Source organism: Chrysoperla carnea, chromosome 1, assembly GCF_905475395.1.
Source record: "Chrysoperla carnea chromosome 1, inChrCarn1.1, whole genome shotgun sequence".
NCBI classification, from domain to species: domain Eukaryota; kingdom Metazoa; phylum Arthropoda; class Insecta; order Neuroptera; family Chrysopidae; genus Chrysoperla; species Chrysoperla carnea.
In genome coordinates, this window is record NC_058337.1 from 11,288,814 (window position 1) to 11,432,992 (window position 144,179).

At 29.8% G+C, this 144,179-nt stretch overlaps 11 protein-coding genes across 14 annotated transcripts in view; 3 read left to right on the plus strand and 8 right to left on the minus strand.

Moving 5' to 3' along the window:
- Positions 1-17,436: 17,436 nt before the first annotated feature.
- On the minus strand, positions 17,437-27,906 carry LOC123305437 (venom acid phosphatase Acph-1-like). Its single transcript, XM_044887151.1, has 7 exons — positions 27,687-27,906; positions 22,890-22,994; positions 21,361-21,600; positions 20,475-20,660; positions 19,373-19,496; positions 19,091-19,308; positions 17,437-17,793 (listed from the first exon to the last, which is right to left on the minus strand). The coding sequence occupies exons 1-7, from the start codon at positions 27,813-27,815 to the stop codon at positions 17,620-17,622; spliced, it is 1,176 nt and encodes a 391-aa protein (XP_044743086.1). The 5' UTR covers positions 27,816-27,906; the 3' UTR covers positions 17,437-17,619.
- Positions 27,907-31,007: 3,101 nt separating this feature from the next.
- Positions 31,008-40,887, minus strand: LOC123305392 (venom acid phosphatase Acph-1-like). The gene is made up of 7 exons (XM_044887094.1): positions 40,748-40,887; positions 36,619-36,726; positions 36,319-36,558; positions 35,285-35,470; positions 35,102-35,225; positions 33,992-34,209; positions 31,008-31,200 (listed from the first exon to the last, which is right to left on the minus strand). The coding sequence occupies exons 1-7, from the start codon at positions 40,850-40,852 to the stop codon at positions 31,027-31,029; spliced, it is 1,155 nt and encodes a 384-aa protein (XP_044743029.1). The 5' UTR covers positions 40,853-40,887; the 3' UTR covers positions 31,008-31,026.
- An 11,002-nt stretch (positions 40,888-51,889) lies between these two features.
- On the minus strand, positions 51,890-62,070 carry LOC123299340 (venom acid phosphatase Acph-1-like). The gene is made up of 6 exons (XM_044881719.1): positions 61,696-62,070; positions 57,926-58,030; positions 56,077-56,316; positions 54,902-55,087; positions 53,274-53,615; positions 51,890-52,386 (listed from the first exon to the last, which is right to left on the minus strand). The coding sequence occupies exons 1-6, from the start codon at positions 61,807-61,809 to the stop codon at positions 52,213-52,215; spliced, it is 1,161 nt and encodes a 386-aa protein (XP_044737654.1). The 5' UTR covers positions 61,810-62,070; the 3' UTR covers positions 51,890-52,212.
- An 18,660-nt stretch (positions 62,071-80,730) lies between these two features.
- On the minus strand, positions 80,731-82,855 carry LOC123305612 (venom acid phosphatase Acph-1-like). The gene is made up of 4 exons (XM_044887381.1): positions 82,832-82,855; positions 82,643-82,766; positions 81,570-81,787; positions 80,731-81,185 (listed from the first exon to the last, which is right to left on the minus strand). The coding sequence occupies exons 2-4, from the start codon at positions 82,758-82,760 to the stop codon at positions 81,018-81,020; spliced, it is 504 nt and encodes a 167-aa protein (XP_044743316.1). The 5' UTR covers positions 82,761-82,766; positions 82,832-82,855; the 3' UTR covers positions 80,731-81,017.
- A 30-nt stretch (positions 82,856-82,885) lies between these two features.
- On the minus strand, positions 82,886-88,447 carry LOC123305611 (venom acid phosphatase Acph-1-like; the record flags this gene model as incomplete). The annotated part of the gene is made up of 4 exons (XM_044887380.1): positions 88,302-88,447; positions 85,127-85,240; positions 83,510-83,749; positions 82,886-83,017 (listed from the first exon to the last, which is right to left on the minus strand). Coding segments are annotated over exons 1-4 (603 nt in total), but the record flags the coding sequence as incomplete, so codon positions are not given.
- A 9,803-nt stretch (positions 88,448-98,250) lies between these two features.
- Positions 98,251-101,700, minus strand: LOC123299060 (gastrula zinc finger protein XlCGF26.1-like). The gene has a single exon (XM_044881212.1). It carries the CDS (start codon positions 101,698-101,700, stop codon positions 99,907-99,909), a length of 1,794 nt encoding a protein of 597 aa, XP_044737147.1. The 3' UTR covers positions 98,251-99,906.
- Positions 101,701-103,443: 1,743 nt separating this feature from the next.
- Positions 103,444-106,267, minus strand: LOC123305578. 2 transcript variants are annotated; one of them, XM_044887348.1, is made up of 4 exons: positions 106,176-106,267; positions 105,413-105,572; positions 104,288-104,652; positions 103,444-104,096 (listed from the first exon to the last, which is right to left on the minus strand). In XM_044887348.1, the coding sequence occupies exons 1-4, from the start codon at positions 106,251-106,253 to the stop codon at positions 103,512-103,514; spliced, it is 1,188 nt and encodes a 395-aa protein (XP_044743283.1). In that variant the 5' UTR covers positions 106,254-106,267; the 3' UTR covers positions 103,444-103,511. The 2 variants fall into 2 exon arrangements, with proteins under 2 accessions (XP_044743283.1, XP_044743284.1); XM_044887349.1 differs by lacking the exon at positions 106,176-106,267 and adding an exon at positions 105,691-105,736.
- A 266-nt stretch (positions 106,268-106,533) lies between these two features.
- Positions 106,534-109,400, plus strand: LOC123305566. Of its 2 annotated transcripts, none has more exons than XM_044887320.1 (4): positions 106,534-106,646; positions 107,250-107,409; positions 108,170-108,534; positions 108,726-109,400. In XM_044887320.1, the coding sequence occupies exons 1-4, from the start codon at positions 106,569-106,571 to the stop codon at positions 109,308-109,310; spliced, it is 1,188 nt and encodes a 395-aa protein (XP_044743255.1). In that variant the 5' UTR covers positions 106,534-106,568; the 3' UTR covers positions 109,311-109,400. The 2 variants fall into 2 exon arrangements, with proteins under 2 accessions (XP_044743255.1, XP_044743256.1); XM_044887321.1 differs by lacking the exon at positions 106,534-106,646 and adding an exon at positions 107,086-107,131.
- Positions 109,401-111,859: 2,459 nt separating this feature from the next.
- Positions 111,860-124,357, minus strand: LOC123296851 (venom acid phosphatase Acph-1-like). Its single transcript, XM_044878531.1, has 7 exons — positions 124,207-124,357; positions 118,519-118,623; positions 117,731-117,970; positions 116,371-116,559; positions 115,259-115,382; positions 112,569-112,771; positions 111,860-111,998 (listed from the first exon to the last, which is right to left on the minus strand). Exons 1-7 carry the CDS (start codon positions 124,270-124,272, stop codon positions 111,885-111,887), a joined length of 1,041 nt encoding a protein of 346 aa, XP_044734466.1. The 5' UTR covers positions 124,273-124,357; the 3' UTR covers positions 111,860-111,884.
- A 224-nt stretch (positions 124,358-124,581) lies between these two features.
- LOC123296861 (dnaJ homolog subfamily C member 9) lies at positions 124,582-126,716 on the plus strand. Its single transcript, XM_044878542.1, has 3 exons — positions 124,582-124,739; positions 124,819-125,373; positions 126,378-126,716. The coding sequence occupies exons 1-3, from the start codon at positions 124,646-124,648 to the stop codon at positions 126,587-126,589; spliced, it is 861 nt and encodes a 286-aa protein (XP_044734477.1). The 5' UTR covers positions 124,582-124,645; the 3' UTR covers positions 126,590-126,716.
- Positions 126,717-129,885: 3,169 nt separating this feature from the next.
- The window catches only part of LOC123305263 (heterogeneous nuclear ribonucleoprotein F-like), a 21,016-nt gene continuing 6,722 nt past the window's right edge, over positions 129,886-144,179 (plus strand). For both annotated transcript variants that reach the window (XM_044886928.1, XM_044886929.1), the window contains exons 1-5: positions 129,886-130,062; positions 130,497-130,605; positions 131,557-131,715; positions 138,495-138,632; positions 143,752-143,890. In XM_044886928.1, the coding sequence (XP_044742863.1) occupies positions 129,901-130,062; positions 130,497-130,605; positions 131,557-131,715; positions 138,495-138,632; positions 143,752-143,890 (707 nt within the window). In that variant the 5' untranslated portion in view covers positions 129,886-129,900. The remainder of the gene's footprint in view (positions 130,063-130,496; positions 130,606-131,556; positions 131,716-138,494; positions 138,633-143,751; positions 143,891-144,179) is intronic.

Genomic DNA, 144,179 nt, shown 5'->3' on the forward strand with positions numbered 1-144,179 from the left:
ATTGCACCTTGGGTATCTAATTGATCTATAACGAACCTGGGTGATCTAGTACTTTGATTCAGAGTCAAGTTACCTTTATTATTAATTTGATGTTTACTAACGCAGGTGACTGGGGGTTATTTAATGATATACACAACCAAAGTATTAATTAAAGGAAAATTTTGTTAACACAAATTTTTACCATAATTTCAAACAGTTGTAGCTCGTTTGAAAACTTGTACTTTCTAGCTTTGGTACTATTGTTCGAAATTTTGTATCATCGCTTGCCACTTTTCACAGATGTTTAAAAGAGTGAAAAATGTTAACCATAAATTTGATATGACGTTTAGAAGCGTACCAAAACTTATTTTATGATAAATTCGAAAACTTATTTATGTTTTTGTAGTTTAAAAATTTCCGTACGAGCTTTTTGGACCAAGATATTCGTTTTCCAAGCAAAATTAGCACTGGGTTTAAAATCCTGTTTCTATTAAGCCCTGGCATATTGTTTTGTAAAAGCTTTTATCACTATCCCACTTTTCGATCAATCTTATTGTGCTCATTAGAAAACTGCTATCTTCTAGTTTTTGAATCTATTTCTCTAGCTATTGCGACTGTTGGTAAATGGTAAAATTTTTTGACAACAAAATATTCGTTTAATACTTTGGTTGTGTATAATCTTAAAAGCATACTAACCTACAACCATTAAAATGACAAAAAGGAATGAAATATTTGAATAACTAAAATAAACATAAATATAAGAGCATCCGGTAGTAAACAAATGAATGTTGCCGCATTTTCTGCAAAATAAAGTTATAGTACGAAATAAAGTTATTGAATTGGAAACAATATCATATTGTCCCGCAAAAATAATTGGATCTAAAAAATATAAATATCACCCCATGGGCATAGCTTATAATTTCCAGTTTATTTATCAGATCTCAAATTTTCTTATCATACCTTCCTTCATATTGTATGCGCAGGGCTGAAACGATGAAAAAATTTATTTAATAATTTGAATTTTGAAAGCGTGCACGAGTGTATAAGTATTTCTACAAGAAATTGGAATCAATCAAAAACTTGTTTATTTCTCTATAATATGCCGACAAAGAAAAATAGACTTATAACACTAAACGGTAAACAACTTTCGCAAATAATGACCTTATAGCAATAAACACGGACTCATTTGAAAGCTTAAACCTTTATATTTTTCAAACAACAGCTAAAAAATGCATATCATATCTTACTGCTTTGTGACGAAGGTTCAAATTATGGAAAAATTTTTTTTAATTTTTCATAGACTTTGAACGGGTCTATGAGATCCTAAAAGTTTTTTTTATAAGTAATTAAATAAAATTACTCGAAAGGTTGTTCGTTTTTCTTCAAAACTCGCTACTATTATAGCTCGTTCGAGCTTTCTTGGCTGATCTAAATAATCAATTTATCAACAAAAAAAGCATTTCCAAAAAACCGATGTGAAAGTTTTGTACTAATTATATAAAAATTAAATTCTAGGATTTTTATTATATGCCTAGGGTTTATTCGAATGAAGAAATGCTAATTAGAATAAAATCTTTATTTGCACTTGTAATGCCCGGGGGAAAGGTATATTTATGTATACTTAGACAAAAGACAAAGACTTCATTTATCTCTTGTGGGAGTATAGGTCACCCAGAAGAGCTCTCCACCCGTCTCTATCTCCAGCAATAACCTTCACCTCGCCCGAAGTATTTTTCACTTCCTTCCCTGCCCTGGTTCTCGGGGTTTTCCTTTTCTTCAGGCTTTCTCAAAGTACACCTTAACAACCTGCATTTCTTCTCACGAATCTGCAGTTTAATTTGTCGCTGACTTGTTTCTCTCCACAAATTTTCTTTTGTAATAGTATCTGGCCAGTGAATGTTCATAATACGGCGGGACACCTATTGATAAAAACTTGGAGCTGAGACGTAATGGAATTTGTTCGATTAAGTTACTATTAAAGATGCGGGACTTTGTCTTCTTTGAGATATTGTGACTTCTCCAGATGAGGTAAAACTGTACAAACGCAACATTGGTTTTCTTAATAGGAGCTTACGCATCTTCTTCGGCTCCACCTCTTGTTGATATAATGCTTCCCAAGTATGTGAAAGAATCCACTTCATCTATTTCTTCACCTCCAAAGTTTAAAAGTTGTCTGTTTAATTTATTCTCATTATTTAAGTTGTTAATTTTCAGACCTGCCGCCTGCCATATCTTTTATAAAATTGAATTTAAACTGCATATTTGTTTACCTTTGGGAGAGTGGACGTATGACATCTGCATAGACTAGGTCTTCGAGACGATCATTTATTCCCCACTGACTGAATTCCTCTTTTCCTGCCGCCTATTGTTTTAGGCACTAACAGGAAGAGGGTTGGGGACAAAATACATCCCTGACGAACACCTGACGTACCAGAGATGGTCTGCAACAGTAGCCCTTAATGAGGTACTTGTCATTGACAGCCGTCATCGAGATTTCTCATAATATTGATAAATTTTAACCATAATCCTCAAGAATATTTAACAAGACTCTGTGAATCACTGAGTCAAATGCTTTCCCAACAGCTTGAAATTCCATATTTTGTTCCAAAATTATCCTAGGTGTGTTTATCAGGGTCCTAGATGTGTTTATACACAGCTGTGCTCTAAAACTCAACTGGCAACTTGATCCGGTTCTTTTCTTATACTGGATACAAAAATTTTTAAGCAAAGTTTAATCTATTCGTTTATGAGATGTCATTTAAAACCAAACGAAAATTTAGTCGTATCCCTCTTACTTTCGCCACAATTTTGAGAAGTGTTCATTTTGCTTCACGTTTCAGTAAATCGAGACAAAGTCTTGACGTAATTTGTTTACATTTCGATATTTTTATCTCAATCAACTTTTAGATATTTTTCATCGACTGAACTAAATTATTTGGAAATTTTTTTAATATGCATATTAAATTAAATGTTTTCAAATTAATCATTTAAAAAAATGTTACATATTTTTCGAAAATAATAATATTAATAATTTCTAAGTAATAAAATTTTTGTTCGGTTAAATTTTCATACAGAAATAGGGTACATACAATTTTGAATGGACGATAAAATTTAATTTTTTATTGGGAAGATTTGGGAATAGTTTTAAGATATTAAGTAAATACTTTTATAATATTTACTCTTTCAGACCCAAAATATTAACTTTACTACCAATGTTTTATAGAATTCCGAAAACAGTTTTTGAATTTTTCGTCACAGAATTGTTAGTTTTGTATTAAAGCAGGTATTTGATGCATATAATCCCTATTTCTAGAAACAAAAGCATTATGTTAGTGTTGCCTTTAAACTAGTACAACTTCAGCCCCTAAGAATAAATTATAGTCCTTAGAATGAATATATCTAATAGCAAAATAAAACATTAAAATTTTTTTCTCCCCAAAAATATAAAATACAGATAATATAAGCTGAAGTCCTTATAAGGTAACAGGGTTGTACAAAATTTAATAATTGTATATTGTACAAAGTAAGCCAAATAGTGGAAAATCATAATTTATTAAATTAGTTAATAAGAATTAAATATAAATGACTAATTAATCTAAACTAAAAATCTTGCCATTAGTATTTAGAGAATATCTTATTTTTTTTTAAAACGAACAAAAATTTTATTATTAAATTATCTTATTTTTAATTATTAAAGGGCTTTGATTTTTAAATAATTTATTTATATTGCATGATCAAATTGAGTTTTTTCGAATTATTTTTAGACCAACCCTGATATAAAGGTCTGATTCAATCCAATTTAACCCGATTCAAAATTTTAATCGAAATTAAAATGACATGAATCGGAAATTTTTTCCAATCGAATCCTATTCATTCCTACTCACTAATCAGAAATTTCCAATTGGTTCCAATTCATGAATAGAATCGAATTGAAAATCTCAAATTGGGTTCTATTGGATTGAATCGGAATTCAATCGAAATGAATTGGAAATTTGAATCGGACTATTTTATCAGGGAAGAAAAAACTCGCAATTTATTTCTTAGTTTTTTACGGTTTTAAGGTTTTATTGTTATTATCAAAGCTCTAAAAAGCTCAACAAATAATTAAAACACATATCCCAGTTTGCAATTAAAGATTTTATTTTTTTATATTTGTTGAATTATTTAAGGCTTAAAATTATTTTTCATTTAATAAATTCCTGAAAAAAATATAAAATAAATATTTATTACCAAAAACAATATAATTAAAATAGACTCCAAAAGCCTTACAAGGTAAGAAAAACGAGCGAATAAGAAAAATAAGCAAGAATATATTTTAGGACAAATAAATTTAAAAAGATTATAAAAAGATAATTATTAAAAACATTCAAAATGCACAATTCTATTTAATACTAAATTTATAATAATTACGAATTATATAACCAATTTATATTGAACAAAATGAAAGGAAAACAATTTAAATAATTTAAATAAATAAATTAAATAAAATGGCAAAGCCATGTGTGCACTTTATGAAAGATTTTAATAACTAAACAAAAATAATTGTTTATACAATTTTTTTATATGTTTAAATATAAACAAAAACAATAATGAACAAATAATAATTCATTAATTGTAGGCCAACCAATATTGATGTTGAATTAAATATTACTGAATTATGAAAGAAAATTATCCCGAAATGTCTTACATAAAGTACTTGCATATGTACATGCATCGAATAATAGATGAAGAAACGAAGCACTAAAAATGATCAAAGTTCGAAAAATTTGAGCAGTAAATCGGATTTGAATGCGGTTTTCGGCATTCAATTCGTTAGAGTGACCTAATTTGATTTATAAGAAATTAAAAATATGCTACAAGCATACTTAATATGCATTTTAAATTGACAGAAATATTAAATTCTCAGTCTGTTATTAGTGATGAAAATGATTCCAAACTTGTTTCATGGAGGTTTTTGGGGTCGCTGAACACGAATATCGACAGAATTGGCTTCAAAGTACCTAGTTCCCAGGGACAAAGGTTCCCCGTCGTCTCCTGGGGCTTCAGGAAATTAGTATATAATCGGTCCAAACTCGTTATTTGAGGGTTTTCGGGGTCGCTGAACACGAATATCGCGACAGAATTCAATTTATTCATTCTTTTTTAACAATACAATATTATACAGAACATGTCATTAAAGAGGATAGGGAAAAAAGAAATGAAGGGGAAGGTTTGCAGCTATGGCTGACTTTGTCAGGAATTGGTCTCAGAGGTACCTGGTGCCCAGGGTGAACGATATCTCCGCCGCCTCCTGGAGTTTTCCAGAAGTTCGTCATATAATCAGTTCCAACTCGTTACTCAGGAGTTTTTGGGGTCGCTGAATACAAGTATTGCGACAGACAGCTGTATATTTTGTTATTTTAGTGATTTCTTAGTTCGAATCCAGCAGCAGTCACAAATTTTTTTTAAATTTATTATCATATGTAACTCTATTGGATTTTTTTATTTATCTATTTAATTTTTGTTATCTGGAACGTTTCTTTATATTTTGATAACTTCGTATTGTTTTAATTACGAGTTAGTTGAGTTGATACCGTTCACCATGTGTTCAGCGAAACTAAAAACTCACGAGTAACGAGTCTGAAATCGTTTTCATCGCTATTAACAGAATTGTGAATTTAATATTTACGGTCAAATGCATATTAATTATACTAATTGCATATTTTTAATATAGTGATAATGTTTTGCATCCAAAAATTCGATAATGGTTTTTCATTGAAACATTAAATTTTAAAGTTCTCCAAAAATACCACTTTAAATCTTTTTGGGCTCAGCTGAATTTGTTTCCAGTTAATTTATAACGTCTATTATTTGCGAAGCCGGTAGGAAATGATAAAAAATAATGGTTTTTTTTTCAGTATTTTCATTATTTTCCCTTCTTCAACCGACCCAGTAGTGCGCCAGCTGAAATTAATTTCTAATAAAAGAATTTGTTTTCATACGAAAAGGCCTGGCCTTTGGATAGTAAAATGAAGTTAAATATTCAGCTTAAAATTTCGAATGTTACGTATTCATGGTATATCGTCTTCTCCGATGGAATTAAACTCATATTGGTATAAAGGCCCATAATAGAAAAAGGCACCCATCTAACTTCTCAAAATTATAAAGTGGAAATGATTGAAAAACATGTAAAAAACATTTTACCTGTTTGAAACTTAAATAATAAATTTGTCAGACTTAATTTTGAAGGCGCTGAAAATGAACCTCTGTCATAGTCAAAAACATTTTTTCGCTGAAAGACCAATTTTTATACCATGTATATATGAAATATACATAGTATATTAAGTTTAGTCTCAAGTTTGTAACGCTTAAAAATATTGATCTTACGAACAAAATTTTGGTATAGGTTATAGAAAATCACCTAATTAGTTCATTTTCGGTTGTCTGTTCGTCTGTCCGTCTATCTGTCAACACGATAAATCCAAAACGATAAAGGATATCAAGCTGAAATTTACAAGCTAAAAAAGGTGAGGTCGAGTTCGTAAATGGAAAACATGGATCAATTGAGTATTGGTCCATAGGACCCATCTTGTAAACCGTTAGCGATAGAACAAAAGTAAAAATAAAAAATGTAAAAAATGTTCCTTATAAAAAAATAAACAACTTTTGTTTGAAACATTTTTTTGTAAATATCACTGTTTACCCACGAGGGTGCAAATTAGTATCAAATTTTATAGTATGTATTATATGGGAATATCAGTTATGAATGGGTGGCCATCTAAGAGTGGATATTTTTCTTTACTTACGTGACGTCAAAAAAACAAAAGGATGCGCAATCAACACTATCTATACATGTTATTTCAACAATTAACTCAGTCAATTGTTTGTTTTCACTTGTTATGCATAAAATAGATGTCAAACATTCGTTCAGAAAAAAATGTATGGTGATGTCTTGACATGTGCGTTCTTTGAAAAAAAGAAGCTTTTACAAGCTTCATGTCCAAACACCATCCCTTTTGGGTCATGTTCAAACACCATCATAATTTATTTCTGAACGAAGGTTTGGCATCTATTTTATGCATAAAAACTGGTCTGTCAGCGAAAAAATGTTTTTAACTATGACAGACTTCATCTAGTTCTAACAGATAGAAGGTATCTTAAATTTTTTTTTTTAAATTCAAGGAAATGTTATGAAGTGCATTTATCGTAAAAAAGTATATATTAAAAGGTCCTTATATTATTAAAAGTTAATTAACAAAAATTGTAAACTAGACAAATTTTTTCAAAATTCATTATTTACAACAAATTGTGTAAATTTCATATTTTTAAATTGTTTTAAGTCATTTTCACTTTATAATTTTGAGTTGTTAGATGGGTGCCTTTTTCTGTTATGGGCTCTTATACCATACCTCAAATTAAAAGGGAAAAGTAGAGCTTGTTAAGGAGAATAATGTAAGAGAAGTGACAAACTATTTTTCTTTTTCCAAATTGCCTTGAAAGCCGTTCCGAATATTAACTAGCTTAATAACATCACGATAATTTGTTTTAACAAATTAATGTAAAAGCATTGTAAACTCAAATCAATAATTTTTTTATAAACAATACTTAAATAATTACCAATAAAAATTTATTTCTATTTATCACAAGATAGCTGTGAGCACTATATCGCAGCTATGTGTTTTGTTATTTTAGTGATTACTTAGTTCGAATGCAGCAACATAATTTTTTTTAAATTTATTATCATACTAGCTGTGAACTACCCGCTTTGCTGGGCAACATCCCCACTTGCACCCCTCCCTCCACATTTCCTTGCGTGGGATAAGTTTTGTAATGTACACGTCATGCTCTTTTATTTGATACCCCACTTAGGTATATTTGTAAATATTCGATAATTCCTTCCCACTTTCTCGCTACACCTTTCTACCCTCCGAAGGTTAAAAGTAGATAAAAACAATAGATCTTTGAAGCTGGTTGTATATCGTGTCAATATTAGAGCTTAATCGATGCACAACTTTTTTAGTTTTTGAAGCATATCCCTTTCAACCCCTATTTCAACCCCTTACTCTACTATAATATGGATGTATTATACATAAAAACCTTCCTCTTGAATCACTCTATCTATTAAAAAAAAACCGCATCAAAATCCGTTGCGTAGTTTCAAAGATTTAAGCATACAAACGACATAGGGACATAGGGACAGAGAAAGCTTCTTTGTTTTATACTATGTATTGATGATGATATTGATGTAATTGGATTTTTGAGCTATTTCATTTTTGTTGCCTTGAACATTTATTTTTTTATTTTTCTGTATTGTTGTAGTTACGAGTTTGTGGACTATTGAAGAGTTGATTTGAGTTCTGAAGTTAAAATTTTACATTCATATATTTAACTTGAACTGTAATAGTGTCCCATTTTTTAACGCAAGGGCTTAAAACTTCATAACCCAACCAACTCCTCTATAGTCAACAAACTGAAGATATCAAAATTATAATTACAACAATACAGAGTTAACAAAAAATAAAATAAGAAATGTTCAAAACAACAAAATTGAAATAGCTAAGAAACTTCAATGGTGCTAGATATGATAATAATTTTTTTTTAACTTCCCGCTAAGAAAATAGGGAAGTTATTGTTTTCACCCCGTTTTACCAAAATCGAGTTTTCATCAGATCTCGACGTTTTAAGGTGTCAGGAAGCTTCCCTGACTACTTCCGCGAGGGTGTCTGTATGGCAGTATGTATGTATGAGTGTGTGTGTGTGTGTGTGTGTGTGTGGATGTAGGTAAATCTCTCATAACTCTTGAACGGCTTGTCCGATTTGATCGCGGTTGGTGTCATTCGAAAGGGCTTGATCAAACTTAGATTTGGAGGCCTATTTGGACCGATTCGATAGATTTCGAGAAATCTCAAAAAACCTGCAAAAAAAAATTTTTTTTTAAGTGGTTTTTTTTGAATAACTTTTAAACGGCTGTATCGATCAATTCCAAAAACTAATCAGTTTCAACATCAAAAAACCACGTCGATCACCACCAGTCCGGTCAAAATCGGTTGATTCGTTCGTGAGTTATCGTTGACGAAAGAAAACCCAAAAAAGCGTTTTTTCGGAATAACCTCAAAATTTTTTGTTCTATCAATTGAAACTTAAAGATTCTTCATGAAGCTTCAAAAACTGCGTCGAATGTTACCAACCGCGTGAAAATCGGTTTATTCATTCTAAAGTTATCGCGACTTGAAAATTAAAAAAATATTACGAAGATCACATCTAATTACAATAAAATGCGAGTGGATATAACATCAGAATAGATAAAATTTTTTACACGTTATGAGTCAATACTTAGCGGGAAGTTACAGGGATGACCTGCAGGGTCAACCGTTTTCCAAATTTTTTAATTATGTATCTGTTGCTGAATTCGAAATAAGTAATCACTAAAATAACAAAATACAAAGACACGATTTAGGGCTCACATCTATCTTGTGCTCACAGAAATGATCATAATTTAAGATATAAATACAAATGTCAAATACTGTGTGTGCGATGCACGCGTATATATTCATCAAGTACTCGGGCTAGAAGTAAGTAAGACAATAAAATCTACCTAATTTGACAGCTATGATCACTACTTTAAACCACTGCCTGCACGGGATAAGTTAATTTCATATGTTATAAATTTGGTTCATTGTTAGGCCTAATAATGGTTGCATTTAGCCGAACTGTGCGCTCTCAGTCGATCTGAGCACTCAGTTCTGCAAGTTCACCAATTTTTTCTTTATACAAGACAAGCAATTTGTTTATTAAGTAATTTAATTGATTTTACAATTTTTTTTGAGTGTACTACAACAGACCTAGTGTGTGTGAAAAGTATAACAAAACTATATTATGTTATTGTACACTCATGGTAGTTTTGACGAATATGTTTACAAATTTGATACTATGGTTTGCTTTTAAATAAATTGTAAACTGCAATTGGTCCGCTTAAAATAATGTTTTTGCATGGACTTATTCAAAGGCAAAAAGCAAACTAAAAAAAAAGGTATATTTCGGCATCTAGTTTAAAACCCAACTAGCGCGCCGTCTCAGAATTGCTGGGGTTGCGATAATTAATGCTTCAAATGCGATTTTTGTCCAATATCTCGGAAACCATTAACCTTATGAAAAAATGGTTTAAAACAAAAATTGTCGGAAATGTACTTTCCTAAGAAAAATGTCGAATCAAAAATTGTGATATCTTCAGCAAAAATCGGGAAAAACGGTCAAATATATGTATTTATATGCTTATTAACAATATCTTGAAACTAATTGATTTTATAACAAATTTTTTCAAACTAAAGTTGTCTAAAGTTGGACTGCACCGGCCATCAAAATAGTAACATACATAATAAGAGTAATTACGATAAGCTAATTCATACTGATGATGGCAACTTGGTAGTCGAAATACGTATTTATAAAATACAAAAAACTGATCTAGGAAATTGGGGCAGAAATCGTAATTTATTTCGAAATACCCTAGAGTTTTTATTTATTATCTTCGATAATATCTGTATTTTTGTAGTTATCTAAATCTTGAAAGGTCTTGAATTTGTATATACCTACAGTTTTTGTGTTAAGATTAAAACAAATTTTTTTAATAAATAAACTTGATGATATTTAAAATTATTATCAGAACATATGGGAAATAGTGCTTCACGACATTCGATGATGTAGATAACTAGATGAAGGTGTCTTAATTTTACAAGGGCCAAAGATCGGGTAGTAATCCCTATAGACGACGTCGATACCAGGGCGTACAAACCTGCAAGTGCGCTTTGGTTCTTTTTTATCATCATATTCGCAATCAGCGAGTAACCACAAAAACCCGCGAGTAACAACAACTTTCAGGACTCTTTTCACATAATTCAAGGCTCAAGTTTGGATAATTAACAAAAAATATATATATAATTAATTTTTTTTAAAACGGCTAAAGATATCGAAATTGTTCATTCAACATTTTATAAAAAAAATTTTCAACATCTTTTGTTTAAAATTTTTTTTTTTTTTTTTTTTTTGGTTTTAAGATACTATTAATTGGCATATATATATTTGGCCGTTTCCGATTTTCGGAAAAACGGCTGATGATATTACAATTTTTGATTCTACATTTTCTTAGGAAAAAAAAATTCCTACAACTTTTGGTTGAAACTTTTTTCATAAATTTGGTGGTTTCTGAGATATTTTCCCAAAATCGTTTTATTATGTATATATAGCGTTAATTGTCGCAACCCCAGCACTTCTGGGACTGTGCGTTAGTATGGTCTTATATTAGATGCTGAAACCTTCCTTTTTTTTTAAGTTTGTTTTTTCCTTTTTCCAACTAAAAGAACCCCTTGATAACTGATAATAAAAAATATTTTTCGATATTTTGTCAGTTACGAACTTGAGTTGACTTTTAAATGGAATAAAAACCAAAACTAAATATAATACTAAAACTAAAGCAAACTATAAATTCATATAGGTATTCAAATTCCATTGAATGTTATAATTTTTCAAAATATATTAACATAATTAAACTGCCCTATCGAAATTAAATATAGGATTATTATAAATAAATAAATATTATAAGAAAAAAATAATAATTTTATATGATGTATTTAGTAAATAAGTAATAATAATAATAATAATAAAATCGGTTTTTAGATATCTATAACAAAAAATAACCAACGATTTTTAGGAAAAAAAGCTTTTTGAAAATAAATGTATATAAAGAAATATACAGATTGGTTAAAAAATATTAGGAAGCCATCTATCATATATTTTTTGAACGATACAAAACTTGGAAACGATATTGGATTAGCAGCCCCAATATCAACATCCGTATATTTCATAAAATTGTAATAAAATACCCAATTTTTTTTTTAAAGTCTGCATATAAAAATTTTAAAGCAAGTTTGTAAATACGATTAATTTTTTTTAGTAATTTGTAAAAAAAAAAATTGCAGCTTCAATTTAAAATATTAACGTATAATCAAATTTCACAAAGAAAAACCTTTTTTAAAACGATAAAATTAATATATTTTAACTTGAGGCTGTTCATAATAATTATATTGTCTAAATATTTACAAACGCAGTTAGTACTATTTAAATTTAAAAAAATAAAAATTAAATAAAAAAAAAATTATTAAATGTAACTAATTAGTCAATATTTAAATTATTGGCACTAAAAAAAATTATTAATAAAAAATACTTTTTTATTAAAAATAAAAATTAAAAAAATACTCGCCTAACGGATACTAAATATCTTTCTAACAGATGTACTTTATATTTTTAATACTTTTTTTTAAAGAAATTTATATTATTTATAGATACATGGGATAGTTAGGAAAACTGGATATTCATTTTGGGAAATAGAAGAAAAATATATTTTATTTATCAAGAAAATAAATAGTTATTCCAAGTTGATGCAATAGTGAGCCCCCCAATTAGTGAACAGGTCCAGTTTTACTAATTACAACCCATAATAATATTAAATTTTTAGTTATTAATGCTTTTAACTTTGTTTTTTTTGTTGTATGTAATTACTTCACTGTAAAAGCATTAAAGGCCAAGAGATTAAGAAATTTTTATTCTACAGACATTCTGAATTTTCAACTTTCAACTGAAGATCTTTGAACGATTTTCATTTATACAGTTCATGCCGGAAGAGTGTTATTTCAATATAACCACTGGCAATTTTAAAATTTTTTAAAAATTATAGTCTTATTGGGGTTTATGGACTGCCAAGAATTTAGATACGTCAAAACAGGTCCGTACACAAGCGAGGGGTTTTGAGGGGGTCAACCCCCCACCATTGAGAATCTGTTTACATAAATTTTGAATTAACAATTATGGTCCTGCAAATACATCCATTTATGAGACGCATTTTCAGTGACAAATCAAATATCCACGCATATTCTGAGTTTGGTACATTCTTTGATTTTGTCTTTGAGCCGAGTACTTCAAACAGAAGAGGAAACGCTGGTGAATTGTTCAGTAAAATTTTCAAATTCATGAGATATCTGCGAAGAATACGACATAGAAGTGCGGCAGCGAAGATTCGCGTCATAGCAGACTCAACTTTCTAATACACAGACTGATTCAGTTGAAGATTATAGTTCGATTTTAGAGTCATCGCAGTATTTTATTAAATTTAATCCCTTTCGAAATAAAATGAAAAAGTTTGATGAAAAATCTTGCTCAACTTTTTTAACAAGAATATTCAATTTTACACATAGTTTTCCCGGTCGACAAAGTTCACCTTTGGCAACAACGCATTGCCAGACAGGGTACCAAAAATTCTTTTGAAACACTTGATTGTAATAAAGATAGGTTTTCGAATGTCTACCAAATGCTTCGCGTTCTGGTAGTTTTGCCTTTGACAACAGCGACGGGTGATCGCTTCTGTTTTCAACCCGTGTCGTATCAAAACATACATTAGATCGACAATGTCTAAAGACAGGCTAAATGGTTTATTTTTCGCACAATATTCATCGCGATCGAGTCACACAGGGTTTTGGAAAAGTTTTTTTCCTGTACCTCGCCGAATTATCTTATTGAAAAATAGTGACTGAATATCACATTTTGATCTACTTAAATGTTCTCTTACTCGAACAAAGAATTTCTTTTTTTATTGACTTTTTTGCTAGTTGATTATCCTGTGTACGGGCCTGCCTCAAAAATAGGTCTCTTGTTTGTTAACATGCCCAGTCAAGTAAAATGATTTAACAGTAGGTTGTAACAGCAACATTCACGAAGATGAGACTAAAAAGACTAAAAACACTTACCTGCTTAGTTCCTATTATATTAAGTAAATGCAATAATAAAAAATCTAAACTATTTTCAGTCCATAATCGCCCTAAAGCATTTATCTGGAGCATAAACATTGATCTTTTAAAGGCCTAAAAATTCAAAGTATACATCCAAGTTTTTTCTAGTGGACTTCAAAGTACAAAATTCTGGTGATTTCTTCCTAAATTTCCGATTTCTGCGGGGATTTACGAGATAACTTTTCCTATGCCCGCAAAGAAGTGATATCTCTTACTGCACAGGGTAAAGACGATCATCATCACTGTATGTATAGCTTTTATTCTTTAAGCCAATCAATTGTCAAATGTACTTTTGGTAAATCTATGTCAAACGACTTTTTCCAAGAGTTTCAGATCACCACTTATTAGAGTCAGACCAGGCACCTTGAAATAATGTACTTCCGATTATTCAATATTGAAATCGTTTTTGTTCACTGGTTTTTTTAAACTTTTTGCACACGTATAATTTTTGTTCGATTTTTTATTGGATTAACTTGCCTTATCTAACTAAATAAAAGATTCACGAATATCACCTTAACTGGAAAACACGAAAAGACTCCGTAAATTTGACATTTAGATTTTGCTTTTGGTTAATTTTTATTGATATTCTCAATATTGAACAGTATTGCCTTCCTGATCAAAAGTTCAAAGGGGAACCATATAAAATCATTCGTTGCGGGATTAACAGTCCAGTTCTTAAATCAGGAATAATCAAATTTCGAATTTCTATACGAATTAATCATTTGAATAGATTATTTTACCTATAGGCAAGAAACGCCTCGAACCATTCATTCAATAGTTACCCTTAAAAGATGGAGGATAAGGTTTGCATTAGCTCAATTTTTGTATAAATCTTTATTTTGGTACTGCAAATGCTGTCTCAAAAGTCACATATGGTTACATGTGTGTGTCCTTAGATATTTTTTTTGTACGTTGAACCGTTTTTGAAATAGAGGGCGCAGAAGATAGAGCGCCAGCTTGACGTAATTTAGTACTGGATCATGGTTAATCGTGGATTCCAGTCTATTATGCGTTTAATTATTCTTTAAATACTACTTAAATAATTATTTAAAACCTTTTAATACCTTAAATTTCTGAATATTGACCCTGGAATAAGGTATGTATAGCTGTGCACTCTATATCTCTGTGACCTCTATTTCAAGTTTCAGACAAAATTTATACAGAATTTTATCTTCTACAACTTTTATAAAAAATGTCAATGCCTTTGTATGCAAAGGAAACGAAATATTTTAAAAAAAAAAAAAAACTGATTTAACGACCTTTGACCTCGAATGTCTTTAGAAACGCACACGTGAACATATACGACTTTTAAGACAACATTTGTGTTATCAAAATAAACGTTAGTACAAAAATTGAGCTTATTTCGTTAGATTCCGAGGTTAACCACTTTTTTTGACTAAGATGATCGGGTTAATTGGCTTTTGACAATTAATCATGCAAGAAATAAACTTGGATTGGTATGATTAGCATCAACAAATAGAATTTCTTAATCTCTAACGAGCTTATTCATTGACGCATTAATTTAAAGTAAAATAAAAATCGACATTAATAGTGGTATTTATTTACCAATCGCAATTTAATTCGTACTTTTATTTAAAAAATTAAATTAAAAAAAATAAGTAAATAAGAAAAAAAACTTTAAAAAGTAATTTATTAAAAGAGGACATTTGAACATTATAGTAAAAATACAATTGAAAACTTAAGCCTACTTGTTTGAATCGAAGGATTATTACTTAAACTGTGTGTCAAAAACTGTTATAACCATTACCTTAATAAAATTAAATGTTTTTGCCGAAGTAAATTTTTTTATGAAACTTACGACTTATGGCTCAATTAATTAAGCTCATTAAGTTTGTACGGACCTCATAGTGTAGAAAATTGTATTATATGTTTTTTTAATGAATTTTTCGAACTCCGCCATACCCAGGAGTTGGAGTCGATGAACTAAACTGAAACCTACCAATCAGATTTCTAACAAAAAAATGATTTAATTTAATGATTTTTATTTTTATTACTATTCTTAACAACCGTAAAATATAGTCCAGAAAACAAGGTCCAACATCGGAAAAAAAATGCTACAGAAATTTTATAAAACCTAAAACTGCCATAAACTTAGTACTACGAGATATTTGAAAAAACCTATTTTCGCCAACTTTGTCCTTGAACAATTTTTTTGTTCTTATCATTTTGCAATGAGCTTTTTATTCATTTTCCGAATAAAGATAATACCGATGGAAAAACTTATCTTGCATGTTTTAAGCAGAAAAACCTTTTCCATGTTTTCCAGCATAAACTAACTTGACGACATAAGCTAATGATCCTTCATGATTTAAGACTTATGATCATAAATTACGAATCACAAGCTAGATATATAGGTGTGCCATCATTCTGGTTTCAGAAAAATACTTCTAGGACCACTATCTTTATAGCAAATACAATAACGTTATGTAATCTCTCGTCCTTGGGATATTGTGTGCTAAATTTCAAAATATTCAAATATTTTGGGAATATTAAAAATAAAAATATCCTTTTTTCTAAAATTAGAACACCTCGTATGTAGGAAAGTACGCTTTCTTAACTATAATTACCATTTGATATCTAACATTTGATGTGAAACCCGATGTGACGCAAAGATTTATTTGCGCAATATTAATTTTTCACAAAAATATTTTAATAATGTGTAAATTTATTTATTTTTACAAGATTTATCACAAAAACATTTTAAATGCCCTCTTTTAATATTATGTAAAATTAAAAATATTTAAAAACAAAAAAAAGAAGATAAATTTTGCATATTTAATGTAAATGTGCAGAATAAAACAAATATAATCGTTAATAAGTGGCACCCTCGTATATATTTCACAAAAAAAATAAACAAAGAACAAAAATATTTTATTAATATTAATAAAAATAAATCAAACTATAAATCAAAACAGAGTTATGAGAAAACCTCAATTTGGATACAAACAAAATCCAAAGAAAAAAGGGGTACCTAATACATAACTTAAACATGGGATCATTTATTATTCATCAAATATTACATTCTTCATACAATATATAAAAATAAAAATAAAGAAAATGATATAAAAAAATTTTAATCTAAAAAATGGATATATAATAAAAATTGTAGAGAGAAATTATACTAAAAAAATATGTTTAATTATTGTTAGACGCAAAAAAAAAAAATAATGCGTAGTTAAAAATAAAATGAATAAAATAAAAAAAATCATAATAAAAAAAAAAAATGTTGTTAAAATATTGTTGCTTCATGATTTTATAAATACTCTTCTTGCTTCACGAATTATAAATAAAAAGAAAATCATTTGAATATTATTTATTTACTTCTTTTATTTAACGTCCTGATAAGTACAGAGTGGCGTTGCAGTCGCTTTCAATTTAAAAAAAAAAAATAATAATTAAAAAAATCCGACTGCGTTAAATAAAATCTGAAAAGAAAAAAACAAGTCCAGTAGTTTTCAATAGATACTTTAACAGTAGGACTCGTTTCATTCTTTTCAAATTTTATTTAACGGGCTTTTTTATTTTTTTTATTATTTATTTTATTTTAGACTTTTTAGTGTCCCAGCAGTAAAAAAAATCCTCTTGGGGTTTTTTATTTTGAAGCTTGTGGTGAAGTCCCCAAAATCCTAAGTAATGATACCCTTCCCAATCCAACAATACAACAATTACCAATTTTAATAATTATAAATATTAAAACTCAAAATAACGCAGGGATTTAAATAATTTATTCAGGTAGTTGTTATAACCACTTAACACTTTATTCTTAAAAAAAATAGTACAAAAACGAATTCGAATATTCTTTGTTTCAATATTTTGGAAATGTATGGATATCGACTTCAGATCCACATTCCAAAGTATAATTATCTGGAATAATATCTTTGGCTACTTCAAGGAATCTATTAATTTCACAAAAACTGCCTAAACATCCAGGAATTTTTATAAGTTTGGGATAATCCGATCGTTGATCGTGGTAGTAAATCTGGAAAAAATATTGATAGTTAAACAGGTCGCAAACATCCTTTAGTATAAATCCTGACCGAATGATGCTTGGTAAGTTTATTTAATTGGTGGTAAAACAGTAATTTTGTTTTATCTACACTTGTCAAAAATAGATCTTAATAAATTACAAAAAAAACTTTCTAGCCTCAAAATTGACCGAGATATGCCAATTTTGCGATCGTGCATTTTTGTTGCTCATTCAAGCACGCGCGAAATCCTCTTATTTAAATATCCTGCAGTCAACTTAATATTAAAAATTTACATATAATTTAAGTCACTCATAAAGAACAGGAGTGACGAAATTGGTTACGTCCTAGCCCGGATATCTAGAGGGCCCTGTGTAATTTTTTCGTTAATTTCTATTTTTTCAAATGAAAATACAGTCTAACCTCATATGTTAAGTGGTATAATGTGTTGCGATAGAAAAAGCTATTAAAATTATCATGTACGAGAAACTTTCGACTTATATAAAGTACACAAAAGTTATGTAAAAATTTAGTTTCAAATTAAAAAAAAAAAAAAGTATAATTTAAGAAAAACGTTATAAGATTTAACCAAATCGTTATAAGTAAAAAGATTAGCCCATCTCTTTACTGAAGGAGTTTCACCATTTATAATTAATTATTTTTATTTAGCTCAATTCTTTATTTAAGGTAGTACGAGCACCAATTGCAATTTTAGCACCAAGCAATTTTAGATTTAGGGTGACAATTATTTGTACCTTATTTTCAACTTTGATGATGTATTTTGTTAAATCTTCATGAATGGGGATGAAAACTAGGAATAAAATTTTTCGATATCTGCCTTGGTTTTCGAAATATTGAATGCTAAATAATTAAACAACATTTTCAATTTCCGATATTTGGAAAATTACTCCAGATATCGAAACATTGTATTCTTACTTTTTATCTTATATTGTCAAGTTATAACATAATTCACCATCAAAATTGAATGTATATATTTTTTTAAATTAGTGTTCCCGATACCGTGCTTATAAATCCTTAATTAGTCGGACAAAACGGTTTTTTCGTTTTCAATAATTTATTCAGCTTTAAATTTTAATTTAAATATATATTTTTTTTTAATTTTCACCGACCGTTTTTATAGAAATCTATGAAAACATATCATCTATCTACCGTTTTACCATAAAACCAATGTTAAAAATGCCCGCTTTTGAAGTCATCAGAATGGATTTAGACTTATAGACTTATAGCTGATATAAAATTGCCTTGGTGCTCGTACATCCTTAATATGCACCTAAATTATACAAAACTTACTCTCAAACCATATTCATTGCTTTGAACACGATGAATTAATTCAATAATTGTAGCAGAACTAAATAAAGGCACTTGATTATCCCAAACATCCAATGCTACTAACATGTTAACGGCATTTGTCTCATGTCCAGAATATAAATATATCTTACGACCCTGAGGTTCTAAATTACCATCAATTTTATCTTGAATATCTGTTATTATTTTACGGAGGAAATTACCTGTGAATTATCAATTCATAAATTAGTTTTTTTCTGAGCATAATTTACCTTAATTAATCCTTACCGCCATTTAAACGTTTTAATAGTGGGGTATAGCTTTCAAGTTCAATTTGTTTCGCTGCCAATGTGCTCAATGGCTCTGGATAAATATTTCTTACCCAATTTGGTAATGTAAGATTCATTTGTTCCTAAAAAAATTGAAAAATTTCTTAAATTTCATTATTTTTGTCTGTGAGCAAGCATTGATGAATTGGAATTTTTTAAAAAAACATTGCTTCCTTTTTTTGACAAAAATGGAAAGATCATGATAATTTTAAAGTTACAGGCATAAGTTACATAATGTTAATAAATAATTGTATACAGTGTATACTATTCGGCTAACATTATTACGTCACAACGATGTTTTCCGAACATTTTTTTGTCGGGCGTTTTCGTTTATCTTTTGAAAAGTTCTTTTAAAACTGTCTATAATTTTAAAATTATCATGAAAAAATAAAAACAGTTCTGTTATAAAACTTATAAAGTGTGTCGCATTTAAGATGAAGACACCCTACTACTTTCGTCATTTGTAGGAATATCGATTTGAATATTTGCACAGTCATACAGGGGGATGGGTCACATTTTTTAAGATATTTAACCGAAACCTGAACCTTTAACTTCGTCTAATACAAATTGACAAATAGGACAGATTCTTAAAATTTTGCATAGCGCCAGAGATGGTTAGAGCTATCGAAAAAAATTATTTGAAAAAGTTGCTTAGAATATTTTTTTATGCTCATTTACCGCTTTTCATGACAAAATTCGCATTTATAATTTTTTCATTATTTTGGTCTGCACTCAAAATTATTACAAGCTTATTGAAATATTTGAATACATAACACTACTAAATTATCAATTTATCCAGTTTTTACATACCATAGTCATAAAATTAAAAAACAAACTTGAAATAAATTTGAGTAAAGACTAAAAATACGATTTATTTTATAGCATTTCGGCTAGGATTACTATATAATATAAGCTATCTGAAGTTTTTGCTCTCTAGCAGCAACTTTGGTGAAGGTGAACATATTCTAGATAAAGCAATTTTGTTTGCAATTGGTCAAACTGCATCTTATTGGAAAATCTTAAACTTTCTTTAATTTTTATTGATGATTTATTCAACTTACCTCGACATATTGAGTTTGTTGCATATTAAACAAACTGTGAATGCTAGTTATACGTTTGCCTGAATTTTCATAAATATAATCCATTAAATCTTGATTTTCTGTCAAAATATCCTCACTGATTGCTTGGGAAAATTTTAAATATTCCTCACGGTAAACTGGACAATATGTGATGGGCCGATCAAACCACTAAAAGTTGATTTATGAATTAATTCATTAATTGTTTCAAATCTTAACTTTTAACCCTTCGATTGCCTGTTGGCGTGTGATAGACCTCGGAAGGTCTTCTAATTTTTTAATTTAGTCTCTGGCAATAGTGTGCGCCTGGGCAGCTAAAACTAGAAAGGGTCAGCCAAACCACCCGTATCACCGCTTAAAAAAGTTGAAAATGACTTCATTTGTAATTTGATCTGCTCTATCGATTACATAATAAAATCAGCCCCCTGCTCATAATGGAAGGGATGGTTTCAATCACACTCCCAAACCACTCCCAAAATGTACGTCGGATCATTCTGATCAAAAGCTGTTACGGCCACAAATCTTTTTAACGAGTAGTTTTCGAGTTACGGGCGATCTTTTGATCAGGACGATTCGAAGAACATTTTGGGGGCGGTTTTGAAAAAGTTTCACAAAAAACCGTTTTAATATCTAATCTTGCAGGTTTCTTTTTGCAATTGGGAGAGAGGAAAAGTGTCAAAGTATCAATTTTATTTTGTCTATTCTTCAAAGATTGTGCATTGGTGGATAAGTCCTTATGAAAAGAAGCCCTTATTATGGAAAAGTATACATATGCATTGTATATTTTAAATAGCTATAATAAAATTTCACTACTAATATTTTTTTCTCATTTTTTCACGAGGCAAACGAAGGGTTAAACCAATTAATTTACCGTATCTTCTTTTTCTGTTATATATGCTGTTGGTATTGGTTGCCACAGCAGCCGATGATCCCATTGTTGAGCTTTTACGGGTGGAAATAATCCAGCCAAAACCAATTGTGCACTCATTTTTGTACGATCATAATCAGTTGATATTGTTTGAACAATTTCTGAATTATAAAATTCACCCAAAAAATTGTTATAACGTTTACGCAGCATTTGACCTAAACGATATGCTCGAAGTTTGCCATTCTAAAAATATCGTAAATTGAAATAAATCATATTATTTCTTACTTCTTTCTCTATTTTTACAAATTTTATTAATATTATTATTATTATCTCGTTTAGTGATCAAAAAAGAAATAAAAAATGATGGCTAAAAATGTCGAGCTTACGGCACTATCGTAAAAAAAATAAATAAATAACACGCTTTTGTAACAAGCAGAACTAAAAGGTAGAGAATAATTTCTTTAAATTCAAAAAAATAATTTTATCGTAAAAAAGCGTGGGATGCTAAATTTCAATTATTGTAAATTTTTTATTAATATTGGTAAAAGTAAAGTCTTCATAAAATATTTTAAAAAGCACCCCACTTTTTTTACGAGAAAATAATTTTTTTGAATTTAAAGAATTATTCCCTACCTTTTAACTCAGCTAGTTACAAAAGCCCGTTTTTTAGTTTTTTTAGACTATTATTTATTTATCAAAAATTCATTACAAATATGATTATTCCTGAAAATCCTGCTCAAGATAATCAAATAAATTTACTAAATTATTATATTGTCACCGGTCTTCGTTATCGTTATTCAGTGTGAAATTCGGCATAGCAACACTTTTTCCAGTTATTGCTTAAGGGATTTCCAGCATGGTAATTGCAGTTTCTATGCTAAAACTATGATATAACCCGCTTTTCGACAGAATTTAACGAGAAATTATATTTAAGAACTTAATAGGGCTTACTATTAAATCCCGAAGTTTCAAAAATTTTGACCCTTTAACCAATTTACGTTAAAATTAATGTCTCGAAAACGAAAATTAATATCAAACATTATTTTTATTTATTTTATTTCAAAAACTTTCTTAAACAAATTTCTTATCGTACCTACTTTCTTCAATTCTGTCGAGATAATTTTTTAATATCATAAAAAATAGCTGGGAAGACAGTGAGTTTTACATGCTTTGAATGAGAAAATCGCGAAGATTGTAGCTGATTATCTAGGAATCTAAAGTAACAAAAATTTTGCACCTTCGAGATCTCACAGCTAATATTTTTCTGTGAAAAAAATAGGCAAAATCTCTCGACAAGTGCTCTCATGCTGGAAATACCTTAAGAACACGATATAAAATTAAATTAGCCCATTTATATAAATAATTTGAATTGTTACCATTTCCCAGAATTCAATGATAAATTCCGGCAAAACGGTGATGATAGAATAAGTTAAATATAAAAAGAATTTTCGATATTGAAGCTATTTACATAGTTGAACTGGTCACTTCGACTCGGCTATTAAGTGTATGAAACTAATTGAATTTTTACTTACGTTTGTCAGTTGTCCAAGTGATAATGGATAAAAGTCGATATTTATATTTGGATCATTTGGGTAGGATTCAGTTTCATCAATCATTCGGTCTCCATGTCGAAAAATCTATTACGAAAAAAATATATATAAAAGCTATCTTTGTAAATTATGTTCGATTACAAAATTAGTCAATTGCTAAAACGACAAAATATTTTTACTCGTATTTGAAATTTTATATTCTCTTGTATTATACAGACGCTCGGATATAATTAGGTACTTTACTAATTAATGAATCATCCAATCATCTTAGGGTTTCATCTCGGAATCTAACAAAATAATCTGAATTTTTGAACAAACTTTTACTTTGATAGTACAAATGTTGTCTCAAAAGTCACATATGGTCTTAGATATTCAAGGTCAAAGGTCTCGAAAATCAGTTTTTTTTAATATCTCGTTTCTTTTGCCTTCAATCGCATTAACATTTCTTATAAAAGTTTTAGAAGATGAAATTTTCTACAAATTTTGTCTGAAACATTTATTTGTACGTTGAACCGTTTTATATAAAATAGTGCGCTCAGCTTAACGCACTTCAGTGCTGGGTCAATATTTATAAATATCACTATCACTACATAGTATAAAACAAAGTCGCTTTCTCTGTCCCTATGTCCCTATGTCCCTTTGTATGCTTAAATCTTTGAAACTACACAACGGATTTTGATGCGGTTTTTTTTAATAGATAGAGTGATTCAAGAGGAAGGTTTATATGTATAATAACATCCATTAATGTGATGTGTAAAAATAAAATAAATAGTTAAAAATGTAAAAAGTAAATAAGTAAAAATGTAGTGTATGAATTTAGATATTCCAAAGATAGCAGGAAATCTTCATGGTATAGGGAAAGGGGGATTGTTTTACTCCAAATTTAACGCGTGCGGGCCACGGGCAGTAATGAATAAATCAAAAGTACTGGATCGATTTTAATCACATAGGCTATATATTTCATACCCGTGCGAGGCCAGAGCGGGCCGCTATGTTTTTATATACAACGTTCACAGTTTTTCTGTAGTGTATTTAGTATCAGCATTGGACCGGAGCGAAGCCGGGGCGGGTCGCTAGTAAGGTATAAAGTAATTATTTAAGTAGTATTTAATGAATAATTAAGAAAAAAAACCGCTTATTAGACTGGGATGTACGTTTGACTCTGTTTATTATATGGTTTTTTCACTTAATTTGATTTGGTTTATATTGACACTGCGTTTAGGTGCGCATAGCTGAGCGCTCCAATATCTGTGCCCTCTATTTCAAAAACGGTTCAACGTATAAAAAAAGCCTTCAGACAAACATTATCTCAACGATACGTATTTAAGTGCAGGGTCAATATTTATAAATTAAAGGTATTATTAAATAATTATTTAAATAGAATTTAATCGATAATTAAGTGAAAAAACACAGGACAGGATCTATCGTGAATCCCAGTTTATTATGCGGTATTTTCCTTAAATATTGTTCATTAAATACTACTTAAATAATTATATAATACCTTATATTTGTAAATATTGATCCAGCACTGAAGTGCATTAAACAATGTACACCATCTTCTGCGCCCTCTATTTCAAAATCGGTTCAACATACAAAAAAAAGTTCGAGACGAAATTTGTAGAAAATTTTATCTTGTTAAACTTTTATAATAAATGTTAATGCGATTGAAGGCAAAGGAAACGTGATAATCACAAAAAACTAATTTTCGAGACATTTGACCTTGAATATCTAAAGACGCGCACGTTGACCATATGTGACTTTTGAGACAACATTTGTACTTTCAAAATAAAGGTTTGTACAAAAATTCAGCTTATTCCGTTAGATTCCGAGGTTAATCACTTATTTTGACCAAGATGGTCGGGTAATGATGATTCAATCTAATTATACATAAAAGGGGGTTTCATGCATAATTTGAGGGTTGAAAGGGAACCTTTCTGTTTTTTTATATGTTGTTTGGGTTGTAAAGGCAGATCATGCCGAAAAATGAGGAAAACTTCGAAAATTTTGACTTTATTTCAGTTTTTGCCAATTTTGACCTAGAAAGATTGATTTTTCATCGAACACTGTAGCATTTATTTTCAAGAAGGTTAAATTTGCAACAATTTGAGATCAAATCGGCTTTTATAGAACCAATAGTTTCGGAGGTACAGCTTTTCAAAGTTTGTCTATTTTTTCAAATTTTTCGTATCTTGTAAACCGTGAGAGATAGAACAAAAGTTTAAATATAAAAAAATATAAAAAATTATCCAAATTGCCCTGACGCTCGTTCATTCTTAGCTAATGGAACTAATAATATCTATTGAATAAATTTAAAAAAAAATAGTAGTTAACTACGAACCTTGACCCTTTTACAACCTTAATAAAATTCAAAATATCTTAAAAAACATATTTCTTTTTAAATAATTTAGTTAGTTTTCATTAATTAAAAAAAAAAAAGAAAGTTTTTTATAATAATTAATTTAAGTTTAATTGGAGTCAGACTAATTATATAATTATAAAATTGACATGAGATAAGATATTTTTTATATAAATAATTTTGTTAAAAATTAATTTTTACAAATTTTCCATTCGACAACAAACAAATAATACTTCCGGACAACTAGCAACGGAGATACAGTAATGCACAATAACATTAACAGATAAAAAAAAATTAAACTCTTGTGCTACAAATTCATCACGAAATTTCGGATCTCTTCCATTTTTCGATGCGATGTACTTAGAATTAATAATAGGTTATAGGAATTTATAGGAATTAAATAATAGGTTAGAATTAATTAAAATAGGCAGTAAATCAGAATTATTGTAACTAAAAATTTAAACCTCTCGACTCTGACTGAGACTGATAGGCCAATAACCGGGTATTTTTTTTCTGCAATTTACTGTAGAAATTTTTTTCGTAATGGAATATGTTCAAGGGTATTATCCGAGTGTAAACCTTAATCCAATCTTGGAAAACACATTTTATAAAATATCTCGTAAACCATCTCGGGCATAGTACAACAAAAATATTAGGGATCATTTTCATAGAGAATAACATTTTCTATAACTTTTATTCAATTTTTTTTTTTTTTTTTATATAATGCATAGATTTTTATTTATACAACCCCAAACTTTTCTTAATATGATGATATAAAAAAGAAAAATTATGACAATAAATATAAATAATAAATATTTCAGTTTTTGTCGATTCTGAACTGGAAGGACTGGTTTTTCATCAAAAACTGTAATAGTTAATGGAGGGTTAAATTTGCAATCATTTGAAACCAAGCCGATTTTTATAGGACCGATAGTTTTAGAGATACAGTTTTTCAAAGTTTTTCTATTTTTTCAAGTTACACTATTTTACGCAAAATTTCATCAGAGAGATATTTAAAATAATAACAACGATTCTTAAACTAGAACAAATTTGCAATTTTCTAATATATATAATTCTGTGAGGTTTTCTTTCACTTAGGGCTCGGTTTCAATATATAAACTAATAATGGGCCGGAATAATGATAAAACTGAATACTTACAATCGGGCTAGTTTCGTTGATATTACATAAAACGTATTTTTATGTGCATAACATTAAAATATGAAAACAATGTATTTGTTTATAACAATTTTTTAAACAACAATTGTAAAAAATTTGAAAAAATTATTTTTATGTAGCTTTTAACTATAAAAAATTAAAACAATTAAAAAAATTTTTTTCATGACTTTTTTTCATTTGTTAATTTTCAAATGTTAATAACAAATTGAAAAATCAAAATTTTAAAATTTTAAAAACGGTAGTTTATTTGTAAGCCTAATAAGAATAACTTCACGGAGGGAAAAAAATTCTGGGGTTTTAATTTAATAATTATCGGAGATTTTATGTTATATGTTAACATTCTGTATAGAAAAAATTGTTAGTTAACAATTACATAACTAATGGAAAATTTGGGAAAAAAATTTTTAAACCACGGATTATTGTTTATTCATGTATCTCAAAACTACATTAATTTTTTTATTTTTTAATATTGATATTTTATATGTTTAAATAATTTTTTTTGTTAGTAGGTCTCAGAGACAGAACGCGCGCGAGAGACAGACTGGTCGTATTTTGCGCTATTTTCAAGGCTCTGTAAAAATTATAAATATTAGAGATACAATTTCGTTGTCGGAACTTTATTTTAGGAAATTTCTTCATCTTTTTGGACCTTCTTTCAGACTTTGAAAATTTTCAATATTTTTTGAGTTATTCAAAAAAAACTGAGCCCCCTATTTTATTTTTCACTTAATTGTTTATAACTTTTGCAATTTTTTTCAGCGCCATTTCGGATTTTTCAGTAAACTTTCTACATAAAATTACGAATCGAATGACACCTGTTTCGTAATTTTCGGAGAATATACAAAAAAGTTAGAAAAAATCGTACATGTGAACTGGACTATAGTCGTATCAAGAGGAATAAAAACAGAAATATTTGTTTTTTGATGTAGAATAAAATGGTAAAAATTTTGTTTATTAAAATTTTCAATAGTTTTGGAAATGTGGCCATATAAACAATTAATTTGTTTATAACAAATCCCCCCCCCACTCTGAGGGATGAGCAAGTTGAAAATTCAGATTCAGCGGGTCAAAATACGTCGAAATACACCTTCTTGTTCGGTGGGACCTATAAATGTATTCAAAACCGACTCAGCGCTGAAAATGATCAAAATAATATTTTGATTTTAACCAGCAATTTCTTATTGTTATCATTGTAGAATAAAAATAACTTGAAATTACTGAAATATACAAAAAAGAATTTACCAACCACATGAACTTGAAGCACAGTTTCACTTAAAATATCACTTTCGTCACCATAAATTAATTTGATTGAACAATATAACGTAATACCAAATAAACACAAGAGAAGCATACGTGTTACTGTCATCTTTAACATTTTTTCTTTAAATACTAATAAACAACAACATAAACAAGTTTGTTTTTAATTATCACCTACAAGTCAAATTAAATCGTAAAATCAATCTACAAACAAGAAACTGTAAAGTGTGTGTGTAATACCTTGTACGTTTATAGGCATATTAAATTAGATCATAGACAATATTATCAACTTACAAAGTAATTAATAATATAGTACAATTATTCATTTGTTGCAACAACAAACAATTTAGACCGTGGGACATCACGATTTAAAAAAAATGATGAATACTACTCCAGTAAACGATGCTTACACCTCCAAATTGTTTTCTACAGTTACGATTGACCTGGAAATTTGGAATTAAGCTTTGTTCACCCTCTAGATCAAAAGTTATATGGTGCCTAGTGGTGCTTTTGCCCAGGGGGTGATAACTACCAATTCTAAGGGGGGGGGGTATATATGTTGAAAATGGTAACGGAAATCGATAAAGCGGTGAGATCAAAGCAAAAAATGTCATTAGAATATAATTCGAAAACTCAAAACTTTCTTAATTATGGCGATTGATATTAGTATTGAACGTTAATTAACTGTAAACTTGGACGTTGGACGTTTTTTGAAAATATCATATACTTTTTAAAATACAATAAATTATCTTGAAAAGGAACAAAGTTTCGAATCATTGGCACGAAAATTAACGGAGTTAAAATGAAAAGAAAAGTTTCTCATACCCTTTTTTTAGATTTATTCAGCCAAAACTGATAAATCCTCCTCTGACGAAATATTAGGGATGGTAAATTTCTGGCGAATCTATTCAGGTTTCGAAGGGTCTATTCCGAAAATAGGGTTTCTATCATTTGTCTTCATTCAAAACCAATAATTTCGATTCAAGTATATTATTGATTAGGGACTCCTACGTACTCAACACCGTACTCAAAAAGGCTACGTAAATGAGTTCAGCCGACATAAAGTTTTATTTGAAGCCTAAGCCACTTTTTCGCTTACAGAGTATGTAAAAAGTCCAGGTCACCTTTTCGAATATAGAATTGAATAATCATAAAAGAGGTAACGACTTGAATTTCAAAAGGTTTTCATGCAGCCCTTAATTATAATATTAATTTATCAATATTAAAACATTGTGTTAAAAAGATAGCAATTTGCTAAAAGTTCAAGAACATAGTTATTCTGTAGATAGCATAGATATTCGGTAGAAGACCTTCAAAGGAATCAACAGTCTATTTTTATATGTTAGGAAATGGTGAATAGTATCACCATCTATATTTCAACAAAATACTCTGTCAAAAAGGTTGCAGGTAAGATTTCAAGTATTTTTTTTCCATGGATTGGCTCCTAGACTATTATATTTGATAACATTTAACCGGTATGTTTTTTTTTACAGAATAATAAAAATAAACAAAGGAAAAACAAATAAAAGAGATGATAATGTTGTTTGATTAGAAAATATATAATTAATTGAACTTATTATCTGTTTAAAATTATTGGATAGGTTGTAAAAATTCTGTACTGTGAAAACAACTCGCACTGATAAAACTACTGCTCAGTTAAAAACAATCACTAATATATTATATAATACATTTGTATAAGAATCCAAAATAATCAACTATTTAGTCGCATAAAGGAATACATAAAATAACCATTCTTAGGGAGTCCTTTGTAACAGCTCCGATTTTGCTGATTTTATTTTTCAATATGAGTCTTTTTGTATATATATATTATTGGATATTATTTAAAATCAGAGACATTTCAGAGGGGGGAACTAATCTGGAGGGGGGAAAGGCAATGTCTCGACTAATATATCGACACCCAGCCTAAATCGCTAATGATAGAAGCTTAAAAATTCGTGGGAATATTCATTTTATACTGTAGGTGTCATTTAAGAAAGGATTTTTCGAAATTCATCCCCTAAAGAGGTGAAATAGGGGATGAAAAATGACATGAAAATATTAACCGGTTTTAAAAATTCCTTCACCTATAAAATTCTACATAATCCGAAATGATCCGAAAAGAATTTCATAACATTCGGTCGAGCCGTTTCGAGTCGGTCTAGCTGTTTCCTAAATTTTATACTTATCAAAAACAAAAAACAAAAACAACAAAAAATGATAACAACTTCGTTGAGGTACCGATCGAAGCGTATTAACGGCAATATGATCCGAAAAGAATTTCTTTACATTCGATCATAGTTTTTATTTTTTGAAATTTTATAATCTTATATTATGCTGGGAAATTATTCGTGTTGACATCAAGGGTCGCACCAGACTCTATTCAAGGGTTGTTTTTATTTGAGTCTCAAAAAAAATTCTTAAAAATATAAACACTATATACAGGTGATCCATTTTAACAAGACATTTTTCTTACCTGTTTTAATTTTATCAGCGGTTTCTTGTTTGGAAACAATTTGATTCCTTGGAGTTATTTGTTGTAATTTTTGGGATATACAGGGTGGACCATTATAATCTATAATGGCTAATAGCTCGTTTTGTAGTTAGCCAATGAAAAATAACTTACCCAAAAGTTGCAGAGTTTGATGGGAGACATCATGTTCTGACATCAGATTGGAGATTAAGAGTCAATTTAGTTCCTAAAAGGTAAGAGATATTTTTACACTTTAAATTAGAAAGTTGACCCTCATAAAAAATTATCATTTTTTATTTAAAACATTTTTTCGAAAATCGATAGCTTTCGTAAAAATATGTCATTATTGCATTAAATCGAAAGAAAACTCGCTATCTACCGAAAAATTCTTTTACCAAAAGTTGTCAAGGACAATAGAGTACATTCGCTTGTGTCCATGACTTTGATCTGAAATTCTAGTTTCAAGGTCATTTGGACCTTGATCTACAAATTTACCTGAAGAATTATCTTGAAAATTTACCTGGTCTTAAAAGTTATTAGTACAGACGAATAACCCTTTTTGCTCTTGATAATTTTTGCCCATAAAATTTTTCTAACAGACGCGTATTTTCGATGAAATGCAATAATAATCTATTTTTCCGAAAGCAAACAGCTTTCGAATAAATGTATTAAATAAAAAAAGGCAGTTTTTTATTAGAACCAACTTTCTAATTTAAAGTGTTATTCTATGTCTCGCCTTTTCGGATCTACATTGACTATTATTATTAATCATCTTATATTAAAATGGTCCCAACCTGTATAGGTAAACAAAAGAAACTTATAATTAAGGAAACTTCAAAATAAATAATAAATAATTTATTTATTCCCAAGGGAACGTATGAATGTCTATTTTGGAATTACATTCCAATGTATAATTTTTAGGTACTACATCTTTAGTAACTTCAATAAATTTGTTAATTTCACAAAAACTATCACCACATCCTGGCACTGTTAATAGAATTGGTTCTTCAGCGATTTGATTATAATAAAATACCTAAAAAATTAAAATAAAATTTTAATACATATTTCAATTAAAGAGAATTGAAAAAATATACTTATATCACCAGGAATCGAACCCGAGTCTCTTGTAATCTCAGGGCCGGATTAACAAGTAGGCAGAAAAGGCAGTTGCCTGGGGTCCCCGATTTTAGGGGGCCCCCAAAAAATGAAAAAGACTTCTAAAATTTTCTTACAAACATAAAATTCTAGAGAGTGAAAGGAAATATAATCAGAACTGAAAATAAATTTTACTCAAATAAATAAAACTCAATTGGCCGCATTCAAAAGGCGACGACCGACGAACTAGACAAAGTTCCTAAAGAGGACATTTCCGACTACTTTGACAAAACTTATAGTCATTTGTATAAGATTCTAATGGAAGATCAATTAGCCGATGTATTTCCTAACACAGAAATAGCTCTTCGGATTTTTTTAACATTAATGATCACAAATTGTTCTGCCGAACGATCCTTCTCGCAATTAAAAAAAAATCAAAGCTGCTGAAAGAGCTACAACGCGACAAGAGCGATTCGAGATGTTAGGTATACTTTGCATTGAGTCAGATTAAGTTTGTATTTTTTAATCGAAAAAAGAAGGGAACGGGCGTGAAAAAAGGGCCCCCAAATTGATGATTGCCTAGGGCCCCGTTGAGGATTAATCCGGCCCTGATTCAAACCGTCTGAACTTTATAATATTCTCTCAGCTCTAAGCATAATGTACAATTTTTATACCATGTATATATTAAATATACATAGTATACTAAATTTAGTCCCAAGTTTGTAACGCTTAAAAATAATGACGCTAGGAAAAAAAATTTTGTCATAGGTGTTCATAAAATCACCTAATTAGTCCATTTCCGGTTGTCCGTCCGTCCGTCCGTCTGTGGACACGATAACTCAAAAACGAAAAAAGATATCGAGCTGAAATTTTTTCAGCGTACTCAGGACGTAAAAAGTGAGGTCAAGTTCGTAAATGTTCATCATAGGTCAATTGGGTCTTGGGTCCGTAGGACCCATCTTGTAAACCGTTGGAGATAGAACAAAAGTTTAAATGTAAAGAATGTTCCTTATCAAAAATTAAACAACTTTTGTTTGAAACATTTTTTCGTGAACATCACTGTTTACCCGTGAGGGCGCCAATTAGGCGGAAATTTTATAATATGTACTATACTTGATTATCAGTTATGTATGTGTCACATGTTTGTATGTGTAATGTGATAAAGAAATCAACACTGACTATGCATGGTATTTCAACTATTAACTCAGTCAATTGTTTGTTTTCACTTATTTCAAATCAATTTAACTTATTTATTTATTATTTTTGTTTGTGTACATCAAAGACTTTTTTATTTAAGTTCGTTGTGTTATGATCCAGTTGGTTAGACTCTTAGCATGAATCAAAGAGACTTGGGTTCGATTCCCGATGTATATGTTACATTTTTCAAATATCTTTAAGATTTACTCGAAAAGTTATTCGTTATTATAGTGTACGCTATTGCATCATAAACATTGATAATTAGTTAGAATTTTAGTTTAAATTTCGATGTAGTTGGGGGGTTTTAATCAGTTTTTTACAAATTACAAAAAAACTAGGCGTCAAGTAAAAAAAAGTTTAGTTAAAAGTTCTAGCTGAATTTCTGCACATTTTCGTTTTTTTTCGACTTTCTAGCTTCAAAGTTGACCGAGATATGTCAATTTTAAAATGTAATTTTTTGCTCATTCAATCAAATGAAAAAGTATCCATCATGTAAACCGGTGGAGATAGAATAAAAAGTTAAATGTAGAAGTTATTCCTTATACAAAAATTTACCACTTTTATTTGAATCATTATTTCGTAAACATCACTGTTTACCCGTGAGGGCGTAATTTTAAAAAAAAAAAACTTTGGTGTCCATTTTCTAAAAAACTAAAAAAAAAAAGTGTGTTGAGTTTCCAGAAAATACTTTCAAAAATTTCGAAAATTTCAAGAGGAATAACTTTTTCATTTAAACTTTGGTTCTATCTCTAAAGGTTTACAAGATGGATACTTTTTCAATTTATTGAAGGAGCAAAAAAATTCCATTTTAAAATTGGCATATCTCGGGCAACTTTAAAGCTAGAAAGGCGAAAATAAAATGAAAATGTGCACAAATACTTCAGATAGATTTTTTTTATTTGATACACAATTTTTTTGTAATTTGTAAAAAAACTGACTAAAACATCCAACTACTCCCCAAAAAAGAGGACTAGGTACGCCCCTGAGAGGTCACTTTTCTTACGAAGTATTTACACCCTAATAAAAAAATGTAAAATTTCAAAGATGCATTAATTTTTTCTTTTAGATATTTCTAGATAGTTAGTTTAGATAGTTAGTAAAATAGCCTAAATGGCCGAGCGGTCTAAGGCGCTAGCCTTTGGTCGCCTATTTAGAAGTTGCGGGTTCGAATCCAGGCAGCGTCAGTGTAAACAATTAAAATTAATAAGGGCGGTAAAATTGATCACATTGTCGTCGCTTGGATAAGAACGAAGTAACCGAATCCACCCACATCAAAGTGCAATTATAAATATGTATGTAGTTAAATAAATAAAGATTAACAAATAATGATGTGGGTGGTCTCTGTTATAGGCGTGTATGTCAGAGAAACGGAGGTTAAATCCCAGTATTATTATTTATTACTATAATATGGATTCTTAAAACCATATAAAAAATTTTACTTATGGAATATGAGTATTTTCTAAGAAAAATTTACGTCATTCTGTTATTTATATACTTTGAATATGGATGACTAGTTCGAAGCAAACCAATACCTTTATTCCATTTTCATTTGTTGCATTACGATGAACTAATTCAATAATAACTGCTGAACAAAATAATGGTATTTTTTGATCCCATACATTCAAAACACCTAATACTTTCATGACATTTGTTTCATGCGCCGAATATAAATAAATTTTTCGTCCTTTTGGTTTTAAGGTCCCATCAAGTTTTTCTCCAATATTTTTTAACATCTTTCGTAAACAGTTACCTAAAAGTAATTATGAATATAGTTACCAAGCTCCATTCTCTACCGCGAGCCCATAGCGAAGTGAAATTTTTATGAACATTCAAGATAATGGAATCAAATGCTTATTTTCTTAAATTAAGTATTAAGATCGTTGACTCGAGAAATATTTACTTGTTATAAGAACATCCACAGCTAAATAAACGCATCTACTCCAATCCAATAAGTTTTTTTTTACAATATAATAAAAAAAATTTGGAAAACGGTTGACCCTGCAGGTCATCCCTGTAACTTCCCGCTAAGTATTGACTCATAACAGTTTTTGAAGCTTCATGAAGAATCTTTAAGTTTCAATTGATAGAACAAAAATTTTGAGGTTATTCCGAAAAAACGCTTTTTTGGATTTTCTTTCGTCAACGATAACTCACGAACGAATCAACCGATTTTGACCGGACTGATGGTGATCGACGTGGTTTTTTGATGTTGAGAGCTGATTAGTTTTTGGAATTGATCGATACAGCCGTTTAAAAGTTATTCAAAAAAAACCACTTAAACAAAAACTTTTTTTGCAGTTTTTTTGAGATTTCTCGAAATCTATCGGTTCGAATCGGCCTCAAAATCTAATTTTGGTCAAGCCCTTTCGAATGGCACCAACTGCGATCAAATCGGACAAGCCGTTCAAAAGTTATGAGAGGTTTACACACACACACACTCATACATACATACAGCCATACAGACACCCTCGCGGAAGTAGTCAGGGAAGCTTCCTGACACCTTAAAACGTCGAGATCTGATGAAAACTCGATTTTGGCAAAACGGGGTGAAAACAATAACTTCCCTATTTTCTTAGCGGGAAGTTAAAAAAAGATGATTTCGGACAGACTATAGGAATATAAATAAGTAAATTATACAATACCTCCATTCAACCTTTTCAGAAGTGTAGTGTAACTTTCCATTTCTAATTCTTTGGCAGCCAATGAACTAATTGGTTCTGGGTAAACTCTTTGTACCCACTTTGGCAAAGTTAAATTCAAATGTTCCTAAAAAAATGTTGTTTATTTTTATAAAAATTTAATTACAAGTGCAATATTATAATTACCTCGACAAGAAATGTTTGTCTCAAATCAAATATCTCTCTCAATTTATTTAATTCTTTTCCAGAATTTTCTTCAATATATTTAACTAAATTTTCATTTTCTTTCAAAACTTCCGAATCGATTTCATTAATAAATTTATTACGAATTTCAATATATTTTGGACAATATGAAGTAGGATCTACAAGCCACTGAAAATTATGTAAAAAATTGATATAATTATTATAATCAATAAAACAAAGTCGCTTTCTCTGTCCCTATGTCCCTATGTCCCTTTGTATGCTTATATCTTTGAAACTACGCAACGGATTTTGATGCGATTTTTTAATAGATAGAGTGATTCAAGAGGAAGGTTTTTATGTATAATACATCCATATTATAGTAGAGTAAGGGGTTGAAATAGGGGTTGAAAGGAATATGCTTCAAAAAATAAAAAAGTTGTGCATTGATTAAGCTCAAATATTGACACGATATACAACCAGCTTCAAAGATCTATTGTTTTTATCTACTTTTAACCTTGGGAGGGTAGAAAGGTGTAGCGAGAAAGTGGGAAGGAATTATCGAATATTTACAAATATACCTAAGTGGGGTATCAAATAAAAGAGCATGACATGTACATTACAAAACTGTTATCCCACGCAAAGAAATGTGGAGGGAGGGGACAAGTGGGGATGTTCACAGCTAGTGTTATATTAACCGACAAAAAATAATGAATCAGTGGCTAAGCGGTCTAAGGCGTTAGTCTTTGACAGATTGTCTACTTAGACTTAGGTTGCGGGTTCGAATCCAGGCAGCGGAAATGTCAACGATTATAATTAATGGGGGCGGTAGAACTGATCACATTGTCGTCGCTTGGATAAGAACGAAGTAACCGACTCCACCCACATCAAAGTTGTAATTGTAAATATGGAGTAATAATAAATAGTAGTTGAAACGACATAAATAGTTCTTAAAAAACAATTATTTTTAATATCGTAATATTTTTTCCAATATGTCACTTATTCTACACTAATTATTTTTCGAAAATAAAAATATTTACATAATCTTCATGCAATCGTAAAAAATTGACTGGTATTGGTTGCCATAATAAATCCTCGTCCCATTGTTGAACTGAATTTGGTGGGAATAATCCAGCCAATACTAATTGAGCAGTCATTTTTGTGCGATCAAAATCAGTAGAAACTGTTTGCACTATTTCCGCATCATAAAATTCACCCAAAAAATCATTGTAGCGTTGTCGTAACATTTTACCCAGTTTATAAGCTCGTTGTTTGCCGCGCTGTAAAAAAAATAGAAAAGTTAAATAAAAGTTAATGTTATTTAAGTGAAGTATTTTTACATTTGTCAATTGTCCTTGAGTAACAGGATACAAATCAACGCTACGATGTGGATCATTTGGATATCCTTCTCCGGGATCCTCTATTGTGCGATCACCATGACGAAAAGTCTAAAAAATATATAAAAGATAAGTTAAAGCTTAAAGTTAATTAATGCATGGATTAATAAATAACGGTTTTAAAGACTTGGTTATAAATAAATTACATTGGGTAACGAAATGCAAAAATTGGATAATAATAAAAATTTCATCAGATTAAACTCTCTTGGTTGAGACGTTGGCTTAGTGCCTTTTCTTCTATTAAGCTTACTGAGTTTTGTCATCTTTCTTGCTTAGTAGCATCAGTTAACCGTCCATGGTTGAAAAACTGGCCTCGTGTTAACATAATAAACTAAGAGAAAATTTAAATTTTTTTATTGTTAGTATTCGCAGTTACTTTACTTGGAAAGATCGTTAAGATTGATCATATTTTTGGTGTTTATCTACAGCCTTGCAGCTTTCGTTTAAGAAGAAAACTGGATATTCCCAGTATATTGTTTCAAGTTGTATAGATGTGAGAAGTAAACAATAGCAAACAAGTGCAAATAAACAATTAACTTGAGTTAATTGTTGAAATACCATGAATAGACAGTGTTGAATCGCAATCGTTTGTTTTTTTACGTCATGTAAGTAAAAGAATATAGTCACTCTTAAATAGCCACATATACATACATGTCACACACACATAACTAATATTTCCACGTAACACATACAATATAATTTGCACTTATTTCGAGTCAACAGTGATGTTTACGAAAAAATGTTTCAAACAAAAGTTGTTTAATTTTTGATAAGGAACATTTTTTACATTTAAACTTTTGTTCTATCTCTAACGGTTTACAAGATGGGTCCTACGGACCTAAGACCCAATTGACCTATGATGCTCAATTACGAACTTGACCTCACTTTTTACGTCATTAGTGCGCTGTAAAAATTTCAGCTCGATATCTTTTTTCGTTTTTGAGTTATCGTGTCCACAGACGGACGGACGGACAACCGGAAATGGACTAATAAGGTGATTTTATGAACACCTATGACAAAATTTTTTTCCTAGCATCATTATTTTTAAGCGTTACAAACTTGGGACTAAACTTAATATACTATGTATATTTCATATATACATGGTATAAAAAATTTAATAATACTTTAATTTACGAATAATAACATTTCTGATGTGACATATAATAGTTCGTTTGGTAGTTAATCAATGAAAATATAACTTAAACAAAAGTTGCTGAGTTTGATGGGGGACATATACTGACATCCGATTAAGCATGTTTATTTGAAAATCGATGGCTTGGGGAGGAAATGCGACTTACGCCATTATTGCATTAAATCGAAAGAAAACACAATGGCTACAGAAAAATGCTTATGCCAATAGTTGTCACGGGCAATATTAACAAATTATTAACACAGGCAAATGACCTTTTTTGTCGTTAATAATTTTTGTGTAAAAATTTTCTTTCGATTCAATGCAATAATGACATATTTTTAAGTCACATTTCCTCCGTAAGTTAACAGTTTTCGAAGAAATGTTTTGAATAAAAAATATTAGTTTTTTTATGAGAATCAACTTTCTAATATAAAGTTTTATTCTTTAATGGGTTACAATTGTCGAGTAAATACATACTGTTAATATTAGTAATAAATTGTTTATAATAAATTATCGATAAATAAAATTCAAATGGAAGTTGGAATTTTTACAGAACGTGTTAAAACAAAAAATAGAGTAACTTGTGCAGTTAGAATAAGGCAAATAAAAATTTAAACGTAGTTTTCCATAAATTTCCATAAGCAAGCGATCGTACAGTGTTATTAGAAAATTTTTTTAATAACAATTTTTTGTTACTACAAATATTATAATAATTATTTCGAAGTTAAATTTGTATAATAATAATAATAATAAATTAATTAAATATTTTATCGACAGTGTAATACTTTGGGCATTAGTAAGATCTATAAAAAATCTTTGTTTTTCCAGTTTCCAGACTGCAAACACTTTAGTTTATATTTTATTTCGCAACTAATTCTGTCTGCCGCTTACATAACATTCAATGTGACTGCCAGGTATTATCTGGTTATTATAATTATTCTGAAGTTGATGGATTTTTGTTTTTGAGTAAACACGCCTCATGTAAAAATCGTTCAAAAAACGCCAACTTTAAAGCTTTGAGCATAATTTTTTCGTAATTTTCATTATAATCTATATTAATTATAAATAAATTTTCATCAACAAACGACGAATAGAAAACGAAAAAGGTTTTTTTAACGTTTTTTTGACTATCACATGGGTTAAACATTTAAAAGTGTAAGTTACTTTCCGACATGTTTTTTAAGCCACGCCTTCATGTCAGTTCCCAATAAGTCATAATAAATTAAAATGATCCACCCTGTATTAGCATATTTTTATGTAGTTGACTATAACGGACATTCTATCTCACAATGTACAAAAGTAAATTAAATTTTGAAAATAATTTGTCTTTGTATTTTATTTCTAAGGTCAATGGTTATCGAGATATGCAGGAGGTAATTTTTTAATAAAATTAATGACTATTATTAATTGACTTCATAAAATTGAAGTCAATTTTTAAAAGAAATTTTGGTCTGTGTCAATAGCGACGCGAGATAACATTTTTGATTAAATAGCACAACAAAATTAAATAAAAAATATTGGAAATAAAGAAAAATCTCATGCATCGTTGAAATTTTCCACAGTTTATTAAATTGTAAAAACTTCGTAACAAAAAATCGACCACTGAGTGATGTGCTTATAACCTCCTTTTGTAAGGGGAGTTGGGGATTTTAATCAGTTTTTTAACATATTACAAAAAAAACCATGCATCAAATAAATAAAAGTACTAACTGATCTAATTGTAGACATTTTTTTTCGATTTTCTAGCTTCGAAATTGACCGCGATATACACAATTTTCAATTTGAATTTTTTCACTCATTCAATCAAATGGAAAATGATTCATCTTATAAGCCGTTAGAGACAGAACAAAAGTTTAAATGTAAAAGTTATTCCTTATAAAAAAATTAACAACTTTTTTTTTAAATATTTTTTCGTAATCACCATTGTTTACCCGTTAGGTCGTCTCAAAAATATTTATTAGACTTTCGAAAATTTTGAAATTTTCGTCAGTATTTTGTAGATTTTTTTTCGTTTTTCGAGAATGTTTCTCAAAACCTCTAGTTGAGTTATTTAAAAAAAATTTCAACTGTCTATCTTTTATAGCTTTGGAGAAAATGAACACCAAAGTTTTTTCCTAAGTTGCGCCCTCACGGATAAACAGTGATGTTTACGAAAGAATGATTCAAACAAAAGTTGTTCATTTTTTTTATAAGGAATTACTATTATATATAAACTTTTGTTCTATCTCTAACGGTTTACAAGATGGATTATTTTTCATTTGCTTGAATGAGCAAAAAAATTCTATTTTACAATTACCATATCTCGGTCAATTTTGAATTTTGAATGTGCACAAATAAATCATCTAGAAATTTTATTTAAACTTTTTTTTTTTTTTTGATGCATGGTTTTTTGTAATTTGTAAAAAACTGATTAAAGCCCCCAACTACCCCAAAAAAAAGGAAGTGAACCTAATCCTGAGTGGCCGATTTTTTGGTACGAAGTTCCTACAACCTAATAAACAATTGTGAAAAATTTCAAAATGCAACATTTTTTTCCTTTTAAATATTTAGTTTCATTGTACTTAAATATTAGTTACGAATTAAAAATGCACCAATATTAAAAATTAACTAAATATCACACATCCCCCAGTATGACTGTACAAATTTTCAAGTCGCTATTCCTATAAATGATAAAAGTGTGCGGGTGTCTTCCTCTTAAATGCGACACACTGTATATAATTGTTAAAGAAAAGGCTAATTTTATTATCTTAAGAGGTGATTTAAAATGTAATAATTAATAATTTGTTTTTTTTTTAAGACGTTTTCCCACGTTCCCCTTACTAATGTGCTAACATTAAAAAATAAGAAATTTGCTGTTATTTACTTTTACAGGCTTACCAAATTTTACGGTCAAATTTTTGACTTTAAGTGTTGAAAAAATTAAATTTTTGTTTTACTTACGACATGAACTTGGAGTATTGTATCAGCATTGTTATCGGCAGATTGACAAATTTTAATACTGATTGTTGAAATTAAAACTATAAATATACATTTAACAGCAAACATTTTTTAAATAATTTTTAAAATATAATTAAATGATATTTAATGATAATTATTGTATTTTAATATTAACTTGTTGATAATAATATGTTTTTGGTAGCACTGTATCTTTAGTGTCCATTTAAGTTTTAAAATATAATCACAATTTAATTATGCTTTTATATTTGATTTACTAATGAATTATTTTCATTTAAAAATTAACATATTTGTACCAAAAACAAGTTAACAATTCTTAAAAGCATAAAACACATCAAATAACTTCCATTACATGTTTTACTTTTCCATGTTTTCTTCTAAAAAGATTTACTTTAAAAATTTTCTAATAAATTTAGTAAAAAACAGTCGGTAACCATAAGTGTCAAACGAGAAGATATTTTGAGCAACATAGGTCAATTGGGTCTTGGGTCCGTAGGACCCATCTTGTAAACCGTAAGAGATGGAACAAAAGTTTAAATGTAAAAAATCTTCCTTATCAAAAAATAAACAAATTTTTTTTGAAACATTTTTTCGTAAACATCACTGTTTACCCGAGAAAGCGCAAATTATGCGCAAATTGTATAGTATGTATGTTATGGATATATCAGTTATATATGTGTGACCTGTATGTATGTGTAATGTGACAGAGTAATCAACACAGTCTATACATGGTATTTAAACAATTAACTCAGTCAATTATTTGTTTTCACTTGTTTTAACTAAGTTTTATAGAAATTGCAAAGCGGACAAGTTTTTACTCTTGCTGATTATTAACCCGTCAGCACCCCCGTCAACCGTCTATTAATCTTTAGTCCCATGATGAGAGATTTGCTCATGCGTCACCTATTTCGCGCGTTAAAATATTCTTTTTAACGAGTACGAATTTGAATAAGTGATAATTCATACTGTAAATATTTAGTGAATTAAGTCTTTGTGCGTATGAAAAATGACGATTTTATGTAGAAAATAAATATACTTATAGGTTATATCATGAAGGTTATAAAGAAGGAGAACGATCGCTACGTGTTAAAGCGTAAGCGCGTCTGTCCCTGAAAATTTGTAGAATTTATAGTTCATTTTTCAGCCACCAGCCGCGCTGTCATCATTAAGTAGTATCTGCGAAGTTAGCTGTTTATGAGTACAAGTAGATGAAGTTAGTTGCATAATGTACAAATTGATATATCATTTCAAATTAGCGCACAGCAGCCCGCTTTTATTGATACAACTTAACGATCGCAGCGCCTCACTTATTTTATCCATATTTCGGGGACAATATTTTCTATAGCGATCGTTCTCCTTCTTTATAACCTTCATGCGTTATATATAAGTAAGAATGCTTTCAATCAAAATTATAATATAAGTAAATCATAAAAACAACTACTTACAACAACGTCATTGTTACAATTATTACTTATTGTCACTCAAATTATTACACAATTAAATATTATGATGACATTGTAATAATTTTGACAATCATAACGATTTTTACCGTACAGAGCCGAATATCCGTAAACTAAAGAAAGTAGTTGCTTACATCTTTAGTCTCGTGATAAAAAAGTTCTCAAAATTTCTGAATGAAAAAAAAAAAAAAAAAAAAAAAAAAGTTATTTATGTTGAAAACGTGTAAAATTATATATAAATGTAGGTATATTATTCTGAAAATACGAAATACAGAAAAAATCATAGAACGCAAATCGATAAGAAACTGCATGCTAGATAACTTTGGACTGACCCAATTCAAAAATGTATAATTTTTGACTAAATTAAAAAAAACTGCAGCAAAATGTAGATTTTTTCGAATTAACCTTTTTTATTCTTCACACATGCAAATTTTAGCTTTACAAGTCATATTTTCATTTATTAAAATTATTTGTTTCCGATACAATGTATCACCACTTGGAAGTATCAAAGTAGAAAAAAAAAGTTGACTTAATTTCGATCGGATTGAAAAAGTAGGAATATTACTGGAAGGCTATTTTGGATTATAAATGTGATTTTTTAAATTTTAACCGACTTCCAAAATGGAAGTGCTCCGCTCTCTTAATACGTTGCTCTTCTAATACGCACATGCTAATACCCAAAAACCGCTTATTAATGTGGTTCTCGTCAACAGATTGAACTACTTAGCAGGAAATTTTCATTGTAAAAGTAAAATATATACATACCAAGTATCGAATTTTCAACAAACCGGTAAAATTTCCAAATTTTGCAGATTTCCAGCATAATTTTCAAATCAAAATTTCATCATGGAAGGGCTTTTGAAACCTGGGTCCGCTAGATAATGAAAATACATAATATACATTAATCCATTTAAATGTACAGTCTCACTCTCGTATGTTAAGTGATATAATGCGTTGAGATAGCAAAAGCTATTAAAAATATCATGTATGAGGGACTTTGACTTATATAAAGTATACAAAAACTTTAATCAAATGTAAAACTTTGGTTTCTGAATAGAAATATGTAACGCCTTAACTTTTTCCAATAAAAGTTGTTATTTTATAAATAAGTACATTACTTGAATTTTCAAAGATTCTGAAAGTCAGGGTCCAATTTAGGCCACTGTGAGATGGCCGCCTAAAAGTAGGATAAATCAGGAGCGAATCCAACAATAGGCATGTCCATCAGCTAAATAAATTAATGATTTAATAAATTTTAATAAAATTTTTTTTTAATGAATTACTTCAAATAGTTAGTGTATTGTTCCTAAATTTATATTAAGCCCCCATCTGCTAATTTTTGAGAGAATATTTATATTGTTTAAATCATGTAGAATTAAAAAATCGAAAAACATCATAACGAAATCGGTAGAAGACTGCTTTTGGAAATCAATTTTCATACCCCTATTAGATTCTGTTATCATGATTTGGGGCAAAGATTGTCTCCGGAGGTACTCGACCAGTTTCAGTTGGGAGTTTTACTCGAACCAAATGTCGGTGTCAAGGGCTTGAATATCGATATCCAGGTAGTGAAAAAAAGTGATTCAGATGAACCGACGATTCATTTATGATAGTGAATCTGTATGGCCAAATGGAAAATTAAATGTGAAAAAAATTCCGCCATACTAGAGTCGATAGCTCATGTCATTGAAGCATGCGATCAAGATTTGAACCCTAATATAAAAATGTTCTTACAAATACTGACAACTTTTCCGGCGAGTGTGGCTACCAGATCGTTTTCTATACTCCACTTCTAAACATCAGGATATCGATGGCATTATCACGAAAAATAAACGAAAGCTTGAATTTGTCAATTAATTGAGTACCTAAATAAAATTTTTTAATGTAAAATGTATATCTACTGGCTTTTAATTCAATTTGAAGTTGTAAAAATTGCATCAAAATTTGTTGGTCAATAGCTTAGAGTCTAAATGTGACGACACTGTGATGTGCAAACATGCACACATTTACCTACTTTTGTAATTTTTGTGAGCGAACAAACTAACATCTTACAGATTTATTAAAATCTCCACCTGCGCAAATACTCTACATACACTCTACAAAATTTTGTTCAGGGCGTCATATCTTTGAGTCATGCGTGAGTTCATACTCCAGTTCGCATTCGGCCGATTTTCGGGTGGCTGTGCCGTGCTCATCACTGGATTGTTTAAAATGAGACATCTGATACTTCGCTTAGCTATAAATAAGAGATTATATATTTCAAGTGTTAGTAGAGAGAAAAAGGCAATAAATGTATTATTAAAAAAAATCTAATATTATATAATAATTTTTTTATTTTTAGTTATTTAATTTTTTAAGTTGATTATTTTTGTTTTTAAAACTTTTAAAAATTATTTTTTATATGTCGATATAATTTTTAATTATGTAGATTATGATTAACTTAATTATGAAGACCGGTTTTTTGGCATTACCAATAGTTCAATTTTTTTTAGACATTATGGATAACTCTTTTAAAACAAGTTTAGTAACAAAAACAATGAATTTTATTTTATTCAAATCAAAAAATGTTAAGTTGTCAAAAGAAACAAATCAATATTATTTTAAGAATTATTAAAATTGAAAGAAAATTTTTCTCACGTCCTTTTAACTATTAAATTTTGATATCTATTGTAAAGAAAATAACTTATTTCCTGTATGTTAATGTAAATACAATTATATGAGTATTTTAAAAAATTTGAAATTATTACTTCCTATTTTAAGCTTATTATCTCTAAAAGAACAACTGAAAACAAACAATTGACTGAGTTAATTGTTGAAATACCATGCATAAATAGTGTTGATTACTATATCACATTGCACATACATATAAAATTTATATAATACATACTATACAATTTACGCCTAATTTGCGCCCTCACGGGTAAACAGTGATTTTTCCAAAAAAATGTTTGAAACAAAAGTTGTTTATTTTTTGATAAGGAACATTTTTAACGCTAAAACCTTTGTTCTATCTCTAACGATTTACAAGATAGGTCCTACGGAACCAAGACCCAATTGACCTATATTGTTCATATACGAGCTCGACCACAGTTTTTACGTCCTGAGTGCGTTGTAAAAATCAGCTTGATATCTTTTTTCATTTTTGAGCTATCAGGTTGACAGACGGACGGACGGACATCCGAAAATGAACTAATTAGGTGATTTTATGAACACCTATACCAAAATTTTGTTCGTAGTATCAATATTTTTAAGGATTACAACTTGGAACTAAACTTAGTATACCTTGCATATTACATATATGCATGGTATAAAAATGAGTTACTGTTTTTGTATCGATCGAGATGCCGAAATTTCAAATATAAATATTTTTTTAGTAAGGGAGAACTGGGTAAGCGAGAAAATTCTAGTGAGACAGATCTCTCCTGTACCTCTAAGAGCTAGAAACCTCTATAAGCGAAAAAAAAAATCACGGTCCCTTCAACTCGCTCTTAACCAGGTTTGACTACTGCACATTATTTAAAGATGATCCTAAGAAATAGTAATTTTTGGAAACGTCCATAAGCTGTTTTTGTTATTGGTTATATAGCTCGCTAATATCTCGTTTTGTATCTAACCAATCAAAAAATAACTTAAACAAAAGTTGCTGAGTTTGGTTGTGGACATCATGTTCTGACATCAGATTTGACCCAGTTCTGCGGGTTTCTTTAACAGCACACTTACGCCCTAAACGGTAAGAAATGAAATTACACTTTAAATTATGAATGTTTATTCTAAAAATAAAGATAAACAAGTGAAAACAAACAATTGACTGAGTTAATTGTTGAAATACCATGCATAGTCAGTGTTGATTTCTTTATCACATTACACATACAAACATGTGACACATACATAACTGATAATAATCAAGTATAGTACATATTATAAATTTTCCGCCTAATTGGCGCCCCCACGGGTAAACAGTGAAGTTTACGAAAAAATGTTTCAAACAAAAGTTGTTTAATTTTTGATAAGAAACATTTTTTACATTTAAATTTTTGTTCTATCTCTAACGGTTTACAAGATGGGTTCTACGGACCCAAGACCCAATTGACCTATGATGCTCATTTACGAACTTGACCTCACTTTTTACGTCCTGAGTACGCTGTAAAAATTTCAGCTCGTTTTTGAGTTATCGTGTCCACAGACAGACGGACGGACGGACGGACGGACGGGCAACCGGAAATGGACTAATTAGGTGTTTTAGTGAACACCTATGACAAAATTTTTTCCTAGCATCATTATTTTTAAGCGTTACAAACTTGGGACTAAACTTAATATACTATGTATATTTCATATATACATGGTATAAAAACTAACAATTTTTGTTTTAAACATTTTTTCGAAAAACGTTAGCTTTCGGAAGAAAGGCGACTTAAGAATACGTTACTATTGCATTTAATCGAACAAAAATACTCTTAAATTAAATTAAGTGGAAAAGGGAAAAATTATTTATAAAAATTTGTATTTTCTATAACTTTTACGTTTAATTTTTTTCGATAGAATGCACAGATTAACCAGAATTCGCGGAAAACTGTTTTCAACCTCTAAAATCAATCCCATTTCATCCTGCATAGCAGCAGTCGGTTAGATTTATTTTTTCCTGTTTTACAATAACTTTTTCGTCAATATTTCGCTGACAGATTGTTGTAACGACTTTTTTGTTGCTCAAACCTTATTTCCACTGATCTACAACAGGATAATAACGGAAGGTCCAAAACATTTACACATGAATGCTAATTTGGCCTCATTAGAAGCATGGTCAACAATATTTTTAATATGATAATTAAGCGCTGTAGTTAGATATTTATTGCTTAAATTAATAAAATCAATAAATCTTTAATTAGTGTAGCCCATTTGTTCTTTTTTATTTGATACATTTTTTCGTAAACATCATTGTTTACCAGTCAGAGCGCAAATTAAAATTAATTTGCTAAATTTTCGAAAACCAAAGGGCGCAGAATTGCCATAATTGTGTTGGCTTATTAAACTTGTCTCTTTTCTAATGTATTAAAATTAATGCAAGCACTGACTTTCAACACTTTCTTTACAGGGTGTTTTAACAATTGACTCAGTCAATTGTCTTTTCTAAAACAAATATATATCCCTTGCAAAATTCGATTGATTTACCTTTTGTGAATCGAAAAGTCAGTCAGCATCTCACTGATAGACACACGAATAAAATTCTAGGGTACTTTTAGACGTGCTAGAAATCTTGCCTTCGACGTAGAATTGCATGAAACCTACGAGAGACATTTATAGGAAAACTTCAACTTTTTTCATTGCAACCCCCTGGAAAATCGGAATAACACGCCTAAAAATTACGTTTTTCTGTTCCATATAAGCCAGAAAAATGTTATTTTCACCATCAGACCCAAAATAATGTCAAATTAACGGAATGCTTGGAAAAATTTCATTACCCCCATGTCAACCTCCCGGAAATTCGGAAAAAGTATCACTTTTCTTTTATACCTGCTAGAGGGATACGGTTTTTTTGCATTCATGAGATCAAAGGGTCACGGTAGAACCTACTTGGGAACAACGCGAATACTAAACAATCATGAATTCGAAATTTATAATTCCTTAACACGTTAAATTAAGGAATTCTAAAGAATCAGGCAACTAGTGTTGAATAATAAATCCATTTCACGAGGTAATGAAGGAAGGAAGTGCAAGTAGAAATTTATTTCAGAAACTGACGCAAAAAGCTAAATTTATTCTTACAGCACAATTTGGGGGATTATAATTGACACAATCTTTTATGATTCCTTAAAACATTTTTCCCGCTTTAAGTATTTTTGTAAATGTACACATAAATTCAATTTTTTACTTTAAGCTTGATGTTTTTGAAAACTTGTATAGCTTAATAAATTAATAAATGTAACTGAATTAATTTTCAAAAACTTGTTTAAATCAACTAAGTGATTGATTTATGATGTTTATGATTTCATGGTCAACAAAAATATAGGATTTCATGGTCAGATGAAAAATCTGTTGATATCTTTAAATCATGTTTGATAAATGGTTTATTTTAGGGCAGCGTCATTAAGCATTTTTCATCCTTCCTCTTCATTCTCTCGAATAATATGATATAAAACTATGTACAAAACTTTTTACTAGAAAAAATAATAACAAAATCTTTAAAATTCCCTTTAAAATATTGAAACAAATCTAATATTAAAAAATATTAACCCGTCAGCATTTGCGTTAATTGTTCAGTAATCTTTAGTCGCGAGATGTAAGATTTGCTCACGCGTTCTGCACATGCATCAAATATTGCGCGTGTAAAAATATTCTAAAACTTTGTAAATCATAACCTCTACATAATTTTATATAAAATTATTTTTTAACGCACTAACTAATTTAAAAAAAGTTTGATTACGGGACTATTTAATTATTTGAAAGTGAATAAATTGTCAGTAAATAGTCGGTGTGGTACTGAAGTCGTGTGAGTGCAACCCCTGTAGTCCACACGGCTAACTTCCCAGAGGGGGAAAACATTAAAATAAAAGGTCTTGTTAGCCTTCATAGATTATTCTTCGAACATGTACTGCAGATTATGCTGGAACGATCATTATCTACATAGATAAATGATGTGTTTTATCCTCTTTCAGATTATTCATTTTTTTTTAACCATTAAAAAATGGCTCAACTAGTTCTTCTGAAAACTCTTCCAGTTCTTAAATACGCGATTACGCGTCGAATAAGCCCAGTCACGTGTTAATCTCATTACTGGTTCGCGAAATAATCGAGGCAAGAGAATTCGAACGAACACACGCACATACGTACACACACACACAAACAGACATCACGTTGAAAAACTGGAGGTTATCAAAATCGGCCCCATTACACTAACTTCCTCTGGAGAATTTAAAAATATTTGAGCGGAAAAATAGTCTAAATAATTCATTTTAACTAACTTCACCATATTTCTATCACAAGTTTTTTTAATTTACTGAGTACTACTTATATTAAAATAACGGAAGTACACGAACCGGCCCGAAAATTTGCCAAGTTATTATGTTTTGCTTACTCCTTCACTCTCTTGATGAGAGAAATTCTTACAATTCTGAACGACTTGAAAAAAAAAAATTTTAAAGGTTGAAAAAATATGACAAAATAATAGTTCGAAAAAGATAGTGTTATATGAAGATAAGAAGGTTTCACATATCGATCAGATAAAATTAAAAATTTTATCCCGTATACCCATATTCAAGCATTGGAGCAAAACGGAGAAAGGGTCGCACTAGGCCCGCCCAACCGCTTGTATATTTCTCTGAATCACGAAATTTTATTAAAAAGTAATTTGATTCGACGCCGGTAATGTTTATACATTTTTGGAAAGAAGGCCAATAAGTTCAAGAAGTTTGTTCTGGATTAGGCACGTCAAAAGTATGTCTATCTTGTATGTATTATACTAAATAATATTCTTCGAAAAAGCATCATACAGAAAAATTGGTGCATCTCGTTTGATATAATATCATACACATTGGTCAAATATACTGCAAATAAGCTTCCGAATATCTTCTAGAATATTTATATCGGGCTAACAAACAGCTTTTACTTTGTGGTATTTGGGCATAATAAAAAAAAACTTTTAACAAAAAGAAAACCGACTTCAAAAGAAAAAATTTTCCCAAACAAATAAAAGTTTTTTTTTATTTTGTGATTTTTAGTGAATCTAATTTGCCACTAAAAAAAGAATCATCAAAATCGGTTGTCGTGATATTGAGTTATTCGTCCTCTTGTCGTGCATAATGAATACAAATTTAAGACTTTTATGGTTTTCTCATGGATGCCGTTGTCAGAACTGGACCAAAATGAAAACTGAAATGGGACCACACAGAAAATACCAGCTTTCAAATAGATAAAGAATTATCAAAATCGGTTCACCCAGTTTATTTTTAAAAAAAAGACAGTGGAATTGATAACCTCCTCATTTTTTGTTTGAAGTCGGTTAAAAAGCAATATGATTACAAATTAAAAACAATTTATTAATTTTAAATATATACTTTTTCTTATGAATATAAAAATTCAAATACAATTTTTAAATAGATTAAATAATTAAATAAATTCTAAACAATTTAAAAAAAAAAAGATAATTATACCTTTAAGTATAATAATTAAATCATCACATTACAATAATTAGAAGCATTCTTATAAATACTTGCATTCTGTACAGTTTTTTATTTGATATATTCTAAAAAAAAAAAACCACTAAAATTGAAAATCAGAGCTTATTACTCTCTTTGAAAGTATTTTTATGCGACAATTTCGCAATAGCGTTTTTCGTTTTTAAAAATGATGTCTATAAGATATGTCGAACGGTTTTGCTAGTAGCAAGCTTTTTTTTCTGTAATCGTTAAAACTTGAGGTGAATACAAAATTTCCACTTAAAAAATTTACTTCATTCGATCTGAAATTTCACATATCGGTGTATCGAAAAGTAATATTAAACCGGTATATCACATTTTGATCAACGATTAGGCTGGTATATTAATTTCATTTCAAGTATTACTATAGACGTAGACGAACAGAAATCTCAACTATAGCTTAAGCCAATGGCTCATGAATAAGAATTGAATCTTGTATCGAATTCCTAAGGAAATTTTATTATTGCAACAATACTGAAAAGTTTCTTTAAATGAGATTTATTTATCATGAAAAATCTGCTTCAACTGCCCATCCCTGCTCTTTTTCGAACCTCTACATTATGTGGCGAGACCGTTTTTTCGAAGGTATTTTCTATCATTAAAGCTACCTGGAAATTATCAACTCCTTATCTTTTATATGTCCAACTTTGGTGTCCATTTTGTTCAAATAAAAAAAAGTTTTGTCCTAATTTTGGCCCTCACGTGTAAACAATGATGTTTACGAAAAAATGTTTCAAACATGATGATTTAAGTTCTACGGACCCAAATTTTACATCCTGAGCAAGCTATAAAAAATTCAGCTTGATATATCTTTTCGTTTATGAATTATCGTTGTGCCAATAAACAACCAGAAATGGACTACTTAAGTGATTTTATGAACATCTATTTCGAAATTTTGTTTATCAAAATGATCATCAATATTTCTAAGCGTTACAAACTTGGTACTAAAATTAATATATCTTAATACAGTGCAACCTTAATATAACGAACCTCAATATAACGAATTCCTCGATTTAACAAATTTTTCGCAATCCCCTTGAATTGTACATAAGAGTCAATATAAAATATACCTCTACATTACGAATATTTTTTGCGAACAGCCTCTTTATAACGAATTTTCAACTACATAAAAAATTTAAATACCTCTAAATAACGAAATTCGTCAATTCAAAACCTTTATATAACGTATAAAGTCCCACCAATATATGACAGTTAGTATACTTCATAGTATGTAATTCATGTCGCGAGAGGTTCCGACACTTTTTTCCTCTTTATAACGAATTTTAGACCAACTTAACCTCAATATAACAAACCTCAGTTTAACGAATTACTTGATATAACGAATAATTACTGGTTCCCTTCAGATTCGTTATATCGAGGTTGCACTGTATATATTTCATGTACATATACAGGGTATAAAAAAGGTCTAAGCGTTATTCACCATTTGGATTCAGAGTTTCAGCTTATTTGTACTTTTAAAACTCGATATTTCCGTTTATTTTGTCACCATAATCGAAGAACCAGGTAATTTCCTAAACTTTTCCTATGTTGTGACAACAACAGCTCATATATGAATTGCTCTTATATTGCCACCGAACTATTTTCCTCTATGAGAGATATCGAGAAAAACAAACGAGACAGAGCAAAAGTACTTTGTACTTTGTATTTTTAAATTATTAATTAATCAGAATTTGTTATTTACATACGGAAGTCATTAATTTGGTATATTAGTTTTCTTATGGCAACAATGAGTATAAATAAAAACTTTCAAATAGTAATTCAATAATTGGAACCAGGAGATTTATTCCCAAGGCAATGTATCAATATCAACTAATGAATTACATTCAGCAGTGTAGTTCTTTGGGACAACATCATCGGTCACCTCTATGAATTTTTTTATTTCACAAAATGAATCACCGCATCCAGGCACTGTTAGAAGTATTGGTTCCTCAGCAATTTGATTATGATAGTATACCTGAAACAAAATTTCATATAGTCAATGCATAGTATAAAATAAAGTCGCTTCGATCCGTCTGTCCGCAACGGATTTTGATGCGATTTTTTGTAATAGATAGAGTGATTCAAGAGGAAGGTTTTTATGTATAAAGTTAATAAAGAAAGCGCGCGAAAAACCACCCAAAAATGATAATTTTTGGTCCTATACATACTAGAAAGATGGAATTTTCACCAATCGACTAGAAATAAAGTTAAATTAACAGAAAAGTTCGAAAAATTTCATTTTTCACAACGCAACCACTCGGAAAATCAGAAAATCCGTTTTTCCTATTTCCGAGAGATTTTGTTGTGTAAAATGAAATTTTTCGAACTTTTCTGTTAATTTAACTTTATTTCTACTCGATTGGTGAAAACCCCATCTTTCTAGCATGTATAGGACCAAAAATTATCATTTTTTGGTGGTTTTTCGCGCGTTCTCTTAACACGTAGCAATCAACCACATAAAATGCAATTTCTACCAAATATTTTGCGGAATTAATAAATAAACAACATATTATTAATTAAATGAAACCGGCAATGCAAAACTTGACTTAAAAACTAATAAATAGGCAACTTGTAATACGTATAAGTTATACATGTATGATAGTTTTTAGATTATTTGACAAACACTTAACATATATGTAACACAAGTTGCCTATTTATTAATTTTTAAGCCAACTTTCGCATTGACCGTTTCATTTAATTAACAATTTATTGCACTCCTTGTTCGGTGGGGCCAGTAAATGCACATGAAACCCACTCAGCGCCTATACTAAGCGGTTTATTTCATTTTTCTCAATTTGTAACATCTTTTACTGTACTATTGATAAATTATTTTAACGTCATTTGTTGCCTATTATAACTTACCTTTAATCCATATTCATTAGTTGAATTTCGATGTACTAATTCTATGATTGTAGCTGAACTAAATAATGGAATTGTTTTATCCCAAATATCCAATGCAATTAAAATATTTGCTGCATTTGTTTCATGTCCAGAATATAAATAAATTTTGCGTCCTTTTGGCTCCAATGTACCCGCAATTTTATCGTGAGCATTCTTCAATATTTTTCGTAAAATATTACCTCCATTCAATCGTTTCAATAGAGTATTATGATTTTCTAATTCCATTTGTTTTGCACCTAAACTGCCTAATGGTTCTGGATATACTTTTTTAACCCATTCTGGTAACGTAAAATTTAATTGTTCCTAAAAATAATTAAGAATTCATTTCGAGTCTAAATCCTTAACAACATTGCACAGAAAACCAAAATATTTGAATCAAGAAAATTATTTTTAGTTAAATATAATTTTTGTTTTAAGATTTTTGTTTTCTTACTCTTAGAAAATTATTTTCTTCATTTAAATAAATAAATGCTCTTCAAAATCTAACGAATATTCAGTGAGGAATTTGTTCTCGGGATTCATAGTATGACAAGTTTTGAAAAAGTCAAACATTAATAACTTTTCTAAAAGTATTTTTTCTTCAAAAAAATCAAACAAAAATAACTTTTGGACCATTTTAATCTATTATAGTTAATAGCTTTTGTAGTTAGCCAATCAAAAAATAACTGAAAAAAAAGTTGAAGAGTCTGTTGTGGGACATCATTTTTTGACATCAGATACGACCGAGTTCGGGACTGCTTTAATAGTCAATTTAGAATAACAACTTAAATTAGAAAACCGATTCTTACTTATGTAAAACATTCTTCAAAAATCGGTAGCTTTCGGAGAAAATGCGTTAGCCAAAAGTTGTCAAGGTTAAAGAACATTGGCCTGTATGCATGACTTTGACCTGAAATTATTTTCTTTCGATTAAATGTAATAATAACTTTTTAAATTGCATTTCCTGCGAAAGTTAAAGATTTTCGAAAAAATGTTAGTTTTCTTATGAAGATGAACTTTCTAATTAAAAGTGTTATTTCTATTTCTTACCTTTTAGGATCTAAATTGACTATTAAAGCAGCCAGTAGCCATAATTGATTGAAACGGTCCAACCTGTATACTCTCCTTAGACTTAAGAAAATAAAATACTTTAAAACAAAGTAATTCATGTTTAGCCAAGAATCAAATAGAATTATAAATGTTTGATTCAAAAGTGTTCATTATCTTGAACGAAAATTCGAATTCCCCCATATTTTTAATTTAATTAAAATAATTGTTATTATTATTAAAATTTTTTTTAATTATAGACATTAGCTTTATCTATTCACTAGGTTAGGTTAGGTTAGGTTAGAGTGGCTGTCCTGGGGTGGGACACACTTAGACCATAGGGTCCGTTGTGATACCGAAAAAGGATCTATTCACTAGCTATATTGAACTAGCTATAATTACACAGAGAATTGCGTAATTATAGCTAGTTCGTTGATTTTTCTTAAACCAAGAAAATTAAAAGTTCTTGGAATTTTTTCACTCCTTTTTAATACTTTTGTTTCGAGTAAATATTTCTTGATTAAAGTAGTTTTTTTTCTATGTGAACAAAAAATGCAACGTACCTCTGAGTATTGCGTTTGTTGCATTCGGAATACATCTAACAATGAATTCATTTTTTTGCCTGCGTGTTGAGAAATATACTGAAGTGTTTCATTATTTTCTTGCAAGATTTCGGGTTCGACATCATGGTATACTCTCATTAATTCATCATAATATGCTTTGCAATAATCATTTGGCCGTTTTAACCACTAAAAATATACAAAAGTTAATTATTAATTTAATAATGTAAATTTTTTGTCAAGTCCTTCAGAAATTGTGAGAATTTCTCTCATCACGAGAGTAAAAGTATAAGCAACAAAATATTAACTTCGGAAATTTTCGGGTCTCTTCGTGTACTTTCGTTAGTTTAATATAAGTCTTACCCAGTAAATTTAAGAGACTTGTAATAGAAATATGGTGAAATTAGTTAAAATGAATTTAATTCTTTAGATTATTTTTCTGCTTTAATATTTTTATTCTCGAATATCAATTACGTCATCAAACTATTTTTAATTAACTACTTCATTAAAAATTAAATTTATATAAAATTACGTAGAGGTTAGGATTTACAAAGTTAAAGAATATTAAAGCGCGAAATATTTGACACATGTGCAAAACGCGGGAGCAAATCTCTACTCACGCGACTAAAGATTGACGAGAGTGCTGACGGGTTAAATATTTTCAAATTTTTCGGTTTTTATATAATATAGGTACTTCTTCATGAATAAGCTTCAAAATAAATTAATTTAGTTTAATTAACAGAGATAAATTATAGTCTGGAATAGCACATAGGCCAATTTGTGGGATAGATTTGTTTTAATTATTCTTGTTTTTTTCTTTTTAGTTTAAATTTAACGCAGTCGGGTTTTTTGGTTTTTTTAAATGATTTTTTAATTTATATCAACCTTACAAAACATAATTAAGTAAGCATATTTTGCAAGAGTTGAAAAGTCTTCTTAAAAACGTATTTTTGTTAGCCTCAATTTTGGTTAAAGACTTATTTTTTACTTCCAAAGCCTGGAAGCCACGTCTTCATTCAACTTTTGGGTCTGATGATCATGGATCATCAGTCAAGAAACGAAAAGGCACGTAAATATATCGTTGAAATGGGGAATCTGCTAATAAGTTACATAATACTCGACATTTTCCGGTTTTTATTTAATCAAATATGCTTGAAGGCATTCTGTATAATACCTACCGTATCCTTTTCATGTCTTATATAATTAACTGGTATTGGTAGCCATAATAATTCCTCATCCCATTGCTGAGCTTTGTTTGGTGGAAATAATCCAGCCAAAACTAATTGTGCACTCATTTTCGTACGATCAAAATCCGTTGATATTGTTTGAACAATTTCAGCATCATAAATATCACCCAAAAAATCATTATACAGTGTTCGTAACATTTTCCCTAATTTATACGCTCTCTGTTTTCCATTCTGTAAAGATTCAGTAAAATTTTTAATCATTATTTTAAATAAGATACGCAGCAATTGGATTATGAAAAGATAATAATAAGTTTTCACTGTGTCCTAGAATACAAATAAATACGGATAAAATGAAAGCTTATTGGAAGAGCATAAGGCCATACTAAAAAAAATAAGAAAGTCAGCTTCTGCAAATATACAATTGGCTCCACAAATCAACAACTGATCAGAATAAGTTGGTACAGTAGCCATAAAAATAAAAAAATTGTCGTGAGGACTGCCGACTGAAGTGAAAAATTAAAACTTTATTTTGAATTTTCAAACTGATTGTAATATTAAAAATTAAAATTTCATAATTTTCGAATTAAAGTTATTAACATTAATCTGATTAAAATTATTAACATTAATTTAATATTATATGACATGTGAGACCAATTTAATGTTTTTGTTTGTTTCGTACCAAGGTTAATGTAAATATGTGACAAATTAAATATCTAAATGACAGTTTAAGCATATAAAGAAAAGCAAAAAAAAATTTTAAGATTATTGAGCCGGGATCGACCACTCGTCCTTTCATGTCGGAGTTCCCTGCTCTGCCACTAGGCCATTGTACCTCAATTGATTTTATAAGTATAGCATTGATATACGTAGCAAAAATATGTTCATGACGATGACGTTGATGACGCGAATTCATCAAATTTTGCCCTACCAAATAATATTTAAGTGGCCGAACTGAATAGAATGTAGCATCTAATACTGCAGCGAAAGTAATACAGTATTTAAAGAACAAGCCGCGGTATAAGTTGATGTTAGTCGATAAGATTGTCGAATGGCTCCATTTTGGGATATTGGCTTGGTTATGTTAGGGTTTCTAGAAGCACTGAAATATCAAATTCTGCAAAAAGAGGATTGGCACGCCATACTCGATATAGGGTCCGATATAGTGTAGTAAGGCAATTTCCTTTTGAACTTTTTAAATACATCTCTGATGGTACGTACTCCTATTGTAATAATAGAACATATCTAAGATAATAGCTAGGGACATGTTATAATAAAACTGGAATATGTAATGTTTTCGCCTATCAGATGTTGAACTTATTGCTAAAAGACATTCTAAACAGTCGAGCATTCGAAAAATAAAAAGTATGTAAATCTATAAGTGGTCTACTTTTCAAATTATGGATAAAAAAACAAAATAAAAAGTTTAAAAAAAGTGCTTGCTGGGTACCATCCAGCTATAATTAATCCTTATATTCAGTCAAGTGTCAACTTTCAGCCTGCTGCACTAAACGAAGTTGCCACTTTCCACCCCGGACGAGCAGAAAAATACTCTTTGGGCGACAATGAACATGAAATCTGAGACATTCTATACTTTTGTTTCCTAGGTGTATAATAAACTATTTATGTGGCTGTAGTTTGAAAAATTGACGACTTAGGATTGAATTTCAAATACATGACTACGCAGGACCTAACATGTCTTCAGCGACCAAGCAATCAAGCGATCGTATATCTTTAACAATAGACTACTAAGGGATAAATTATAGGTATCAGGCTGTTCAGAGGATCGTTGCCATTTGCATTATAACATCTCCCTAGGTATAAACAGAATATATGCACTTACATTTGTTAAATGACCCCTGGATAAGGGATATAAATCAAGATCTTTGTATGGATCATTTGGATAAGATTCGGGAATATCCAATACTCGATCACCATGTCGAAAACTCTGTAAAAAAAATTTTCAGAAATATATTAAACAAAAAGTCTATAGTCAAAAAATTCTAATTGGTGAAATATAGAGATAATTGGGTCGTAAAAATGTGGTAGGTCGTTGGATTCGAAATAACGTCTAGAAAAACAGTTAAAGATGTAAAAAAAGATATTTTGTTTTTCGACAATTATTTATTTTTTATTTCCCCCTCTTCCGGAAATCTTCTTCTCTTAGTTATAATTTTAATTTAACGTCGAAAAGTCTTCCTGCGTCATTTTAAGATTGTTGTAGTAGCGACAAAAATGAGTAAGTCACACTAAATAATTTTTTTAAGGTATTAAATATTAATTTAAAATTTGAAAAAATTGTGGAGTATTAAGAAAACTTAAGAATTTATTACCGTTGGAAATTTATCTTACAGTTGATTTTTGTTTATTAGCAAAATTTTCTCGAATTTTTGTTTTCATTGTAAAATAAATCAAAAAATAATTGAAATATACACGTAATATATTTTTAATTTTTTTATTTTACTTTGCAGTAGCCCACTATTATAAGAGTTTTTAATAAAAATCTGTTGTTACATACAGTGTGCCGCATTTAAGATGAAGACACCCTCATATTTTCGTCATTTATAGGAATATCGATTTGAAAATTTGCACAGTCATACAGAAGGGTGAGTCACATTTTTTAAGATATGTAAACAAAACTTGAACTTTAAACTCAGCCTACTACAAATTGACAAATAGAGAATATGATTAGATACATCGAAAAAAAATTATAAGAAAAATTGCTTAGAATATTTTTTTATGTCCCTATACCGATTTTCATGACAAAATTAGCATTTATAATTTTTTTCATTATTTTGGTCTGCACTCAAAATTATTACAAGTTTATTGAAATATTTGAATACATAACACTACTAAATTATCAATTTGTCCAGTTTTTACATTCCATAGTTATAAAATTAAAAAATTAACTTGTAATAATTTTGAGTAAAGACCAATACGGTAATATTAAATGCGACACACTTTATGTTTCACCTTAATTTAAGACATTTTCAAACAATAAAAATTACTTTTTGAGAATTGCTTCTATTTACTTGTACTAAATATTATGTCATAAAACAAATTAAGACTAGACAAAAAAATTTAAAAACAATTGGTTAAAAATACAATACATCATAGACAAAATAATTAGGGATAAAATCATATACCAACAATGTAAAATGGCATAAAATAATTATAGGTAACAACAATATTTACATAAATCATATGATTTTAGTAAACATATCAAATTAATCTTCTTTTAATAACATTATTTTGGCCGTCGTTATTACTTTTGAGACCATCCCATAATTCACTCTATAACTCTTGATGCTTTTAAATTTAGGAAAAACATTTTCCTTTAAACACTGTTTAATGCATCAAATATTCTGTGAGAATCGTTTTGTCATGGTCCGTAACTTCAAATAAAACTTTATTTGCTCATGTAAGCTTGCATGCTTCACCTGGAATTGCATTTTAATAAGTTATTATAGGCAGTACAAAGTAAAATTAAAAAATTAAAAAATAGATAACGTGTATATTTCAATTATTAAAATGCAATTTCACAAAGTAAAGCTCGACACAATCGAAAAAAAAAATGTTTAAATAATTGGCGTAAAAATTTTGGCTTCGTGGAGCCTTTCTTAAATTATATACTTAACAAGATCACGTCAAAAGAGTTAAAAAAATTATGACAAACAAAGTACTAAAATTTTTTTAACTCTTTCGAATCCACGAAGCCAAAAAATTGAAAAGTTTTGTTAATTAACATTTGCCTAACTTGTTAAAAAATTAAATTAAATAAAAATTTCCAATTAATACAAATTTTTTATTTTTTTTTTTATAAATACTGTTTATGGAATATTGGCGAAAAACGAAATACCTTATTTTTTTCATCTTTAATTGTTTATAACTTTTGCAAATTTGTATGTGTTTCTAGACATAATTCCGAATCACACCTACCTACAGTCTAAGCAACAAGTTCAAATTGGGTAAATATTGAAATACTGGTCATAAAATACATGTGATACCTTGTTGGATTCGGAATGATGTCTAGAAAAATGTGCCAGAAGCATTTTTCAGCACATTAAAAATTGCAAAAATTATAAACAATTAAAGACGAAAAAAATTTGTTTCATTTTGCGCTAAAAATTTCGTTTTTTGCCAGAATATTTAAGAAATTTTAAAAAAGGATTTTCAAAAAGGAGGTAATTTTCAATAAAAAAATGCACTTATTTGAAATTTTGGCCGAACTATTTGTGCGGATTTTGCTAAAATTTTAACTGAAAGTATTAAAACCTACTTTTGGTATTAGTTTCATTAAAATCAGTCAAATATTTTTCAAGTTACAGTCAAATGAACTATTTTAAATTTGGATATGCACCGACTTAAAATCAGGTCACTTTGGGATTATTTTTATATTATTGTAATATTATGAAAAACGAGTATCTCACACTAAATAATTTTTTTGAGGTATATTAAATATTAATTTAAAAATATGAAAAAAATTATGGCGTATTTTGAACATTTTAAAGAATTTTTTATCGTTTGAAATTAATCATAAAGTTTATTTTTCGACAATATATATAATTGTTTATTAACAAATTTTTTTCGAATTTTCATCTTCAGTGTAAACTTAAAAAAATGTTTAAATAATTGGTGTAAAATTTCTTCGTTTCGCGGAGCCCTTCCTATACATATATATGCTTAACAAGATCACGTCAAAACAGTTAAAATAAATTTAATATTTTGTTTATAAGAATTTTTTTAAATGCATTATTTTTCAGTTGTTTGACCATATTTGTTCGAAGCCAAAAAATTTTACGCCAATTATTTATACATTCGTTTTTAGTTTACAATGAAGGCGAAAATTCGAAAAAGTTTTGTTAATAAACAATTATCTAACTTGTTGAAAAATAAACTTTACGATAAATTTCCAACGACTATAAATTCTTTAAAGTGTTCAGAATACACCATAATTTTTTAAAATTTTCTAGCAAGTGAAATTTACAAAATTTAAAAAACCCCCGACATATTTTTCGGGTACGGAACCCTAAATTCGCACTTGAAACATAGCTTAAAACACTCTTCATTAAATTACTTTTCAAACGAAACCAAAACAATAAAAATCGGTTCATCCGTTTAGGAGCTACGATGCCACAAACAGGCAGACAGACAGACAGACACGCAAGCAGACACACACACATAACGGTCAAACTTATAACACCTTCTTTTGTATTTAATACGTCAAGAAAATTGTTTAGTGAAAATATAAAAATGACATAAAAAGACCTATTTTCTGGTTTTTTATTGAAGAATCTTTTTAAAGTTTCTTAAATATTAATATTTTATGAAATATTGGTGAAAAAACAAATATATTTTTTTTCTTTATCTTTAATTGTTTATAACTTTTGCAATTTTTTATGTGCTGAAAAATGCTTCTGGCACATTTTTCTAGACATCATTCCGTATTCAACGAGTTATCATACGTATTTTACGACCACTATTTCTATATTTCACCCATTCCGAACTTGTTGACTCGACTAATATTTTTAATCTCTATATTTCACTATAATTTGAACATGTATGTTGACTAGACTAAAGACTAAAGTAATAAATTGTAAAAAATCATCTTACCACGTGAACTTGTACAACAGTGTCAGATGGATCTAAATGCGTACCCAATGTTGATCTGATATCATCAGACAATATAAAAATTACAAATATAACAATTACACTACGGACAATCATTGTGATTTATTGATTAATAAATCAATCAATACTGATATAAATAAAGAAAATTAGTTCTCTGTTATGTTATAATAACTTTCCTTTTATTATTAAAACTAGTCTTAACCGAAAAAGATAAAGGTCTCACAGAAATTACTTTTAAAAATATATATATATTTTTTGTTGTTATTTGATTTAAGTTTTAATAGATAAAAAAATTTTAAGCAAGGATATTATTGACTCTAATTGTATTTACATTTACACAATAACACTTGTATGAATAAAATTCATTCCGACAATATCGAATTCTTTATGAATGTAAGAATAAAAATTATAATCCCCACCTCAATAAATCTAAAAATGCTAGTTATAACTTGAATTGTTTAATGAAAAACATTTTATAGTATGTAACTTGAAAGATTATAAAACCGGTATTTTTGAGAAAAGTTCCTTATAGAAAAAAAAAAAAAAATACATAACAAATATTCGACGTTAACAAAAAGGAACTTAAAATAAATATTGAATGAATATTTTTTAAAAATAATGATGCAATTATAAAGTGATAAAATGAAATTTAATAATACAAATTGAATTTCAAAAGACGGTCAAAGTTTATTAAATTTAATTCATTATTAGTGCTTAAGTAACACGCGATTAACACGCATGTGTTTCTAAAACGTGCTGACTTCATCAAATGTCTAAACATTTCTCTCATATTTTTTACCCGACTGTCAAGGAGGGATTAACTTGTATGCATGTATGTATGCATGCTTGTATGTTTGTTTGCATGTAAATTTCTTTATTACCTCGTATCGTCCAAACAGTTCGATGGACTTCGAAATTTACGGTCGACATCGTTATATTCGTCTCAAAAACGCAAGTCTCCTTGAAACAAAAAATGGCGTTTTTTTGGCGCAAAATAGTAATACATTAATAAAGAAAAATTAACCAAACCTATCGAGTAGAGTGGTATCAAAATAAAGGCAATAAAAAGAGGATTACAAAAATATGTGTATACTTTATATGTTTAAATTTAATCCCTACATATTATAAATGTGAAAGTAAGGATGTTTGTTTGTTTGTTTGTTACGATTTCACGCAAAAACTAGCGAATGGATTTGAATGAATCTGTAAAACAATATAAATCATACATCAGAATAACATATAAGCTATAATTTATGAAAAATTAAATTTATTCTGACATTTTACTGGTCCATCTATGATCATCATTTTGAAACATTAAACTACTGGGCTTGTTTCTTTTTTTTAGAATTTATTTAACACCGTCGGGTTTTTTATTTATTTAAATTATTTATTTTACTTATCAATTTACAATCGAACATGTTGACTTTATCTTTTCTGTATCTACATTCAAAAAATAAATATTATAATTAACAAGTGAAATTTACAAAATTTAAAAAACCCCCGACAAATGAGATTTTTCCTTTTAAACTAGCGTGGGGTGCTAGATTTCAATTATTGTAAATGTTTTATTCAGAGATATTTGTAACAGTAAAGTTATTTGAAAATGCACTCCTCTGTTTTTTGCGATAAAATTATTTTTTCTTAATCACTCTATTTTTTTTTAAACTTATTAATATATATATATATATATATATATATATCCAAGAATTGTTCGTTTAAATATACAAGATAAATAAAAGTTAAAAAAATAATAGTTAAAAAAAGTATAGGGTGCAATTTCAAATAATTTATAATGACTTTACTGTTTTCTGAGGAAAAATGATACTTTTTTCCCGTGATTGCTTTCATTCACTGATTCACGGGTTGGCCATGCCATTAATGTGTTTGAGGTAGCACGGGTCTACGATTTTTTTTTGGCTTTTTTTTAACCATGTTAACCATGTTTAACCATGTCACTTATCCTTAGAAAATCTGAGAAAATCTCAATAAACTTAGATAATATTCTGTATTATCACACACTAATCATCTACTCCAAATTATGTTAAAGTGAGGCTCTCGCTAAACACACAATTGTGTCCGCACAACCTCACCCTTTTTTTTTATAATATGCTAATTTTCAAATATATATGTTGTTATACTTTCTCACGAAATTATATTAAATAATATAAAGTTCGAAAACTGAAACCCCGACAATTACAGAATCGCGCTCTTAAAAGTATGAAAACAAATAAATATTTTCATTTGAAATTGTTATGATAAGTAAAATCATCATTACAGTCGGGGAATCTCTAAGATTAAACAGTTTTCCACAGGACAAAAAAAAAGGTTCTCCGACTGTAATAACGATTTTACTTATCATAACAATTTCAGACGAAAATATTTATTTGTTTTCATATTTTTAAGAGTACGATTCTGTAATTGTCGGGGTTTTCTAACTTTATTTTATTAAACTTTTCCATGTACACTTATAAATAAAGGTTTTGCCTTTCTTAATTGTTTTTTATTAGCTGGAGATCGTTTCCTTGCAAAAAGACAACTTTTGCAATCTGGAGACAGTAAGAGTATACTTTACCTAGCTATAATTGTTGAACAAATTTCAACACTTTTCGGTTTTAGTAAACTTTTACTGAAAAGACCAGCAACAGTCGACTTTATCTACGGAGAGTCAATTCTTACTGGAGGATTTTTCCTGTAACATATATAATAATAAAATAAAATAATCAGCAAATCGACTAGTTAATTAATTAATTTTAGAATGTTGAGTAGTAAATAAAATTATGTAGATGTTTTTTTCAGTTTAACATTCACTCTATAAATATCTCATAACATTATTGCATTGTACAATAAAAAAAACTTTTAACAATTTTAACTACATTATATTATCGTTATTTTTTTTACTTTTTAGTGCATATTAACTTGCTTTGGAATAGTTTTTCCGAACACTGAAATACGAACTCCGTACTCTATGTGGAAAATGAGGATAGTAACTATTAGGGTGTGTAGCATTGAATATTATAAACAAATATAATATTTGTTTACGATAATAAAATTAATTTTTATTTCCAAAAAAAGAGTTTCTTTTTTCATAGAAAAATCCAAAATCCCATAGGAATTCTTTGTGATAATCGGGAGTTTGGAGAAAACTTGTTGTGTAGTACCAGTTTTCGCACACTTTATATATACCTCCGGAAAATCAATGGCATTTTAGAGCGTGCAAATCTCAGCCGGAGACGCTGATGCACCTTATCTCGGCATGCCCTTCTTATGCCTCCAACACCTACGTTCATCGCCCTAACGCTGCCCTCTGGGTTTTGTACTACTTCCTGAGACACAAATATGAAGTGGCCAGTTCTACGATATGCTTCAGGTGAGATCGAGTCCGACGTCAAGATCGAGAAATGCAATATCTTCTGAAATTTCTCGTTCCCAACTACCAGGCAACTCTCTGCTACTAAGCCTTATATAGTGCTCCAGAATATCTCATACAAGGCTATGTACGTCATCGAGTTCTCTGCACCCGCAGAAAAGAACAAAGTCTCGAAGGAGGAGCAAAAGCGGACTAAATATCTTGATCTCCTACAAGAACTATGACAACTACACCCTGACTACTCAGTCAAAATGGTAGTTTTCATTATCGGTTGTCTTGGTGGAGTTCGTCCCACTCTCGAGACGAATCTTTCTATTCCGGTCTGCAGGTTTCATCTTCGTTACCTTATCTCTGCCAAGTAGAAAGCTGCCATCATAGGCAAGTGTTTGTCTCAAAAAAAAATTACACTTGGGTAACATCATCAGCATCACAGTCTGCACAATATTTTATATATACAAGTCCAAACTATTCAAATAGTATCCGTTATAGGGTTATAGCTCATTTAAAAGTAGTACTTTCTAGTTTTGGAATCTATTGCTCAAAAATTGTTAGCACACCTTGCCGCTTTGAAGCGTGAATTTGTTGGTTAAACGATTCATATCGTAAATGGAATGTTTAAAAATAAAATTTGATGTTTGAATCAAGAGAAAATATTCACAGTGAATAACAATTAAAAATAACGCGCGTCGTTACAACTCAAAATTGACTTTCAAATCTGCGAAACAGCGCACCGTCGTGAAGTTGGCCCCCGCATTTTTTGTTCCAGAATATAAACCATATGGTTCGATTGTACTCGCATTAAGATGGATTGTTCCAGAATTTCACTCTTTTGTACCACCCCATTCTCGAGATATTCAATTATATATGCGCGGGGGCCAACTTCACGCTAGCCCCCGCATTTTTTGTACTGAAATTTTAATGCTACCTTTCGGAAGAACAATCAAAATAAAGGATTGTTCCAGAATATAAAGGGAAAAAAATCAAAAATACGGGGTGGGGAGCCAAAAATATACCAACCCACTAATACAAGTTAACAAGTTACCAATTCAGTAGAATAACGCTATAAACATAGATTTCTTACAAAAGACTATAAAATTGATATTATTGTTCATTTTGAGAAATGTATACTGAAAACGGCAGCCATGGGGAGGATATTTATAAGGGTGCAATTACATGATGATGGAAAATTATGTAAATGCTACTTCTTGAGACGTTAGTACTGAGCTACTGTATGTGCCAATTGATAGATATACGTTAAAAAAGGATTTTTCCAGAATATTTAATCAATACAACTTCAAATGGGGCGTGAGGGAGCAAAAATTCACCCCCGATACAAGAGTAAGCACATAGCGCATTCGTTTGTACTGGTTTATGAATAGAATTTTTGGAAAGACCACTTATAGAATAACTTAGTTTTCAATTTTCACTACTTTTAAACCAAGAACGTAGCCACAGGGAGGTGATATATATTCGGGGGAAACCTAACCCTCGCTGTGCTGCTTCCTGTGACGTTTGTACTGGGTTACTGTATACGCCAATCGATAGATATACATTAGTAGAGGATTGTTCCAGAATATTAAATCAATTCAACTTCAAATGGGGCGTAGGGGAGGAAAATCAACCCCCGATACAAGAGTAAACACATAGCGCATTCGTTTGTACTGGTCTATGAATAGAATTTTTGGAAAGAATACATATAGAATAACTTATTTTTCCATTTTCACCCTTTTTAAACCAGGAACGTAGCCACAGGGAGGTTAGATATATGCGGGGGAAACCTAACCCTCGCTGTGCTGCTTCCTGTGACGTTTGTACTGGGATACTGTATACGCCAGTCTATAGATATACATTAGTAGAGGATTGTTCCAGAATATTAAATCAATACAACTTCAAATGGGGCGTGGGGGAGGAAAATTTACCCCCGATACAAGAGTAAGCACATAGCGCATTCGTTTGTACTGGTTTATGAATAGAATTTTTGGAAAGACCACTTATAGAATAACTTAGTTTTCAATTTTCACTACTTTTAAACCAAGAACGTAGCCACAGGGAGGTGATATATATTCGGGGGAAACCTAACCCTCGCTGTGCTGCTTCCTGTGACGTTTGTACTGGGTTACTGTATACGCCAATCGATAGATATACATTAGTAGAGGATTGTTCCAGAATATTAAATCAATTCAACTTCAAATGGGGCGTAGGGGAGGAAAATCAACCCCCGATACAAGAGTAAGCACATAGCGCATTCGTTTGTACTGGTATATGAATGGAATTTTTAGAAAGCCAACTTATAGAATAACTTAGTTTTCAATTTCCACTATTTTTAAACCACGAACGTAGCCACAGGGAGGTTAGATATATGCGGGGGAAACCTAACCCTCGCTGTGCTACTTCCTGTGACGTTTGTACTGGGATACTGTATACGCCAGTCTATAGATATACATTAGTAGAGGATTGTTCCAGAATATTAAATCAATACAACTTCAAATGGGGCGTGGGGGAGGAAAATTTACCCCCGATACAAGAGTAAGCACATAGCGCATTCGTTTGTACTGGTTTATGAATAGAATTTTTGGAAAGACCACTTATAGAATAACTTAGTTTTCAATTTTCACTACTTTTAAACCAAGAACGTAGCCACAGGGAGGTGATATATATTCGGGGGAAACCTAACCCTCGCTGTGCTACTTCCTGTGACATTTGTACTGGGATACTGTATACGGCAATTGACAGATATACTTTAGAATAGGATTTTTCATGATATTAAATTAATCAAACTGCAAAGGTTGGGGACGTAAACGGTATTATATCCCACCGATACAACAATCAACAAATATCTTTCTCGTTTTTAGCTAATATATTTGCAAAATGTTTTTACTGGGCTGTTATCAGAAGGTTGGGGGAATTTATGTGGAGGGGACAAAGACAATGTGCCGATTGATATGTTGACGCCGAGTCCAAACAGCTTGTGATAGAATTTTACATATAGTTTATATATATGAGAGAAGTTTGTGTAAATGAAGTCTGTATATGTTGTACTAGAGGAAGGGGAGGAATATTGTTTAGGTAAGTGTTGTGCAAATTATTTACTTTCTAACAAAAATTAAAACGCACACCGTTGTTTTAATTCTATTTGGATTGACCGTTATTATTTCGGACTTTAAGCCGTCGTGTAGCTGCCATTTACTTGAAGCACGAAGGCAGTATGCTACATAGTGCCCAATACTATTCTCCACCTTTGGAGGTAAATTTGTAATGGCAGCGACAAGCTTAAAATTGTCATTGAAAATATTTATCTCTACAGGCAAATCTGATAATTTTATTTGGCCAGACCAATCTGGATCATTGTGTTTCGGAAAGTTTGTAAATTCTACGTCAATTATTAAATGATTCCCAATAACAGTAGAAGTTTCCATATCCTCCTTACATGATTTGCATTGTTGATTTAAAGCGATTCGTAGAGATTTTTTTATATTTTCTTCGACACCAGCAAAACCAGTTTCATAAAAATATTGGGGAGTTAAGCATAATGCAACAACAGAAGATGAACGTGCGGAATTACATTTTTTACATTTCCGGATATTTATGACACTGGGCTCATTTTTAAAGAGATATTCTGCCAGCTCTATTACGTTTCCAGAACAATCTAATACATTATTTTTCAGGGAATTCCCACGCCATTTCAATAAGAGGTCGGCCCTTTGTTTATAAATAGAAGACTTAGGCCCTTGCATTACAAAATTTTTTACTAATTCAAAAAACTGAATGCCGCTTTTGTCAACGAATGTATTATATGAATTTATATCGACATAGGCGGCAGAAAATGCTTGGGCCAAAGTATCAAAAGGACAGGTATATGTTACCTGTATTTTCATGCCATTTATTACTAAAGAAGGTAGAATACTCCCATTTCTTAATAACAATTTTTTTGAACTAATTGTTATTGGTTTGCCTTCAATTGATGTCATTCCAGGACATTTTTGTAAATTTTTATTCGTTTTGATTTTTTGCGCTGCTTTTCCCTTCCAATTTTCAACTTCGTTTAAATGATCAAGATCGGTCCCTAAATTATTATTACATATTTCAAGATTTTGACTGATATTTTCACTTTTATCAATGAAAATAGAATTGACATTTTGTGTTGGTTTAAATTTTAGTTGCTCCTTTGACAGTAAAAGAGTTGATTTAACCAATTTCACTGTACCTTCAATAGATCGTACGTGGTGAACAAAGAACTTGTCAGCTCGAATAGGTAAGTTCTCGTTCTTGAGAACAGAATTCTTCAAATCGTTGAAGTAACTTTCCACATACGATGACGATGCAGTTACAGTCGCCATATACTTCGAAGATAAAACTCCTGTCCACATTACGAAGTGTTTACATATTCTTAACAAATCTTGAGCAAAATTTGGTAAGTAATATGCATTAAGGCGACTTCCTTGGACACCACATTCTTGAAGTGCTTCTGCTTGAATTTTTTGTATCTCTGTCAATTTATTCTTAGTAGCATCTTTTACGAAAGCCTCCGCTAAAATTTCCTCTTCGTACTTATCAACATCGTCTACAAAAGTATCCCCTTCAATTGTTTTAGTTGTTTTATTAACGAATTGTTCTATTTTATAGCTTTTAATTCTATTCATGAGAAAGACCTCCCGATTTTCACAAGGCGTTAAAAAATCCATATCCTTTACTCGACCGCTTCTTTTACTTTGTGAAACGACTAGAACGGAAAGCAAAATTTCCCTAAAATCTTCCAAAGTAGTACACTGCGACAGGATACCAACACAACGGACGTAGAAATCTTTCACTTTAAATTGTGTACTATGGAAACACTTCCAACGGCATACCAAATTAATAAGATGGGCTATATCAATGCGTAAAAATGTTCGGGGTAAATGCACATTGTCATCTTTTGCATCTTTTAAAATTTGCAAACACAGGTCAATATAGTTGGATAGCTCCATTCCATTAAATGCCAAAGAAACAGCATTCATCAAAGCCAGTGAAAAATCCGTGATAACTTCAAAAGGTATGGGGAGTCTTGTTCGTAGCCATTCGCGAAGCCAATATGCTATCATGTTTGCGTTATGTTTTTCCGATAGCATTTGTACAATTGGAACCACTGCACTTTTTGAGGAAACTACACATTGATATAAGAAAATACTGCCGGAATAGTCGTTCCCTTTGTGTACCTGTTGCACAAGTGATCCAGTTGCATCTATAGAAATGCTTATTCTCTCACGGTGGCTCATTTCTTTGTAAATTGTCGCTTGATTTATGGTCCAGTATATGAGGTGAAATTTATTTAAGCACAATTCCTTTATAATATCTGCAAATTCGACAGACTCATTAAGATTATGAAATGATTCTACTAAATCGGTACATTTCCCTCCAATCAAAATCTCATCGCGAATCTCCTGTTTTGCTTTTCTTAATACTTCAAGACTATAAAGATTTGCGGGTTGTGGTTCGCCGTATAGCATGCAGCGGTTTGCGTTTTCACGTCTCCAATTTGCTGCTTGTGTGCTAGTTAATTCCTTTCCGATTTCGCGGCGGGATTGCCCAGCCAGGCGACGTTTTTTAATATGCGCATGACCTCGGGTGTCAGAAGCCGTGACTTGTAAAATAATATTTTCATCTGTCTTTTTTGGCTTAAATAATAAATGTGCACTTAAATTTGAATGGCATTCATGGCACAAGGCCGATATTTTTAAATAGGGACAACCTGGGCTTTCAGATATGATTCCTCGCTTAAAGACAAACGCACATGGAATTCGTAATTGCTCCCATATTGCATTATAAATTATATCAGTCCACCCTTTTCTTAAAACAGAATATCCACGAGTGTGATCACGTTTATCCTGGTAGTTTAAAGAGGAAGGTATTATTTTAGACCAAAGAGCCGCAGATATTGTAAGAATAGTATGCAAAAGAGGAAAGTTTTTGCTTTTGACATCTTTCTTTTCTATGATGGAATAAGATAAATCAGAACAAGCAACGGATTCTGTAGACGTATTATTTATATCACCAGTGTTTATTTCGGTTTCCTTCGGTTCAATAATTTCTTCTTGAATGAAGAGTCCTTTAGCTTCGAAATACAAATTTTTCAACTTATATCGATTTCCATGAAACATTACCCATAAATGTTTTGGAGTAATTTGATTACTAAGGCGTTTACTAATTTCTCTCCATATACCACTGGACGGAGGTATGAGTTTACCAATTTCATCATAAAGATTAAAATCAAGAGCCTCATCCAAAATTTCAGTCGGGAGTAGTTTCAAAGTTCTCGGCATTTTAAATTTGTAATAAAACAAATTTAAATTTAAAAAAAATCAAAAACAAGTTCAATTTAAAAAAAATAATAATTCCAAAAATAAATCGAAATAATTAAAAATAAACTCCGACACGAAAAAATAAGTGAACAAAAAAAAAAAGCACAAACAATAAAACAAAATTATAAACCAAAAAAAAAAACTCAAAAATCGAAAAATACATACATTTATACATGTATATAATAAAAACAAAATTAATCAAAAATTAAAAAAAAATTATTTTATTTTTCGGCGAATAAATCAAAACACCAAAAATATGAAGGAAAAATAAAGCTTATAAAAGCAAAAAATTGTAAAAATGATAATAAATGAAAAAAAGCAAAAAAATTGACACAATAAAAATCCACGATAGAATAATATTTTCGAAGTTATATTAAACGGAAAGATACCAATCTATATGTTGAATTATCCAAATAATATTCTTTGTATACCTAATAAGTCAAAGTACCATATGGAAAGCACTACGCGAATTAACTACAAGTTAATCATATTGTTTCAAATGACTACAACTGTAACTACTACAACTGTAACTCACTCACTCATGTATTAGTAGAATAAAAATAGGCTTTATGTATGGATTAAAAGTTCGGGCAACGAAACTTTGGGGTTTTGCTTTTTACTTAAAAATAAGTATTTTTTGAAATTTTTTACTTTCTCGGAGTGGTGCAACAGGTCAAAAAAACAAAATGGCGTCAAAAATGGTATTTTTTTCAGAAATTTTATCTTTTTTATTTTTTATTTTAAAGAGGAGATATCGGAGCATATCTAAATTTGGTAAGTTTGTAGTAATGGTTATAAACTACACCACATTTTTTTTGGGGGGGTTTTTGTTACCTCCCTCCCCAAGTTATACATATATATATATTATACATGTATATGATAAATGAGTTCATTTGACTGTAACTTGAAAAATATTTGACCGATTTTAATGAAATTTATACCAAAACTAGGTTATAACACGTACAACTTTCAGTTAAAATTTTAACTAAATTCGCCGAATAATTCGGCCAAAATTTTAAATTTTATGATTTTTTTAAAATGGCTGCCATTTTATGCCATTTGGTCCTAGAGTGTTAATTTTTTTTTTAAATTGTAGCATTTTTTATTATCTTTCGATTTTATAAGAAGTTGCATGTCCGTAAAATGATTTCTTGACCCATATTTTTGCAAAAAACAGAAAATTTATCACTTTTTAGAAATGATCTTTTCAGAACGGCTGCCATTTTAAGCCATTGGGTTCTAGAAAGTTAAATTTTTATTTAAATTGTAGGTTTTAGTATTAACTATCGATTTTATAATAAGTTGCATGCCCGTAAACTGGCTCCTTGATCCATGTTTTTGCAAAAAACGGGAAATTTATCATTTTTTGGCAAAAAATGTATTATTTTTTGTGCATAAAAAAATATTTAAAATAAATTGAAATATTTTTTTGTTTGTTTATTTTTCTTTTATTTTTGACCTATGTTGCTTATTTTGAACTTGAGGTCAAGTTCGTAAATGAGCAACATAGGTCAATTGGGTTTTGGGTCCGAAGGACCCATCTTCTAACCCTTTAGAGATAGAGCAAAAGTTTAAATGTAAAAAATGTTCCTTTCAAAAACTAAACACAAAAAGTGGTTTAAAAATAGTGAAAATGGAAAACTAAGTTATTCTATAAGTATTCTTTCCAAAAATTTCATTCATAGCCCAGTACAAACGAATGCGTTATGTGTTTACTCTTGTATCGGGGGTTAATTTTCCTCCCCTACGCCCCATTTGAAGTTGTATTGATTTAATATTCTGGAACAATCCTCTACTAATGTATATCTATCGATTGGCGTATACAGTATCCCAGTACAAACGTCACAGGAAGTAGCACAGCGAGGGTTAGGTTTCCCCCGCATATATCTAACCTCCCTGTGGCTACGTTCGTGGTTTAAAAATAGTGGAAATTGAAAACTAAGTTATTCTATAAGTTGGCTTTCTAAAAATTCCATTCATATACCAGTACAAACGAATGCGCTATGTGCTTACTCTTGTATCGGGGGTTGATTTTCCTCCCCTACGCCCCATTTGAAGTTGAATTGATTTAATATTCTGGAACAATCCTCTACTAATGTATATCTATCGATTGGCGTATACAGTAACCCAGTACAAACGTCACAGGAAGCAGCACAGCGAGGGTTAGGTTTCCCCCGAATATATATCACCTCCCTGTGGCTACGTTCTTGGTTTAAAAGTAGTGAAAATTGAAAACTAAGTTATTCTATAAGTGGTCTTTCCAAAAATTCTATTCATAAACCAGTACAAACGAATGCGCTATGTGCTTACTCTTGTATCGGGGGTGAATTTTTGCTCCCTCACGCCCCATTTGAAGTTGTATTGATTAAATATTCTGGAAAAATCCTTTTTTAACGTATATCTATCAATTGGCACATACAGTAGCTCAGTACTAACGTCTCAAGAAGTAGCATTTACATAATTTTCCATCATCATGTAATTGCACCCTTATAAATATCCTCCCCATGGCTGCCGTTTTCAGTATACATTTCTCAAAATGAACAATAATATCAATTTTATAGTCTTTTGTAAGAAATCTATGTTTATAGCGTTATTCTACTGAATTGGTAACTTGTTAACTTGTATTAGTGGGTTGGTATATTTTTGGCTCCCCACCCCGTATTTTTGATTTTTTTCCCTTTATATTCTGGAACAATCCTTTATTTTGATTGTTCTTCCGAAAGGTAGCATTAAAATTTCAGTACAAAAAATGCGGGGGCTAGCGTGAAGTTGGCCCCCGCGCATATATAATTGAATATCTCGAGAATGGGGTGGTACAAAAGAGTGAAATTCTGGAACAATCCATCTTAATGCGAGTACAATCGAACCATATGGTTTATATTCTGGAACAAAAAATGCGGGGGCCAACTTCACGACGGTAAACAGCGCAGGTAGTTGCTTTATGTTTGATTCTTTATGGAGAAGACCTCATCTACTAAGTCAGGGCTTCTTAAACTATGGGTCGCGACCCCATTTGGGGTCGCGTAGCAAAATTCTGGGGTCGCGAGAGGTAAGAATACAATTTAACAGAAAATGTTTTTTAACTTGTAAAATTATTGTTATAAAGATAAAATAACAATTATCGTAGATAAATATATCAAAAAATCTTCTAGTTCGGAAAGATTGTTTGTACCTGCATTTCTATTAAGAGTATTATAATAACTTGAATAACATTTACTATGAATTATGAAATGTTATTGGAATTAATAAAAATATAAATTTATTTTTGTCAATCTCTAAAAGCCGAAATAATCCCGAGAAATAATTATCAACAAAATTTCTAGGTATTATTGCTGAAGAAACAGCTTTAACACATATTATATCCCAATATCGTTAAGCGATAAAAAATGTTGAAGAGGTTTTACATCCAGCAGTTTCAAACATTCCACCAAGATTTGATTTGTTATGCAATAAAAAACAGGCACATCCATCTCATTAAATTTTTAACTTATACTTTAATTTAATACTTACCACGCAACTACTTGAATATATTCGAGAGAATTAAGACGGTCAGAATCCACTTTTATTTTTGAAACTATAATAAATACAATTTTATAATTTTTTGTGCAATTTTTAATTTTAGATTTTTGTATGTTTCAAAACGAATTCTAAACTTATATATTTTCATATGTATATGTATATTGTTACCTAATAAATAAATCATCAAAAAATATTAATTTATTTTTCTTTTATATTTGTATGGGGTCGTCAAGAAACTCGCAATCATAAATGGGGTCGTGAATTACAAAAGTTTAAGAAGCCCTGTACTAAGTAAAAAGCTCATGGAAATGCAATAATCTTTCTCATGAATATACAGTATTCCACTACCATTCCAAATTCATATCATAGCCTTATAGTTATGATATGAATTAGGATCAATCAGAGAAATGAAAAAATGACAATTTTAAATTTTTTTTTTTTTTTTTTTGCCAGTAAATTATTTTATTTTATAAAAGTAAATACATAGCATTCGACTTGACTTGACAGGAATTTGAAAAAAAAATTTATTAATTTTAAAAGTAATGGTCGTTTGTGTTGATCCAATTCCAACCGAAGCACCTTACGGCCACCATCACTAATCCTTGGAGATTCATCTAAAATCAATCGGACAAAAAAATTAGTTTTATTAATAGATAATCTAGTGCCTGATAGAAGCTTTTTTTTATATTTATAAAATGGTGACCTCCAGAAAACTTTTTCCAGATTTTCGGAAAAAAAACAACAGTCAATAGTTTAAAAAAAGTCGAAATTAAAAAAATAAATTCCTTCAATCAGGCACAAGTTTTCCATGTTTTCATAAAGTTGAATAAATTTCATTGAAATCTACCGAGTGGTTTTTGAGTATAAGTGGTCACCAGTTCAAAAAACATAGTTTTGAGAAAAACGCATTTGAAGTTTTACACTCAATTTACTTAAAGTAATACGTATTATTTAATTACTTACACCGAGACATCTGTTCCTGGTTCATATAATAGTCCTTTATCCGCTATAGCAGCTTTCAAAATATCCATTGATGTTGTCTACGTAGAATTCTACCTTCTCGAGTGTTGTCGTTAGCGGCGCTTATCTACCGGTCGCTGCAGTTGCTAATACATGCTCTCGAACGTTCCAGAGCGGCCGAGGACTCTTTGCTAATTATCGAATAACTCGAAAAGTATTTATCGGATTTACTTCTAATTTTCAGAGAATATTTCTTAGATATTATACTTTAAGAAAATGCAAACGATTTTTTGAAAAGTCTGACTACACCCAACCTCTTAACATTTCTATATATAATACCAAATTTATTGGAAGAAGCATTTGCTGCTTAACCTTTTTTCTTCTTCAGCATTTTTCTAGGATTCATACGATAGTTTAATTTTAACTAGGAAGTGAGAGGTTATTGGTCTGACCTATGAGTGTCATAACTATGAATGCTTGTTTTCTTTTAATCAGGCAAGATAAACTTGAAATGCGTAAATAAATTGAATGTTTGTGAAAAATTAATTATTTCTTATCAATTAAATGCGTTATGATATAAACGTCATGATTGAGATTTTTGTTAGAAAAAGGGTAAATAATTATACCGGTCAAAGTTTATAAGTAGATTATTATTTAAAAATAGCAACAAAAGCTGCTCGTTAAAGCAACTAGTGGAGTTAAAAATCAACTTGTAGAACTAGGTCATAAGATCCATAGGTCCATTGTGATACCTTTATATGTGTTTTACCTACTTTTCTGCTGATAATTTCATTTATCAGCTCCTCAATTATTTTCAGAGGTTATTACCAGCCCATCACAATCATTATTTAAATCAATTTTTTGTTGTCGCGGTGGGATCGAATCCACTACCCTAGGCATACCGCGTACGGAATTGGTTACGCTTTAACCAACTGAGATACTAGGGTTGACTCCTGGTAGAGTACCTTTTAGAGAAATTTGTCGTTACCAAGTGAGTACTGAATTGTTAATTCGTAAATTACCATTCCACAGTTTAGTTTGAAATGAAATTTCTCTAAATTTGAAAACAGATTTATGCTTTGAAAGTTCGTGCAAATATAAAGAATAATTTTGATCGCACGTTTAAGACTCGCTATAAAGCGATAGGGAATTGTATAAATTTTTAAGCAAACCATTTGAAAAATAGTTTGTCACTGGTCCACTAAAGCCGGTTTTTCCACTAAACGGACAAACAAAAACAAAACAGAAAGTCGAGCCGTAAAAAGTAAACCGCCACTTTTTACAAACTTTTTGAACATTGGCAATATAATGGCCATTACAGTTTCAGTTTTGTTTTTGTTTTTCAACAAAAACTCAACTGTCCGTTTAGTAGAAAATCGGCAAAGGGTTGGCTAGTATAATTATATTATTTCCAAAACAATTATGATATCAAAAAAATTTTTTTTTCATTTCATTATATAAACAAAATTTTATTGCTTAGTTACCAAATATATTATTAGTTTATAGTCCTTACGCGGGATAGGGGTTTCGTAGGAAGTAAAACCGGGACGAGTAGATGCAATGGTTTCTGAAGGTTTTTAGGTCACTGATAACGTATATGTGTTTAGATTTTTCATAAAGTGGTGTAAGCAAAAGTTAATAACAAATTAATTTTTTAAATCCGTGTAACCCGGAAACTATCGATTAATTTGGGATGAAAGTAACATTGTAAAAACCAATTAAACTCGAGACCTTTTATGTACTTTACTATTGAAAATGGTTTTTTTAACTGTAAATTCAAACGACAGTGACGTCAACACATCGTTTTAGTAATGCCACCGTACGAGGATATGATCAAATTACATGCAGAAAGATAATTGGTTTGTCTTTCAACTTGTTTTCGCTATATTATAGTGTAATTTTCCATAGAAAGAAAGCGTAAAATGTGAATTTAGCGTGATTTCGATTGATTCACAGCCTCAACGGGAATAAATACGTTACAACAAATAACAAGTCTTTATTTTTATTCAAAAATATAACTACCTAACTATATTTTATTAAAAATAAATAAAAAAAAGGAATCAATAATTAAGTCTTTTTTTTTTATTCAAAAATATTACTAGATTACTATATATTTTATTTAAAAAAAAAAAAAAAAAATGGAATCATTAATTTTCAAAAACAAATAACTTAAATATTCTTTAGATGAATTTCATATTTTTTTTTTTTTTATTTAAAATTTATTATCATATGTAACTCTTGTTGTTATTACGAGTTTGTTGTGTTATTATTATTTTTTCATTATACCATGCATATATGAAATATACATAGTATATTAAGTTTAGTCCCAAGTTTGTAACGCTTAAAAATAATGATGCTAGGAAAAAAATTTTGTCATAGGTGTTCATAAAATTACCTAATTAGTCCATTTCCGGTTGTCCGTCCGTCTGTGTACACGATAACTCAACCACGAAAAAAGATTTCGAGCTGAAATTTTTACAGCGTACTCAGGACGTAAAAAGTGAGGTCAAGTAAAAAGGACGTAAAAAGTGAGGTCTTGGGTCCGTAGGACCCATCTTGTAACGGTTTACAAGATGTTTACAGCGTACTTAGGACGTAAAAAGTGAGGTCAAGTTCGTAAATGATCATCATAGGTCAATTGGGTCTTCTCTTGGGTCAATTGGGATCTTGTAAACCGTTAGAGATAGAACAAAAGTTTAAATGTAAAAAATGTTCCTTATCAAAAATTAAACAACTTTTTTTTGAAACATTTTTTCGTAAACATCACTGTTTACCCGTGAGGGCGCCAATTACGCGGAAATTTTATAATATGTACTATACTTGATTAACAGTTATGTATGTGTCACATGCTTGTAATGTGATAAAGAAATCAACACTGACTATGCATGGTATTTTAACAATTAACTCAGTCAATTGTTTGTTTTCACTTGTTTTTACAACAGAAATTTTTTTTGCAACAGATTAACACTATTTATATGATAAGAAAACATACAAAGATCCTACATGTATGATAATAGAGATTTTTGACGCAATTTATGATTCCTTTACCATACAAAATTATATTTGAAATACCAAATTAAACATAAAAATAAAAACGTCACTTGAATTAAAGTTGATAAGTTTTGTTATTTTTAAATCTATATCACTATTATTAGATTTAAATAAAAAAAAAACATCAATTAGTACAAAACAAACATAATATTGAATTATTGACCTTATACTTACAATTAAATCTAATAACACAAGGCTGATTCGCTTAATTGCATACTATTATTATATAATCACTAGCTCGACCCGTGAGGAATTCCGCTCCTGTAAAAACTTACATGTTTGCCTAATAATGGTTTGAGTAATATGTGTTTGAGTATAAAAGATGTCATGATTCCCTAATAAACTAATTATTTAAATTTATGATTTTTTTTTTTAATTCGAATTATTTGTCTAGCGTGTTTTTTTCTAAACGGTACATTTTTAGACCGTGAGTATATTTTTCTTCAAACCTAGACATAATAAACTTGAAAATTAGGTGTGAATCATGGTTTTTGCTAAAGGAATAAGGAAGATAAGGGTAAGTAGATATAACATCAGAATAGATAAAATTTGTTACACGTTATGAGTCAATACTTAGCGGGAAGTTACAGGGATGACCTGCAGGGTCAACCGTTTTCCAAATTTTTTTATAAGGAACATTTCTTACATTTAAACATTTGTTTAAATTTTGTAAAAAACCCTTATCTATGCAAAATTATAACTAACGAATTAATTTTATAATAGCTAAAACTGCCATAAACTTATTAGTTTACGAGATATTTGAAAAAAAACCCTATTTACATAACCTTTGACCTTGAATAATTTATTTTGCGTATTTTGCAATGGACTTTTCATAGGTCATTTCTTGTATCCAAATTTAAAAAATCCCGATGAAAAAACTTCACTTGGATTTTTTATGCAGAAAAACACTTATTTTCCTGGGATAAAACACAATTTGACGAGATTTTTATGTATTAAATAATTTATCGTAATGCTTTATGATATTTCAACTTAATGTACATGCTTTATGTACATTACAATGAATTGGCATTTATCCTGCCTTGGTAAATTGCAATTAGCGCTTGCATTACTAACGTCTAGTACCTGTTTACAAAACTTGTGTTTCACTTGTGACATTATATCTATCAAAATTTAGATACTTGTAAACAGTCTAGAACGTCACTGATTCTGTGTTTATCACGACTTCTTTTAAGAAACGAAGAAATTTTAGAAATTTTACTCATAACACTATTCGTTGCATGTAGTGTTAGTAGGTTCTATATCTTTCATTATTTTTTTTAACAAAATAATGATTTCATCATTTTTGTGATAATATTGATTATATTTTTGCAGTCTACTATGATTTATGTAAACATTTAGGCGATATGAAAAATGTGTTAAATCAAATGTTAACAAAAATGTTGAAATCATTGCGCGAAACTTAACTATTACCGATAATCATACTGTTGCTCTGTTGAGAAGTAAACTTAAGAGCAGCGGAAAGAAAGATGCATCGGTTCAAGAACTGCCTGAGGCACCGATTGCTTAAGATTTCGAAAAATCAAGATGTCAAAGAAATAGAAACGTTGCACTTACTAAAAACGTTATGAAGAAAAAAAACTGGCAAACAAGTGACTTTGCCCTGAAAGTTGTGTAGCTCGACAATCTATAGACGTTAAGTTCGATGAGTTACCAAGAGTTACCCCAAGGTTTTTTTATTTTATCGAACCCAAATAATAATAATTATTATAAAGCCCATTTATTTCCAATCTACAAAATATTATAACATGTATCTTAATAAAAATTTTCAATTGATCAGAATCCATTTTCGGACATAGGCCTGTTCCAACTTTTTCCAGACCTGTCTGTCGAACCTAAATATCACTACAATATTTTTCAACGTTTGTTATCTTGTTTCTGTGGTGTTAAAAATGTACTTTGAATTGCTTATAAAGTAAGAAGATGCTTTCATGACCAAAAGTATGAAATTTTGTCAACATAAAACTGCTGTTTGGGCGATATTTGTACTATAACGAACGATAATAGTAATAGTACAACTGTAGTGTAGAGAACGCGATCATTGACACTCATGGTTAAGGATATATATCCAAATTAACTTTTGATCCACATTCCATAGTATAATTTTCTGGAATGATCGGTTTAATCAACTCAGTAAATTTATGAAATTCACAAAATGTATTATTACATCCAGGAATTATTAACAGATTTGGTTCATCATTTTTCTGGTCAAAGTAATATATCTATAAAATAAAAATATACAATTAATGTTATTACTATTTTATAAAGTTAAGATCATTGCACGCTAGTCAAGACGGTTGCCAACGTTCAGTTTCAACATACTAAATACTTATACCAGATGTATTTATTCTATTAAACTTTTCTGGTAATTCTGGCAACTTCATATTTGTGCTAACGGGAAAGTACACAATCCATATTTTTCCAATTCCTCCTTTAATATTCTTTCGATTAATGTTCGATTATCATCAATAACAAACAGGAGAGGGAAGTTGATCAAAAAAAGTTCATTAATTAAAAGTTAATAATACATTAATTGTATTAGAAGTAATTTTCTTTCAAAAAAGCTTACAGGCCAGAAAAAAATGTAATAAATATAAATCACTTACTTTTATACCATATTCATTCGTCTGAATTTTATAAGCTAATTCAACAATAGTTGCAGCACAAAATCGTGGTAAATGTGTATCCCACAAATCCAAAGTTGCCAACAAGTTTATGGCGTTCTTTCTGTGGCCAGAATACAGATAAATCTTACGACCTTTTGGTTCTAATAGGCCATGAACTTTGTGTTCTATATCAGTTAAAATTTTCCTCCATATATGACCTAAAAAATAGTTCCTTTAAATATAGATGTACAGATATATAGTGTGTCCCCGGATAGAGGTAACTATACTTGTAAATTTTCATATTTTTCATTTTAAGGAAAAAAGGCAGTCTTTATAAAAAATTTTGCTTATTCTGAAAAGTATGTAGGAATACTTAAAACTTCTAAATAATGTATAGGGTAGCCAAAAATGTATAGGGTAGCTCATACATACATACAGCCATACAGACACCCTCGCGGAAGTAGTCAGGGAAGCTTCCTGACACCTTAAAACGTCGAGATCTGATGAAAACTCGATTTTGGCAAAACGGGGTGAAAACAATAACTTCCCTATTCTCTTAGCGGGAAGTTAAAAAAAAAAACTATTGTTCTTGACTAATTAAGGATGTATAAGCACTGTAGCAGGAACACAAATTTAAAAAAAATATAAATTTTCAATTTTGATGATGAATTATGTTATAACTTGACAATATAAGACGAAAAGTAAGAATAAAAATTGTTCGATATCTGGAGAAATTTTCAAATTATCAAAAATTGCAAATTTTGATTAATTATTTAGCCTTCCATATTTCGAAAAAAAAGGCAGATATCAAAAAATTTTCTTCTTATTTTTCGTCTACATTCATGAAGTTATAACAAAATAAATCATCAAAGGGTGCAAATAATTTCAACCACAAGTCTAAACTTGCTTTGACGCTCGTACTACCTTAAATCAAAAAGCTCTCAGAAAACTATTCTCGCGGTTACTTCTGGTAAGTCGACTTTCTTTATCTTCCTAACTATAAAATGATCTGAGGTACATTTTTTTCAAGATAAAACACTTGACTATAAATAATATTTTAATTGAAGTAATACCTCCATTTAATCGTCTCATTAAAGTATTTGAGTACGCAATTTGAAAGTATTTTGATGCTAAGCTACCCAATGGTTCTGGATAAATTTTTTGCATCCATTCAGGAATTGTTAAATTCATTTTATCCTGGGAAAAATTAGGAAAGATTCTGTCATTAAAAAAGACAATAAAAATAAAAAATAAAATATTACCTCGATATAAGTGGTTTGAAATAAAAATTGTAAAAATTTTAATGAATCAATTTTTTGTCCAGAATTTTTTTCAATATATTCAATCAAATCTTTATTATCAGTCAAAATTTTTACGGTTGATTCGTTGAGCACACGTTTTAATTCATGAATATAAGTTGGACAAAATTTATTTTGTCGTCTTAAGAACTATTAAATATAAGTTATTTATAAAACACTAATAGTTGCTAACAACTAGAGGACTGGTGCCAATTTCCTCATATAATGTAAACGTCAGAAGCCGGCTAAATGACTCGTTGCTCTAGAAAAGCTCTGAAATAATGTTTTTTTAGAACGTTTCACGATTGACGGTCTGCTAATTTGGTGCAGACCGCCATAAAATATAACGCACTTTCGATTTAAAATTTCCCAAAGAATGTTCTACAAGTCACGGAACACCCTGTATAGTGGCGGTATAATGAATATCGTGGGATTTTTCGTAAGGGCAAATAGGAAAATAGGGATGGTACGACTATGTGGAATATCATTTATAAATGCAGTTTTTTTTTTTTCATTACTATTTTTTTTCCAATTATCCCGTTGAGAAACCTGGCAGGTTAATTTTTTTTTTTTAATGAAAATTCACATCTTGTACTATGCCACCAGTCCCCAAGTTAAAATTTGTATTGAATCAGTTCATACTTTGTCCTCTTTCTTTTTTACATAGTCAACGGGTATTGGTAACCATAATAATTGATCATCCCATTGTTGAGATTTACTTGGAGGAAATAAGCCAGCTAATACTAACTGAGCTGTCATTTTTGTACGATCAAAATCCGTGGATAATACTTGTACTATTTCAGCATCGTATAAATCTCCCAAAAATGTATTGTAACGTTTTCTCAGCATTTTACCTAATTTATAAGCTCGTTGTTTACCTGCCTAGAGAACACAATCAAAATTTTAATTTAAAAATTTTTATTAAATTCTTCGTTTTAAGATTACAAAACCTTCACAATCTTTCGTTCGATTCTCTTGAAAAATTTACTAGCGAATTGTTTGATTCGATTAATAAAAATGCGCACGTCCGTAATACCCAAGAAGAATAAATTTTTTTTGGGATTTTTTATAAATTTATCACGCTTTTAATGTGGCCTCTCGTCTCAACTTAGTTGTGATAACTCATCATCGCGTTCGAAAATAATATTTCAAAAACTCGAATTAATATTTCAAATGATGTGAGTGACGTCTGGATCAGGGTCATAGGCCTTACTTTCTAAATTTGGTCCAAAATAATAGTTTTAAGTAGATTTATTCATGGGCAAAAAAAAATTAAAAAGAGCATCTAGTTTAAGACTCTACAAACGCGGAGTCTCGGGGGTTGTGATAATTAATGCAATATCGTATGTATTAATAAAACGGTTTTTTGTCAATATCTCGGAAACCATCAACTTTATGAAAAAAGAATCAAACGAAAAATGTCAGAAGTTTTTTTTCCTAGAAAAATGTAGATTTGAAAATTTTGATATATTCAGCCATTTTCTCGAAAATCTGGAGAAACGGGCAAATACATATACATATACTGTTATTGCCTGCAGATCGGTGGCCTACAGAATAAGCTCATAAAGACGAAGGAAAAAGTTATTTACCAATTTTGGATCTGAACCCTAATTTGGGCGCTACAGGTATGCCAAAAATTGATAAATTTGTTCATTCACTGACTATCATTCGATAACCAGCAGTCAATGATAATCAGTAGATATTAGTATATTTCATTTAAAAAAACCAAGTAAAGAAGGGATATAAACTGATGTCATTGGATTATATTTTTTGAAAAAAAAACATTTAAAAAAAAACTAAAAAATTATTTCATTGGTTTTGGTCAAATTCCACTTTATTATATTTTTGCAAGAAAACATTAGATTATTAGTATCATTGGCTGCTGGTTATCGAATGATAGTCAGTGATTGAACAAATTTATCAATAACAGAACACCGTGTATATGCTAATAAACATTATTATCTTGAAACTGGATTGGATTTTTATAAAAATATTTTTCAGCCAAAAGTTGTCGGCAGTCGGAAATTTTTGCCCCTAAAAAAAATGTAAATTTTATACCTGAAGATACTAAAACCCGATAGTCTTACATCAATAGGATGTTAATGGATGTATTCTTCTAACAGTGGATGTATCTTAAACTGAGCAATAACCGATAATTTTAGTACCTATCCAGTTCGGTTTGATACATTGACTGATAAATGTCACGTGATTCTATTTAGGTATGTAGGAGTATGGATTTTAACACTAAAATTTACTTACATTTGTCAATTGGCCTTCGGATAAAGGATAAATAGTCTTATCTAATATATTTCGATTAGGATCAGTTGGATAAGACTCAGAAAAATTCATTGTTCGATCCCCGTGACGAAAACTCTAAAAATAATTTTTTGTTTTTAATTTTAACAAAATAATTAAATTTTCCAGAGTGTTTGTTTATTACTGATTTGATGAAAAAAAAAATTTCATAATAATTTAATTGATTTTAAATTTGTAATTTTAATTTTAAATTTCTTCAAAAATTGGAAAGATTGATTATTGCACATAAGTTTTACAGTTTTAAAAAACTTTTCAAAAGAAGAAACGAAAATGCCAGAAGAAAAAATTTTCGTTAAACATTGTTATATTATAACTATAATTATGTAAGTAAACTAAAAAAAATTTTAAATAATTGAAATAAAATTTTCTGGCTTTGTGGAACCCTTTTTATATATATATATACAATATACTTAACAATATCACGTCAAAAGAATTTAAAAAATTTTAATTCCTACTTTGTTAATTTTTATTTGTTAATAATATTTTTTTTTTTTTTTTTTAGTTCACAAATAATGCATAAAAATTAAAAAATCATGCATGTTTTGTTAACTTAATAGTACAATAAATGGGCCGGAAAATGTGGAAAAGTGGTGGAACAGCTCCGATTTCAAAAATTTTTTGTGTACGTGTTCCTTAGACCTTTAGGAACATTCAGCCGCATTACAAAAAAAAACTGAGAAAATTAGGGTAGTTTTCCCATCCCCAAAACTTCCCAAATAGTAACAGATCAAACAAATCAATATTTCACTTCAAAAACCGTCTCCCGACAGTTTTTGAGGTCTCTTTGTGCTCATATTGATGATTAACGACTCCGAAAACCGCGAGAAACAATTTCTGAGGTGAAATTCAGAATTTTCAATGTTTTTTATCATTGACACTTCAAGTGGTAGTTTTAATGGGGTTTCAACCATCAAAGTTACTTTTTGACCTTATATTCGTGATCGGCGACCCCAAAAACCCCCCGAAAGATGATATTCGAGGAAAAATTTTAATTTTTTCTCTGTTACTTCTAAGGGTGGCTTGGAACTATATTCAGTTGCTTTTTGCCCTCATTATCAGCGTCTTCAAAACCGCAGAGAGACAATTTCGAGGTGAAATTCAAAATTTTCAATTTTTTTTATTATTGACACTTCTAGGGGTTTTTTCAATGGGGTTGAAACCATCCTCAATTGCTTTTTGACCTTGAATTAATGAACAGCGAACCTAAAAGCTTCACAAGAGACGATTTCTAAAGCAAAATTTTGAATATAATAGTTTTTGTCTATCACTTCCCAGGGTAGTTTTAATGGGATTGCAACTGTATTTAGTTGCTTTTTAACCTCGAATTCATAATCAGCGAACTCAAAAACCTTCGGGAGACGATTTTCGAGTTGAAATATTGATTTTTTTCACTGTTACAATTTGGAGTGCTTTGGGGATGGGAAAACTACCCTAATTTCCTCAGTTTTTTCGTAATGCGAAGGTTAGTGCGGCTGAATGTTCCTAAAGGTCTAAGGAACACGTACACCAAAAATTTTTTAAATCGGAGCTGTTCCACCACTTTTCCACATTTGATGGTATTTTCCGGCTTATTTATTGCATTATAAAGTTGTTTCAGTCTTTTCTTAAAATTTCTTAAATATTAATATGAAATATTGGCGAAACATTTTTTTTTCATCTTTAATTGTTTATAGCTTTTGCAATTTTTTATGTCCTAAAAAACGCATCCGATCATTTTTCTAGACATCATTCCGAATACAACAAGCTATCACACGTATTTTTACGACCATTATCGCTATATTTCACCAATTTAAACTTGTTGGCTAGACTGTTCTGTAAAAACTGATTTTCAATTTTTCTTAATTTCGTTCTGTCCCATCCCATTTAAAAATAAAAACAGCAAACAAATAATCAAATTTAAGCTCCAATTGTCTTTATATAAACGCCTCAACATATTTTGTTTCCCCCCCTGATACAAAAAGGGTATTAATCAATTCGAATATTCGAGTTAATAAATTCGATTTGAAAGCGATTCAATTCGATTCATTAAAATTACAAATTTTTAAATTTTAGATGAACTAAAACTTAAAAAAAAGTTGGAGTTCTTAAAAATAAACCGAATTAAGACTTCAATGTGAAAGTAATTCGAAAAAATATTCAAACTTTTTTTAAAAATCTGATCTAAAATAAGACTTATATGCAATTTGTACATGTATATATGTTGTTACTGTTGCCTAGATATAGAGTAAAGGAAACTAAAAAAATTAATACAATCCTTTTTACAAAATTTTGCCTACTTTTAAGACATAAAATAATATTTTTATGCAATTTGCACATGTTTATATGTTGTTATTGTTGCCTAGATATAGAGGAAGAGGAAATGTAAAAAAATGATACAATTCTTTGTACAAAATCTTGACTTTTTTTAAGACATAAAATAATATTTTTATGCAATTTGCACATGTTTATATGGTGTTTCTGTTGTGTAGATGATGAGTCAAGAACCAAGCTATGAAAAATTTTCGATTAAATGACTTTGAAAGCGATTCAATAATGCAAATCTTTTATAAAGATCTACTTCCATTTCTATTCCCTTTTAATTAACTCGAAATCAAAGCGAAATGAACTCGACAATTTTAATTCGAATTGAATTCAACTTTTTTATCAGGGGCGCGGCCGTCAACATTGAAATGATTAAACTGTTTTCCGAAAAGACAAAAATTACATTATAATATAAATGTATGCTGTATGAGATTAAGTATTCTTTAAGACGGTTCTATACACATTTTTCAATAGCGTGAAATCATTATTTGATTGGCGTGAAACTTTGTAATTTTTTTAATACTCTTCTTAAATATTAATTGATAGAAAAAAATATTTATAAAGAAAAGCGGTTTTTCAGATAAGAATGCTTAAAGTTACTTTTGAATTTGAGAACATTTTATACCTAAGTTTCCAAAAATGGGTTTAAAAGGAATTAATCGCATTTGTCGGGGGTTTTTTAAATTTTGTTAATTTCACTTTACTTTTTCTTTTGTGAAAGTAGAGGCCGTTATCCATTTATTGGGATCAAGGATTATTATTATTATTACCTATATATTATGTCAAATATAAATCGATTATTACTTAATTCGCTTACCACGTGAACTTGAAGAATTACATCATTTTCTGTATTATTCAAAATTTCACCAAAAATAATTTGATTTAAATTAAATAAAATAACAATTAATATTAAATATAATTTAATATTTGACATTTTGAATATATTCTTTCTATCAAACCAAATATTACACAATTCAATCAGACACTGTTTTTCTCAAGAAAAGTCAGTTATTTTTAGTTAGTTGATGTAAAAAAAAAAAAAAAGTTACTTTATTTGATTTTATCTTTTTTTGTTATAGTTTTTTTACAATGTGTGCAACAGATTGTAATAAATATCATAGTGTAGTCGCTAAAGTGTTCCAAATTAGGCCAAGCAACTTTAATTTGTTATTAAAAGAAGAAATATATAGTCTAGTTAACAACTTCAAATTGGTGAAATACTCCGTGGAATGAAGCTGAAAATAGGGTACAACCTCCGAAATCCAAGTAACTAAGTCGATTTTGTTGAAATTTTGGAAATAAGCTCTACTTACCATCCTATTCAAAATAGCTATATCATACCGAAGGGCGCTTTTTATCCTAAGGGGGTGAAAACTACCCCTTAGTTCAAAAATGCAATAAAAATTAATAAAAAGTGTTTTAAGGGCTTTATAAGAGTGGGGAATGATAAATTATGTTGAATATGAGTTGTGCTATGATTTATCATTATAAGTTTAATTTTCAGAATGTTTCAACTCTTAATAATTACCATAAATTACGATGAAAAAAACGATTTTTCGACATTTTCACAAGATTCAATGCTTAAAACTCATGGAATTTTGTAATTAAGCTCTACAAACTATCCTCTTCAAAGTCTACCCTATGCCGATGTTTTATTTTTTCAATTAAGGGAGAAAATTACTCGTTATTAGAAAAATGCAATAAAAACAATTCAAAAGTGTTTCAAAGTGCTTTGCAGGATTGAGTATAATAAATTATGTTAAAAATACTTTGAAACATCATTCAATCCCAAAAAACATCCCCTTTATCCGTAGATCATCCCTTGTATTTATCAAAATGAATAAAAATGACAAATTTATCTTATTTATCGTTTACTTTTTTGCACATTTTGTAATTAGGCTCTACTTACAATCCTCTTCAAAGTCTGCCTCTCCCAAAGTGTACTTTTTACCCTTAGAGGGGAAAACTACCCCTTATAAAAAAATGTATAAAAAATAAATAAAAAGTGGTTTAAATTGCTTTGCTGGATTAGGTAATAATAAATCTTTGATTTTAAAATAAAGATGCAATTGAAATTTAGTATTTATACGACTATTATTTCTATTTTTCACCAATTTGAACTTGTTAACTAGACTAATAGGTCATCAATACAAAAAGAAGAATTCAACTTCTAAAATCTTGTCAAGACAGATAAAGAGCCGCAAAAGTCAAACAGCGCAGCGATAGAAAGTGGTTGTCCTCTATAGTTATAATTGCGACACTTGCACGACGGTTCTCTTATACACACATAAATTTGTGCATATTTAGTTTTTAACAACTTTACAAATTTAAAATTTAAAATAATAATACAGGTAATGGTTATTTTTTATTTTCATTAGGTTCAGTCAATATACCTAAATCTTTTATCAATGGGTTCAGGACCATGTACTAAATGCAAATAAACAAAATCCTTACAAATTTTGAGTGCCGCCTTTTTTTTTCCGCTTGCGTAAAATGCGTAATCGTACATTTTAATCCAAAAATGGTAGTAATCTATATTGTAGACAATTAAATTTAAATTAATAAGGTGGGGATAATAAATGGTGTTATTAAATCGAAAAGAAATTGGACATTAGAATTGGGAGGGGTGTGCGGTTTGTTCCAGGCCGTTCCCCAACTTGAAGCATTTATTAATCAGTTGTCATTATGAAACTACCATCATCGTGGATATTGAGATTATGCATATTTGTATATGAATATGTTATTCGAAGTGGCGAGCCGGTGGCTCAATATCAATCGAAATGATTCTATTTTAGAAACACAATCTTACGATGGCTTAATAAACTTTGGCTCTATAATTCAAAAATTGCCTCTTTTTTTCCAATATGAAGTCTTCTGTTGAAGATTAATAACCCAATGTAAGATTGTGTCTTAGGCGAAAAAAGAGTCTTTTCGACTGATATTGAGTGTCCGGCGGAATTTACACTGTACTGCACCGAACAAGAGAAATCATACGCGAATATAATAATAATAATAATGGGGGGTTTAACCTCCGTTTTTATGACAACCGCCTTATCACAGAAGCCATCCACATCATTATTTGTTAATCTTTATTTGTTGAATTTCATGTATGTTTACAATTACATTTTTGATGTGAGTGGAATCGGTTACTTCGTTCTTATCCAAGCGACGACAATGTGATCAATTCTACACTCCCATTAATTATAAATAGTTCACACTGCCGCTGCCTGGATTCGTACCCGCAACCTAAGTCTAAATAGTCTAACGTTCAAGGACTAATGCTTTAGACCGCTCGGCCATTTAGGCTCTTCATACCCGTTCTTAAGACCACGATGATGACTTCCTTAATAAAGCCAAAGACACTAGAGAACTCCTACAACTAGAAAACTTGCGATATGGTGAATTAGAGAGATGACTGCCAGTTAATTCCCCTGTGTCCTTGTCTAATTTATATGTCATTGGCTACATATTGTTTACATAATTGCTATTAAGTCAATAGTTAAAAAACGATTTATGGAATATTATTTAATACATTCAAAGTTAATTAAAAATGTAATATATATTGGAGAATATGCAAATCTGCATACTTTCTTTTTTCAAAAAAAATAATACAAAACTGTATATAACCTCTTTGTACAAAAGAAATATAATAGCAGACACAAAATCTCTATGTATCATATGATTATGTCATATGACTATGACAAGGACACAGAGGAACTCAGTGGCAGTTTTCTCTCTCTCTCATCATATCCGATCCTCTTTAAGTGTAATACAGGCAAGCAGATTCCTCGCATTCTCTATGTATATAAACTCTTTGAATACAACTGAAAAAGAAATGTATTAAGTTAAGAAGATATTGAAAAAAACTTCACATGCCTTTGTTTTTTTAATGGCTGTACTTAGTAGTAAATCCCAATCGAAAAAAGCGAGTATCTCGTGGATAACCAGTATAATTAAACCAAACCTATAACCTACCTCCATAATACTAGTTACAACCGTTTTTGGCTTAAGGTGCACGGAACTTAATTCTTTCGAAATACCTACCTCCCTATTGTCTGGACTATAGTATTTATCATCTAATTAAACAGATGTTACTTAAATCATTCTTTCATTGCCAATGTTGTGATTTTAATTAAATCACTTTACAAAAAGGTTTTACTGATTAACATATTTAACTGATTGGATTAGGGTAAGGTGTACTATAATGTTCTTCCTAAGAAAAAATGTAATTTATAGCCGAACTATTTGAGATATATATCATAATATCTATAACATCAAAATATTTTTGGTTCCTTTTTTTATTGGAAATATTGGATATTAAGTGTTGCAATATTGGTCCCAATTTTTTATGATTTCTTCAAGAACTTTTCAATATTTCTAACAAGTGATATTTAGGCTATATTATTTTTAGAGGCTGAGTGCACCTCCTTCATGCATATACCATGCACTACACCAGTCCGTAACTACTATTAATTAAATTAATTTTTGTTGTGACGGCGGGAATCGAATTAGCTACCCTAGGCATACCGTGAACGGAATTGGTTACGCTTTAGCCAACCGAGCTACTGAAATGAGCGTTTTTCGAGTACGGAATCCTAAACTCGCACTTGTAACATACCCAAGAACACTCTCCATTAAATTGCCTTTCAAACGAAACCAAACAGTTCACATAAAATATTAATTGTTCTTACATTGTTACATTGCATCAACGATTAGAATGAACACAAAAATCACTGGTGAAATCATCTAAATCAACACTTTCAAGACCTGCCAAATGAACATTTACTTATTATAATTTTACACACAATATAGGGATCATTTTAACCTATATAAAGGGGATCATTTTATCCGTTACAAAATATTTGAATATCGTCATAAAAACTGACCTTTAAATTTATTATACGCCTAACAAAATATTTTATAATATTATTAAAACTCAACAGAACTTATGAAAGAAACAATCAGTTGGCGAAAATAAACACAAAAAAATTTTACGTTAAAATTTGTCATTTCATAGATCAAAAGCAGTAAAATTACTTAATAGTTTTGTTACGAAACACCAAATATCTTATACATCGCCATAAATCTTTGTTTAACGATTAATTTGATCATGTTGAAACCATCTGTCGATAAATTTAGAAAATGGCTTTAATGGATCACTTAAAATAACGAGGAATATTATGTATTACTTTCCCCTAAAAAGAACCATCCTCAATTAATAATAACAATAGTAAAGAACATTAAAATTTAAATTAAAATCTGATGTGGACACTACACGACCTTATACGCTATAAACTAATTAAAATAATTTTTTTTTTTTATATTTCTGTGGAAATCTGACAATCAGAAATTTTCAATACAGCTACCGTACTATAAAGTACAATAAAAATAAAGATCACAACTGGATTTTATAATTAACCTAAATCCATAATATCAATATTCTAAGGCTACTGGTGAGTTATACCAGGGTTTCTTTAGTCGTGACGGAAAAAAATTTGGACTCTTGGAGAACTCGATAAATCAATTCCGTGCAATAGGTAACTAAAAAACAAGTGAAAACAAACAATTGACTGAGTTAATTGTTGAAATACCATGCATAGTCAGTGTTGATTTCTTTATCACATAACACATACAAACATGTGACACATACATAACTGATAATCAAGTATAATACATATTATAAAATTTTCGCCTAATTGGCGCCCTCGCGGGTAAACAGTGATATTTACGAAAAAATGTTTCAAACAAAAGTTGTTTAATTTTTGATAAGGAACATTTTTTACTTTTAAACTTTTGTTCTATCTCTAACGGTTTACAAGATGGGTCCTACGGACCCAATACCCAATTGACCTATGATGATCATTTACGAACTGGACCTCACTTTTTACGTCCTAAGTACGCTGTAAAAATTTCAGCTCGATATTTTTTTCGTTTTTGAGTTATCGTGTCCACAGACGGACGGACAGCCGGAAATGGACTAATTAGGTGATTTTTTGAACACCTATGACAAAATTTTTTTCCTAGCATCATTATTTTTAAGCGTTACAAACTTGGGACTAAACTTAATATACTATGTATATTTCATTTATACATGGTATAAAAACACGCATATAACAAGTGACGAGCCTAGAGTATCGTGTCGCTGTCGTGTGTAGTGTGAATTTTAGTTATACGTGTGTAGTGTAAATTTTAGAATGAGCGTGTTTTCTTGCTACCGGAAAATAGTACCACTAAAATAAGAAACCGCCTATCAGATGATGCTGTTAATTTGATTTCTTTGTTGACTATTTTGCAGGTTACTAGCTTAGATTAAGTTGGTATACTATGCTCAAATTAAAAGAATAGTATTGAAAGTTAATTATGATTTGTTTAGTCGAAAGTCTGTGATGTTATTAACATAATAGATTAAAAATATAATAAACAAGTGTAATTTACAAAATTTTAAAAACCCCCGACAAATGCAATTTATTCCTTGTAAATCGATTTTTGGAAACTTAGTTATAAAATGTTCTCAATCAAGGCAGTTCGATCGTTTAAGGGCTACGATGCCACTAACAAACACATAGACGCACAGATAATAAACTTTAAAATTATAACACTCCTTATTAAATCATTATCAAAGTGATGGTCAAGGACATCAGATAAGATGAAAAGGATACTTAGAGAGCAATCATTTTTTGAGACAAATTTTTGGTCATATTTTAATTGAAATTGAAATATTTGTGTTGACCTTGTTCTTTAATTTGTGTTAAAATTATACGTCATGCCTTTTCCAAACTGAATCAATTTTGAAGGCCATCAAAAGAAAGAAACATAGCTAAGAACGCTCTCCGTTAAATTACCTTCCAAATGAAACCAAAACAATTAAAATCGGTTCATCCGTTTAGGCGCTTCGATGCCACAGACAGGCAAACACACAAATAGCGGTCAAACTTATTACACCCCTTTTTTTAATTCGGGGGTTAAAAAGGCATTTTTAGTTTAATTTGGTAGCAAAAAGTTTGTTTTGTTAAACAATATTTCATAGTTATCTAAATATGTGTTAGTAATTTTGTTGATGTAATTTTACTAATTATTTTTATTTACCAGTAGCACTCGCGTCAACCGTTCGGTAATCTTTAGTCGCGTGGTAAGAGATTTGCTCAAGCATTCTACACATGCGTCAAATATTTCACGCGTAAAATATTCTTTAACATTGTAAATCATAACTTCTACATAGTTTTAAATAAATGTATTTTTTAATACCATAGCTAATTAAAAATAGTTTATTGCGTGATTATTGAAAGATGTTTCAGAGTGAAAATATTAGAGCAGAGAAATAATCGAAATGATTAAATTCATTATAAATAATTTTACCATATTCCAAGTCGCAAGTTCTATCACAAGTTTTTTTTAACTTACTGACTCTCTTACTGGCAGGGCTGCCAGTAGAGCCAACTTATTTTATACCGCTCGGTCACTGAAATTATACAGAATCTAATCTCATTATACAAAGCGACAAAATTGTTAAAAAATAGTCTGTAAACAGTTCCAGTAGCAAGTGGCGATGGGTTAAAAAGTCACTTTTACGTTTACTTGTAATGCTAACGAATATTACTCAGAGAGCGACAATTTCGATTAAGAAATGTTCGATCTCTCGTTATCTCAAATCGATATTTTAACTCTCACAAGATTTACTTGTAGTTTGAATTTTTATTTTTGTATCCAATTATACGAGGCAATCCGCTATATCAACTGGATACATAAAATAACCATATTATACACTTTTTACTGGAGAGAAATTCGTTCCGTTGTAGACTTCCGATACACTGCGCACTGCCAAACGCAGACACACGCGTCTGACTCATACTTAAAAACTGAAGTGAAGTAAAATGAGTAATCGCGATATTCTATTATGCCTATTAGCTAAAAAAAAAAAATTGAAGAAGTAGAAATTCTATTTTAACAATTGATGCTTGATGGTAATGCTGAAGTCCATTATTTAAAACAAGGAAAGATGAAGGTTTCTTTGCAAAACTTATCAACTCCTTCAAGTTGCAGCCGCAGTGACGCATCTACGACAATACTTGCATTAGACTTCATAAGAGCAGTTTACTGCGTCAGCCCTTAAAGGAATTAATGATGTCATAAAACGTGATAAATCACTGCCATTTTACTACTGCAAGTACTGGCATTTTAGAGATAAGCTACTATTAGAGTTTTGGTCACGTGATCAAAATCAAACAGCGACAGTTTTATATCATTTCGTGCCAATTATTAATATAAATAAATTATTCAACATAATTATAAAATGTTGTGTAAAATTTTGTTAAAAAATGGTAGGCATTATAGAACGGCCAATAATAACAGATTTCTCATATGACATTATATAGTCTACCTCGTCGAGTACTCAAAATATAGCTTATTACAAGCTACGAAAGCGTAAAAGTTTGCGATCCTAGGTGTGATAGCATTTGCAATAAAAATTGCAAAAAGTCATAAAAAGTGAATTTTTAATTGTTTTATACATATTGTTTTATTGTATAAAAATAGACAGCAAAATAGAGACGCCTACGCATTGGCAGACGGTTTCATGTAATATTTAAGTGTTTATAAATAATTTGAAATTGTATAAATGGACAATTATTTTTAAAACCGAATATTCCATTCCTAGCAATGAAAACGAAAATTTTTTAAAAATATATTGTATAAAATGACGTAACAAATAGGGAACGCAAACATATTAATTATGAAAACGTTTTTAATGTTTAATGGTATTATTATCATAGGCATTATACATTGAAAATGTATGCATGAAAAAATTGAATTTTAGTTTTTGGCGATTTCAACAATGTTTTTCCATTGCAATGATACGTTTTTATTTTTTTAAATTAAAATATACATCCTTACGAAGAAAATGAGATCATGTTCAACTCTTTGCGATGAAAAAAAATAGATTGTTCATCCAGCTAAAGAAAGGGGTGGTTTTTGCTAAAAAATTGAATATCTCAAAAACTATTCAACTTTTTTAAAAAAAGCACGTTTCCTGAAAATTTCAAAATTTTCCGATTTTTTTTCTAAAAAAAAGAAGTCAAAAACAAAAAAATTAGTTTTTTTAAATTTTACTCGTTAAATTTGAGGTTATGTAAAAGAAATGGTAAATACAAAAGTTATAGATTTTTTTATTACCAAGAACTTTCCAATTTAACTTTTTTCTAAAAAATAAATACTTTAGCCACAAATCGCTAAAAACCATTTGTTACGCCTTTTCACCCCCCGGCGCACCCCTTTTCGGCTAAATCCAGCTGTTTTAAGTTTGTTTCCTGAGTTATATATATTAATATTATGTCCTACACAAAAAAACGGGCCCGATCCTGCAACTAATTTTTTCCAAATTTAACTAATATCAGAGGTATTCAGATTGGTGTATAAATTAAGAAGGCATTGTTGTTTCAGAGAGGACCATGTATGTACATCATAGACATAGGAAAAGTAAGGACGGAGTATAAAGCTGTATAATACATTTGTATAATGGTCTCTCACTCTCTGATACAATTACACTTTTCCCGCTACACGAGCGCCATTATAGCACTTTTATTAAATGCTATTTTGTGGACACTTTTTGAGTCAAGAGTCAAAAGATCGTGTAAGATTGTACTCCTTCCCTCTACCCTCCAAGTTTTAACAGAAGTGCGCAAAGCAATAAGAATAGGATAGATATATAAACATCAATCCCCCAATTTCAGAACTGGTATTTGATGTTAGCAGCTGAACACTTTTTTACTTTAGCCCCTATCTAAGGGTACGTTCCGAAATACACTGAGACCAATGTAAGATATGACATTTATTCAGTGTAGTGCGAAGCCGTTCCTTTTTAGTCAGCTATACTGGTTACTGGGCCAAGCAGGACCAAGCTGGGGCCATCTTAGTCTTCATCACAACTATAGATGACGTCGCCCAGAAGCTAAGGAAAGTCGGTGGTACTCGTTATGACACTATTTCCGAAAAAAAATATCGATCCTAAGAAAAAAATGATAAGGATTAAAAGTGTAGGAAATTCAATTTCAAAAAACTTTGGTAATAACCATTTTTCGTGTAAAATTAAAAATAAACGAGTTATGTAACAAACAATAATCACGACCCCCTTTTTTCGAGTCTAAATCGAAAAATATCGATCCTAGGAAATAATTGATAAGAACTAAAATTGTATAATTGTAAAGTTGAAAATAAACGTGTTATTTAATAAATAAAATACATACAAACTATGTCAAGACAGTGTGAAAATATGAAATACTTAATAATTGACATCATGGGCTACTAGCCAGTAAAAATAGTTTTTAAATTACTTCAAATATGGTGACTTTTTAACCATTTTTTTCATAGTGTTTTTTATTATTAAAAATGCGTAATTTTCGAGTTACCTAAATTTTCATAAAAAGTTAACAAAAAGTATTTCAATTTTTCATGAAAAAGATCTATTGCTGTTCTTTAAAAAAAAGAAAAGTTAATCTTTTTAAGTTAAACTTTTATTATTATCACGAGACATTCTAGTCGGATTAGTAAATTTTAAGGCAAGCTTCTTCATGAGGTTACATCTTTAGGCGTGAATTATTCTTTCTATTGGATAAATGAAAATGAAAATGGATTATATACAGGAAATAATTTTAAATTAAAAGAAGTTAAAATTCTAATTAATTTGGTTTTATTGTATAATGTGTAGGATGATTATTTATTTTAAGTACATCATTTTTAAGTATTGTACATGATTAAAATTAAAAAACCAACATTTATTCTTTACACTTTATTTTAAACTACTTTATTTATCATTTTTCCGATACCATCAATTTCACTTTCAATTACATCACCTTTTTGTAAATATAGAGGAGGATTTCTAAACACACCCACTCCAGCAGGTGTCCCTGTTAAAATTACATCACCTGGGTATAATGTAAATAACCTAGAAAAAAATCGAAGGTGTTATTATAAATCTAGTAAATTATTAGTGTAATTACCGATGAAATCTCAACGCGATTTACTGACGTAATTTACAATTATTCGTTTGTGAGCTACTATGGCCAACAATCTGAACACTTTCGATAAATAGCAGTTTTCTACATTTGCTCACATCAGGCCCGTGTCCAGGAATCATCCCAAGGTGAAGGGTTCAAACTTTTGTTCATCATGCTAGGCCATAAAGTCAATAAAGACAAGAAACTATTTTTTAAAAACTTTTCCAAAACTCTGTACGCGACCTCATTTTAGACGACACAAAAATGGACTTTGATTTTCAAAACCCAAACAATCCCACCGTGTGTAACGACCTGGCTCACATTTTTTTGAATTTTTCCCGAATCATAAACACAAGATGGCAATCGAATTAATTAATTTGAAATTCCTTCACTTCCATGTTGATAAGAAAAATTCCCTGACCGTTTTTATTATCATAATTTGTGAAAACACACCCAATAATAAACCATAATTGCAATTTTACCGTTTTCCTGGATATTCTTATGAATTGGAAAATAAAACCAAAAAATATAAAAATAAAACACGAGATGGCGTTCTACTTTACTAGCGTATAAAGGAATCGGGTTGGGTGCTGCAAAATGAACTCCTGGACCAAATAACAAATATTTCCACCAGTTCCTGAAGAATTACTGAATTACTTAAGATAATACTTTTTACTCGTAAGTATGATGAAGAGAGTGCATTTGCAACGCAAATTCTAAGAGGCCTAGAAAAAAACAAAGATGATGACAATGAAAAAGACATTTTCACATGCCCGGAAGATGACGACGATGAAGAAGGAGAAAAGGGAAACTAATACTTTTGTTTTTAAAATAATAAAAAATACGGTTGGTTGTATGAAAACTTTTTGTGAACAAAATTTGTCGTAAATTTTATGCTCTACGATTTTCATAATAAATGTTAACACCATTGGAGCAATAGAAACCGAGATAAACGCGAAAAACTGATTTTTGTAAACATTGGCCTTGAATAATTTACGGCGCAGGCGCGAGATTTTATGAGACTTTTGAGACCACTTAAAGAACACCAAAATGAAGGGCAGATTATTATCTCTCACTCTGAGGTGAAATCCTAACATGACTGCATTATATCCGAACATTTTCATTTAAAATAACGCATTTAATCATCAAAAAAAAAAAAAATTATAATGTTTAAAATTAAATTTTTCTGGTATGAGTTTGTTTATGGGCAAATTAAATCGCTTCGGAGAGTAAATGATTTATCACAAACTTCACAAGAAAAGTTTTTCTCCAGTGTGAGTCACTTTATATGCTTCTAAACCGTTTTTCTGAGGAAATGATTTATCGACAAGTTTGAGAGGAAAAAGGTTTTTCTCCAGTATGAGTCCGTTTGTGATACTCTAAACCTTTTTTGTAAAAAAATGATTTATCACAAACTTCACAAGAAAAACGTTTTTATCCAGTATGAGTCCGTTTATGTGTTGTTAAATTGCTTCGCTGAGTAAATGATTTATCACAAACTTCACAAGAAAAAGGTTTTTCTCCAGTATGAGTCCGTTTATGTGCTGTTAAAGTGGCTCGGTGAGTAAATGATTTACCACAAACTTCGCAGTAATTAATTTTTTCTCCAGTATGAATCCGTTTATGTTCTTTTAAACGGGTTCGCCGAGTAAATGATTTATCACAAACTTCACAAGAAAAAGGTTTTTCTCCAGTATGAGTCCGTTTATGTTTTTTTAAACTGTCTTGGTGAGCAAATGATTTATCACAAACTTCACAAGAAAAAGGTTTTTCTCCAGTATGAGTCCGTTTATGTGCTGTTAAAGTGGCTGGCTGAGTAAATGATTTATCACAAACTTCACAAGAAAAAGGTTTTTCTCCAGTATGAGTCCGTTTATGTTTTTTTAAACTGTCTTGCTGAGCAAATGATTTACCACAAACTTCACAAGGAAAAGGTTTTTCTCCAGTATGAGTCCGTTTGTGATACTCTAAACCTTTTTTGTGAAAAAATGATTTATCACAAACATCACAAGAAAAAGGATTTTCTCCAGTATGAGTCCGTTTATGTGCTGTTAAAGTGGCTGGCTGAGTAAATGATTTATCACAAACTTCACAAGAAAAAGGTTTTTCTCCAGTATGAGTCCGTTTATGTTTTTTTAAACTGTCTTGCTGAGCAAATGATTTACCACAAACTTCACAAGGAAAAGGTTTTTCTCCAGTATGAGTCCGTTTGTGATACTCTAAACCTTTTTTGTGAAAAAATGATTTATCACAAACATCACAAGAAAAAGGATTTTCTCCAGTATGAGTCCGTTTATGTGCTGTTAAAGTGGCTGGCTGAGTAAATGATTTATCACAAACTTCACAAGAAAAAGGTTTTTCTCCAGTATGAGTCCGTTTATGTTTTTTTAAACTGTCTTGGTGAGCAAATGATTTATCACAAACTTCACAAGAAAAAGGTTTTTCTCCAGTATGAGTCCGTTTATGTGCTGTTAAAGTGGCTGGCTGAGTAAATGATTTATCACAAACTTCACAAGAAAAAGGTTTTTCTCCAGTATGAGTCCGTTTATGTTTTTTTAAACTGTCTTGGTGAGCAAATGATTTATCACAAACTTCACAAGAAAAAGGTTTTTCTCCAGTATGAGTCCGTTTATGTGCTGTTAAAGTGGCTGGCTGAGTAAATGATTTATCACAAACTTCACAAGAAAAAGGTTTTTCTCCAGTATGAGTCCGTTTATGTTTTTTTAAACTGTCTTGCTGAGCAAATGATTTACCACAAACTTCACAAGGAAAAGGTTTTTCTCCAGTATGAGTCCGTTTGTGATACTCTAAACCTTTTTTGTGAAAAAATGATTTATCACAAACATCACAAGAAAAAGGATTTTCTCCAGTATGAGTCCGTTTATGTGCTGTTAAAGTGGCTCGGTGAGTAAATGATTTACCACAAACTTCACAATAAATAGGTTTTTCTCCAGTATGAATCCGTTTATGTTCTTTTAAACGGGTTCGCCGAGTAAATGATTTATCACAAACTTCACAAGAAAAAAGTTTTTCTCCAGTGTGTATTCGTTTATGTTCAATTAAACGGTATTGATCAGCTAATTTTGCATGACAAACGTCACATGAAATATTCTTGTCTTCTTTTTGAATTGATTGATGTTCTAAATCATTTTCATCAAATATTTCATCTTTTATAATAAATTCTGTATTTAATTGATGTTCAAGTTTAATTTTTTTATATTTATCCATGGAAACTTCTTCATTAAAATCAATCCGTTTGTGTTTTGCTGTAACATTTTTTTCTAGTATTTCCTTTTTAATTATTTCATGATCTTCCGTTGTATTATTTTCTTCTTTAATTGATTCATGTTCCATAGAATCACTTTCATCAAATATTTCATTTTTAATTATAAATTCACTGTGTAACTCTTTTTTAAATTTAAAGTTTTGATCTTCCGTTGTATTATTTTCTTCTTTAATTGATTTATGTTCCATAGAATCACTTTCATCAAATATTTCATTTTTAATTATAAATTCACTGTGTAACTCTTTTTTAAATTTAAAGTTTTGATCTTCCGTTGTATTATTTTCTTCTTTAATTGATTTATGTTCCATAGAATCACTTTCATCAAATATTTCATTTTTAATTATAAATTCACTGTGTAACTCTTTTTTAAATTTAAAGTTTTGATCTTCCGTTGTATTATTTTCTTCTTTAATTGATTTATGTTCCATAGAATCACTTTCATCAAATATTTCATTTTTAATTATAAATTCACTGTGTAACTCTTTTTTAAATTTAAAGTTTTTTCATCGATAAAAGAATGATTATTTACATTATCAAATAAATTATTTTCCATTTCTTTTATTCGGTTCACTCAAATTATGACAATATACCAAAAAGGTTTGATATTACTTCTATGCAATTTACAAATAACGCCATTCGCAATATTTTTAAGAATGGAGGCTCAAAGACTATAGGATAGACAAGAAGCAGAAGTATAATTATAAGTGACATCTGGAGTCTGAGGCGATCAACATACGCTGAAATCTCGTATCCTTGTTACATTATGGGAACTTTTTAGATAAATTTAGTTCCGATTCTGCTACCTGTAGCGCTGATTTAAACAAAAACAAAGAAAAAATATATGTTGTACTCTATGTTATCGACTATAAATAGTTTTGTCTACTGTCATTATGTTTATTTACAAAATAATTTTTGTATAGATACCATAGAATATATAACCTTACGGATAGAATGTAATCTCAACTAATTTATCAAATTGTGCGCTACAGACGTCTAAAGGTTGAACTAAAATTAATTTAGCAGGGAACTCCACCACATATTATTTCCTTTTAAATTGTTTATATTAATATTATTTAAATGTTATATGTAAACAAAAACAAATACCAATTTAAATAAAATAATTTTATTATATACATTAAAAATACATAACAATAAATAAATAAATACATTAAAAAAAAAAACAAACAAAAAATACATTACAATACATTTTGTTAAAATATATCCCCTTAAGGACCCACAATAAAAATATTTAGCTAGATTATAAAATTATTAATTAGCTAGACCGGTTTCGATTGCTTTGGCAATCCTCTTCAGTAGCATTAAACCTCTTAAAATTAAAAAATCTTAAAATTAGAAAAATTAAAAAATATTTAAAAAACCGAAAGAGACCGCATCACACTGAAACAAATAATAATAAAATATTACCCTTAAAATTAAAATAAAATTATTTACCCGATTATAATAATAATAAATCTTTAAGTTACACCCTCTAAAACAATGTAACTGCCTGCTTTCACCTAAAACACAATAAAATATTAAGTTTTAATCCTAAGATAGGATTATCGTTATAAATATGTCAAAAAACCAAGGGATTAAACCTGAAAATAAAATATAAGATAAAACATTACAATAAATAAATTTACATTAATTTTCTAACAAAATATTTTAATAAAATTAAATGGGACGATTTTAGGACATCCTCACTATATCTAACAACCGAAAAATACCCAAACATAAAAGATTTGTTAATTATTTACTTTTTAGCATGTTTGTACTGGTCATGCAACTTCTTCGCGATTTTATACAAGCTACTACTATTGAAAGGCAAAGATCTTAAATCTTTACCGGCCAATATACTATTAAATCCGTTAAAATAAGTGAACACAATCATCTTGCAAAAATTATGCACAATATTAAATTTCAACTCCGTAGAATGCTCGCATTCTACGAAGTTGAAATTTACGTTCTGAAAAACCGTTTTCCTAATCACTTTTAACAAATGTTTTTTGTTTGGGTCATTTTTCAAAATAAATTTGGCAATATTATACGCCTTAGTCATATTTAATAAAAATTTACTATTTATATAATTAAGCCTAGTAGCAACGGCCCCCCCAAACTCTTTTTCGCGCACAAAATTTAAAAATTCATTTTCCTCCTCCTGCTGCAAAAACACATTATACTTACACTTCTCACACTTTTTTATTTTAATGTTTTTTAAGATGTACCCGCCTACATATGCAATAGCATTTTTTTCTAAATCATTGAAAATATTACTCAAAACTTCAGATGGAATCTCAACCGCTGTAATCTCCGCTTCTCCTCTCTCCTGATTTTCACTCTAATAAGAAAAAAAAAAACATTAGTAACAAATAAAAGTAATTTTTTGTAACTGTTTTCAGAAAATTTTAAAATCGATAAAAATAACTATTCTAACTATAATTTTTTAGAAACGTAGAAACATAATCAAGTTCTTAAATAAATTTAACAAAAGTTATCAATAATTGTTAATAATCAAAAGTTATTATTTACCTGTAGGATAAATGTTTGCAATGGAATCAGCAAATCCGACCCATCATCTTCACAATTCCCTCCCACAGAATGTTTACTAACTAAGTTAGTGACCAGAAGAGATTTGTAAAACGGTCCAAAAGCATGGCACGATGGATTCGACCACCGACTTCCTCGTTGACAAACTTTACCGAAAAAATTCTCTAAAGGATCTTGGTTCAAAAACCTGGGAACCAACGTCTTTATTCCAAGATCCTTTAATTTATTCGGACCAGGAACAGCTAATTCTTTCAAACTACCAGGCTCTTGAACCAATTCATTTGGCCTTGAAACATTCACCTCCAAAGTAGAATACGCCTCTTCCACATCTGCATTTCTCTGGACTTCTGGAAGAGTAAAAATAAATATGATATAAAAAACCATTTTTCGAACACGAAACGTCTCCTTGAATCATAGTTTACTTGATTCGAATGAAAAATTTCCTATTTTTTGATTATAAATATAGCTTTACAAATTAATTTCCTTTAAATTTCGTATTCTAATAGTATTTATTCTTCGATTATTTGATAATCAAAAGTTTCATAAATATTTGCAAAAAATAAAAATGGTATTTTATTGAAAATAAAATTTGTAATAACACTTTCGATCTTCTAGATCTAGAGTAAAAAAAAAAAAATTTTAATAATGAAATTATAAACAGACTGTGTTCTTAAAAACAATTGTCAATTTAAACAAAAATTGAAATAATTGTTTTATTTTAGAAATACCGTTTTGTAATTTACACAAAAATGAATTTAAAAGCTACATATCGAACATATTTAAGTGACGTATAATATTTATTTTTTTTAATGGTACGATCAACTACTTATTATCGATTATTTATTAACAATCAACTATCCTACAAAATAGAACTCGTGTATCAGAAATTGGCATAAAATTAAAATAATCGGATTCAAAAAAATTCAATTTGAGTTTGTTTATTTACATTGAGTTGATTGGTAATAGTAAACTTATACAGTTATAAGATTACTTTCAAAATTAAAAAGCGTTCATATAAAGAAAACGTTTTTGTAAAAAATTATATTCTTTTGATCACGATTTATGTTATTTTATATAACTTCATTGGATTATAACTATTTATCTTACCTTTATTAACCGGCAAAGCAGTCTTTTTAAGATTTGTAACATTGTGAAATGTAGCATATTTCATTTCTTCCGGAAAGTGTTTATCGCAAATACGGTAAGATTTTCGTTTTGAAATATCCAAGTCCGGACGTCCAATGAATGTAGCCCAAATCTTAAATCGCTGTGGACAAAAATAATAGTTATCATTTGCGTTTGTATTGAAACTTCTTAAAAATTACACGTCTTAATTATAAGAAACTATGTATTCGACCACTTAATTTAGTGAAATATAATCATACCATTTATAAAAATTTTTGTCATTAAATGATGTACACATTTATTAACAATATTCCAATAATTCACACATTAGATTTTTTAGGTTGGAATTTTGTGTTTTTTTTATTAAATTTATAAAAAAAAAACTAAACAATTGTAAGAAATGACATACTTGTTGACTTAATTTAGTAAATATACTCAACTCATGCCATCATTGGAATTTATTATTTAAATAAACATTTATTAACAGTAACATGATACGTCCACATGAGATTTTTAGGTTAGGTTACAATTTTTTGTATTAAAATTTATAAAAAACCAAACATTTTAAAATTGTAAGAAATTATGTATTCGTTCAACTTAATTTATAATGAAATATACTCATTTCATGATTGGATATCTTTTTAGAAATTCAATAATGTACACATTTAATAACAATAATCTAATATTTCCATATGAGTTTATTAAGTTAAAAATTCAATAAATAATAATTTGAATATGTACTTACATTATCGCCAGGTAACACATGCATTTTTGTTTCACTAACTTTACTTTCGCATCCAGGTACACCACAATTGATTCCCATTTTTATTTATTAAATATTTTAATAATTCACAAATAATAAATTTAAATGTATCTATCAGTATCTATCATACGCTGAAATCTCGTATCCTTGTTACATTATGGGAACTTTTTAGATAAATTTAGTTCCGATTCTGCTACCTGTAGCGCTGATTTAAACAAAAACAAAGAAAAAATATATGTTGTACTCTATGTTATCGACTATAAATAGTTTTGTCTACTGTCATTATGTTTATTTACAAAATAATTTTTGTATAGATACTGATAGATACATTTAAATTTATTATTTGTGAATTATTAAAATATTTAATAAATAAAAATGGGAATCAATTGTGGTGTACCTGGATGCGAAAGTAAAGTTAGTGAAACAAAAATGCATGTGTTACCTGGCGATAATGTAAGTACATATTCAAATTATTATTTATTGAATTTTTAACTTAATAAACTCATATGGAAATATTAGATTATTGTTATTAAATGTGTACATTATTGAATTTCTAAAAAGATATCCAATCATGAAATGAGTATATTTCATTATAAATTAAGTTGAACGAATACATAATTTCTTACAATTTTAAAATGTTTGGTTTTTTATAAATTTTAATACAAAAAATTGTAACCTAACCTAAAAATCTCATGTGGACGTATCATGTTACTGTTAATAAATGTTTATTTAAATAATAAATTCCAATGATGGCATGAGTTGAGTATATTTACTAAATTAAGTCAACAAGTATGTCATTTCTTACAATTGTTTAGTTTTTTTTTTATAAATTTAATAAAAAAAACACAAAATTCCAACCTAAAAAATCTAATGTGTGAATTATTGGAATATTGTTAATAAATGTGTACATCATTTAATGACAAAAATTTTTATAAATGGTATGATTATATTTCACTAAATTAAGTGGTCGAATACATAGTTTCTTATAATTAAGACGTGTAATTTTTAAGAAGTTTCAATACAAACGCAAATGATAACTATTATTTTTGTCCACAGCGATTTAAGATTTGGGCTACATTCATTGGACGTCCGGACTTGGATATTTCAAAACGAAAATCTTACCGTATTTGCGATAAACACTTTCCGGAAGAAATGAAATATGCTACATTTCACAATGTTACAAATCTTAAAAAGACTGCTTTGCCGGTTAATAAAGGTAAGATAAATAGTTATAATCCAATGAAGTTATATAAAATAACATAAATCGTGATCAAAAGAATATAATTTTTTACAAAAACGTTTTCTTTATATGAACGCTTTTTAATTTTGAAAGTAATCTTATAACTGTATAAGTTTACTATTACCAATCAACTCAATGTAAATAAACAAACTCAAATTGAATTTTTTTGAATCCGATTATTTTAATTTTATGCCAATTTCTGATACACGAGTTCTATTTTGTAGGATAGTTGATTGTTAATAAATAATCGATAATAAGTAGTTGATCGTACCATTAAAAAAAATAAATATTATACGTCACTTAAATATGTTCGATATGTAGCTTTTAAATTCATTTTTGTGTAAATTACAAAACGGTATTTCTAAAATAAAACAATTATTTCAATTTTTGTTTAAATTGACAATTGTTTTTAAGAACACAGTCTGTTTATAATTTCATTATTAAAATTTTTTTTTTTTTACTCTAGATCTAGAAGATCGAAAGTGTTATTACAAATTTTATTTTCAATAAAATACCATTTTTATTTTTTGCAAATATTTATGAAACTTTTGATTATCAAATAATCGAAGAATAAATACTATTAGAATACGAAATTTAAAGGAAATTAATTTGTAAAGCTATATTTATAATCAAAAAATAGGAAATTTTTCATTCGAATCAAGTAAACTATGATTCAAGGAGACGTTTCGTGTTCGAAAAATGGTTTTTTATATCATATTTATTTTTACTCTTCCAGAAGTCCAGAGAAATGCAGATGTGGAAGAGGCGTATTCTACTTTGGAGGTGAATGTTTCAAGGCCAAATGAATTGGTTCAAGAGCCTGGTAGTTTGAAAGAATTAGCTGTTCCTGGTCCGAATAAATTAAAGGATCTTGGAATAAAGACGTTGGTTCCCAGGTTTTTGAACCAAGATCCTTTAGAGAATTTTTTCGGTAAAGTTTGTCAACGAGGAAGTCGGTGGTCGAATCCATCGTGCCATGCTTTTGGACCGTTTTACAAATCTCTTCTGGTCACTAACTTAGTTAGTAAACATTCTGTGGGAGGGAATTGTGAAGATGATGGGTCGGATTTGCTGATTCCATTGCAAACATTTATCCTACAGGTAAATAATAACTTTTGATTATTAACAATTATTGATAACTTTTGTTAAATTTATTTAAGAACTTGATTATGTTTCTACGTTTCTAAAAAATTATAGTTAGAATAGTTATTTTTATCGATTTTAAAATTTTCTGAAAACAGTTACAAAAAATTACTTTTATTTGTTACTAATGTTTTTTTTTTTCTTATTAGAGTGAAAATCAGGAGAGAGGAGAAGCGGAGATTACAGCGGTTGAGATTCCATCTGAAGTTTTGAGTAATATTTTCAATGATTTAGAAAAAAATGCTATTGCATATGTAGGCGGGTACATCTTAAAAAACATTAAAATAAAAAAGTGTGAGAAGTGTAAGTATAATGTGTTTTTGCAGCAGGAGGAGGAAAATGAATTTTTAAATTTTGTGCGCGAAAAAGAGTTTGGGGGGGCCGTTGCTACTAGGCTTAATTATATAAATAGTAAATTTTTATTAAATATGACTAAGGCGTATAATATTGCCAAATTTATTTTGAAAAATGACCCAAACAAAAAACATTTGTTAAAAGTGATTAGGAAAACGGTTTTTCAGAACGTAAATTTCAACTTCGTAGAATGCGAGCATTCTACGGAGTTGAAATTTAATATTGTGCATAATTTTTGCAAGATGATTGTGTTCACTTATTTTAACGGATTTAATAGTATATTGGCCGGTAAAGATTTAAGATCTTTGCCTTTCAATAGTAGTAGCTTGTATAAAATCGCGAAGAAGTTGCATGACCAGTACAAACATGCTAAAAAGTAAATAATTAACAAATCTTTTATGTTTGGGTATTTTTCGGTTGTTAGATATAGTGAGGATGTCCTAAAATCGTCCCATTTAATTTTATTAAAATATTTTGTTAGAAAATTAATGTAAATTTATTTATTGTAATGTTTTATCTTATATTTTATTTTCAGGTTTAATCCCTTGGTTTTTTGACATATTTATAACGATAATCCTATCTTAGGATTAAAACTTAATATTTTATTGTGTTTTAGGTGAAAGCAGGCAGTTACATTGTTTTAGAGGGTGTAACTTAAAGATTTATTATTATTATAATCGGGTAAATAATTTTATTTTAATTTTAAGGGTAATATTTTATTATTATTTGTTTCAGTGTGATGCGGTCTCTTTCGGTTTTTTAAATATTTTTTAATTTTTCTAATTTTAAGATTTTTTAATTTTAAGAGGTTTAATGCTACTGAAGAGGATTGCCAAAGCAATCGAAACCGGTCTAGCTAATTAATAATTTTATAATCTAGCTAAATATTTTTATTGTGGGTCCTTAAGGGGATATATTTTAACAAAATGTATTGTAATGTATTTTTTGTTTGTTTTTTTTTTTAATGTATTTATTTATTTATTGTTATGTATTTTTAATGTATATAATAAAATTATTTTATTTAAATTGGTATTTGTTTTTGTTTACATATAACATTTAAATAATATTAATATAAACAATTTAAAAGGAAATAATATGTGGTGGAGTTCCCTGCTAAATTAATTTTAGTTCAACCTTTAGACGTCTGTAGCGCACAATTTGATAAATTAGTTGAGATTACATTCTATCCGTAAGGTTATATATTCTATGGGCGATCAACTATTAAGTTTGTAGGCCTTTGCGGGTATGGCTATTAAGTTTAACTACTTTGCGGGGGTGACTATTAACTATTAAGTTTGAAAGCCTGACTCGGTAGAGGCGCTGAAACTCGTATTCTACGATTTTACATTAGCTCATATGGGCTGCTTCTCCTCTATCTTTGTGGAGGCTAAGTATCTTAGGGTGCGTTCTATTTTACACTGCGAGGACTGTACTGCAGGGTTGCCAGAAAGTTTTCATTCAAGTCGCCCCATCTGTGGTCGAAAGTCGCAAAATATTCGCAAAAGTCGCAAAAGGAATTGATTTTTCTAAATAAAAATGCTGAGAAGAACTAAAATAAATTTTTGTATTCTCTTTTTCAGAGTCAAAGGAAAACTTAAGAATATGAATTTGATATATATCTTTATTTAAATAAGTGAAATTTATTACTTTTCACACTAAAAAATACAGAGTACAGCAGATTTTCATGCAGAAAGAGCTCTATGTCTTAGTAAGAGCTCTATTGAGTCTCAAACTATTTAATAGAACGTGTATATATCTCATAATAGAGATAATATCCTATTTGATGTTACTACAGCTGAACGTAGGGACCGTTCGATTTAGTTTAAAACAGGTTTGAAATATTGCATACTTTATTGTGACTATCAGACACCATTTTGACTTCTCGTGTATGAAATGGCATCGTTGATACAGTATTACACAAAAATTATACTTCATTTCACTACAAGTTCATTGACTCTTAGTCTCTTACCGTGCATATAATACAAAACTTTTCTACAATACTATAGCAAGACAGCGTCCTTAAAACTCAAAAATAGACGATTTGAAAAAAATGCTACTATGAAAAAATGAGTTCATAGGTCTCTGCTTAATAATTGTCAAGATTTAGAAGAACGCGTTAAATTAAAAAGTGATTTCTTATTAGAAGATTCATTTTTTGCCTGGAACATTTTTTTTGGAAACCGAATTATTTAGACAGAATTGAATCTAGAAATCTATACTTTAATGTATTTTAACTTTTAAAAAAGGTAAGAGATAGAAAAACGTGTATATTTCTCAAAAAAAAATTAGATTCTGCAGAAGACATAGGAAAAATCAATTTATACAGAGTGCTCTGTTATTGACTGCAGAACGTTGGCCTGCATAATAAGCTCATAAAGACGTAGGGAAAACTTATTTACCAATTTTCGATCTGAGGCTTACTTTGAGAGATAATTAACCAAATACATTAATATAATATTAATACATTATTATGGAAATATACAAAATAATTAAATACGATAAAAAAAGTATTTAATTAAATAACTATTTTAATTAGTTATTTTATTACTTTTAGATTATTAAAAATTTGTATACAACGTGTTCTGTTATTGACTACAGAAACCTAGCTTCCGAAAATAAGCTCTTTAAGAGCAATAAAAAAATTATTTTTCAAATTTTAATCTGAGGCCTAATTTGGGAGATACGGGTATGGCAAAAATTGATACATTTGTTCATTCATTGACTATCATTCGATAGCCAGTAGCCAATGAAAATCAGATGATAAAATCTACAGTAACTAATGTTTCGAGGATTTGAAATCCCCCGATTCTTTCATCCATTTCTGTTGATTTGAAACTTGATTGGGCCACAATGTTAATAATCACTTTAATGATAAAAATCTGTTTATTATAAAAATTACTTAACATATATTATAATCTGACATTAACAAATTAATTTTCTACTAAATATAATTATTATATGATTATTTTCCAAGATGGGAAAAATGGATTCATTTTATTCATAAATTCTTCATACGGCATGGACAAGCATTCAACTGGTTCAGACTCATAAAAATTTTCATAAAAAATCTACAATTATAAAATTGAAAATAAAATTAGTAAACTTCCCGTTACTACCTTTATGAAACTGATATATGCTAGCGCGAATCTATAAAGACGAAAAAAGATACTCTGGAAACATAGTTGCCACGAACAAAATGCAGAAGTAAAGTTTTTCAATGATTTACAAAGAAATCGAAGTAATAGACTAAATAATGAACCCAGGACAAATGAGGCAAGGAATCAAAAAATTAATATATTATTTCCGTATTGGATTTTAACACTAAGATGTCAACGCCACGAGTAAAAAAAAAGTAAACCATTCTTGTTACAATCAGCTGATTATTTCATTGATTAAAGAGGCAGGGGATATCTACTTTATTATTCATTTTAATGTTTTGTGCTATATTTGCTACCCAAGTCTTTTATAATTACGATAGTTTTTCTATTTTTTAGATAACACCTTACATCCCCAAGAACTCGAAATGAATTAATCTATTGGTTATGATTGAAGCTTCGCTTCATAATAGAGTTTTAATTTCCTGGATCGCGCTTTATAAGCAGTTAATAAAATCTGGGTCGCTAGAATACAACACTTACCTTAACCAAATAGTTACTGTCTTTTTGATGCAATTCCCATATAAGTTGTGATCCAAATCTAGGTACCATACGATCATTAATATCTAGAAGTCTTAATTGATATCCGATTGTGCTTTCATGGCCAGAAATGATCAAACATTTTTGTTTTGTTTTATTACTAATTTTTGTTGTAAATAGATCTGTTATAACTTTTGCTAATCCACCTGCAAAAAGAATATTTAAATAATAAGCTTTCGATTACTAGAACTAAATAACACTTGTTGTGCAAAAGATACCGAAATCAAAGAAGTAAATTTTTGTTAAAAAGTATGAGATAATATCTTGATATAAGAAAATTATTCAAATTATTATTATTAGTTTATTATATTTTTATATTAGAAACAGAACCGATTTTAATGAAACTTTTTGTACCGTGTTTATAGGACCCCAAAGAACATTCTGCCAACTTAATGCTTTTAGAAATACTTATTTTGGCTTAAAATTATCATCTAGTATGTATTTTTGGCCGCTAAATACGAATCCGGTATTACACGGATTCTGACATATATTCCGAAAATCGTGCCTTTTTTTGCTAAAAATTTCACTTTTTTGGCACAAAAAACACACGCAATATTTTTTTGGCATAAAAATATATAAAAGTAGCTCGACCCGTATCGGAATTCCGCTCCCGTAGTTACCGTAACCCGTGGCTAAAAACAACAAACAACAAACAACAAATTTCGTAGAAAAGTGGTGAACAAAATTAAAAATTCTTAATAATACAGTAACCTTGGCGTTTGAAAGTAGACTTGTTCATGATGTTGGTCTAGTGAATAATCCAAGTTTGTGACCTCGAACGCTGAACACAACTTTGTCAAAATCGAAAAAAGAGACTAAATTTTCTACAATATGCGACTAGAATCATCTCTGTAGACCCAATAGTATCCGAGATAAATCCTTTCAAAGTTTATCATTTTTTCGAATTGCGAAATTTTTTGCAATATTATATCATTTTGAAATAATTTTGACCCAGAACAACACTAGCACACTCCGTCAGAGATAAATGGAACTACCTACAGCTAGAAAATGGTTCAAGTGATGTCTGAAATATTGCAAAAAATTGCGAAATTAAAATAACTGATGAAATTTGAATAGCTTTTTCTCGGAAACTATTGAGTCTACAGAGACGATTCTGGTTTCATATTGTACCAAATTAGGCTACTTTAAGAACATCTTAAAAAGTTACTTCAAAAACTACACCTTTATGGTTATAATCGAAAAAATCTGAAATTTATACGGGTTTTTCGATTTTTGACAAAGTTGTGTTCGTCGTTCGAAGTCACAAACTTAGATTATCCATTAGGACAACATCATAAACAAGTCTGCTAAAAATCAGAACTACCAGATTTGACGTTAGTTGTGACGTATAAAATTACGTCGATAAATTTTGAAAGGCTTCATCTCGGAAAGTATTGGGTCTACAGAGTCCATTCTCGTCTCATATTGTAGCAAATTTAGTCTACTTTAAAAACGTTCTGAAACACAAACTTGGATTATTCATTGGAATAACATCATAAACAAGGCTGGGAAAAATCAGAACTACCCGATTTGATGCAGACTGTAATGTATAATAATACAGTAATTACTGTAATAATATACATAAAATGAATATTAGGATAAGTATTAAAAATATAGTAATTATATGTCTAGAGTATTAGGAGAGCATCTGTAAAAACTAACATGTTTGCAAAATAAATTTATTTATTTATTATTTAAATTTATTTAAAATTATGATATTTTTTCGTTCAAATTATTTGTCTCGCGTGTTTTTTCCTAAGCAGCACATTTTAAAATCGTGCGTATATTTTTCGTCAAACCTAGACATAATAAGCTTGAAAATGAAGGGTGAATCATGGAATTTGATAAAGGAATAAGAAAGATAAGGGTAGGGCAGGAAAAAACCTGCTAGAGTAATAATAATATATAAGACATTGACGTTGAAAATACTTAATTTTATATTTACACAATTATACCAAGGTATTATTAGTTTCTAGAGAATATGTTCAGAAAAAAATATATAATTTTTAGTTACTGGCAAAAATGGCCCGATTTTTCGGAAGACGTGATCGAATCCGTGTAATCTGACATCGGATTAGTATTCAGCCACCAAAAGTACTTACTAGATTAATATTAAGCCAAAATAAGTATTTAAAAAAAAAATTGGACTACATATGCCGACTTTTTCAATGCATCCCGGCTTATTAACTGTACTTTTAGTGTTTCAGAATTTCGCGGGTCTATCTTTTAGGTGTGTGCCTATTAAATGGCCACCACGATCTCACCATATATCGCCGTTTCGAATATTTTGTGTGGGGCTGAATTCAATCATAAGGTTTTTTTTTATTTTTAAACTTCTGATTAATCATTCATAGAAGATATTTTAGTATAACTCTCTAGAGATTAGCATCCTGTGCATAGTGCATAGTGCATCCTGTTATTCAAATTGTGCAGTTTTTTTGTATTTAAAACTTTAAATATCTCGATCAATCCGGTATCCCAAGCTCATATAAAAAAATTTTCAGACAGAATTTCCTCAGGAATTCGGGAACAATAGTTTTTCTTCGATCAGACCTCAACTTGGTTTTTTTATTTAAAATTTATTTTCAAAAAATGAACATTTACCCTCCTAATACAGCTAGAACACACCTTACCTCCTGCATATTGCCTTAATGGAATTGTTAATGTTGACAAATCGTATTCGTACACTGCCATTTCTTCAAGTTTATCTGGAAAAATATCTTTTGCCCAATTCGGTAAGGATAAACCCATACTTTGCTGTAAAATGAATAACAAAATGTAAAACAAAGCCTCACTTTAATTTACACAGTAAATACTATCCTTATAAATTTATATGTATTCCTCACACTTGTTTTTAAGAATATATTATGATAGGAAATTTCTGGATAGACAACTTTCCTCTCTTTTAATTTTCGTGGTAAAAATTGCAAAAAAGAAAGAGTGAATTCTTAAAGGAAACTTACCGCTGAACAACTTTTCTCTTTTATAAATTTTCCTAAAAATTAATGATTTTTGAGAAATTCGGTGTTTTTATTGATCTTCAATTTAATTTCGCGTGTTAATCTACACATACGGAAATTATATTAATGTTTTATAATAAATCAAATAAAGTTCCAAAACTAAAACCCCGACTACTACGAAATCACTCTCTAAAAAGTAAATATTTTCACCTGAAAAGTATCGTCATTACCATCAGAGAAATTCCAAAATTAAAAAGTTTTCTACAGAATGGTCTTCCATCCATTATCGTAACAATTTCAGATGGTTATATCTTTTTGTTTCATACTTTTTAGAGCGTGATTTTGTAGTCGGGGTTTTAGCTTTTGAACTTTATTTTTATTTATTATTTTATTTAAATTATTTTGGAGTGTTTTCTACATGGTACTTTGATTTACATAGATTCTAACATTATGCTAATATTTACCACGTGGCTGAAAATAAGTGTTCATGGATTTTTTGACATGCCATATCTTAGAATATATTGATTTTTCGGAAAAATCAGAGGAGAGCTTAATTGTTCTGCGGAAAATTTCCTATCAGAATATAATTGAAATATTTTGGTCTTCTTAATTCTTTTCATTTTTAAATTTACATCCATTTTCCGAAAAAATTATTAAAAAATGTCTCGTACATGAAAGTGCAAAAATTAAGTTTTTTAAGGGTAGATTGAAGGTTAAATAACCATGTAACTGGAAATTCGTGTAAAAAACTGAAAGTAATATGTATAAAGTCTGAGAAAACAAACCTCGCCCATTAATGATTGATATAAATAATATGCGTCTCGAATACTTGGTTTCTGATATCCAGCATGTTTTCTAATAAAATCCAATTCTTGACTATAACGTTTTAATAAATTCATATTAAAATTTGATTTTAATTCTTTATTGTACAAATTTTTATATTCCGGATATATGTCTGACGGGCCTCGAATAATCTAATAACAAAAATAATAAAAAACTCTTTTTTTAACAAGCAGGAAAAACTTGGCTCTTAGCATTTTTTTCAAAACCTAATTCGAAAACCAATAGAAATAAGCAAAAAAAATTTGAAATGCTTTATAAAATAAAACAGGTCTTCGTAAAAAAAAATAACAAAAAGACGGAAAAAGCATTTTAATAAAAAAAACAAGTGAAAACAAACAATTGACTGAGTTAATTGTTGAAATACCATGTATAGGCAGTGTTGATAACTCTGTCACATTTCACATACATACATATCTGACATATTTAACTGATATTCTCATATAATGCGCAAGTGTTGATGCGCAGTCGTTTGTTTTTTTGACGTCACGTAAATAACAAAAGATATTCACTTTGATATTCCTATATTCATACATACTATAAAATTTGCACCTAATTAACGCCCTCGTGGGTAAACAGTGATGTTTACAAAAAAATGTTTCAAACAAAAGTTTTTTATTTTTTTATAAGCAACATTTTTTACATTTAAACTTTTGTTCTATCTCTAACGGTTTACAAGATGGGTCCTACGGACCCAAGACCCAATTGACCTATGATGCTCATTTACGAACTTGACCTGTTTTACGTCCTGAGTACGCTGTAAAAATTTCAGATCGATATCTTTTTTCGTTTTTGAGTTATCGTGTCCACAGACGGACGGACGGACGGACGGACGGACGGACGGACGGACGGACAAGCGGAAATGGATTAATTAGGTGATTCTATGAACACCTATACCAAAATTTTGTTCGTAGCATCAATATTTTTAAGCGTTACAAACTTGGGACGAAACTTAATATACTATGTATATTTCATATATACATGGTATAACAACAAAAATTAGGGGGTTTTAGCGTCAAAAAAACGAAATAAATGGTACTAGCTGCGAAAACTTTATTTGAAAACACAGTTTTATCGCGTTTTTCGCTATTTATTTTTTCGGCTAATATGAATTGGAGGAAATTCTTTCGAAGCTCAAATTTCAGTTTTTAAAAGTATCTATTTGTAAAAAAAAATGTATCTATTTGCAAAATAACATGTATACATTATTATGCTATTAATAGAGTTATTTGATGTATCAAGATAAAAAAAAAGAAACAAACATCCTATGCGCACGAATATATAATTTTGATTTCAAAAACTTACACAATCATTTTCTTTTTTTACTTCTGTATACACAACTGGCTGCCACATTAAATCCTTATTCCAAACTTGTTGGTCGCGCGGTGGAAACAAACCTGCACATAATGCCAACACACTCATTTGTGTTCTTTCTAACGTACTTGTAATAATTTTAACTTCGTTTCCAATAAAATACGGGCCCAAAAATGAATCATATCGCTTACGTAACTTTTTACCAACTTCATAAAGTTGACTTTTTCCAACCTAAAGTAAATAGCAAAAACTGTTAGCCTGGTAGGTAGGTACAGGATTAGGTTTGGTTGCTAAAGTTGTAATTTAAAATTGATAATTAAAATTTCCTATTTGGTTGATAAAAATTGGTTATATGTTAAGGACACCATTTTCCCGTTTTATACACAATAAAATTTCGGAAAAAATTGTTCCATCAAATTTCAATTATCGACCTAGATTTGTATGTAAGAGAATCTCTCCACTTCCATTGAGAATCTCTCCACATAAATTTGAACTAACAATGTAGTCCTGTAAATGCTGACAATTTTTTTTTACAAACTTTAAAATACAAAATTTTATTAAAAAATCCCGGAAAGCCCGACTGCGTTAAATAAAAACTGAAAAAAAACAAGCCTGGCAGTTTCAATACCGACTTTAACTATCTGGGCCTAGCGACATTACGCTGTCTCACAACTGTACTTTGACTTGTGATTTGCAACCTCTTAAATAATACCACATAGCAAAAGAAAAATACTAATAACAAGTACTCTGACTATTATTTTCAACAACATACTACTTACATTAGTTAAATTACTTTCTCCAACGGGATAGAAATCGTTGCTCTTATTTACACTACCAGGATATAAATGTTCTAGAATAGGTGCTCTGTCTCCATGTCTATGAAGCTGTAAACAAAAAAAATTAGTTCGCCGTCTAGAAATAATATTTTAATAAAGTGGAGAGTGCCACTAAATGTTCCCATTGCGACTATTGATCCATCCCAATAACTATTCAGCATTGAATTTTTTGAAAAATGTAACAAATGTAAAGCGATTCTAAAAATTTACGTGTGAATTTAAAATTAGATTGAAACACCCTGTGAAAGTAACTCAAAATTTCAAAAAGTAGAGTTAAAGTTAGTAATTACATTATCTATCTACATTCCAAATTACAATAACTTAGCTTAATTTAGAGCTGAGTAAAAAAACTGGAAAAAGTGAGCCATTGTTGACCACTTGACCTTAAAGTTTGTTTCACAGAATTTTTATTTACCGGAATCTCCACGGAAAGGATTTTCTTACCTATTCGACAATCCTGCTAAGGAAGACTCTATCTATTGTTTTTAATTGGAACCTTTTGACAGGTCACTTTATAGACAAGGAATGTTATACAGATGTAAATTGTTTCGCCATAACTAAACAATCAGTTGATTAAAGAGGCAGGAGATATGCCTTATTATACATTTTAATGTACTGTGCTATATTTGCTCCCCGAGTGTTTTATACGATATTTTTTTACGATAATTTTCCTACTTTTTTATATAAACTTTGTAGTTTGTGTTGTTATATAAATTTTTTAATGCAAATTTTGGATTTAATTCCAGGATCCCAACCGAAGCTAATCCAAGTGAGCAACCCAACTTTACTCACGGAAGACTAGAGGGTGGCTAAGATTGGGGAGGCTGTTGGAGGCTCAAGTACTGATTATCCTTAATCAGAACTCTGTGGCTCCCCTTAAAACGAGGGAAGATCTATTATGGCTTCGGCCAAACTATCTTTAGCATCTACGACAAGGATGCTAAGGAAGCTGAAAAGAATCCCCTAAAGAAGAGAGTTCCACTCAAAAAGCGTTGGAGATTTTTTCATTTACATATAAGAGTGGGAAGTGAAGATGAATCCCTCTCATCTGGGGACGAAAACCTCGATTCAACAGTAATCGAGGTACTTGAGCAAAAAACAGATGAGAGTAGTTCAAATTAACCTCCATCACTAGAAAACAGCCTCGGCTGCACTCCTCCTCCGACTCCATCAAAAGGGGAGGACCTAATTCTAGTCCAGGAACCATGAGTTGTTGGAAACAGGGTTTGTGGACTTACCATCAAAGGTTACAATACCATCTACATTCAAGGTAAAGGTAAGCCCCAGGCATGTATTGCGGTGTAGCGTAATATTGCTGTGTAATTCAGCGAATGTTATTTTACATAAAAGGCAAAACAAAAATTAAAAAGGAATGGGAAATTAATAAACCGAAGGAAATTTGGATGGCTAAATTGGGAATTTGAGCATCAATGCTCTCACCAAGAATGAGAGCCTGTTCGATCCATTTTACAAGAAAAAGGTTACACGATAAAGTACAAAATTTACAAGAAAAACACTTATAAAAAAATTACAAATATCAGGAACACAGGAGAACAATCTTTTTAAAGAAAGGAATTAGCTGTCAAAAGCGCGCTTTAAACACAATAATACAAAATTTTTACAATATGAATAAATATATCAACGCATTTTACAATCTTTTTCAGGGCTTAATTTAGGGCGGGGCCATGACCCCAGGACCCTCGCCAATTGAGGGCCCCCACTAATTCGGATAAAATAGAAAAATTATTGATACATTTTATCCTAAATTCGATGGAAACCAAGAAAGTTTTTCTATAGTAGGAGTTAGTAAAGGTTGTTTAGTGTAGTTGTACTTGTCGAATAACGACAGTTGATCGTTAGAACTACAACTGAATGTTACTGACTAACTTAACTTAAGTGTGTTCAACACAAATTTGAGCATGTCCTCGCTAAAACTCTGAAATTGACCAATTTTTTCCTTGTTCGCGGGCCACCGAAATCTGACAACGAGCAGCCTTCCATTTCTTCAATATAATACAATAATAAACGTTTTCATATGCTGTACGTAATCATTAGTTTCCGACCGAAACTGGAATTTCTACCGAAACCAAAACCGAATCATCGGCGTCTGTCTCAGTTTCGGCCGAAACCGAAACCAAAATTAAAACTTGTTTAGACATGTTAAAAATTGATTTTTTTACTGAAATTTGGCTTATTTTTTACACTTATACAAACAGTTAACACAGTTTTCAAAATAAAATCCACACCACTAGTGATTAAATTAAAATGCAGTTTGAATTTAATGAATATTGTGTACATACTGTCATTTCTCACAGTTAAAATCAACAAACAAGTATCTGAAGATCAGACACAATTAAATCATAGCGATAGCAGGCAGTTGTTTCAATGTTTGGGTGGTTAAATTAATAAAACCAAATCCAAGAACGCATACACAACACAACACATAAAGTCACAACAAAAATACACCGGACAGGCTGGCAAACTCAGCAGACACGAACTCACTCAAAGTCAGCCGAACGACGCGTGATAATTCACGAACGCACAGTTTCGGTGTGGCCGAAAGAACGGCAGTTTTTTTGCCTAAACCGAAACTGATGCCGAAACTGGCCAAAACCGAAACCGAACCTTCGGTCGGACACTAGTAATCATATTATTTTACTTGAGTATACTCCACTATATATGAAAAAACTTTAGGAGCCTTAAAATGAGCGATCGAAACTTGCAAACTTGTTGCTATTTAGGGATGTAATACTTTCCGATCGAAGTATTTTACGACTTATAATACAGCAAAGGTAAATATGCGTCCATTTCTGAATAGGAGAGGTCGTTTAACTGCAGAAGAAGAGATCTTGACAAAGAAAATTGTCAAGCAACAAATATGTTTAAACGTGTAACATGATGTCACAAATAATAGCCATTTGAACAAAGAAAGAAACGAAAAAATTACACAGAAAGTCGGGAGTCAAGCCCAGGTTCTCTAGATATGCGGTCTAAGACCTAACCAACTCTGCAATTTGCTCTAGGTGAGTGACGCAAATTATATGTAACCTCTTCGTGTCTTTATTCTATTTTTATGTTTGTGTATATAAACGTTTCGCGCTAATATACAAGTCAAGCAAATTACATATTTGTATACCATGTATATATGAAATATACATGGTATATTAAGTTTAGTCCCTAGTTTGTAACGTTTAAAAATATTGATGCTACGAAAAAAATTTTGGTATAGGTGTTCATAGAATCACCTAACTAGTCCATTTCCAGTTGTCTGAGACTTTGACTTTACACAAAAATACATAAATGTAAAAATTTAGTGTCATAATAAAAATTTAGTTTCATAAATACAAATAATATTGGTTTGCACATGTCAGTTCACTTTCAAGCCCCTGTAGCCTTTGACTCATAAATTTAATACCGTTATTGTTATATTTGTGTAAATTATGGAATAAAACAGTTTGTAAAAATATAACTGGAAATAATTAAACATGAATTGTATTGATATATTTAGGTTTTCAAGGAACTTATAATCATAATAATACGAATAATAATAATCTTTATTCAAACAAAACAATTTTACATCGTATTGAATACGTCACAAAAATCATATGTCACATAAAATATTTGTATATATTTAATTAGATAACAAAAAAAATATTCATCTACATTAATAAATCTGTTTGTAATTATATCCCTATACATATATTATAAATGTGAAAGTAAGCATGTTTGTTTGTTTGTTCTAGCGAAAGGTTTTTAATGAAACAGTACAGCAATATAACGAATAAATCAGGATAACAAATGAACTATAATTTATAAAGATAAATTTTTAAAAAATAAAAAAATTTAATTTAATTTCACATTTACCATTTTTTAAATTTTTACAGAAATCTGCTCCATCTATCCATAGATCTGCTTCATCTATAATCATCATTTTGAACCATATATTAAAGAATTCTGTATTATAGCTCATTAGTTTTTGCTTGTAAGCGTAACAAACAAACAAACATTATTACTTTTCAAATTCATAATATATAGAGTATAATTTTTCTATACAATTCAGTAATCCAATAATCCGGCGCCCTCTGATTTTTAATAGTGCCGAATTAGTAAGAATCTTCTGTACTATAATAGTTTATTAATGTTGTTTAGCATACTTCACTCTATCTTGTACAATTAATTTCAGATCAGACTTTTTTGCTACGTTAGTGCCATTACTGTTGGTTTAGAAACCCTTATTTTCTGCATTTTGTCGGACACTTCCGACTTTTTGTCGAAAACACATATGAGTCGGTCCTCTTTACCTCTACCCTCCATAGATATTATTTAATATTTCGTTCTGAGACTCATATAATTGTACGTTGTATTTAAATTAGTTACTTTATTCTACCAAGCAAAAAAACCGTATTTCATAGATATTTACCACCACAATCTTACAGCACAGATATATCAAAGAATCCTATGTATTGGCAGCATCACATGCAACTTTACTATAGTTCGAATTTCAAACACCAGGCGTCATGACTAAAATGGTCATTTATCAATAGAAGTTTATGCGCGCAAGAATAAATATTTGCGTATTATGCGCGCAACGAATTTATAAGCCTTAAAAATGGAAATTTTATATTCTTTAATTTTTATTTAATAGGTTTTAAAACCTTCTTTTTCTTTTATGATTCCCAAACCAAGAAAGGCTATGTTATGTATTTTATAATTATAAAGCAGTGATCCAGTATGAAAGCATGAATTTCTGTGATTGATTTGAATGTGGTTATGAATGATTATTTTGTATGTATAATAATTTCATGTCAATATAATGATATAAATAATTTTGGTTCAGATTGTATACACAATAACATTGCCATTTTCATAATAATTATTAAAATTGCAAAAATTATATAACAAATTTTTAAAAAGATTAAAATTTGTTTAGTTTATATATGACAAAAATATGTTAATAATACCAATCGATCCACTTACCGACTTTCACTTATTAAATGGTTTATAAAATACAGGGTGTACTCTCATCGTATAAACAAATATACTCAACAATCAAAAAATACACACCAATATTTATCTTATTTTCTTGTACTGTTTTTACATTAATAATTAAATTAATGGATTACATGGTGAAAACAAGTGCCAACAAACCCGCAGTTCCGTGCTAGCTCGACCCCATTAGAGGTATGGCAAACCCATGGATCACAAGATGAACGCAAGGGCCAAAAAAAACCGCAGATGCGTGTTAATTCGATTTAATCATTTCTAGACACGAAAAATAGTTTGATAAATGAATGAAACTGACATTGAGATTTTTTATTAATTTCGTTAATTAAAGAAAAACTATTAATTTCTCACCATCTCCGCACTAATAATCTACGCAAAAAATAAATACTTTAATTTAGGTTTTTACCTGGCGTTCTAGGAGCATTTTTTTAAAAAGTCGCCAAACTTTTTTTCTACAAAGTTTACCTTATTTACATTGTTTCGGAGGTGAATCCCAAAGATGATATAAAGCTCTATAATATTATATTAGAAATAATAACGAATAGAGAAAAAAAGGAAATTTTATAGCCTTTCCACATCTAATAAAATATAAAAAAAAGAAGATATACATTTCATTAATGTACTTACAATAGCAACCATTACCAACTTATAATCGTTAGTCATTTGTGTTCTTAAAAATCTTGAAATTTGCATTTTCAAAATCTGTATCACGTTCTACTGTAGTCTAATTGAACGATTTAAATTTGTTTCACTGTAATTATTAAATGTTATTCAATTGAAAATTAAAACTTTATTTTTACCCTTAATAAAACTTTCAAAAATTAATAAAATTGATAATAAATTTTTGAATGATATTTATAAATATAAATATTGTTTGGTAATCTTTAAATATATTTTTTGTAATTCTAGTTAAAGAAGAATTAGATTGGATACGATATAAAAATACTAGTTTTAAATTGAATAGTTTTTATTCATTCAAAACTTTTTGACATAACGATTGGCGCGGAGTTCTTTTATTGAATTGCCATTTATATTCTACAGACATTACATTTATTTTACAAACAAAATGTCTAGTTTCTTGGATTTGTGCGAAAAGTTCTTTGAATCGCGTGATTTCTATGAAATTTTAAAAATTGATAAAAATGCGTCCGAAAAAGAAGGTAAATTTTCATTTATATTTATTGAAGCAACAGCCTGTTTAAAAACCATTTTACAAAAGTCCATTTTTTTCTTTTTCAGTAAAAAAAGCATACCATAAATTATCGTTATTAGTTCATCCAGACCGTGTTGAAGAATCTAATAAAGCAGAAGCTACTGAAAAATTCAAAGTACTAGGTCGTATTCATTCTGTTCTGGGCGATAAAGAGAAACGTAAAATTTACGATGAAAGTGGTCAATTCGATGATGATGCTGATGAAACGGCAATGCGCGATTGGACCGCATACTGGCGAATGTTGTTTAAAGAAATTACAATTGAAGATATTAATAATTACGAAAAAACTTATAAAGGATCTGAAATAGAGTTAAAAGATTTAAAGCGTGCATATGTTGATAGTAAAGGGAATATGGACTATATACTAGAAACAGTTCCTTTTACGAATTGTGATGATGAACCCCGTTTACACGAATTAGTACGGAAAATGATTGACGATGGTGAAGTACAAGAATATAAAAGTTTTACTCAAGAACCAGAAGCTAAAAAATTGAAAAGACGTCGCAAATGGGAGAAGGAAGCTGAGGAAGCTCGCCGAATTGAAGAAGCTGCTAAATTAGAAAAAGAAGATGGATTTACAGGTAATATATGATATGTTTGAATGGATGGACGGATGTTTGTTACTCTTTCACGCCAAAATTACCGAACGGATTTGGATGCAATTTGGCACAGAGATAGATTATAGTCTGGAATAGCACATAGGCTACTTTTTATCTCGGTAAAATGTATGGTTCCCGTGGGATAGATTTATTTTAATTTTTCATAGAGCAAAGTAGTGGTAGTTTAAAGTCAGAAAATATTCGAGAAATTTTATATAAAACTTTTTGTAGCAACTCAAATTTTCCATCAAATTAGCATTTTTTTTTTAAATATAAATAAATTTTGCATGCCAAAACAGGTAAAACAAAGAGGAAAAAACGTTTTCGTCATATATTCCTAAATAGTAAACAAAAAATACTTTTTTTCGTTGAGTAAAACTATAATTTTTACAATAAAATGCGAACGAGAGATGAAACCACGTTGAAGTAGCTATATCTCGGTCAAATTTTTCCCTATCATTTCAAAGGTTTAATCTACTTTCTTTTGACTGAAGCAATACCAGATTCAATGGAAAATTTGATTCTCTACAAAAAGTTTCATATAAAATTTCTCAAATTTCTGAAATTTTGCTTAGTGTACGAGGTATTTGGAAAAAACCAAAAGGGGTGCTTTTTCATTCCTATCTTCAATTTTCACCTTCTTATTTAATATCACTGCGCGGTTTTTTGTTCTTTAATAACCCATTGAAAGATTACTGCAATAAACACCCGTGAACGACTTAGTTCCTTATTGCCCTGTTTTTTAAGACATAATCAATAATAAACTTCAGTGATAAAGCTCTATATATTAAATGTGTTTTTTTTTTTGCAAAACAAACGTGTTTTTTCCGAGTTTTTTTACCGTTACTATACTTTATGTACAACTTATTTGTATATACTCTGATTATACCAAAAAAAAATTTTTTTTCATAGTACCAATAGATTTCAATATATACATGGTGTTTAAACAATTAGTTATGCAATTATATCTCTTTTTAATTTAATAGGTGATGATGAAAAAGATTTGGCTATAATAATAAGACAAAATCAACAACAGCGTGCAAAGAAAATGCACAATTTTTTTGATATGTTAACTGAAAAATACGCAAAACCAAAGGCACGAAAATCAACTCCATTAAAAAACAAACGCAAACGTACAGCATCTCCAACAAAGGATAGTAAATCACCACCGCCAAGAAGGTTACGCACACGGAAGTAATTTGTGATATAAATTTTAGACATAAATTTCCCTATCCTATTATTTTAACTATAATTAAATTCAAGTTTAATGAAATACCTAGTTTAAAACTATCTTAAGCCTTTTTCCTGTATTTGTAATTTTCTAGAATGTGTAATTTTATATTTTAAACAATTGTTTAATAAATAACTTCAAAGTTCGAATAAATAATTTTTTTGTTTTTCTAAGATGATCAAAAAAAATTTTTGGACTACTTTCATTTTTTTTCTTATATTTCGTTACTTAACCCATTTTGTTATCTATAGTTGTAGAATATTAAATTTGCTAAAATTTCGTAGGTGAAAGTTTCTTGAAATGTAAAAAAATAGGCGAAAAATAAAGGTTTTGGCCCTATAACTATTTTTTACCATCATTTCCATGTTAATTAGGTTGATCGCACATCAATATCAACAGTTTAGGGCCCCCGCAGACTGCAGACTTTTTATCGGCCGATAGTTTGGTCGGCTTCTTAATCAGTATGGAGAGGAATGCATATGCGCACACTACAGCGATTTTTATCGGCCGATAAAAAAGTTTGATGTGGTACCCAATTACATTCAAACTTATGTGTCGGCCAACTATCGGCCGACTGTTTAATCAGTATTGGGGCATACACGATCGCGCATACATGACGATTGTTTAGTCGGCCGATAGCTCAGTTCGCTCTGTGATTTGGCTCTTCCACAGGTATAGAAAGTCTTAATATGTATCCTCCTTCGCTATTGCTGGTGCAATTAGCTTGAAAGGTTCATTGAAGCTGGTAATGCTCATTCAATAATAGGCGGAAATTTTTTTCGGGTAATCAAGTAATTTGGAATGCATAGTTTAAAATTTTCCACTAACTAATCTATCACTGAGAATGGGATGCACCCAATATTCTCGGAATCTCTTCTTGATTTTCCTCCTCCGGAGTATGACGAGAGCAATAATTTTTCTGGACAATATTTTCATTGTGCGACCGCTTCAACACTCAGTTACAAACTAGTTCGAGAATAGTCGGCCGGCTGTTGGACTAGTGTGCGCCCTGTTCACCAACCAAACTGTTTAGTTGGCTCGGTGTGCGCACTTTCAGCCCAACCCGACTAAACTATCGTCCGATAAAAAGTCTGCAGTCTGCGGGGACCCTTAGTGCAACTATGACCTCGGCCCTACCCCTCCGCAAACTTTCCCCCGCTCCCAAACGTGATGGCGTCTCATTTTAATGCAAGAAATGCATTTTTAAAAACCTTCTCTCACACTAAATACTTTTACGTTGTACACACAATTTGATGTCACGGATTGCTGAAAGGTCCATTATATATCAAGACATACTAAGTTTAGTCCCAAGTTTGTAACACTTAAAAATATTGAGGCTATCAAAAAATTTTAGTATAGGTGTTCATAAAATCACCTAATTAAGTTCATTTCCGACATATCAAACTGAAATTTTTGTAACGTGCTCAGGACGTAAAAAGTGAGGCTAAGATCTTAAATGAGCAACATAGTTTAATTGGGTCTTGGGTCCGTAGGTCTCATCTTTAAACCGTTAGAGATTCAAACAGCTGACAGAGAAAACACCATTTTGGAGGCCATTTTGTATTCAATGCGCATGATCGTATGACCGGAATCAGCTGCTTCAATGATGTGTTTATATTTCACATTCACATGTGCTTAAAATAAATAAATAAAATTTTATTTTGTTTTAACGTTCAAACGAGTAATATTGTTAGATAATTTTGCGTTCATTCTATGATAAAAAATTTTTTAAATGGTAAAATGGTAATTTGTACTAAATATACTGTTTTAACTTTATTTAAAAGTGGTATAATCTTTTTTTAAATACGCGCCAGGATATTATGTTGTATATTAAGACATGCGTATTATGACCATACCTCGGCATTTATTATCCTTGTCAATCTACTTTGAGAGTGGTTCTCACTCTGTTGACAATTCCAGTAGTGAATTTTCAAAGGTACAGACACATAAATGTATAGATATACATAAGTATGTACCTTAGACCATTTAGTACTAGATAGGCCAAGCAAAGGCACCAAGTATGTACACAGAGAAGATAAACGATACAATATTCAAACAGCTGACAGAGGAACACAATACAAGAGCATGGTATTCAATGCGTATGATCGTTTTGGCAGAAATCATCTGCTTCAATAGTTACTGTTTGTTGAAATAATTTGTTAAAGTTCTAAAAAATGGTTATAGATATTGTTTTATTTGCTAGGAATATTTTATCGTAGGCATGTATCACAAGTTAGTAAAGTAATTCAAAATATTAATATTCGCGCTTTTTTAGGCTGCGAGACAGAGGAAAGAAGATCCCTTTTTTCGGGCTCTTTTTTAACGGTCAATAATTCACTTATTGCTTTTCCTATGCTTTTAAGCCTCTATATTATATAACCTCTTTGAATATGACTGATAGAGAACGTTAGCCTGTAAGTGGATGCGATATGCGAAACGAGAGAGAAGACTGTCAGTGAGTTCCCCTATGTCCTTGTCAAATACATATACTCATACTTATACATATAACAAGTATATATGTACATATGATTATGACAAAGACACAGGGGAACTCACTGACAGTCTTCTCCCTCGATTCACATATCGCATCCACTTAGATACTAACAGACCCCTGGCGTTCTCTAACTGTATTATCTCTATGGGCACTTATTATGTTGTAAATCCGCACCAGGATATTAAGGCATGCGCATTAATAATCATGTTCTCGCATTTATTATTCTTCTCAATGTTCTTTGAGAGATGATTCTCACTTTGTTGCCATTCCAGTTAGTATATTTTCAAAGGTATATATATATAAGTTTTAACGATGGTCATTTTTGACATCTATTAGGTAGGATCGATGAATATTTGAAGAAATTTTTTCAAAATGTCATCATCAGTATACAATACCAATATAGCTCCATTTCTTTCGGCTACTCGCCAAAAATTATTAAATAGAGAATGTATTATTGATAATAGTAGGCATTATTATTAGCAATTTGTTTGCAAATCAAGCACTTTTGGTTATTTCCAAAATGTAACAATTTCAACTCGTTTTAAATCAAATTTTGTATATGTAAAATAATATACGTTTGTATATGGGAATTATTTTGAATTAACCTATCTAAATTCAATTTAACGGTTTTACTCTTGAAGAACAAACGAAGAGAAATAAAATGGAACTATAATTTATAAAACAAAAAAAGCAAATAACAAATTTTTAATTATTGTGACATTTTTTCAAATAATTTTTTCTTGAGTATTTGTGATTTGAATTATTTCCCTGTGCAAAAATAAATATGTTTTCGAAGTTGGATGCACTGGCGACGCGTCTTACAACACCAAGCAGCGCGAGCGACACCGGCAATGTACGTACTGTGAGTCAGAGTGTCCCATTGTCAGTGAATGTGATTGATATACACCAAATATTCAAGCCGAATAATATTTTTAGTTATCGAATGGTAAGTTTTTTTTGATTATTTTTTGTTTGTTTGATAAATAGTTTAAAAGGTCAATTTTTTTTTACAAATATTGTTTTTTTCGAAAATAATTGTGAACAATACAAATTTAAGATTAAAGGATTATTTACATCGTATAATAAAAAGATGAAACCTTTCATTAAAAATGTCCAAGTGAACTTTGATTAAGTTAATGTAATTTTTTCAAAAAAAAAAGATAATTTAGTTTTAAATGATATTGATATGCTGTTTCTCAATTATTTACTTTTTTTTTGTAAATAACTGAGCAGACAATTTCGTACATTGTCAAGACAACTGATGCGATCAACTTAATTTGTATTAAAAAAATGGTTGTAAGTTGTTTAATTGAACGAAAAGTATTTGTTTAACATAAAGATTGTGTATGTAAAAGTTATTAATTTGTTTGTAACTTTCAGGTTAAATCAGAAAACATGTCATCATCAGAAGGTGGAGATGACGGCTTTATTGTTAAACTGCGAGGACTTCCATGGTCAGCTACAGTCGATGAAATTTTAAATTTTTTCCGTAAGTGATTGATTTAAAATAGTTAAGTTTGTTAAAAATTCTGTTCGAAGTGACTATCAGGTTTAATTGCTGTTGAGTGACATATATCTAAATACATTTTTTATTTACCGAATGTAGATAATGAATTTTTATAATTTTGGATTGAAAAAAATTATAGCCGAGTTCATTGAATCAGTTTTGATAAGAAATACGTTAAATATTAATTTTATTGATTATTTTAGAGTATTGAACTTGAAATAGAATTTATCAGTTTTAGAGGTTCTTCACTTCTAATTTATTTCTTTTCCTTACAATTACTTGAGTAAGTTGGGCTAAATTTTATCGATGATCTGGAAAAATGGATTCACAACTGTTTTTCATATTTTTTTTTTTTTTAAATGACCTTTTTTGATTTTTGAATCAAACTTCACCCTTTAGTTTTTTGAATTGTACATATTTAGGGGATAATGTCTCCTAAAAGACATAAAAATTGCTGAAAATTAATATCCAGGTATTTATCACATTAAAACCAAGTTTTTATTATACTCCCTTTCTTTGTTTAAATTTTTATTGTCTCCATGAGTTTATTGCTTCTTCGGAAATTTTGTAATGAACCTTTTTTATGTAAAATTAACTCATAAATAAATTTTATAATATCAGTTCTTGCATCCAAATAAAGATAATCTCGGTGAAAAAATTTCACTTGGATTTCTTAAGCAGAAAGAAAACGTTTATTTTTCTGGGTTATTTGTCCTTCGCAAATATTGTTGATTCTATGTATCGTTTACACTCAACTCAACATTTTATTCGGGCAAAATAATCTTTGTTTTTGTTATTAACTTTTTACTCGCATAACCGCAGACAAATTTATTAGTTGCTGTTATATCGCCAAATTAAATATTTTCCGACTGCTGCAGTGTTAAAATGCAACATTTTCGAAAATTCTTTAATTAAAATTATTTTTGATATTAGGTGACTGTACAGTCCATGAAGGAAAGCAGGGTATTCATATGACACAGTCACGTGAAGGTCGACCCAGTGGTGAAGCTTATGTGGAGTTGGAAAGTGAAGAAGATGTAGAACGTGCTTGTAAAAAAGATCGTGAACATATTGGAAATCGTTATATTGAAGGTATGAACTTTTTTTTATGTTATGAATTATTGACCAGTTATCAAAAAAATTACTTGTATTTCAACTTGCACCCTCCCAAAAATACTACAGGTTTAAATACGAGCAATATTTTTGAACGATAGACTGAGTATAAAAATACAGTAGAATCTCGATAAGTTAAAGTCCAAGGGAAACAAAAAATATTTTAAGTTATAGAGGTTTTTAGTTATCAAGGGTCTATGTTATTGAATGCATCAGAAGGATGGGATGTTCTAAATTAGGGAATTCGGCATTTTTTTGTCTTTTACATTGAAGATTTCCTCCTGATTCTTGTTTCTTCAAGATTTCAGCTTCTTTTTTAATGATGAGAGACAATGTACTCTCATGTATTCCAAATTGAGCCGCAACTTCTTTCCTTTTCAATCCATTTTTCACTGCTTCTATAGCTTTTAATTTATCAGCGTAGGTTGAGGGTTGTTAGTTTTCTTTTTGTACTCATTTTAAGACAGTTTTATCACACAGTAAGTAAAGCGATGTTTCCAGAACAACAATCAAAAAACTTATGATGCAAGTAAGTCGTTGTCACAAAGCTAACCACCGCAAAGCTTTGAAGAATTTAGATAAAGCAAACAATAGGTAATGTTATTGTTTACGTTAACAAGTAAAAACGTGCAAGCAATAAATATCGAAACCATTTGTTTCGATACTCTTTCAAAATGACTAATTCACACAATTTTATGTTATAGAGGTTGTGGAAACATTTCTTTTAGTTACTGAGGGCCTAACAGAAATTATTGATTTAAGTTATAGAGGTTGCGTATTTTAAGCTATAGAGGTTTTGGGCTCTGATGGGAAGGGAACGTAGTATTTTTTGAAGTAACTAAGGTTTTTATGTTACCGAGGTTTAACTTATCGAGATTCTACTGTATATCTATTCTACGTTAAGGCTTATTACATAACGATACAAGAAAATTTTTAAAAATTAGAACTATGAAAAATGAACAATGTTTTTTTTTATAAAAAGAAAAACTTTACGGGACAAACATTTAAGATTTAGTATAGATCAATGTTCTTTAAGGATGCTCCTCGGGAAGGACAAAAAAATATCGTCTTCTTAGGAAAATCATTAAGTCGTGTACATGCGTTCTCATTAATGCCCTTTATAAGCAGATAAATTTTTGTATCCCCTCACGGTGTTAATTTTATAGATTTGGACTGTTCAAGTTTGCGTTGAGTTGTTAAAAGGCTAAAATAATCAAATTGTATACATTTGTGTTATTTCTTCTATTAGTGCATATATTAGTGATTTTCTTTAAATTTTTAGGCATCAATATTTCAAAAACTATGGTATTTATCGAAAAATTGACTCTTAATTTTCATTTAATTTTCCCAAGTTCTGACATATAGTTAGTTTTACAACTCAAGTTTTAATAGAGATATTTGAAAAAATAAAAAAAGATTGTGAAACTAGAACAAATTTGCAATTTTCTCATATATAATAATGTGGGGTTTTCTTTCGCTAAAGGCTCGATTTCGATTTGTAAACAAATAGCGGGCCGGAAAAATGATAAAATTTAATACAAAGTTACAATCGTTCTAGCTTCGTTGCTATTGCATAAAACGTATCATACCTTTAAAATGAGTACCTTAAAGTACAAATATAATATTTATTGGCCAATCTACGGGCATTTCAAACCAAGCGTATCTCACCATATCTCCGGTTCTATTGGTCGTATCAAGATTAAAAAAAAAAAAGAAATATTTGTTTTTTCATGTAGAATGATATTAAATTGTTTATTAAATTTTCAATAGGTTCGGAGCTATGGTCGTATAAACAATTAATTTTTTTTAACAAATTACACCCACTCTGAGCGATAAGCAAGTTGAAAATTCGAATTCAGCGGGTTAAAATACGCCGAAAATCACTTTTTGTTCAGTGGGACTTGTGAATGCATACGAAACCCACTCAGCGCCTACACTAAATTATAAGTTTTATTATTTCGTAATTTCTATTATGACGTTTTCTGTGACGTAACAACGATCAGTAATGATTGTTTTAAATAAATTATTATCCCACCAAAAACATAAATGTGTAAAAAGGCGTAGATGAATTCCAATAAACTCAATTACGTCAGCCCAAAAAAGTTGTGAAATCCCGTAGAGAAAAAAATTATTCGAAAAAAAATTATAAAAATGGCATAAATTTATTGAGTAACTTTTCCGTAAAGAAACATTAAAGTATTACATTAGCAACTTTTCGGTGACTTCATACCTACACGCACCTGTATAGGAGAACAAAAGATAATCGTTAACCCCCTACTATCTCCCTCCTCCCCTCTAATGTTATGACGTTATAATTTTTTCACAACTTTTATTAAACATCAAAATTTAAATTTAAACAATCAAAGTATTCTTTAGATTAAAGTCAAGCACCTACTTAACAAAGGCCTAATTTTTTTACTAAAGTACGAAAATTGTTGGTTTAAATTTCTTGTGTAAGTTTCTCCTTAGTACGTATTTATTTAATATTTTACTTCGCAAGTTTTTTATTTTTAGATTCGTTTTTTGTATTCCGAAAACTTGCGAAGTAAAATATTAAATAAATACGTACTAAGGAGAAACTTACACAAGAAATTTAAACCAACAATTTTCGTACTTTAGTAAAAAAATTAGGCCTTTGTTAAGTAGGTGCTTGACTTTAATCTAAAGAATACTTTGATTGTTTAAATTTAAATTTTGATGTTTAATAAAAGTTGTGAAAAAATTATAACGTCATAACATTAGAGGGGAGGAGGGAGATAGTAGGGGGTTAACGATTATCTTTTGTTCTCCTATACAGGTGCGTGTAGGTATGAAGTCACCGAAAAGTTGCTAATGTAATACTTTAATGTTTCTTTACGGAAAAGTTACTCAATAAATTTATGCCATTTTTATAATTTTTTTTCGAATAATTTTTTTCTCTACGGGATTTCACAACTTTTTTGGGCTGACGTAATTGAGTTTATTGGAATTCATCTACGCCTTTTTACACATTTATGTTTTTGGTGGGATATCACTTCTTTTTGCCAGGCAATAGTATTTAAGTTGAAAGTGTTTGTAACAATTTTAACTCACCATTATGCATACATTGAATTACTGTTGAATACTGAGCCTCGTACGTCAAGAAATATGCCGAACAAGATGTCATCAAAATAGTGTTATTTATAAATATTATAATGAAAATTTCCTTTTCATATAACTGATATTGATTATTATATAATGCATTCTATATAATTTACGCCTAATTTGCGTCCGCATGGGTAAACAGTCATGTTTTCGAAAAAATGTTTTATGCAAAAGTTGGTTATTTCTTTATAAGGAATATTTTTTACATTAAAATTTTTGTTATATCTCTAACAGTTTACAAGATGGGTTCCACAGACCCAGAAATCAGTTGACGTATAATGATCATTTACGAACTTGACCTCACTTTTTACGTCCTGAGTACGCTATAAAAATTTCATCTTAATATCTCTTTTCGTTTTTGAGTTATCGTGTTGGCAGACAGATGTGCATATGGACAGACAGATATTATGTAACTGCAAATATTTAGGCCTTATTTATGGGTAATACGCACAGCTTGATTTCATAAAATAGTTCTGCACATGGATTGATCCTGAATATTACAACGGCTCATACAGGGGCCTTATATTTTGTAAGTGCGCATATTTGGGTCTTATATATTGGTATTGCGCACACTTTGATCCCATATAATTGTTCTGCGCATGGGATAATCTGGAATACAACAACTGCGCACACATTGACCTTAAATTTTGTAAGTGTGCATATTTGGGTCTTATATATTGGAAGTACGTACAGATTAATCACAAATTATAGTTCGGCCCATGCATTTATCCTAAATCTTACAACTACGCATACGCTGAATTTATATTTTGTTACTGCGCGTATGTAGGCCTAATACATTGCTAGTGCACGCATGTGGATTACATGAAATATTACTGCACATGGGTTGATTCTAAATATTACAACTGCGCAAACAGGGACCTTATATTTTGTTAATGGGCATATTTGGTCCTTAAATATTGAAAATGCGCATAAATTAATCTCAAATTATAGTTCTGCGCATGCATTTTACCTGAATCTTAGAACTGCGCATTAGTTTCATTAATATTTTGCTACTGCGCATATGTTGGCCTTATATATTGCTAGTGCGCACATGTGGATTACATGTAATAGTACTGCGCATGGGTTGATCCTGAATATTACAACTGCGCATACAGGGACTTTATATATTGTTAGTGCGCATATTTGAGTATTATATCCGGCAAGTGCGCACAGATTAATCAATAATTATAGTTGTGCGTATGCATTTATCCTGAATCTTACAACTACGCATACGCTGAATTTATATTTTGTTACTGCGCGTATATAGGCCTTATATATTGCTAGTACACGCATGTGGATTACATGATGTAGTACTGCGCATGGGTTGATTCTAAATATTACAACTGCGCAAACGGGAACCCTATATTTTGTAAATGGGCATATTTGGTCCTTAAATATTGAAAATGCGCATAAATTAATCACAAATGATAGTTCTGCGCATGCATTTTACCTGAATCTTAGAACTGCGCATTAGCTTGGTTAATATTTTGCTACTGCGCATATGTAGGCCTTATATATTGCATGTGCGCACATGTGGATTACATGTAATAATACTGCGCATGGGTTGATCCTGAATATTACAACTGCACATACAGGGACTTTATATTTTGTTAGTGCGCATATTTGGGTATTATATCCGGGAAGTGCCCACAGATTAATCAATAATTATAGTTGTGCGCATGCATTTATCCTGAATCTTGCAACTGCGCATACGCTAAATTTATATTTTGTTACTGCGCACATGTAGGCCTTAAAAATTGCTTGTGCGCACACGAGGATTACATGTAATAGTACTGCGCATAGGTTGACCCTCAATTCAAGCAAGTCTCTGTCGAATGTCCAAAATCGCATCTTTCTATAATTTAGAAGTCCCTTAGAATCGGTATAGCTGAATCATTTATAGATAAATCAATTATAGTGGAAGTGATGGAAAAATAATAACGCCACTAACCTTACCATGTTTTGTTATCAAATCTAAACGTGTATACAAAATTTCAACTCAATCGGTTGAAGATATCTGCTTTAAAATTGAGTAATAACATCCCCCCCCCCATTTAACAAAATATGGCGGAAGCGAAGAGAAAATTTGATCAAGTCAACCATAAAAATTCAATGTCATTCAAAGTCAGCGTGCTTACAAAATTTCAACGTAATCGATTGAGGGTGTCGGCTTCAAAATTGGGTTGCAAGATTATTTATTGTTGAACATAACAATACCATTGTTTTTAAGAAAATAAAATTCGTTGTCATTGCAACAATTAGTAGTAAACACTACAAGCCATTTAAGCAAAATGGTTTAAAACTTCTTGTAAAATTATATTTATACTTTTTTTAAATTTAAGGACAAAAATAGTTGGATTTTGCATTAACGAAAAAAACAGGACTGGTTATTTACTTTCTCGAGGGAAAATGATTGTTTTTTCGAAAAAATGTTTCAAACAAAAGTTGTTTATTTTTATGTAAGGAACATTTTTTACATTTAAACTTTTGTTCTATCTCTTACCGTTTTTCCGAAAATTGCAATTTAATTTTTTACTTTATTTGCTTTTCACGGGAAAACAATTACCTTTACAACAAAATTTTTCATACAGAATTGTTTAATTTTATGCAAGGAACATTTTTTGCATTTAAACTTTTGTTCTATCTCTTACAGTTTTCGCTATAAAAGCAAATTAAAATTTTCCTAATTAATGTAACATAATAATTTTAATATGTTTTCTACATGGTACTTTGAATTTCATAGGGTCTTAGTAATAAGATATATTTTATTTAATTTTTATAATATTTTAAGTTGGAAATATTGAAATACACAATTAATTTTTGAATATTTATTTAATATTTATTCAAATTTAATCAATATTTAATTAAAATTATATAAATAACAAATTTTTAAGCGTATTTAAGTTTTACCATACAAATTGTATAGGAAAAAAAACTAGCCTTCTGATTGGTTCATATTTTACCATGTATTTTTAAATAGGGAAAAAATGCACTTTTAATTAGCGAAATTTCCCATTTCCCGTTAAAAATTTTGATATTTGGTATTTTTTCTGGGGTATGATTTTTCTCTAATTTATTTTAATGAAAACCGCATCTTTCTACCATTTCTCAGTTTTGCTGTGAATTTATGTCAGTCAGTAACAAAATTTCGGGGCGTGGCCGTTTTTTGACGCGTTATTGCTCGGAAACGATGAGAGCCGTGAACGTGAGCTTTGATTTACGGCGTCCCAGGGTATATATCTACTTAAGTTGAAAAGCGCAACATTATAGCTCAAGTAGTTTCTGAGATATAAGGGTGTGAAAAAGGGCTATTTTATGTCCTGTATATATAGTCACAACAAAAACATTGACATTTCACATATACATCATCATCATCATCATACATTACCCTTTCAATTTTCCATTTTACTTATTCTACGCTAACGCACTGTTGTGCTATATGATTATGAATGCCAGCTTACTTGATGAAATTTTTCGAATAATTAGAGAATTTTCTAAGCCATCTAAAACCAATTAAAAATATTACCATTTTGATAAAGATCAAGTAATCTAATCATGTTTACAAATTGTCAATAAATCATAATTTAAATAATTATTTGACATTAAAGTTTTAACGCAAATATTTTTGAATCTAGTATTCAAAGTGAATCGAGCGGAAATGGAATGGGTGTTAAAACGACGTGGTTTAAATGGTAGCAATGAAGACGGTTGTGTACGATTAAGAGGTTTACCATTTGGATGTTCAAAAGAAGAAATTGCACAATTTTTCAGTGGTAATTGTCATAAATTTTATTTTATTAAATTTTGTGTTCAACTAAATTTATCTTTTTTTGCTTTATTCTCTTAGCCTTTGATTTTTTTGATTTAGTGTTTTTAATTTTGTGTAAAAAAATTTCTATTCGCTATTGTAATCAAGTTTAGTAAGTAGATGAATTATTGTATGTATTTTAATCCCTTTTCCTTTGCTATTTTCAAACAATTCAATAGTTAAATAGCGAATATGAAATTTTTTTAAAGCATCATAGTTTTATGAAATTTTCAAAATTAAAATTAATACCGAGACTACTGCCATTGTAACGATAATTAATGCGTTCGAATAATTTTTTCAATTCTGTAAGCTATTAACACATACAAGCGGGACTGTTTTTAAGAAATGGTACAAAGAGTTCAACAGAATATTTGATCGCTAATAATTTAAAAAATTGAAACATAATGAAGTTTCATTTATTCAATGCTAGGTACGAAAAGTAACTTTTATTAACAATGAAAATTTGTGATTGAAAGAAAAACTGTTAATTTTTCACCAGCTCCGATAATGAATTCGTAATCTACGTAAAAAATGCAATGATTTGATTTTTTTTCTGATGTTCTAGGATAATTTTTAAGAAGGGTCGCTAAAGTGCAAATTTAATTTCTTTAATAGATGTTTGTAAGAAAAGTTTTCAATAATCTAAAATTTTGATGTTTCGTAAACTCCCGAATAAAATAAAATAAAATCGAAAAATTATTCAAAATGTGTATATGTAGCTGCAGCGGTAGCTCTCTGTGCGCTAAAACTCAATTTTTGAACTACACAAATAATCTTGAGAATGTGAAGATAAAACTCGCCTGTATTCGTGTGGGTTCCCCGTATTGCCTTTGACTTGAGTTCGTAAAATCGTTTTTAACGAAGTTTGGCAAGGCGAGACATCTATAAGTATTTCCTTCACATTCTCGTTCCTTATCCGACATCGTGCTACTTCGCGAGAAGGTAAAGAAGGCTTAAAAATAAATTGATATTTTGAAAGGGTATAATAGTTATTTACGATACTAGTGGGTTAACTAGCGTTATTAACATACGCGAAATTTGCACAATGCATTATCACACGTATATTGAACTAAACTTCTTCTCTATGCCTCTAAAATGTGAAAATAAACAATTATTTAAAATTCGTCACGGCTTATTGAGAAAAATAGAAAATTAAAAAATTGACTATAGTACTATAGTAACTCAAATCATTACCGCCCTAGTGCGAGAATGAATTCGTAATCACACTAGGGCGGTATTAAACTATTTTTCCCATGCATAGTGTGTGAAAAAATTACTTCTTTTCTCACGGGCGAAGATGAAAGTTATTTTAATAATTTTACTTTTGATAAATTTCTTCATAAGACTATGATTTTTTTTTATTAACGAAAAAGTAACACACGTTTGTTGTGAATTTTTTTTTTTTTTAATATTTATTTTATCCAAAATGTGTTAAAACTTTTTAACCGATATAAAAATACTTTCGAATTTTTATTAGGTTTTGTATTTTATTTTGCACGAACACAAGAGATAATTGGGTATATGCATTGATAAAAAAAAACTTGAAAATTGTTAAGTAGTTGATAAAATTGAATTTTTTTAAGGTCGTTTTTAACAGCTTGGCTATTAACGATACCAAAGATTAAAAAAATTAAATTATAAAATTCAGAACTCTCCCAAAAAAATTACCAGTGTATCCTACTTTATAAATTATAGGCCATCGTAAATTTTAGCAAATTAGGAAATAAAATACATAATTATTGTGTAAAATTTAGGCACATTCATGTAGTTACATCATCGAATGTGATGAAGCAATAGTGCTTTGTCAAAATTAATCTTTGCTCTCAGTTTTAAATATTTCATTAATAATTTGGAAAAAAAAGGTTATGAAATTAAAAATTTATAATTAAAACATCTAGAATTTTTTATACATAATTGGATAATTAACGAAAAATATATATAAAATTGATCGTTTTGAAAATGACTAAAGATATCGATTATCCTCGTGAAAAGCATTACAACTTGAGAGCCACATGTCCAATTTCTCAATGTCGAATTGTCCGCATGTCCGCGAAGGTCTCATCAAATTTTCAAACACGTAAGCTAACTTCAAAAGACTCGAGATAACTGAAAAAATAAAAAAAACGAATTTGAAGTTTTTTCGATCGTTATCTCAATAACGATGGACCGTAGGTCAAAAATGTAAAGGCTTAAGTCCTTGTAGATCGTGAAAACAACAACAAAAAAATTGTAAAAAATTTTTCGTATCCCTACGAAGAACCAAGTTATTATGGAAAAACTGAATTTAATAATTTTTCAAGGTGGCGGAATTCCACAAGGAAATTGTGGTCGACAATTCAAAGTTAAGTTTTCCTATACCACCTCTACGTAATATAAAAAATTTAGCTTGTTAGGTTCATATGCATATCCAAATGTATATAATGACTGAACTATGTTATAGTATTTCTGTTTTAATGCAAAAGTTGTCGCAAGGTAAATTAATTTCCCCAATACTTTTAATATTTTATTAAAAGTCGAATTTGCAGTAATAGCAATTGATATTATTCTATTAACGAAACAAAACTTCCTTACATTTTAGTTCCATAAGAGCTAAAATTCTATTTCAAAGTCTGTAGTTTTGAGCCTCGAAAACTTAAGTTATTTTACTCGACCTAGAAAAGATTTTTTTTCAGTAAAAATGCGTCTACCCAATTAAAAAGTTATTTACATAATCAAAAATTGTGTGTTAAAATTTTTAAATAAAATATACGAATATCTTTATTACAATTGCTTATAAAAGCTCATTTTTGAATGGTATAATACTGACTCCACTCACGTTAATTGTTGGTATTGTTCTAAGTAATAATTCTCGCTGACCTGATCCGATAATTTTCATTTAAGTTTACTTCGAAAAATAATATAGCGGTTTATTGAAGTGAAAATAAATAGTAATGGTAAATTAGCGGAATAGAAATTTTTTTGGTTTGAAATGCTAGAAAACTAATCCCAAAAAAAGATACGAGAGTGGCGTTGCAGATTCGAAGCTCGATTCATTTAAATGCCGGTCTATAATTATATGAATTTTGATTTAAAAAAATGTTCAAACAATTTATGATAATGCAAAATAATTGATCTTGTGTATAAAAGGTTAAATATTATTTATTAAAATTTTTTAAATTTTAATAATCTAACATCATTGTGATATATAAATCATAACGTAACGTCAGATTATAAATACTATTTAGAATATTTATTATAGAAGGAAAAATTGCCACTTTGTAAATAAAAATATTTTTCTAATCATTTGTTGTAATTGTTACAAACGTAATATAGTCGAGTTCCGATAATTGAATCAAAGATTTCAATCATTTTTATTACGCAATGCAATATTTTGTAAACCCCTAACTTTTTGTGTGAAAAACGTAACAAACATTTAAAGGTTTTATTCAAATCCATACATTACATTAAGTAATCTTAATTTTTCTTTCGAAAGAGTTAAAAAAATATATTTGAACTAACCCTTGGATTCCTTAGAAATTGGGATTTATATTTATTCCTGCTTGTTGGTGATTCAACCATTGTCCGTCGGGAAACAGAATTTTTTAGAAAATGTATAATCCATTGAAATGTTACAATTTTAGGGTCAAACTGAACATTTTCTAGAGGACGCGATTTTATTTGTGGGACATGTAGGGGGTCAATACAACCTTTTCCCCGGGGTTGGCGTCCTTGTCCCCCGCCCGCCTTCTTGAAAAAAAAAAGTGGAAACATATTTTTTGCTGTATCTCGTAAACTATTGCTTTTTCAAAAAATTTGTAAAGACATAATTTGTAGCAAATCGTCGTGGCTATTTTGTCTACGTGACTTTTTGCGATAAACTTAAAATTTAAAAAGTTATGAGCAAAAAAGTGACTCCCTTTTTTTCAAGATGGCGGGTGGGGGGCAAGGGCGCCAACCCCACCGACTTGGGGTTAAGGTTGTATTGACCCCCCTCCCCTACATGCCTCACAAATAAAATCGCGTCCTTTAAAAAATGTTCAGCCAATGTAACATTTCAATGGACTAGTAGTATATAGACAAGAAACATAAAATCTGAAAGTGGCAACTTCGTTTTGCACATTAGGCAGAAAGTTGACACTTTCTGCACGGAGGTTAGAAAAATTTTTTTTTATTCTCTCCGAACGGAGTGTGAACTTTCGTCCCGCTGTGCTAAACGAAGTTGCCGGTTTCCGTCTCCGTCAGGAGCAAGTAAAGAATGTCTCAGGGTGACAAACACAAGATCTGAGACATTCTTTACTTTGCTCTCTCGGAAGTAGTTACTTTCGTCTTCCCATACCATGGAAGCAAGTAAAGAAGCCCATCACCAGCAGTCCGTCACGAAATTAGCAATGAGTAACATACATAATAAGAGTAATTATGATTAGCTAATTCATACTGATGATGACTACTTGCTAGTCGAAATACGTATTTATAAAATACAAAAAATTGACCTAGGAAACTGGGGCAAAAATCGATATTTATTTCTTAGATTTCATGTTTGTCACTCTCGGCTTCGCTTCGAGAGACATTCTTTACTTTTGCTCTGTAAGTGTGTAAAACACTGTTTTAAGTACTCCACTTTCATTTTTTAGTCTCGAACTCAAACTTAAAAAAAATAATAAATAATAAACTAAAAAAAAACAATTTTTCGCAAATTTTTTGAAGACTTGCGTGTTTTATGACAGTTGGATAATAATAATACTCAAATATAGCTTCAACTGTCGCAAAACACGTCAGTCTTCAAAAAGGATGCGAAAAGTGATTGTTTGAATTTTGTTTTAGTTTGTCCGTTTAGTTGAAAACCGGCATTAGAATTAAACAAAATTTCAGAACTTTCCATTGAGATCCAAAATCGTATCATTTGATTCGATTCGATTCGTATTTGATTCTTTGAATCGGAATTCTACTGTATATCAAAAATAATTCGAGAATTGATGGATAATTCTAACAAGTGGATATTTTTTATTCAATTTGTTTTATTTTAATAATAATTTATTTTTAATATTATTTTTAATAATAAACAATATTTGTTATTTGCTATCTATTATTGTTGGGTTTTTGGGTAGGGTTGGAGATAATGCCAAACGGGATTACCCTACAGACAGACTACTCGGGGAGGAGTACTGGGGAGGCTTACGTACAGTTTGTAAACAGAGACGTGGCAGAGAATGCTTTGCGAAAACATCGCGAAAAAATAGGACACAGGTGGGGCCTCTGATGATGATTTCAAGGGCGGGTGGGTCTGCTCTCAAATCTCTTTTTTTTATTTTACTACAATATAATTAATTTTTAATATTAAGTTCTAATTTTTAAAACAGACAAGACAATAATAGAAATTTTTAAAAAGCGCTCAAATTTTCTTTTCTAAAATTTTTTGGAATCAAGTCTGTCTCTCTATATTTTGTCTAGAAGATTATAAAATCATTGAGGATATAAATTAATTTCTCATACTGAACACGAATTGACAGGATGAATTTGAAATCATTTAAAGGTC

Excerpts from the sequence above, each read along its gene's own strand:
- LOC123305437 (XM_044887151.1), bottom strand. The coding sequence starts at position 27,815 with ATGTTAAAGATGACAGTAACACGTATGCTTCTCTTGTGTTTATTTGGT. Across the intron at positions 22,995-27,686 it reads CTGTGCTTCAAGTTCATGTG|ATTTTTCGACATGGAGACCG; the intron begins GTTGGTAAATTC and ends TTTTCGTAATAG. Across the intron at positions 21,601-22,889 it reads CACTTGGACAACTGACAAAC|AATGGCAAACTTCGAGCATA; the intron begins GTAAGTAAAAAT and ends CGATATTTTTAG.
- LOC123305392 (XM_044887094.1), bottom strand. The coding sequence starts at position 40,852 with ATGTTTGCTGTTAAATGTATATTTATAGTTTTAATTTCAACAATCAGT. Across the intron at positions 36,559-36,618 it reads CTCAAGGACAATTGACAAAT|CGCGGCAAACAACGAGCTTA; the intron begins GTAAAAATACTT and ends TTTTTTTTACAG. Across the intron at positions 35,471-36,318 it reads TACGATTGCATGAAGATTAT|TGGCTTGTAGATCCTACTTC; the intron begins GTAAATATTTTT and ends CATAATTTTCAG.
- LOC123299340 (XM_044881719.1), bottom strand. The coding sequence starts at position 61,809 with ATGATTGTCCGTAGTGTAATTGTTATATTTGTAATTTTTATATTGTCT. Across the intron at positions 58,031-61,695 it reads CTGTTGTACAAGTTCACGTG|AGTTTTCGACATGGTGATCG; the intron begins GTAAGATGATTT and ends TTTTTTTTACAG. Across the intron at positions 52,387-53,273 it reads CTAATGAATATGGATTAAAG|GTATACTATCATAATCAAAT; the intron begins GTAAGTTATAAT and ends ATTTTGTTTCAG.
- LOC123305612 (XM_044887381.1), bottom strand. The coding sequence starts at position 82,760 with ATGAATTTAACAATTCCTGAATGGATGCAAAAAATTTATCCAGAACCA. Across the intron at positions 81,788-82,642 it reads AATGAGACGATTAAATGGAG|GTCATATATGGAGGAAAATT; the intron begins GTATTACTTCAA and ends ACTATTTTTTAG. Across the intron at positions 81,186-81,569 it reads CGAATGAATATGGTATAAAA|ATATATTACTTTGACCAGAA; the intron begins GTAAGTGATTTA and ends TTTATTTTATAG.
- LOC123299060 (XM_044881212.1), bottom strand. The coding sequence starts at position 101,700 with ATGGATAAATATAAAAAAATTAAACTTGAACATCAATTAAATACAGAA.
- LOC123305578 (XM_044887348.1), bottom strand. The coding sequence starts at position 106,253 with ATGGGAATCAATTGTGGTGTACCTGGATGCGAAAGTAAAGTTAGTGAA. Across the intron at positions 105,573-106,175 it reads ATGTGTTACCTGGCGATAAT|CGATTTAAGATTTGGGCTAC; the intron begins GTAAGTACATAT and ends TTTTGTCCACAG. Across the intron at positions 104,653-105,412 it reads TGCTTTGCCGGTTAATAAAG|AAGTCCAGAGAAATGCAGAT; the intron begins GTAAGATAAATA and ends TTACTCTTCCAG.
- LOC123305566 (XM_044887320.1), top strand. The coding sequence starts at position 106,569 with ATGGGAATCAATTGTGGTGTACCTGGATGCGAAAGTAAAGTTAGTGAA. Across the intron at positions 106,647-107,249 it reads ATGTGTTACCTGGCGATAAT|CGATTTAAGATTTGGGCTAC; the intron begins GTAAGTACATAT and ends TTTTGTCCACAG. Across the intron at positions 107,410-108,169 it reads TGCTTTGCCGGTTAATAAAG|AAGTCCAGAGAAATGCAGAT; the intron begins GTAAGATAAATA and ends TTACTCTTCCAG.
- LOC123296851 (XM_044878531.1), bottom strand. The coding sequence starts at position 124,272 with ATGCAAATTTCAAGATTTTTAAGAACACAAATGACTAACGATTATAAG. Across the intron at positions 116,560-117,730 it reads TAAAAAAAGAAAATGATTGT|ATTATTCGAGGCCCGTCAGA; the intron begins GTAAGTTTTTGA and ends TTTTGTTATTAG. Across the intron at positions 112,772-115,258 it reads ATTAAGGCAATATGCAGGAG|GTGGATTAGCAAAAGTTATA; the intron begins GTAAGGTGTGTT and ends TTCTTTTTGCAG.
- LOC123296861 (XM_044878542.1), top strand. The coding sequence starts at position 124,646 with ATGTCTAGTTTCTTGGATTTGTGCGAAAAGTTCTTTGAATCGCGTGAT. Across the intron at positions 124,740-124,818 it reads AAATGCGTCCGAAAAAGAAG|TAAAAAAAGCATACCATAAA; the intron begins GTAAATTTTCAT and ends TTTCTTTTTCAG. Across the intron at positions 125,374-126,377 it reads AAAAGAAGATGGATTTACAG|GTGATGATGAAAAAGATTTG; the intron begins GTAATATATGAT and ends TTAATTTAATAG.